Source organism: Mustela lutreola, chromosome 4 (assembly GCF_030435805.1).
Source record: "Mustela lutreola isolate mMusLut2 chromosome 4, mMusLut2.pri, whole genome shotgun sequence".
NCBI classification, from domain to species: Eukaryota; Metazoa; Chordata; class Mammalia; order Carnivora; family Mustelidae; genus Mustela; species Mustela lutreola.
This window is the reverse complement of record NC_081293.1, coordinates 152,828,499-152,945,324: the sequence shown is the minus strand read 5'-3', so window position 1 is coordinate 152,945,324 and position 116,826 is coordinate 152,828,499. Positions and strand designations below refer to the sequence as shown.

Below are 116,826 nucleotides of genomic sequence, written 5' to 3'. Positions count from 1 at the left end.
CTCAGTAATTTTTAAAACTTGAAATTTTAACTGGCCATCTAAATCACTTTCTTCGAAGTGAGATTTTAAAAAAGCCCTAAGTAACAGGTTGTTGACTTTCATTGTCGACACCTCTGGGTTATGTATAAGATCAGTTCTCAAACAAAACACATAAAATGGCTTTACAGGTGAATCATTTGTCCTTTCAGAATTAGCCACGGAGGAAATACAGTTTTGCTGTATGTGAAATCATAAAGCATCCAAGATTAGAATTCCTTACATTTAAGTTCCATTAAAGATAGTTTTAAATAAACATCTATTTAATTTAGTTACTTAGGAATTATGTTCTTTTCCTAAAGAAAGCTTTAGAAAAATACACCAGAGAAATATAAGGGACTAGAAAAAAGCCAAAAAGCCACTGGGGGCTGAAGTTCACCTAAATATCTCAGCTCCAGAAAATCAGTTTTAAGAAGCCAGTGGTTAGATATCACAACCACCAAACCAAGGCTAAAAGCCTCAAATGTGCACAACTATAGTGACTCTTAAACCAAATCCTACCAAAGCTTCTCATTAAAATTTACGGCTTGTTCAAAAACACACTGAATTTAGGCGTAAGTCAGAAGAAATATATCCTCTTGTATAAAATAAGTGATCCAACAAACTGAACTTATTTTTTTCATGTTTAATGTGAAAACGATGATCTTGTGAAGTTTACATACCACAGTATTAGGCATACTTAATATCAATTTTGATGGCTATGTTACATCATCTAAAAATAATATGACAATCGGTGGCACACTACATGCTTTTCAAAAACTGCTGTAAAACAGAAATAATGTGAATTCAAATACATATTGCCCAGGAAGCTAGGGATTGCTCTTAAATGACTGGATGGCAAACTTTACATGTTAGCAAGAGAAAAAGAAATTGCTAACTCTTTTTTCCTCCTGTACTAAAACAATGAGTCTTAGATGATAAAGTAACAAGATACAGGATATACTAAATCAAAATATTCACAAAAGCTCAATAATACTCTGGACCAAACAAAAAGAAGAAGGAAAAAGTAAGATCATTCTTATTTTAAATTGAATTTTTTTCTGTTCTTAGTTATGAGTGTTTCAAAGACTTTTTAATAATATGGTAACTTTTAAACTCCCAGTTAAAATAAAATGAGGTGAGGTAACATTTAATTAAAGCAACAAGTTATTCCAGTTACGTAAAAATATCTTCCCAGTGGTTTCAGAGATATTTCGTACCATTCAACGAAGAAGAAACTTGGATAATTATCTCAAGAAAATGCTGCCTCATCTGAAATTTGAAGTTCAGTGTAGTTTATCTAAGACCTTCTATCTTTGGGCCACTAAAAAAAGAAGACATTTTATTAAATGACCAGTCCTCAGGCAGACGCCTTAAAAGAAAGGGCTTTTTAAAAATGAAGAATTCTTAAATTAGCAAGCTGACATTCTTTTCAAAATTATGGGACTATTTATTGATAAACTTACTAATTTTTAGAAGATCCCACTTATAACTTAAAAATAAGTGACAAGTGACCATCATTGACATTGGAAGTTATCTAGTGATAAGAAATTGCACATTTAGTCAGAAAATAGTTAACCCGTAAATTCTAATCACACAACGATAATGAAAACTATTTGTTTCCAGAAACCATGTGTGAATCTGGACCATGAAAATGTATTTCTGCGTCTCTAGATTGCAAATATAAGCAACATGACTAGCGCTACTTCTGTTTTTGTATAAGACATCAACATTATTTTAACATGTCTCTATTCATAAGATGCACTTTCCATCTAAGTGTGACATAAAGTGCTGGAAAGGTGAGACGTCTCAGAATATCTCAAACAACCAAAAGCAAAGTATCTCTCCCAGGGCAGGGGAGGTGCCCACAAGACGTCAGCCACATGTCTGAGAGAGGCGGCCTGGCCTATGCCGTCAGGCTTCACAGCAGTTAAGATCATAGAGGCTGCGTTTCTGCGAACGCTGTCCCACTGATACAACAAGGAATGCACTCTCTGAATTTTTAAATGCAGGCTATCTATATAGCTGTCTTTTAAAACTGAGTAAAACCAAGTAGGTTATTCTAAATGTAGCTATCGTTTCATTCCAGGGCAGGATCTTGTTTTTAACCCACAATGTTTGCCTCTCAGGGGGACTTGCATTCACAGGCCTTTTCGCTTTTTACAAAAGCTTAGCCTAAATAAGACAACATAACAACGCCACTAATAAACAACCTGACGTCTTCAAGAATTTAAATGCCTAATGTCATGACAGTGAGCTTTAGGTAAGGATATATTATTAGCAAGCTTTCTTCTCCATGAGTGGACCCCATTCCAATAGTAACATTGGAATTATTTTTCAGGATTCCTGCGGAGCGGTGCTCATTTTACATCCGTGTGAACTGCTGTCATCACTACTGTGTCCAAACCCAGAGGATGAACTGGAAAAGAAGAGAGGGGGGAAATAATAAAAAGAGGAAATTGGTTTTCACAACACACTCAAAGCCTGAGTAACAGAGGAGAACTTTAATTATCTCCAGTCACAAAGAGAGACAGGAAATTTGGACTTTTAATTAGCCATTTGGAGTGCAGTTGGATATTTTTTTAGCTAGATAATTTAAACGCGAATAATTCAAGTCTGACTAAATGAAAGTCACATAATCAGAATGCAGATAATTGAATTTCCACTGCATTCATTAATTCAGTGTGGAGGTGTGTGTGAAGACTGCTATGATGAGCTGTCACAGCTCAATAAAATCTCAGTCAATTAATTTTTTCATTATCTTAGTATTACATCAACAAAAAAGTAAAGTGTGTGTATATCTCTAGACACACGTGTATGTGCACTCTGTGTTACACAAACACATACGCATCCCGTCGAAATGCAAGGAAATACCTTTCCGAATCGTAATCTATATCGTTCTCTTTTTTTCCTTCTTCATCTTCTTCGGGGAAACGTCTGTTCATCAAGGCAAACTTGTGAATGGCGTCTTCTACGGAGTACTTAGTCTGCCCGGAAACGCAAGCCTCGATGTCTTCCGAACTCAGATGGCTCTGCAGGAAGAGGTGGAGGCAGCTGTCGGAGAGCAGGAGTGCATTCTGCAGGACCCTGGGCAAAAGCAGAGAGGAGCAATGAGAGGTGGTCGGGGACGGACAATTAGAGGGTAGGGAGAGAACAAAACGTTAGAAAGGTGCCACCGAAGTCGTCCCTCCACTGTGGCAAACTTTGCGTCAATTACAGACTCTGCTTATTAAAAGGATGAAAGCATATGTTAAGTTGTATTCAATTATTTGGAAATTTAGGTGAGTAAAAACACAAAGCTAATAGTTAAGAACATCTGTTAAAAGAATAACTTCAAGGGCATTTCTTCAATTTAAACATCTGCTATGACCATGTGGATTAATTACGGAAAGATTTTGCTTGTAGTCATAGAAATGTATGCTACTTAAAAAAATTTTTTTTTACTGCCAACCAGTAGGTCTGCTCTGTGATCTTTATTGGCGACGCTGTCATGAAACATCAAAACTTTCAACGACTATTAAAAACTATATTAAAAAGCCAATACGTCTCTCAGCACGTTTTACATTTTAAAACTTTACAAGTGTGCTTATATACATGTTTACAAGGGCTGATCTGAGAAGTGGCTTTTTTTGAAAACCTAAGATGGACTAGAAATCTCCATAATCTTCTGTGGCACTGTGTTTCTATGTTGTTAAAATAAGCCACCAAATAAAATTGCTCCAACAGATTTTACCATATATCCACTTAAAATACGATAATTTTGTGCTAAGTACATACTAGCCTTCCCACATTCAAGGTCAAAGTTTACAAAGTGAGTACAGACTTCAACCAGTGCATCAGAACTATATGGAAAACTAAAAAATGACTCCAGCAAATCTGTACCTGCTCACATTTATATTAACACCAAACGTAGGCTTCCCCCCCCCACAAGTGCATGTCTCAGAACAGGAAATTAAGTCAATGTACACCCTTATTTTTAAATAAAAACTGGTTTTACCTTTTTAGGAAAAATTTTGACATATGATCATTTCTTCTCTATGAATAGTTCAATAATGATCTATTATGAGGCACTCAGACCAGACAGAGGGGACAAAACTAAAACATGAAAACCTGAGAATAATTTTGTCCAACGTGGGATTTTGCACAGAGAACTCTATGAAACAGATTATATATTTCAGACCAAACGAACCTTCCCTTATATTCTGCATTTTTACACAAATAATTAGAAAAGTAAATCTTTTTTGGCCATTCGTGTCAATTTACTTAAAATCCAAGGTCACTAGAAGATTTCCTTTTCTCCAAAATAAAACAGAGTTGTTTCCTCAAGAAGGCAAAAGTCTACACGTGTATAGGATCACAGCCAAAAATCTAGCCTCAACAGGCTTCCCAAGTGTGGCTTGGGAAAATATTTTTACTGGCCTACTAAAAGGAAAAGTTAAACTTTTATGCCTTTTAAAAGGGCAAAATCTCCAGCAAAGCAGCTAAATACTTCCCCCTCCCCTCCATGTCCTCTGCCCTGGCTTCTCCCAGAAGATGACCAAATCACATGGTAGAGATTAATTTACCAAGTACAGGTAGTAAAGTAGTAAATCCCTTTTACTGCTCTTTGAGATTTATTTTCTACATTTACAAATGTTTACCACTCTTGTTTTAAATACTTCAAATCAAGAGAAGATTTATAAGGCAACAACCCATTAATATTAACTTGCGTTCGCTGTGAAGTTTGCACGGAGTTTCCCATGTCCTGTCAGTGGTTTTCCTGCCAGCCACGCACAAGTAACTGCTCATAGGATTACGCTCACTGCTTTATTTCTGTTGGAAATGTGTTTTATTTTCTTTATAAAATAATAGGTAATCTTTAAAATTGATTTTAGATGGTTCGAGGCATTACACCACAAAAGTAATGAGCACTAATGCCAATGATATTGGACACAAATTCATTTTAGCTTTATTTCACGTCTAAAGCAATTCTACCGAGCCTTGAACTGCTCACGCGCGGTTATTAACTTGCTAGTAACCTAACACATGGGTACAGCAAACAAAAGTGATCAGAGTCCAGGCTGATTGGGACCTCAAGGCTACTGTCCTTTTTCTTGAGCTATAATTCAATTTCCAATTTTACTGTACATTAGACTCATTATTTCCCAGTGTTTTCTTTTCTGCTTACTGCTGCCATCTGGAGGACATGACGGAGAAAAGCAAGAGGGAGCCCAGCCCGCACACACCCAGCTCACAATACTGACGTGGGAAGGATATGCCGGTGGCCCAGTGGCCCGTGGCCCAGGGAGACCAGATCTGAACAACCACAGGGTCCTGGAGTGCAAAAATAGGACCCCCGCTAGGCACGGTTTTGGTTACTGGAAGGCTTTCTGACTGGCTGGCTAAATTTATGCTACTGTGCTCCATGGGGATGGGTTTTAAATGAGCAAAGTAAATTTTTTAACATATTCATAATTTTTACTCTCAGGTATTTTATCTCGCAGTTAAAAATACCAAATTTTGAAAGTATTTTTCCATCTGGTTTGGTAAGCATAGCTTTTTTTTTTTTTTTAAGGAATATCTGGTTTACTGTATTTCACAGAATGTTGTGACTGCCAGCGTCATAATATTAAATTCTATTTTTACCTTAGTCATATTTGTGCCACATTTTCCACCAATAAATCTAATAGCAGAAAATCAACTTCAAGCTTAATATAAAGAGTACTTTGTAAAACGGTCAATAAAATGTCATCTTTATAAGCTTCCATAAAAGTAAATGTATATAATTTTCAAGGCTTTATAAAAAGAGCACAAAACAGCCTCTAGAATTTTAAAGAAATGTCTGAAAAGATATTTACAACATGAGTCAAAAGTTATTCCTTTTCCCCCAAACAACTTTAAACTAAACAAAGCAAATCCTGTTTTTCACTTGAACTGGACACAGTTGAAATCTGGTTTTCCTCAACATGATTTTATTAGGTGTATTATATACTAGTTCAGTTGGGAACAATATATAGCTATGCAAAACCACTTAATCCTAACTAAGGATGCCCTGTCTACTGAACCCAATATAATGATATATACACATGTGTATAGAGTGTGGAAGGTTAGCACTGGGATGTAGGGAAAAAAAATTAATTCAGTCTGTTTACCTCTTACCACGAGAAAAAAAATAAATAAAACCTACAAATCTTCACTGAAGACATTCATGATCTGTGCTATGGTGCCCTCTATTGAACACAAAGACTTATAAAGATGTGTGTGTGTGTGTGTGTGTGTGTGTGTAAGAAACTAGTGTTTCCATGCTTTAAAAAAAAAAAACTATAATATTCCTTAAATTTTTAAGAAATAGAAAACTGTAATACAAAAGTCTACACTGAGGTATATATAGTTATATTAACAGGATGAATTCAGTAAAGAAGGAAAGCTGTCTCCCATCGCGATATGAATCAAACATTAATTAGTAGGACTGCCATGTTTATAGCTGGTGACTTACCAACACTTTGTAATTTTAGTCTATAACTTTCTTTTTCCATAACTATTCATAGAAGAGACTTAAAATTTACAATTAGCCAGGGGGTAAAAATCCAAAAGGGCAATTATAGCCAAGATTGAGAGAAAATGATTGTATTTGAAAAATGTCACCATCATCCTGACCAAATTTAGCTAGCATTTAAGAGATCCACTAATTATAAACTTGCCAGTTCCTGGAATTAATAGATGCCTCCACCTTTCCTATAATTTCCTTGTCTATAAAATCAAGATGATACCCAATTCCTAATATTATTGTAGAAATGGAGATAAAACATGTAAAAAGCTAAACACAGAGCAAGTGTTCAATAAATGGTATGACTTATTATTTGGTGCCTAGTCAAAGAAACAACTTCCCAACTCCTTTATAAAGACTGGCCTGGATATGTACTTTGTTATTAAAGATATATAATTTCACCTTAAGGTAAAAAAACAAATATATACTTATAAACACACATATGGGCAGAGACAGCAGTATTTTGTTTCAAAGGGTTTGAACATACATACTGTTCTTGGTTCATAACTTCAAAACCTCCATAAAAACCAGATATGAAAAATACATGTTAAAAATCTACAACACAAGCATATTTCCCATTTTAATGTTAGGGTGTCTTCCCTCTCAAGTTCCTAAAGTTACAAAAAAATTGCAGTGTGGGCTATTGATAGTGACCTTCCTTAACGGGCAGCAAATGGGGCCTTGGGGGTATGTCACACTGGGGCCAGGACCCAGCGCCGAGAAGGCAGAGCTGCATGCCATATCCAATTTCCCCAAGTGGGCTGGGGCTGAGGAGGTCCCGGGGGGGGGGGGGGGGGGCGAAGACCTGCAAGGTTGCTACTTCTACACAAACTGGACAGAGAACAGGACCGCCAGGTGTCAGAATGCGGGGGGCATAGAATGGAGGGTCAGGAGGACCCGGAGCAGCCACAGTGTCTACGCCATTTAGGTCAGGCTTCAATCCAAACGGTGGTAGTATAGACTTCTTGCTTCCTTCAAGCTCCAACCATGTAGAAGGACCAGCTTTTATCTTCAACGTGAACCCCATCAGCTTGGAGACTAGCGTTCACACACTGTAGTGGAACAAATAATGACACTAGGGAACTCGGTGTCTGCTCCACGACTGCATTTCTGGGTGACCATCCAGACCTAATTTTTCCCTGACATGGATACAGTACTTTCCCACCAGAATGGAAGCTTCAAGAGAGTAAGGATCTGGGTCCACCATGTGGGATCCTATTTCCCCAGGACCCAGCTTGGCCCCGAGTAGACAATAAATAGGTTTCCAGCATCCTTTCCAAGTGTCATCTTAATGATCTCAAGCAGCACCTGCGTTTCATGATCGCACTCTTTACAGCAACCTGAGGCAGGACACAAGAATCAAGGGGCTTTTCTGAGGTCAGATAGCCAGAACAAACTTAGGAGCTGTGATTCATGGGAGCCTGGGAATCCAGCCCTTCAAGCTCCTGATCCAGGATCCCTTCTGCTAGGATGTCCACATCGAACGAATGCTGTCCACAAGTAGCCAAGTGGCACAGTTTGCAAAAATAACCAAGCCCACGCCTGCCCGCTCTGCAGCCAAGTGGCCTCACTCAGCCGTTAATTTGGTAGATCAGCTGTGGAAGGGAAGGTCGTTTTCAAAACAGTGAAGTAGGAGCGCCTGGGTGGCTCAGTGGGTTAAAGCCTCTGCCTTCAGCTCAGGTCATGATCCCAGCGTCCTGGAATCGAGCCCTACATCAGGCTCTCCCCTCTGCAGGGAGCCTGCTTCCTCCCCTCTCTCTCTCTCTACCTGCCTCTCTGCCTACCTGTGATCTCTGTCTGATAAATAAATACAATCTTTTTTTTAAAAAAAAAAAAAAGTGAAGTGATTCCTGGTCAAAAACACATGCCCTGTGCTTAACTCACAGTATAAATACAGAGACACAGAGACACATGCTATCCTTTGACCTCCAATAAGGAGACTTCTCTACAGAAGACAAGCAGCTTCCCAGGGCCAACAGCGACTGCAGGATAGGGCTGTCCCACTCCAGGCCTCGTTGCCAATGGCCAGTCTGTGGCTCCCCCGAGCAGCATCTGCACTGACAGGCCGCTTGGCAAACTTGGACTCGTGGGCCACATCTTAAGGGAGACGCCATCAGCCACCTGGGTCTCAGAGAGACAACAATTAAAATCAGAGCTGTCTCCGAAGGGAATGGGCAGAAAAAACTTGACCAGGCCATTGTTCTGTCATGCCTGTGATATCCAAGAGAATACCACTATAACGGATCCTGAGGACTTGGCTCACTTAATGGGTTCTTCTGGTCTCTTGTCATTTTTATTCCTCTAGCTTCTTCTTTTCTGGCCCTTCCTCAATTTATAATCTTGGATGTTTCTGTATGTCTCCACAACCCCTTCCAAAGAAAGACACTATATCAACCTAATGGAAATAAATATTAATATTCATGTGCATACTTAATATCCAAATCCTTTATGAGTGAGCCATATGGGGAGAAGGCATTATATTATTTCAGGTTAGCTCTAAGGGACCATGCAGTGAACACCAAAGGACATTACTTAAGATCCTAAAGTCAGTAGAAAAAGAAAGGGAGCTTAGGAAACTGGGCCCTGCCTCTAACCAGTAGTCATATGACTCAGCCCATTTCCTAATCTATAAAATAAGAAGTTCAAAAAATTAGCTCAAAGCTATTTCATGTCTAAGTGAATTAAAATAATAATGGTCAAAACCACACATTACATGCCAAAGCGATGTGTGTGCTTTACTGTCATCAACTCACTTACTCCTCTCAACAACTTACGAAGCACATACTATTATTAACCCCATTTTATGGATGGCAAAATGCAAGCACAGAGCAGGTGAAAGACTTGCCCAAGCCCAGCCAGTAAATAGCAGAGCCAAGATTTGAACCCAGGAAGTTCGGCCCGAGCGTCTGAGTGCAAACAATGTGCTGTTTCATGGCATGGGTATTCTAGCATTCCAGAGTGGAAAAAAAGAGAAATTACAGTAGTGCAAATTCGAGTTAAATTAACCACAGTACCTAGCATCAGCAAGCAATCCAGAGTTAATAACCCAGACTATTCAAACACCAGTAACTACTCCCTTATAAAACACTCTCTCCAAAGAGCACAGTTAAACTTTTTCCTTAGAAGAGCCCAGGAAAGTATTCACTAGCAGCCCATCATGGAGCTGATTTTGGTCCATCAGTCCCAAGTGTGGTAAATACAGACAGTTTTTAAGAAGTACCTTCTTAATAAGGCTCGTTTGCCTCCTGGCAAATTTTACTTTTGTCAGCTAAACTCCCAAGTAATTTGGCTCTTATTTGCAGCTTCAGGGACTGTACGCACACTTATTACCAAACTCAATTAGCTCATTGTTTTCCTTCTAGAAGATGCAGTCCCGGATGTGCACCGTATGAGATAAGCCACAAGATGGCACTCTAATATAGGAAATGAACTACGGAGCCGGGCTCTAGAAGATCATCATTAGCATTTCCAACCTGGATCTTCTCCCCCACATAATTAAAGGACACTTCACTCATGCAAAGCACTTTGCTCACAACTGCTGTCTGGCCACAAGAGCTTCTGTGCACTTACTTTCTGAGGAAATCTTCCAAACCCTGACGACGCTGATCTACATGCTGGCGATTATTCATGTTGAAAAACAGGTTTTTAGATGGAAGTTCTGGTAGTTGTCTTATGAGAAAGAAAAAAAAAATTTTAAATCATCAAATCAAGGTGGTTTAGTGAAAGCAAATTACGTGTGAGAATTGTCATGTAACTATCAGATAGTTGTGTATGTACAATATGGCACATATAGTTACATAATAAGGATATAAGAAAATCAATTAACTTAAAGAAAAACCCATTTTTAAACATTTTTTAGACCTTTCACGGTCAATATCCAGCTGGGGAAATTCAAGTGGTAAATTTTGAATTCAGATGTAGTAGCTACAAAACTAACTCAAGTTATATATTGCAATCAAGAAGAAAGCCTACAAAATCCTTCATATATGATGTATCTTAATGCCCGACAAATTTTTAAATGTTGGCTGTAATAATAAAGTCTCCTCAGTATCTCTTATTTAAATCACTTACACCAGCAATGCATTACTTTGGAGTCTCTGCCTCAGCCACACAAATTCTCGGTATCTTCTTCGCACACAGGATGTTTTCATGGTAAAACACATGCTATTGGTCTGTTTAAAGAAAAAGAAACATTTAAGCCTCACTTAAGGAGAAAAAAGAGTTTTTTCTTACATTTCTAACTCACTATATATACACCCATATGCCTTTTTAATAGGATTTTTAAAAACCAAAAGTAAATCTGTATGTATTTTTGTACTTTTTTTTTGGTACATCCCATCTTGTACAAAACCCACCTCTGAAGACCAGTGGGGTGACATCAATGAGCAGTGTCCTGAGTCCCGAGGTAGCCTCCTGCTCACCTATTAGTGCTTTCAAAGATGAATCATAAAAATTAAACAAATCCTGAAGTTTAAATGACCAATAAAAACTCAGGGTCATCCCTTCCATTTTAACACCATCATTCCGTCCGTGGCACTGCAGAAGCCTTCGGGAATTAGAGAGCCCTTCTTAGAGCCCTTGACATGATACCACAAAAAGTCATCATATCCTTGATATGGCCACCAGTACAGATCACACAAATCATCAGGCATCCTGAAATCACTTTTGGGGGGGCGGGTGGTAGGGAGGAGTGAAATTACCGCAAGAGCTGCTATAGCACCAACCCAGACATTTTCCTGCACCCAAACCATGTTTATACCCTGAACATTCTCAGCAGACTGCTTCCCTAACTTATGCCCAGATTTTCTTCTAGAACCTATCAGTGTCATTGATCTTACTTCCAATGTTCTAACTTGTTGAATGGTGGGTCTTCTCTCTCCTATGTTTATCTTTTGTCTGCATCTTGGGAGGGTCTCCTCTGACTCTGCCGAGCTAGAAGCAGCAGCCCCCCGAGAACCACCAGGATCAAGGCAGACACGCCCATCCCGATGGGATTCTCTCTGTGTAATCATGGTTGTCTGCTGCTGTGATCAGGATGTCTGGGGGGAGTGGGTGCTGGGGGCTGACCACGGGGAGGAGAGGCTGTGTCTACCACAGCAGCTGCTCTGGCCCCCACAGGGGGCCCCACACAGCCTAGGAGTAAGTGGGGGCTGGGCTGCCTATCTGTATGCTGGGGAGCTCTTCGTCCGGTGACCTCCAGGTGCAGAGGGTCACCAGGGTGTCCTGAAATCACTTTTAAACAAGAGAATGCGTCCTCCTTTCCTATGGGATGTGCAAGGCAGAGTGAGGCGTGGTACAGAGGGACAAGCATCTGTGTGGGGAACCCACATGCCAGGCCCGGCTCTGATACGGAGCAGGACACTCAAACTCCAGTTTGCTGAACGGTAAAATGGGGATGGAGGAGGACATACCTATTTCATAAGCACCTGGCAAATATTATCTATTAATATTATTATTAGATAGGAGATGTTGGTTTCCTTCCAACTACCTTACGGCAGACTTCGGAAAAGCCATCTACGACAGAGTCCCCATCCTAAGCAAAACAGCAGTAAACCCAAGACTGAGTATTTAAGGTTTCTCCCTTCTCCTTTGTGCAAACAAGAGACTGGCAAAAATCTGTCTACTGGTTTTTCAAGATCCCTATTCTCTATATTTAATTCAAAATTCTATTTCATAACCTTTACATTGCCAAATGAGAAAACTGCTTGCCCCCAAGAGTTATATTCTTTCAAAATCGCTATTATTCTATCACTTAATAAGCACCCAGCAGTTGTTTTCATTGGCAAATGTAAGTGACTTTGGGCCAGAGTTCTTCAACTGTTCCCGTGAAACGTATGGCACAGTTCCTGCTACTCCTGAGCTTGATAAAGTTAGAAAACCTCAGAAGGCAGAGAGGTAAAAACATTTGCCTCCAAAGCAGCTACTGGTCTGAACCCCAGCACCTTTGACAATATGGCAGCAAATGCACCAGATGGAGTTTGCGGCGCAGTAATGTTGTATGTGTGGATTTCAAAGCACACCAGGGCCTCACTCTAACGAGACCCTCGGGGACTAAGACTGCAGGCCATTGACACCAGAATGGTGCCCTAACAAGGCCTGGGCAGACATCTTCTCAGTGCTCCTGCCCCAGAGAGGACCAGGCCACTGCAGGGAATCCTGACACCTCGGGTAGGGACTCGGTCCATTTCAACTCCCTTTCATTTCATGTCAATAACATGGAAGCCAACTGGAGAGCCATCTGGTACCTCCACCAGACAAAGGTCCATCTGTAAGTCCTTCAACAGCAGGAGAAGGTCAGGAGAGAATATACTGTCCACTAGTTTAAAATTCCCAATAACGCTAAGATTTCAGAGTCACCTGGTATCATTTCCCCTTAAGGTTAGTTGAAATGGGTTAACCCCCAGCTTCTCTACATGCAAAGCTTTATGGGTCTGGCATCTGAGTGAGGCTCACGAGAGCTCTCCAGGCCCCTCCACCACCCACTCCTAATCAGAAACAGGTATGGACAGTTTAGGACCAGACTATGCTGAGATCACTCATTTATTAAGCTCCTTTAAATGTATTTGCTTATTTCTGCTATCTACCAAGCCCAGAAGATCTATACATTGTTAATTTATTAACATTTCAGAAAAATGCCGCAACACCATCAAATAATATTGGAGGAGCCTATCATTTCTGGCACAAGACAGACATTTCTGGAATTACCTTACGCTATTTACGTAGCAGAGAAAAATCTATGTTTTCATTAATCCCTGAGGATAATTAAATTTCACATCTACCATAAAGTGTGATAAGGACCGACATATTTTTTAGAGGAAGTTAAAAAGGTACTAAAGAATTTCATTTCATTTTCGAATGCTTAGTCTTACATACTCATGTTACAATTTTCTACACAGAATGCATATTTGGTATGACTTTATGAGTAAAAAACCAAAGCAAAATCAAAATACAAGATATACCCTGGCAGCAGCCTTCCATGCAATCAACAAAAAAGCAGTTCTTAAAAAAAAAAAAGGCGGGGGGGGTGATTTTATGGCTGGTGCTTGGGTTCCAACAGACCAATTTAACTATTCACAATGGGAAATTAAAGGTGGTTAAATTTTACTTCACTTGAACTATATAGTCACAGCTAAAAATCGGAGTCTATTTCTATGCTCCCAAGAGAATTCTGCACTAAATCAGATGGGAAAAGTGACTATCTTCATGATCAGCAGCCAATAAACTATAACTAGCCTGCCACTGGTCTTTGCAAATAAAGTTTTACTGGAACACAATTATTCATTTATGTATCGTGTATAGTTGCTGTCACCCTGTAGCAGAGGAACTGAAACATTTCAAGAGCAAATACATGGCCCACAGAGCAGAAGACATTTACTACCTGGATCTTTATAGAAACAGTCTGCTGACCCTTTTTCAAGATGATCACAGAAAGCCACACATCACACAACGTTACTTGAAAGATTATAATGAAGTATTACTTCCAAACAAAGTACATCATTTCTAGTTATTTACTGACATTAATTACTCAGAATCTAGACTAAGGCAAAATAATTGCACATGTTCATTTCCTCCTTTCCTATTCTCCATATAAAACCACCACACATCAGTTTTCCAGAGAGCTCTACATCCTTTCAAAACCTAAGATTTATCAGGCAATATATTACCCAGAAATATGCTATAACAGATCATAAAGAAATACCATTAATGAGCTATAAATACTCTTTAACTGTGAATTTTAGATGTATTCACATATTCATACATGAGGGCAATAAACATTAAAATATTAATATTAGCGAAGGTACAAGAAGGAACTCAAATGAGTAATTTTCCAGCTTTAGGAGCCTTCTGACTACTATGTTTGAGATACAGGCATTACTTGTAATCATTCAAATCCAGTTGAGTTAGGAACAATCGGTACAAATTTCAAGTATAAGAGAGTGTCCCATCAGATGCGTGCCACCTAAAAATTGCTATGATCTCTGTCAACATTGACTGCATACTTACATGGATACAGATCTCATAGTCAATATAGGAATGCCAAAAGTCCTCCTTCTGGATCCGAGGGTCTCGAACCCACACGCTTACAAACTCCTGTAAGGGCATCATCAACAAAGAGATGTCTTTCAGAATCGTGAGCAAGGCTGGAAAGAGCAGAGGGAAGTGATGGCACAAAAACAAAACTGAAATGAGCTGTGGTCATGAATTCTTTAAAAAAAACGAGAAGTAGAGCTAATGAATCAGGCACCGCAGGAAGTCCAAAGGCACTTTTGCCACAAATGGAATTTTTTAAATAATGCAAAACCAAGCCAGGTGCCCTGCTTGGTAGTCTTACAGGTTATGGGATGGTAAGAAAGTGTACTCAAAAATTAGGCTGTCATTTTTAATCATGAAAAATACGTTCAGATTTTTCTCAAATCTCAAAAGCAGCCACTTCTTACTTTCTTCATCTCTCTACATGAAAATGAAATCACTCCCTCGAACAAAATATAAAAGACTAGCAAAGTTCATATGAGAAGCAAGCAATGGGAGATGAAAATGATTTTGTGTAGGCAGCCAAGCTTCATGAGAATAAGCAGCGAGAACTTATTAAGAGAAGGATGAACACGTTTTACCCCATGCTTTTCTATTTTAAAAAATATATTTTTCCCCATAGTAAATCATTTCATCTTCATAATAACTTCCTGTTATAGGTAAAAGTTAGCGATATTAAAAAAAAAAATTCATGGCAGAATTCATTCCTTTTTAAAGAAATTAAGATTTGGAAATACAGGATAAAGTTTAAAACACAATACTTTCCAAAAAGCGCTCTCTACTAAATAAGCTTAGTTTAAAAATAGGAAAGCATGTACAACAAATGATCACGTATGGCATAATAAATTTTAAAGTATAATTTATTCACTGGGTGATCATAAATTTGCTAAATGAATGAATTATTTTATTTTATTTAAAGATTTTATTTATTTCAGAGAAAGACCGTACGAGAGAAAGTGAGCATGAGCGGGGGGGGGGGTGCGGGGGGGGGGGAGGAACAGAGAGAGAGGGAGAAGCAGACTCCCTGCTGAGCTCAGAGTCTCTCAACCCTCCCAACACCACCCCCCAACCCCATGGGGCTCAATCCTCCCCCGCTCAGCCCTGAGATCATGACCTGAGCCAAAATCAAGAGTCAGGCAATCAACTGAGCCACCCAGGCACCCCTGAAGATTTTATTTTTAAGTAACCTTTACACCCAGCATGAGGCTCAAACCCAATACCCCAAGATTGAGAATTGTGTGCTGTACCGACTGAGCTGGCCAGGAGCCCCTAACTGAATTTAATTTTAACCATTTTAACTTTTCATCTAAAAACGGGGCATCGAAGATGAAATTCTAGACATTTGTTACTGCCCTGTTTTAGCACATCTGAGAGGCAGGCTATGAACTCCAGAGCAGAAGCAGAAGGGAGATGATGGTGTTTTCTAGGCAGAGCACCTCCATTCTGTCACACAGATCATAAAACGGGAATTTTCCAGAACAGAGGGGCTTTTTTTAAAGGCAAAAAAATAGTTCACATTCCCTTTTGCCACCTATCAAGTGTCACCTTCTAAGAAAACATACACTTCGGTCTTGAATTTGAGACTTCTGCCTCATGCCCGCCCTCAGTCTACAGGGATTATAAATTAATCTTCCCCAAAGTCTTACTTTAAAATCTTTTCATTCTGTATTTTTAAAGTCATTTAGAAGACAGATAATAAAAATGAGATAATAATATAATGATGCTCTAAACATTTTTGGCCATTATTTCTCAAAAGCCCAAGAAAGTCTAAGAGAAGCCGCCTAGAGAAACTGGAACAAAATCCGGGCACGATGCCTTTGTGCACGTTTCATCTCTGTCTCCAGTCGGCGTGCATGTTTAACTCACTTCCCTGAGTGCTCTGCACACACCTAGAGTTCTTAGAAGGAATGAACCTGTCATCAACGAATCAATAAACAGAAGGTCAAACAGGTTAGGAAGAAAAGACCAGAGTCCAGAGTAGACCACACTTATCTTCCCAAATCTACCCCCCAGGCATACACTCAGGGCTGCCTTCAGACTTCCTGGGCCCTAGATACTTTGGCCTTCAAAAGTTTGATCTAAAAGTGCATATTATTTTTCTGATTTTAAAGGAAATTAAAACATTTTCCTGGGCCCCTAAAAGCAAGAGCAGGCCCTGGTCACCACTGTGCCTATGGAGAGTCAGTGGAGCCCACACTAAGGCAGAAGGCTGGTAAGAGTGGCCAAGGTTATCCTGTGCCACCCCTTCCCGCCCCGCCAGCCGGAGGCACCCAGTCATCGGGTCACAGGGAACCATGTGCCCTCACAGGGTGCGGACAGCTCCATTTTTCCACTGGAAAGGCAGGAGTGCTTGAATAGACCAAAAGGGAAATTAAGTATTTCCGACGGCTGAATGTTCTACATGAACAGCAGAAGACATGTACCTATTACCGAAACAGTGGGGCTTTACACAGATGAGACAAAACTGAAAAGAAAAGGAAACCCACTTCTCAACATGCCACAAAATTGTGATTTAAAAAAAACAAAACAAAACAAAACAAGAAAGATTCTCAACTAAAACTATAAAACCCACAGTTACTACAGTATCACAGAACCCCTGAACACTTGACACACTATTCATTGGTGATGGTGGCAATGACAAATAGTTCTGAAAAAAAATCAGGGCTTCTTTCCCCGTTTCGTTGCAACCGACCAACTGTGAACTTGGAAGCTTTGAGTAACATGTCCCTGTTCACGGAAAGAGCACTGACTTATGGTCACAAGACTAGAGATCATTTACCCACTTTCTAAATTACGAACTAATTCATGGAACCTCTGTTTCCACATCTGGAAAATGGGAATAATGCCTGTTCCAACCTCTCTCAGCTGTTTGTTAGGAGTATCAAATCATAAAACACTGCTGAAAATGCTGGGAAGTTTTTCATTTAGTGCTATGTGAATGGAGGGGTGCCTGGGTGGCTCGTTGTTTAAGCGTCAGACTCTCGATTTTCACTCAGGTCACGATCTCAGGGTTGTGGGACTGAGCCCCGTGTCAACCTCCTTGCTGGGTGTGGAGCCTGCTTAACCTGCTTAAGATTCTCTCTCTCCCTCTGCCTCTCCTCCCCACCCACACCCTTCACCCCCACTCCTTGCTTATGCTCTTCCTAAAAAAAAAAAAAAGTTTAAGTGTTACATGAACATAAAGTATTATCACAAAGAAAGGAAAATGCTTATAAACCCAAAGCATTGAGACCCTCCCACAGACACTGGCAATAAGCAATTAAGCTAACCAACTGTATGTATTTTTTAAAGTACAAACTATTAAGAACCCAGCAGCAGACACTCTAACTCTGTTAATTTCTCAGTGAAATATAGACTGACCTAAAAATTTCATAGCACTTGCTCAGAGCAAGCCCCTCCTAATATTTGTAGAAGGAATGGACAGCATAATGGCAAATTACAGTAAAAGTCTTTTCTTCATCTCAGTGGGTGGGAATTCTCAGACTCTACTACTATTATTATTCATTAGGTCTAATCTTTACATAGGGTAGGGGTCTGTGGAATACATATTCTAAAACCACGCTGGGGAAGAAGACTTTCTGCTACGAACAGCAATGAATTTCAAATGCACACTCCAAGTTAACTACAGTGCTAAGACTGCAAATATTTTTTTCAATCTTGAAAACGTTTCACCTGGTAGGAGAGCTAAATGTCACTATTCTTTTGTGGGTGGTGAGCTTTTCCTCTCTCATTCTCTCAAACATTGCCCGGACAGCCACCCCCGGCTCCTGTTCTTCACACCCTGTTGCACTTCCAGGACGATGGCATCCAAGCATATGGCTTCAAGCACCCAGCATGAGCTGAGGATCTCCTCCCGGTCCCAGTCCAGGCATCTCTACACGTACGTACCCAGCCTCTTGCCTCCAGGTCCCAGGAGCATGGAGTTCACACCATCTTGCTCACCATCTCCCTTCCAGCAAACCCGCCAGAAACCCAGTTACCCCAGACTTCTCTCTCTGACTCACCTCCCAAATCCACACTGACCAAGTTCTCAAGATTCACCCTCCCTGAACCCCCACAACTCTATCCCCGCTGCTACTGCTTTGGTTCAAGGACCACTCATCCAACACTAATGCATGGGCTGCTGATGGATCTCTGGGCCTGTCCCCAGTTCATCCTCCACACTAAGACAAGAATGGCCCCTAGGCACACATCTGGTGATGTCATTTTCCTGCTCAAAGTCCTTCAAAGCCTGTCCCATAATCTTCAAGATCAAGCTCAGACTCCTCAGCGAGCACAACAGTCTTTCACGTTTTTCACTCTACTCATCTCCAGAGGTCCCCCTCCATGACATGCCAGTTCCTGCCTCCGTGCCTTTGAACATACTGTTTCCTCCGCCTGGACTGCTGTCCCCAATCCCCTTCGTGCTTTCTTGTCGCCTTCCTCTTGCCTTCATTTTCTGCTAACTCCAATTTCTTTTTCAAAATGCAACTCAGTCTCTGGCAATCCTCTCATTCACCCATTCTGATTAACCTGATCCTCCTCCAGACCCCTAATGCCTCTGGGCCCACCATCGGCACTGTCCCTACTCAGCACAGCTCGCTGGGCTGCCTGAGGCCTGCAGGCCTCCTCTACCAGATGCTGAGCTCCTTCAGGGGAGCACAGGATGGGAGCGGCCTGGCACGGCCAGTGCATTCCGTTAGTATCATTTAATGAAGAAATGAAAGCCTGCAGGAATGAATGATTCAGGAAAAAAAAAATGAGATCAAACTTCAGTTGAAATAAAATCCTCATCCACTTGGGTTCTTGGACTCCGTGAATTAACGATAAGTTATTTAGCAGCTGGTCTAAAGTTTATCTTAATTTAACAAACCCCTTCCTCTAAGGGTGTGCCAATTAACAGCATATGGCTCCATGAGCAATGTTTAAGATCTATGAGAACACACTGTTTTTGAGCACCCTGAAGAACTCCAGAAGCACCTATTTACATAGAAATAATTGAAAATCATTCTGATAGCTTCAATAACTTGGGTCCCCTAAGACCTGTACCAGACAACAATTTGTTTGCCTAGTTGGAGTTAAAATATGTACTTGAAAGTAATAAAAGTACATTTATTTTAAAATATTCTATAATTCAGATGGGCCTCCCCTCCCCCACCCCGCAATTAGTAGGAATTAGTGAAGTTTCTTGGCGCTTCCAGCTATGAATAGCACACCCAGGAAGCCAAGGTTCACCTATAATCTCTTAATTAGACGCATCCCTCACGAAGCTGCCCACCATCCTTCAAAGGAATGTTGACAGCCTGTCAGCCACAGAGGACAGCTCCGAGATCCACACCTAGAATCATATGGATTTCCTATGAAAATTGCTTCAGCAGCAGCAGTTAGTCAATTTAATAACCTTATTAAACACTTTAATGACTTCTTGGGCCTAATGACTATATCTAGTATGAAGGAAGAAGCCAGGCAGAGTAGAATTAAAAATTTAAACTAACAGATCCCTACTGTTCTCCATGTGGGAAAAGGCTTCTGAAGAAAGAGACTGCTAGACTCTTTGAAAAATCTAATTCCTGTGTTCTCTTATAATCATCGCTCTTTGATTTCGGTGCACCCTGTTCCCCACCCCCTGCCTGACACACACCACCACCCCAGGTTCAACCTTTGTCCATTTATCCCTCGACCTTGGCTTCTTTCTTTTCCTTAGCTTGGATATGAGATGAAATTAGCCATAAACATAGCTGTATTGTGTTGTTTTACACATGTTTCTCTTTAATCTTTACAACAATCCTAAAGGGTCAATAACATTATCATCCCATTATACAGATAAGGAAAGTAAGGCTTCTAAAGCTGAAGCAACTGGCCCAAAGCCAAATGGCCAATAGGCTGAGCTAGGTTTCAAACTCCCACCTTGCTCCAAACCTGTGTTCTAGCATATCTATCTAGTAATTCTTTTAGCAATGACAAATCCTAAGTAATTTCCATTTTCATTGCAATTTTATTATTTTGGAGGGGAAAAATTACCATCTTCGCTATTAGCTAAAATACCAGTTCAAAAAACATGGACTTCTCGAAGGCTTTCTATCCCATCCTTACCGCTCTAGCCTCAAGCACAGTGTTAGCACATAGTAAGGCCTCATGAAATGTTTAAGAATTAACCAACCAATTGACGACAAGGATGTTTCAAAAACAAAGGATGTGCAGATATTGTATGCTGAAAATTACAAGATGCAGCTGAAAGAAATAAAAAAAGCATATACTCCCTTGGTCTATATCTATGTGAGTATATGTCTATACCGTGTTCATGAATTGAAAGACTCAACACAATAAAGAGATCAATTCTCCCCAGTTTGATCAATAGGGTTAGTGCAATTCCTGTATAAATCCCAGTTAGAGTTCTGAAGACACAGATGAGCTTATTCTAAAATTTACATGGAAAGGGACCCTAGAATAGCCAAAACAACTTTGAAAAGAACTAAGTGAGAAGAATCCCTCTCCCTGATGTCAAGGCTCACTAGATAGCTACAGTAATCAAGACCATATGATACTGGAAGAGGTACACAGATCCAATGAACAGAACAGAAAACCCAGAAATAGACCCCTACACTGGGGCGCCTGGGTGGCGAAGTCGGTTAAGCATCTGCCTTTGGCTGGATCCTGCCCAGGAGCCCAGGGTCCTGGGATCAAGCCCCACAACCGGCTCCCTGTTCGGGCAGCTAGTCTGCTCCTCCCTCTCCCTCTGCCTGACCCTCCCCCTGCTTGTGCACGTGTGTGCGCATACTCTCTCTCTCTGCCAAATAAATAAATAAATAAAATCTTAAAAAAAAAAAAAAAAGACCCATATAGTAATGCCCAACTGATTACTGACAAATGTGTAAAACCAATTCAATGAAGGATAGACAGCCTTTCAATAAGTGGTTCTGCAGCAATGACATATACAGGCCCAAGATGACCTTCTACCTGACCCTTGTATCTTCTACAAAAATCAATTCAAAATGGATCATAGACTTAAATGCACACATGAAACTGTTAGGAAAAAATATAAGAGAAAATGTCTGGGGCCTGGGCCTAGACAAGGAGTTCTAAGATTTGATGCCAAGAGGATAATCCACATAAGGAAATGGTGATACAGGACTTCACCAAAATTGAAAGTTGCCTCTGCAAAAGAACCTGCAAAGAAGCTGAAAAGACAAATGACAGACGGGAAGAAAATATTTACAAATTACACATCCCTCAAAGGACTTGTACCTAGACCCTATAAAGAACTCTCAAAACTCAACATTTTGGGGGCACCTGGGTGGCTCAGTGGGTTAAGCCTCTGCCTTCAGCTCAGGTCATGATCTCAGGGTCCTGGGATCGAGCCCCACATTGGGCTCTCTGCTTGCAGGGAGCCTGCTTCCTCCTCTCTCTGCCTGCCTCTCTGCCTACTTGTGCTCTCTGTCTGTCAAATAAATAAATAAAATCTTTAAAAAAAAAAACTCAACATTTTAAAAAAGATTTTATTTATTTATTTGAGAGAGGTAGAGAGAGAGACAGAAAACACAAGCAGGGGTGGGGGATTGAGGGAGGAGAAAGAGCAGACTCCCCACTGAGCAAGGAGTCCCAGGCAGAGCTCTATCCCCAGGACCCGGGGATCATGACCTGAGCCAAAGGCAGATGCTTAACCAACTGAGCCACCCCTGCTCCCCTCAAAAGTCAACATTTAAGAAAAAAATGAATTCAATTAGAAAAGAGACAGAACACTCAAAGAGCCATTTTACCAAGGAGGACACAAAGATGGCAAGCAAGTGCATGAAATGTGGTACCACGTCATCAGCCGTCAGGGAAACTCAGCTGGCCACCATCATGTGATACGACATGCCTAGCACAGGGGCTGCTGGTGGTTCTGCTCTAGCATGTTAGCCACTTTGACAGGTGTGTGTTTTTCCCTACTTTTCACTGTAGCCCAGCTTTATAGTACTGTAAACCTAATCATGTGCTCCTCATAAGAATATTTACTCAGATTACAGGGCGCATGGGTGGCTCAGTGGGTTAAAGTCTCTGCCTTCGGCTCCGGTTATGATATCAGGGTCCTGGAATCGAGTCTTGTATCGGGCTCTCTGCTCAGCAGGGAGCCTGCTTCCCCCTCCCCTCAGCCTGCCTCTTTGCCTACTGTGATGGATCTCTCTCTGTCAAATAAATAAATAAAATTCTTTTTTTTTTTAAAGAATATTTACTCAGATTACAGAAAGATGAGTAAGGGGGACAAGGGCTAAGCAATAAGAAACTCTAGGTGTTAATGAGTATTAACTGTTCAGAGCCTTGATAAGAACTTTCTATCATAAAAATGAAGACTTGTTTCATTTTATGTTCGTTTTCTCAGGATATTTCTTTTTCCTCTATTCCAAAGGATATTTTACACGCTTATGTATTTAAACCAGGGACTTGTTCATTCATTCACTCAATGAAAGAGCGCCAACTCTGTCCACACTGTTCTAAACTGGAGCGTTTAACCCATGTCTTATTCAACAGGGTTCTGTTCAGGACTCCCACGTAACAATCTTAAAACTAAAATATAGCCCATTTTACACACTACATTCTTTGCAAATAACAAGCTTGAAAGCAGAAGGAATGTATTAAGTAAGCTTCCTGTTTCTTAATAATAGTTATGACAAATCACCTAAAAGACATACTACGAGGGATATTACTTGCCACTTTATAGCGTGGAGGGTATTTAAATGCCATGCTCTGGCAGCTTTGAATGATGATTTTTAGGAAAGCTTTTTATTACTGCAGGAGAAATAACAGTGGATGAGATTCACTTAGACCTGCCTTTTATGTGATTTACAACAGTTCATGCTGTTGCAAGCATCTTTACACAAGTATCATCCCAAATTAAGGAGTTACCTTTGTATCTCATAACACCTTAGGAAAAGTGTGGTGGAGAGAGCCATCTTGTGCACTAAGAAGTAACTGCTGGGGCACCTGGGTGGCTCAGTGAGTTAAGCTGCTGCCTTCGGCTCAGGTCATGATCTCGGGGTCCTGGGATCGAGTCCCGCATTGGGCTCTCTGCTCAGCGGGGAGCCTGCTTCCCTCTCTCTCTCTGCCTGCCTTTCCGACTACTTGTGATTTCTTTCTGTCAAATAAATAAATTTTAAAAATCTTTAAAAAAAAAAAAAAAAAGAAGTAACTGCCAACCTGTGTTGAACTACACCACAAGGACACAATCAGCAAACTCCAGTTTGTGAAAACCTCTACAAACAAAAAATGCAGTTTCTTCAACAAATAAGTTGCAAAAGGGGAAAATAACAGAATAACAGACTTTAAACAATGTATTAACTAAGTGCAACGTGTGGTCTCTGTTTGAATCATGATTAGAACAATAAAACATAAATATAAATATATATATATACGTGTGTGTGTATGTGTGTGTGTGTGTGTGTGTGTGTATCCCTCCCACCAATAGAATCAGAAAAACTTGAACCCTGACTATTTGATGGTATGAAAGAATTAACTCTAATTATTTAAGGTGTGATAATATGGCTTATTCCTAAGAAGGGCCATTAGTTAGACATGTGTACTGAAATACTTATAGATAAAAATACACAATGTCTAGAATTTGTTTCAAAATAATTCACTGTCTGATCGCAGGAGAAAATGGATAGTGGGGGGGGATAGTTTGGTCATGAATTAATAATGTGCTAATTGTTGAATCCCTAGGTACATAAGGGTTCCTTATATTATTCTCTCTGCTTTATGTTTAAAATTTTATAAATGAAAAGTCAAAACTAGAGAAAGTGAAAGGAAAGAAGGCAGGGAAGAAGGGCGGGGGGGGGGGGGGTCCTCCCAAGGAAACCGTTCGTTCCCTTTCAGAAAGGGAAGTCGCAAGTGAAAGCAAGTCAGAAACATAGATCTGATCTGAAATGCCAACCATTTGTTCAGCATTTATTGACACCATTAATGTAACGATAGCCCAATACTTGCCAAGCTTAAAAGATATGATTTTTTCATTATTAGAAAAATAAAACATCTATGCAATTCAGGAAAGATATATAGAAAATTTCAAAAGCAGATGAGTACACCATGAAAATAAAGCCCCCTACCTACTGGACTCCCAGTTTTTTGCCTAACTAAGGCAGGACTTTTATATATTTTTTGTATTATACATATATAATATATATTTTATATTATATCTACATTATTATATATGTTGTATATTATTATATTATATATTACTTATTATATATTGTTACATTACACCTATATTATTATATACATTATTATATTATTATATATTATATATATACTTTATAACACAAATGAAAGCATAATATAAATACTGTTTTATACCTTGCTTTATTTACTGCACAATCTTTTAAAAAACCTCTAAATGAGGGGCGCCTGGGTGGCTCAGTCAGTTAAGTGCCTGCCTTCAGCTCAGGTCATGATCCCAGGGTCCTAGGATCAAGCCCCGAGTTGGGCTCCCTGCTCTGCTGGAAGCCTCCTTCTCCCTCTCCCCCTGCTTCTGCTCTCTCTCTCACTCTCTCTTTCTGTCAAATAAATAAATAAAATCATTAAAAAACAAAACAAAAACCAAAACCAAACCTCTGTATGTGAACATATATAATTCAGTGTGGTTTCTTTTAAAAAAGAGTGTTCATTTTAGAACAGCTTTAGATACACAGAAAAATCTCCATCTATCCTACATCTAGTTTCCCCTATTATAATATCACGTCACACAGGCAAGGAAGGAAGGAGGATGGAATAACAAAACAATTCATTGTAGCGAGTAGGAGAGTGCTCTGTCTTGTCACTTCCCTTTATAGTCCCCCACATCAGAGGACCCAGGGGAAGGCTTGCTTATGGGATAGTCTTTAATGATATTCATTGGTTCCAGCCCAGTCAGTTTCCAATCAGTTTCCCAATAACAAAATCAGGCTTTCCTAGAACAAGCCGAAGAGGTTCCCATCAGTCAGCACAGGCATATCCCAAACATGTCAATGTTAAGTTTCCCTCATGTCTGTCCCTGCAGGGTCCCGTCTCCTCCCTTGGTGGCAGGGTCCTCGAGGTGCCTGGAATTCCCCTGGGTGCACCTGGGTCTGCTCCAGTCAGTATATCCATTGCCACAGTATATCCATTGCTCCAGTCAGTATATCCATTGCCACAGTATATCCATTGCCCCTAAAGTGTCAGTAACTGGTCGTTGCTGTCCAGTGTGAAGTATGCACACTTTGAAGAAAAACCCTTATCCTAATGGCCCAGATTTCTGGAGGCAGAATTCCACCACCATGACCCAAGACAGCAGGGGAGATATACACCCTGTGCCCAAAACCCACACACACAGAAGGGGTTTCAGCCTACCCTTCCGGTCCTATCACATAGGCAGGGCCATCCCACTGACACCACAGGAGCCTGGGACAGAGGAACAAACCCAGTGCCTTGGAGGGACCAGAGTGTGGGACCTTGTGAAACACGGTCCAGCAGGAGCGAACTGTTTATTTACCCATCACAGAAGAGGAGTTCAATGTAGCAGAAAGCGAGGGTCTTTAGCAATGCAGAAAAACCAGACAGCTTTCTCTGGACATTGGAACATAAAGAAAATAAAAAATGCCTGACTCCACGAAAGACAGCCTGAAACGTGTATCCTGACACAGCCACCTGCATTTCCATTAGGATCCTGGGTTCTGTCTCATTAAACAGAAGAGTTGATTCAGTTGGGTCCATCTAATTATTCTTATTAAAATATGTAACCATAATATTTTAATTGTAAATTAAAGTTGCATGCATGAATGAATCTGAATTCATTTTAATTTTACAATGGCCTAATGCCAAGGCCTTTTTATGGGGGAAGATCCATCAGCTCAGATACTGCTCTCCTGGGAATCCAGACCAATGTGCAAATGGAACGTGTTTAACTAACAGGGAAGACTCTCGCTCCCTGTTCTGCTCTCTCTAGATTTATTACAATAATAAAGCTATTTTAACAAGAGAGACTCCATTTGGTTACCCACCCCCCACATCTATTAAAAAAAAAAAAAAAAACTTAACCAAACTTCTAGGCTGGAACTACCAGTTAGGTGGAACTGTGTCTCTCCTAGGCTGTCTGAATTTTAAACAAGGATGGTAAAGAGGTCTCAATTCATGTGCCAATGTCAAGATTAATTAGTAAAGTCTGCAATGGGCACCGAGTGGAAAGGGGTTTACACACACTGCCTCCTTGGTCTAGATGCTAGGACAATCGGTGATGTCGCATTCTGCCCTTACATATGCAGTCCGGTGGGACTGGAGTTATTTCCACTAAACGATAACCAGGCACTAGGATATTTAAAGTCTCAGCCAAAACCTCCTCCACTGCTAACTGCAGCAACTACAGGGTAGGTGGTGAGATAAAAATACTTTTTGTAATTGAGGCTTTAGAAAGGCCTCTTCTTGACTTCTAAGCAGAGGCCTAAGGATAAGCAGGAGTTAGCCAGTCAACAGGGAAAGAAGTCTGGGGGATGAAAGATTATTCCAAGCATTGAGGAAACATCTGTGAAAGCCCAGGGGCCCTGGGTACACAGGGCGTACAAGTCTGCAGAACAAGGTCCAGAATAAGAAGTGAGAAGTGCATCGGGGGAACAGGGAAGGCAGAGGATGAATCTGGGGAAAGAAGCAGAGTCCGATCACACAGGGCCTTAGAAACCACATTTACGAATTTTGACTTTGTTCTAAGAGCAATGCGTTAGATGCCAGGAGATCATTCTGGCCACAGGCAGACAATGGACTGATAGGTGATGAAAAGCACTATATTACAATACAACTAGAGGCACGTGAGTGGTTCAGTCGGTTAAGTGTCTGTCTTCAGCTCAGGTCATGATCCCAGGGGCCTGGGATGGAGTCCTGCATCGGGCTCCCTGCTCAGCGGGAAGCCTGCTTCTCACTCTCCTACTCCTCCTGCCTGTGTTCGCTCTCTCGCTGTCCCTCTCTCTGTTAAATAAATAAATGAAATTTTTTTTAAAAAAAACATTAAAAACAATAACAACAACAACAACAACAACAAAAAAAACTCAACAATAATACATCCAGAACTTAGCCTGACTATGCTGAGCTCTTGCTGACAGAGGATAAACTTCCAAACATTTAATCTCTTTCTTCTTACTATTGTTTCCCTTTTCAGTTGAAGGACTTCCTAGTTTAAAAATTCCTTAATGTTAAAATACTATTATATAATTATTTATAGTAAAAGACTTTTGGGGGCACTTGGGTGGCTCCAGTCAGTTTAGCATCTGAATCTTGATTTTGGCTCAGGTCATGATGCCAGGGTCATTGCGATGAGGCCCCGGGTCGGGCTCCCCACTGAGCACAGAGGATGCTTAAGATTCTCTCCTTTCCCTCTGCCCTTCCCTCCACTTGTGCTCCCCCCACCAAGGAAATAAATAAAGAAAACCTTTAAATGACTTTTTCAAGGTCAATAAAATACTTTATGTAGTTGGTTAAAATCTGTGTAGCTTTTATTAATTAAAGTGAGCTGGTAATAAAAATGAAGTGATTAATCCAACTGAGCAAAAAATGTAAAAAATTAAAAATTAAAAAAATTTCAAGTAAACCTTCTTCTAATTGGGGGGAAAAAAAGTCTTTGTTGCTTTCATCGACAGTTTTTCCCCATAAGAGAACAACTTTCAAAATGTGCCTTTGGATGGGGTGCCTGGGTGGCTCAGTCGGTTAAGGGTCTGCCTTCAGCTCAGGTCATGATCTCAGAGTCCTCAGATTGAGCCCCGAATCTGGCTCCCTGCTCAGTGGGGAGTCTGTCTCTCTCTCTCTCTCTCTGACTCTCAAATAAATAAATAAGGTCTTAGGGGGAAAAAAATGTGCCTTTGGAATGTGCCATTGCTCACACACCCTCACTCCCCTGGCACGGCCTGCCCAGCGGCCAGGCCAATGTAGATTAGATGTGTCGTGAAGAATTCACCTCACCCAGAGGGAGGTCTGGCCTCTGCCCTTGGCCTCTGGGAGGTGATCTCCAGTCCCCTGGAATGCCTTGCCTGACAAAAGTACCTTTGCTAGCCCGGGCTTTGGCCACTGGCCAGTCCAACAATGAAAATATGATGGGGGTTTAGGACCACACGGTACCTACTTCAACCTTTGGAGGAACCAGAGACTAACAATATTAGCCTGACCCCAGGTGGAGTGGATACTAAAAGTCAGCCACGCGGGCAGTTTGTGACTGAACCCCAGTAAGAACTAGACACCAGAGGCCCTGCTGAGCTCCCCTGTGCATATCATCATACACAATGGCGGCAGCGTGACTCCACCAACTCTGTAAGGAGAGGACGAGCTGCGGCTCCACATTTGGACCTGGACCCCTCCCCAACTCTATCCTCTGCATCCCTTCCCTTGGCTCATTCTAATTTGTGTCCTTTCCCTATAATAAAGCATAACTGTGAGCATAACAGCTGTCTTTGCAAGTTCTGTGCATCTTCTTGTGAATTAGTAAAACAGGATGGTTCAGGGAACCCCTGAAATTGTCATTAGTGTCAGAAGTGAGAGAAGTCATGTGGGGACCTACAGTGGGGCCAACTTCACAGAGAAGGGATTTCCTGAAAGAAACAGCCTGATCCCAGCTTTATTTAATACAGAGACAGGAGAAAAGTCTTGGTATTGTATGGGGTTAGCTCTATAGGGAGGATCGGGGGACTGACTAGAAAAGGATGCACAGTGCCTTCTGGGGTGCTGGGAACATCTGCACCTCGATCCGAGTGGGGTTACACAGATGTACACATAAAAGATAATCTGCTGAGCTATACACACAAGATTAGGACATCTGATGCATTTTACCATATATATGTTATACCCACAAAGTTTAAAAACAAACAAACCAAAACACTGTCTTTGAAAATAGGGGAGCCCCAAAAAATAGTAAAAAGAAAAATAAAATTTAAAAAAATGGGAGAGCCCATCCTAGAATTAAACAGCAGAAGTGGGTTCGATTGATGAGGAGAATCTGAACCCAGAGACAGGGCTGAAAGACACAATGTGGGATCTAGCAAAGAAGCTTCTGGAAGGATTCTCTGAAATGGATTTTTTGAGTTGTACAGTGCTTTAAACCCGGGCAAGGCAAACAAAGGACCATGTGGCTGTGTGCGTGTGGGTGTGTGTATGTGTGTTTACTCCCTAAAAGTTCCTCTGCCACTATTCAGTTTCATTGGTCTCACCTAGTGACAATGTGTGTGGTACAGCAGTAGGTAGGGTAGGACAAATGAGTACTTCCAAGGAGCACCTGGGTGACTCAGTCAGTTAAGCATCAGACTCTTGATTTCTGCTCAGGTCATGATCTCAGGATGTGAGATCGAGCCCCATGTCAGGTGGGTATGGAGCCTGTTTAGCCTGCCTAAGATTCTCTCTCTCCCTCTGTCCTTCCCCCTACCTCTCTCTCCCTTAAAAACAAGCAAACAAACAAAAAAAAAAAAACTTTCAAGGGAGGGGGCTACTCAGCAAAGTGTTGGTGTGGTGATTGTCCTGCCCTCCTCCCAGTTAGTTGAAGTTCCAGAAGCTGGGACAAGAGGCCTGGGAGAACCATCAGGCTGGGTTCATTCAGGAAGGGACAGTGTTCTCTGAACTGTGTGGAACCAAGCCAACAGATCGAAGAGGCAATAAGCAAGGTAAAAGTGAAACTAATGGCAGACAGGTCCCTTGGGTTATTACCAGAGGTAGGGGGATTCACGCATGAGGCAACAGAGGAGAAAACCAAGAAAGTCAGAGGGAGGGAGTCAGAGTCTGGGAGAAATGTGAGTCACAGAACAAGATACTTTTATAAGCAGCGGGTGGGAGTGAGCTAAGAGCCAGCTCAGTCACTGCAACCAAGGAACGAGGGCTGAGGACACACCACAGCTGGGGAATGTGGGGGGCGCTGGAGGAGGCAGGCAGGTGTTTTATTTTTTCATCAGCCCTCCTCTAGGAGGCCCTGTAGTGTCTTGACTCCCCACCACAGACTGATGGTTAGTGAATGAAGAACTAACCTGCAGTGAGTCAAAATGCATGGACTATTTATTTTTGGATTTGCGATGACATACCTCTTTCTGTTGTTCTGGAAACATCTTCAGCACAGGACACAATCAATCTGAAAAATAAGATACCAACACTCAGTGATTTGAAAGTTCCATACTGGAGCAGGTATGTCGCTCACGGCCTCCCACCAAATCCTGAGAGCAAAACTCTCTGGCTACCCACAGTCTCTGGAAGATGAACCTCTGCTCCTTCTTCCCTCCTGTCCACTGCTGACCAGACCAAGGTGAACCTCAGGCTGCCTGGCGACGGGGAGTCCAAGATGTGGCAAACCCAAGGCAGCTGGATGATGGCAGGCACTCAGACCGAAAGGCCAGGCAGAGTCTGGCTAGAGTTGGAGCTCTGGTGAGCCAGAGGCTGGACGGGGTCGGGAGCAGAGTGGCCAAGAGGGGCTGGTTGGCAAGATAGAGAGAACAGAGATGCCCAGAGAGATCCACCATGGAGAACAGCGCTGATGGCTTTACCAGCAATCAGACCTTCAAGAAACAGGTCATTCCTGTGAAACCTAAACCACTCCAGAGTTCAGACAAGAAATGATGTGGCCCCAAGAGGGGTGCAGGTCAGCACCTTGACTGGAGTCAGTACCACCAACCTGAAGGTTGCTCTCAGGCCTTGACCGTTCCTGAGGTTGTCCACTGTATTTTAAACGTCACTTATTATATGAGCTCGTTGGAGTGTATACCTGGTCCACGTCCAAGAAAATCAAAATCCCCTGACTATATCCATGCGTATGGATTCTCACAAACTGAAAGGTGGCTGTGACTGTATGGTCAATGTCTGTCTTTATTTTGAGAATATAAGTCTGACTCCATTTTCAGGACACTTTTTACCATCCACAAATACTTTTGAGTCTACTAATGTCCTTGGCACTGTAGAGAATATGAGGAAGCAAGAACGTGAGCTTCAGCTTCCAGACCCACATGATGGTACTGCTAAGATGTCCCATAGCAGACAGAGGAAAGGACCTCCTGCAGGGAGAGAGTGGACTGTGGGGACAGGCTGCACGATTTCCAAGGGGAAGATGGTTCTTGTCACCTGGAGGGCATGGAAGGACCCACAGAAAACGCAGCAATGTCAGTGTTCATGGAAGGAAGAGGGAGTTTCAAGGGAACAGAGGGGACAATCGCATGCACAATGGATGGAGAAAAGCATGATAGAGAGTCATGAGGCAGTGGGTGGGTCAGTTCTACAGAGGGAAAGGGACAGTGGAGGGGGGACTGGGTTGAATTGTTGCTGCCAGAAAAGATATGTCTGCATCCTAACCTCCAGAACCTATTTGGAAAAAGGGTCTTTGGAGACATAAATAAGAATCTCAGATGTGATCACCCTAAATTATGGGTGTGGGCCCTCAATGTGATGACAAATGTTCTTATAAGAGACAGAAGAGGAGAAAATCCACACACAGAGGAAAAGGCCTCGTGAAGACAGAGGCAGGGTTGCTGAGCTGTAGACACAAGTCAAGGACACCTGGAGTCACTAGAGGCAAGGAAGAACATTCCTGTAGAGCCTCCAGAGGGAGCCCAGTGCTGCCAACATCTTGATTTCAGACATCTGACCTCCAGAACTGTGAAAGAATCCATTGTTCTTGTTTTAAGCCACCAAGTTTGTGGTAACTTCCTTGGGCAGCCACAGCAAGCTCATGCAGAATGGGTCTGCCGGGATCCAACAGGAGAGCTAGGCTGGCACCACAGCTGTGGAGGGGGTGGGAATTCATGCGCTCATGCAGCACTCAACAAATACGGTGCTCCTAGCAGGTGCCGTGTGCTGGGCTAGGAACGGGTGCACAGCGGAGCATGGCCTACACCCGGAGCTTGTGAGATGACTTCAGAACTATAATGTGGAAGGGATGGGAAGGGAAAGGTCAGCTGTTGCAAGAATGGAGGGACAGAATGGGATGGGGGTGCTGGGAAGGCTTCACTGAGCAAGTGGCACTTGAGTTGAGGCCCAAAGGAGGGTACGATTTAGCCAGGAATGCAAAGAGAGAAACACATTCTCAGCAGAGGGACTGGCGTGTGCAAAGGCTAGAAAGAAGAGAAGCCTGAGAGATGGGTTCTTGAAGGAATTCCTGTAGTGCATAAACCTCAGACTGAAGGCTGTGTTCATCTCAGGGCTGGTCATGTTTCCTACACATGCTGTTCTGCTCTACACACCTGAGCCACTGCCTTCACCCCTTCCAGATCCCCTGCAAACTCCCACTGCTCTTCCATGATTCTGCTCAGAAATCACTTCCCCTCTCCTGCCCCCACTCCCAGCCCCATCATAGGTCCCCTGCCATCAGCAACCTTGCTTGCATCACAATTATTTGTATTTTCTGTCTCCCCAACTGATTCAATTTCTCCAACACAGCATTTCTGTATTTTCCCGTGTCATTAAATTTTGGAGCCATCCTGTGAGGGAGATGCCAGCCTCCTTACTATACAGGTAAGAGAACAGACAGACCAAGGTGCCCTCACACAGCTCATGAGAGAACTCCAGTCCAAGTTCATCAACTCAAGCCAGTCTACTTCCCAAGGCTGTTCTTTCCATTGCCTGAGGCTGCATCCATGACTGTGTCATATGAAAAAATGGGTCAAAGTTTGGGTCTTAATCCTCCTTAAAGAGCTTGTGCTTTTCCCACATAGGCGGAAGGACACTGCAATCCCAGTAGAGTGCCGGCCACCCTGAGATGTTACAGACCAAGTAGCAAGGAAGTTAGGAAAAGAAAGTTTAAACCAGTTCCAAAACACCACAGAGAACCACAGAGTCGACCTTTACTATCTGAAATCATAGGAAGAGAGGTAGAAGGGGGAGGACTTCCATTGTCTACTCTACAGACTTCCATATTGTTTGAATTTTTCTAGTTAACACAAATTCATTTTATACTTTTTGAAGTAAGAACTGTTTAAAGAAAATTAAACTCCATAATTCAATTAGAATTATAACATAAATTAAGATTTTTATTTCATGTAAAATAAATAGCAGATTTGAGTTACAAAGAGATGCTACCTTTATAACACAAAATGTCATCTGGTATGACATCTTGCCATGGCATTTACTAATGAGAGAAGGAAATTAAATGATCGCACATAGTATGATTTGAGATAAAAGGTCAGTTGTGTATAATTACGCAAACCAAAGCTGCTCATCAGAAACTGCCCTCTGAAAAAACAATACCCACTTGGTGGGTTATATATTAGATTTGTTTAGACTTCCAAATTCCCCAGACTAGCCCATGTGTCTGTCATTATACTGTATATAGGGAACTCTTGCCTCCCTGGAAGATCTTCTTCCAACAACTATGGAACCCTGCCTCTAGGTGGCCATCAACAAGGCTTTCTTTGGAGAGAGCACATTATTTCCCCACCACCAATGGGGAACCACAGCACACCTGGATAGTCACCTACTGAGACCCATTATTCTTCCTACTTACCTTCCTAGAAAGAATTGTTAAATCTCAGGGTGTCTGGGTGCTCAGTTGGTTGGTCATCCAACTTTTGATTTTAGTTCAGGTCATGATCTCAGGGTCATGAAATTAAACCCTGAATCAGGTTCCACACTCAGTGCAGAGTCTGCTTATCCCCCCTCCCTCCGCTCCTCCCCCCAACTCATGCCCCCCCCCAAAATAAATAAATAAAATCTTAAAAAAATATATTAAATTTCACCACCACTCCAAACCACAGGAACGTTGTTCAGGTTAGAACTGTATACACAGTGATGGCAGATATGGGGGTTGTCCCGTGCTGGGAAACATGGTGGCCACAGAGACTCATCTGACAGACTCAATGTATCTTCACAATTCTATCACTGCCTTCAGAAGATGATGTGCCCAAACCAGAAACATCAGGAAGAAACTGCCTTCATTTTCCCTCTTGGAATATTTCTTTTATAAAATAGAAAATGACTGTGAAACAAAGAATTCTATAGAGCGGGGCTTGGCAAATTTTTTTCTCTAACGGGTCAGATAGTATATATTTGAGGTTTTGCAGGCCAAACGGTCTCTGTTACAACTATCCAAGTCTGCAATTTGTAGTGAGAAAGCACACAGATGCCCAGTGATCTAATGCAGACGGCTGTGTCCCAGCAAAACTTTATCTACAAAAACAGGCGGCAGTCGTTTGCAGACCCTATCTAGGGAGCAATCAAGTGTTGTGTTTTCAAGTCTCTAACTTAATAAAGCTCTTAGATCAACAGGAAAAAATTTTCACAGTGTTAAGCTTGGTCTGTCTACCTGAAGGCGATCTCCACTCTGACAAGCAAAGTACTGCCTGAGTCTGTGGCCCATACATGTGGGTGGACAGAGAAGGGATTATGTACTTCTCCCAGTGGCAAATAAGGAACACAAGTGCAGTTTACATCATTCTCTAAAGTGAAAATGAGGGTGGGGGGTAAGCTTTCAGCAGCAGAGTTTTGGGTTTCCCTACCATCCCGTGTCAAAGGCTGATTAAGGTGACTTGTTAATCATGAACTAGATTGGAATTTATATCAAAGCCACAAGGAAATCCTAAACAGAACAAAACTGGTTTTATCAAAGATCTACAGAGTTATTGATTCGCCGTAACAATACACAACTTCATAAACCGAACAGATGTTTCTCTATATTTCCCACACCAAAGCGAAGAGAGATGCCATGCGCTCCCAGAAGAACGTGCAGGAAATCTTTAACTGACCTCACAGTGGACAGAGCTTTGTGATAGTAAGGGGACAGGTTTCATCAGGAAACCACTGCTATAGCTTTCTTGGTTTTTTGTTTGTTTGTTTGTTTGTTTGTTTTACTGTGTGAGGAGAAGTAATCAACCCTCAAACAACATACACTTAACCTCTTCTCTCTTCTGGAGATATGGCTGGATTCCAGGAGCTGGGGCCGGAGCCTGGAGACCGGCCTGCAAGCCGTATGCGGAAGAGCAAGTAAGCAAGTATGAAAGGTAACACCCTTCCGTTAGATGTCGCCACGTCTCACCATCTCAACTGGATACCTGGGTTCTTCGGACGCATTTCCACCTTCGTCTTAGGGCCTTACAACAATGCGCTACCACTGTAATGTGGAAGAGACGCTGCTCTGGGTCAACTGTATTTTAGGAAAGGCATCCGTCCCCATTTCCTTTTCTTTCTTTCTTTCTTTTTTTTTTTTCAAAGATTGTATTTGTTTATTTGAGAGAGAGATTAAGCGAGAAAGAGAACACAAGCAGGAGCAGGGGCAGAGGGAGAAGGAGAAGCAGGCTCCTTACTGAGTAGAGAGCTCGATGCAGGGCTTGATCCCAGGACCCCGGGATCATGACCTGAGCTGAAGTCAGATGCTTAACCCACCGAGCCACCCAGGTGCTCCATCCCCACTTCCTTTCCTGTTAGGATTCTACCTCCAGAGAGGGCTTTTATAAGAAAGTTAGACAAAAGCCCTGGTATTGAAAGGGCTTTCCCAGTGAGTACTGGAGAAGGATCACAGGAGGAGCTGCCTGAAGAGCCTGGGTCAGGTTCAAAGGTATCCAAGAAGGTGACAGGAGATGGAAGGATGGCTGCTTTTAGGAGTACCCAGGAACGTGTTGATCTGCCGTTCCAAAAACCTTACTGCCCGTCCTTCAAGTGGAGACTCTCTTCCTACCTACACGCCCCCTGCAGTGTGCAGGGAGGACGGACGGGGCAAGGTTCTGTCTATACCTGTGCCTCGCCAGCTCACTGCCCAGCAGGGGATAGGCTCACCATGGCAGGGGATTGATGCTGTGGCCATTGTGCTGCCCTGGGAAATGCCCCAGGGTGCTGAAAGCCCCAGAGAAGGCTCTGGAACCCCTAGGATGATGGTTAGTAAACACCTCCCCACCCTCATATACACAAAAAATTGGAAAAAAAAAAACTTGAGAAAACAGTGATAGACATGACTGTATGAAAATTTAAACCTGTTGTATGTTTCAAAGGGATATAAAGACAATATTATATAGTACTATTTATAATACATGACAAAGGATTAATATTTAATTTATGAAAAGCTCTTATAAATCCGTACCAAAGAATATTTCTGTAGAAAAATAAGCAAAGTTAGGGGCACCTGGGTGCTCAGTTGTTAAGCCTTTGCCTTCCTTCCAGGTCATGATCCCAGAGCCCTGGGATGGAGCCCCACATCAGGCTCCCTGCTGGGCGGGAAGCTTGCTTCTCCATCTCCCACTCCCCCTGCTTGTGTTCCTTCTCTCACTGTATCTCTCCCTGTCAAATAAAAAAATAAAATCTTAAAAAAGAAAGAAAGAAAGAAAACTAAGCAAAGTTATCAATAATCAATTCCCAAAACAAAAATAATAAAGGTCAAACTCAACAACGAAAAAAAAAACAACCTGATTAAAAACTGGACAAAGGATCTGAATAGACATTTCTCTAAAGATGACATACAAATAGCCAAAAAGCACATGAAAAGACAGTATCACTAATCACTAGGGAAATGCAAATCAAAACCACAATGAGTTATTATCTCACATCCAGTTAGGAAGGCTACTATCAAAGAAACAGAAAACAAGTACTGGTGAGGATATGGGGAAACTGGAACCTTTGTGCCCATGGGAATGAAAAATCATGTTGCTCCTTAGAAAACACTATGGAGGTTCCTTTAAAAATTAAAAATGGGGTGCCTGACTGGCTCAGTTGGAGGGGCATGAGACTCTTGATCTCAGGGTCATTGAGTGTGAATCCCACATCGGGGGTAGAGATGACTTAAATAAGTAAATTTTTAAAAAATTAAAAAGAGAACTACTCTATAGTCCACAATTCCACTTCTGGGTTTACATCCAAAAGAACTGAAAGCAGGATCTCAAGGAGATATTTGTACACCTGTGTCCATAGAAGCATTGTTTCAAAAGCCAAGAAGGGTGAGCAACCCAAGTGTCCACTGACAAACGAGTGAGCAAGACGTGGTATGTACACACAATGGAGTATCAGTCAGCTGCTTCTTTTTTTTTTTTAAGATTTTATTTATTTATTTGACAGAGAGAGGTCACAAGCAGGCAGAGAGGCAGACAGAGGGGGTGAGTGGGAAGCAGGCTCCCTGCTGAGCAGAGAGCCCGATGCGGGGCTCGATCCCAGGACCCTGAGATCATGACCTGAGCCGAAGGCAGAGGCTTAACCCACTGAGCCACCCAGGTACCCCTCAGTCAGCTTTTAAAAGGAAGGAAATTCTCACACATTTTACAATATGGATGAACCCTGAGGACATTAAATAAAATGATCAGTCACATACACAAAAACCGGATACTTTATGATTCTACTTATTTACCTAAGGTTTCTAAACTAGCCAAATTCATAGAAACAGAAGGGAGAATAGTGGTTGCCAGGGGAAAATGGAGAGCTCTTGTAAATGGGTGCAGAGTTTCAGTTTGGCCGGATGAAACCGATCTGGAGATATCACACAACAACGTGAATACTAGTGAACTGTACACATAAAATGGGCGAGCTGATAAATTTTATATATACTTAGCACAATTAAAAAGTTTTGGAAAAAAGGTCAATGATCTATTTAAAATGTTCAACCTTGCTATAAACAGAAATGCAAATAAAAAATAAGATACCATATTTGTGTCTATTAAATTAGAATGGTTTTTTGATGATAATATCCACATTGGCAAAGATCATAAGAAACAGAACTGATTGCAGCTGGTAGGAATGAGAGATATTTCAATATTCCAGAAAGACAATTTGGCCATATGTTTCAAAAGAATTTCTAAATTGCTCATGTTCTTTGACTCAATTATTCCACAACTGGGAACTCAACCTAAAAAAATTAATCTGACATGTGCAAAAACAGTTCTGTATGTAAGAATGTTTCCAATGCAGGGTTGTTAAAAAAAAAATAGATCAAATAAAATGGAAACCTAAATGTCCATTAGTAAATTAGAAAAAGTGAATGATAGTAGAGCTGAGTAACAGAACAGCTTGTACCACTAGAAATTACATTATAGAAGATTATTAAATGATAGGGCCTTTTGAAGAAGTATGGTCAAGTGATTTTTCTAAGTATGTATCTTTGTTGTTGTTGTTGTTTTAAGATTTTATTTGTTTGTCAGAGAGCTCCAGAGTACAAGCAAGCAGGGGAAGCAGTAGGCAGAAGGAGAAGCAGACTCCCTGCTGAGCAGGGAGCCGGATGCGGAACTCCATACCAGGACCCTGGGATCACAACCTCAGCTGAAGGCAATGCTTAACCAACTGAGCCACCCACGTGTCCCAGTACGTTTCTATTTCTTTACTTATCTGAGAACGGGAGCCTACACAGGACAAATTAACAGTGGTAATTTCTTTTTTTTTTTTTTTTAATTTATTTGACAGAGAGAGAGAGACAGCTAGAGAGGGAAACAAGTAGGGGGAGTGGGAGAGGCAGAAGTGGGCTCCCCGCTGAGCAGGGAGCCTGATGAGGGGCTCTGTCCCAGGATCCTGGGATCATGACCTGAGCCGAAGGCAAGACGCTTAATGACGGAGCCACCCAGGAGCTCCAACGGTGGTCATTTCTGAATGGCTGGAATTCTAATCATGTTTTTCTGTATTTTTCCAGAAGTTTACAATGCATTTGTTACTTTCAAAGTCTGAAAAAGCTATATCACTTTTTTAAAAAGTAAAACTTTATGTGCTCAGTTACCTTTATATTCCCATTTCCAAGAAAACAAACAACTACATTAATTTCACTGTGTTTTACTTCCTGCTATGATGTTCAGCAACTTTTCTATATAAATGAAAACCTACTGACTTCTTACTTTCATCTCATAAAGATATGCCTCCTTGGGGTGGTTCTAGAGTCAAAGTTGAACTCCGTACCAGTTTTTCTCGTACTTGTTCTCAGTACCACCTATGTCCTTCATGCTGCATTGGGCAGGTCTGGGAGAGGGGCTGTGGGCCCCCAAAGCTCCTCGAGGGGAAAGCTGTCAGCCAAGGTCCTAAGGGAGAGGCAGCTCTACAGGTATCATGGCAGGGGAGGGGGAATTCCTAGACACAGGTGAGGCATCAGTGATAAGCATCGGACTCCAGTGAGGCCAGTCCACAGGTTAGTGAGGCGCCCGAGGCACAGCCTGGCACCAAAAGAAGGGCTGGGCACCCACTCCCTCCCATATTTGGTCCAGGAAGCACTGGAAGACTTGGCAGTTCCCTGAGACCTGAAGCTGGGAAATGACAAAAGAGAAAGGGAGGAGTAATGATGTCACAGCAGGAGTTCTGAGGGACCAGAGCTTGCACTTAAACAGAAGCCATGAGGAAGATAAAAGTTCTTGTGAGATATTAAAGAAACTGGCCACCAGAAAAGCTGAAGTATGGTGCTGGCTTCAGCTGCTGACATCCACAGAGATGCCTGGCGCCAGCGCCTTTAGTGCCCAGTGGCTCAAGGTTTCACGCCTCCTGGGTTCCCATGTACCCCTTTACTCAAGGTAGCTTGAGGTAGATCCCAACGTGGACAATCAAAAGAGTGCTTCCAAAATGAAAAGGAAAGACAAGCATATCCTCCTTGAGAGAACACAGCTGCTCTACTGTGGTCCAGTTTCCATTTTGGTACAGTTTATGCAGAACCCCCCTATAAAGCCGCCAAGCTCTTCTCAGTCTGAACTTAGAACTTAAGAAAGACAAACTGAGGGGCACCTGATGGCTCAGTCGGTTAAGCATCCAACTCTTGGTCTCAGCTCAGGTCTTGAACTCAAGGTCATGAGTTCAAGCCGCATACTGGGCCCCAGGCTGGGTATGGAGGCTACTGGTAGGTATTAAGGAAGGCACGTATTGCATGGAGCACTAGGTATGGTAAACAAACAATGAAAAAAGAAAATAATAAATAAATAAACAATTTTTTTAAAAAAATACCAAAATGAAAAAACAAGCAGAAATCTGAGGTTCAGTTAAAGTTGGATGCATACGGGGCGCCTGGGTGGCTCAGTGGGTTAAAGCCTCTGCCTTCGGCTCAGGTCATGATCTCAGGGTCCTGGGATCGAGTCCTGCATCGGGCTCTCTGCTCAGCGGAGAGCCTGATTCCTCCTCTCTCTCTGCCTGCCTCTCTGTCTACTTGTGATCTCTCTGTCAAGTAAATAAATTAATTAAATCTTAAAAAAGTAAAAAAAATAAATAAAGTTGGATGCATAAATAAAATTGCCATTTAAGTTTTCTGCCATTTATCACAAAAGATAAAAATTAAAGAGGATAAGACATTGCTTCTTAAGGTTTATTAGCAGTCTAAAAATACTGATTCATCATATGAAAAACAATGAAACCACTAAGTTGTTATTCTCAACAACATAAGGGTTCCATTAATGGTTGTGAAGATGATGTTGGCCAAACTGGGGGTTTAGAATTCAGGAACAAGAAACAACACATCGAATTTTAGCCTCACAACTATTTTGGTGTTATTTAGGAAAAGTACTACCTTAGACTTAGCCACTCTGGACACATAGACATGCATGTGGTGGGCCTGACCTCTACTTCCCATCATATACGAACTCAGGACAGCCACCTGAGGGACAGCTGGGGGGTGGGGGAAGCACAGAGAACATGACCAGAAGAAACAGAATTGAAGAAAAGAAGCCATTGAAAGCAGATGTAGGAGAGAAGCTGGCACTAGAGCAGCCACACAGGTAATACTAGACTTCCTAACTTGTAACATCCTCTCTCCCCAAAACAAACCTACCCTCCCAGATCAAACCCAAGAATATTTTTCACATTTTCCAAATGGTCTCCTCCTTTTTCTATGCTATTAAGGTTCTTCTACATAATAATATGTCTGGGCTACTCCTTTTCCTCTTCTAGAAAAGCAGATAAATTTGAAATGGGGGGGTCAGTAATTTAAATATTAGTGTGAATTCATCCAATCAGATGGCATTCCTGTTAACCAAAAGCTGTCTACAGCTATTCACTCCCCTCTCCCACCCCATCACCACGCAATTTGGATTAGGATGAAAAAGAGGGGAAACCATTGGTACTTGGGGGTGTAGAGTTCTTTGGAGGTTGATGCATCCCCCAGTGCCATGTCACAGAATCATGAAAGACATGAGAACACAGCCCCTTGAAGAACAGCAGAAAATGCTCTGCTCTTCTTTCCTGCCAACGGTTGGGAAGACATTTTTTTCTCTAGCCCTTCACCTAGTAAGGGGGCTTTGCAGAACTACTACCATAATTTCCCATCAAAACACTACCTGAACAATAGTATCAAAAGGATAAAATACCAAGGATTAAATTAACAAAATAAATACAAAGTGTATATTCTTAAAATTACCAAAGGACACTGAAAGAAATTAGAGAAGATCTATATTAGAGAAGATCTAAATAATTGGAAAAAACATCCTGTGTTCATGGACTGGAAGACAACATTGTTAGGACAACAACTCTGCTCAAACTGATCTATAGATTTAATGCAGTCTTTATCAGAATCTCAGCTGACTTCTCTGTACAAACTGACAAGCTGATTCTAAAATTCCTCTTTAATTGCAAGGGACCCAGATTAGTCAAAACAACCCTGAAAAAGAAGAACATAGTAGAAAGATTCCCACTTCCTGATTTCAAAACTTACTATAAAGCAATAGTACTTAAGACAGTGTGCAAGTGTCACAAGGATAAACAAACAGATTAACAGCAAAGAATTAACAGTCCGGAAGTAAATCCATACATACCTTCATGGTCAACTCATTTTCAACAGGGTGCCAAAACAATTCAATGGGGGAAAAGGTCTTTACAACAAATGGTTCTGAGATCAGAGATGGCAAAAGATTAAAGCTAGAGGTTTACCTACTTTAAACCATTTATAGAAATTAATTTGAAATGGGGTGACTGGGAGGCTCAGATGGTTAAGCATCTGCCTTCAGCTCAGGTCATGAGCCCAAGATCCCGGGATAGAGTCCCGCATCCGGTTCCCTGCTCAGCAGGGAGTCTGCTTTTCTCTCTCCCCCTGCTTCTGCTCCCTCTCTCCCACTCAAATGGATAAATAAAATCTTTTAAAAAAGGAAAAAAGAAATTAACTTGGAATGTATCAAAGACCTAAATATAAGAGCAAAAACTGCAAAACTCAGAAAAAAACACAGAGGTAAATCTTCATGACCAGGGATTTAGCAAAGGATTCTTAGATATACCAAAAGCATGAGCAACAAAAGAAAAAACAGACAAATTAGACTTCATGAAAATTAAAACTTTCTGTGCTTCAAAGGACACCATCTAGAAAGTGAAAAGACAATGAACGGAATGGGAGAAAATAATTTGCAAATCACGTATCTGATAAGGGAAAGGTAGCTAGAATACACAAAGAGCTCATCCAACTCAATAATAACAAACAAAACTTAAGGTGACATGGTGACTACAGTTGATAATACTGCATTTGTACAATTTGTACAGTTGATAATACTGCTGTACAATTGAAATTTTCTAAAGGAGTAAAATATTCTCTCCAAAAAGAGAAAAAAAAAAAGGAAAGAAAAGGGGAAAAAAGTAAGGTGATGGATGAATCAAAAAGGTATTATCAAATCTTCACATTAACATTTTAAATATCTTACAATTTTATTTGTTAATTATGCCTCAATAAAGCTGGGAAAATAATAATAAAATAAATATATGTTTTATTATGTACATAAATATAATAATAAAATGATCTTTGATAACTAATAAAGATAACAGATAACTGGTAACTCATTTCAAAAACAGGCGAAGGATCCTCAATAGACATTCCTCCAGGGAAAATAGAGAAGTGGCCAATAGGCACATGAAAATATGTTCAATATCATTAGTCATCAGAAGAAAGCAAATCAAAACCACAGTAAGACACCACTTCACTTCACTCCCATTAGGCTGGCTAGAATCATAAAGTCCGATAGTAACAAATTCGAGCAAGGATACAGAGAAATCGGAACCTTCATACACTGCTGGTGGATTTGAAAAGGTGCGGCCACCTCATAGAACACTCCAGCAGTTTCTCAAACCATTAAACACAGACTTGCCATTTGACCCAGCAATTCTCCTAAGTATATACCCAAAAGAAAATATCCACAGAGAAACTAGTATATAAATATTGGCATTGTTCGTAATAGCCAAAAGGTGGAAATAACCCAAATGTCCATCAATGGACGAATGGATAAACAGACTGTGGTACGTCCATACAATGGAATGTTATTTGACAATAAAAAGGAATGAAGTAGTAATACCCACTACAACTTGGATGGACCTTGAAAACATTATGTTAGAAATGATCCACAAAAGTCCACATATTACACAAGTCCATTCACAGGAAAGTCCAGAATCAGGAACTCTTATAAAAAGAGAAAATAGATTACTGGTCGCTTAGGGTTACTGGGTTGGGTGGGTAGAGAGCAGAGGGGTGGAGTTCAGGTAATTCAGGGAAGTTATAGCTAAAGGGCAGTGAAATCAGCTAATAAAAATTTTCTAAAATTGACTATGGCTGGGACGGACTCCTGCATGGCTCAGTGGGTTGTCTGCCTTCTGCTTAGGTCATGATCCCAGGGTCCTGGGCTCGAGTCCCACATAGGGCCCCTTTGGTCAGCAGGGAGCCTGCTTCTCCCTCTGCCTGCTGCTTTCCCAGCTTGTTCTCTCTTTCTCTTTCTCTCTCTCCCTCTCTGATAAAAACAAAACAAAACTGATGAGGGAGCAGGAGGCTGGCTGAGGACAAAGCAAGAGCTGGCGCCTTGCACCCCCCCCTCCATCCGCTCCCCTCCATAGGTGTAGCATTCCTCAGGCACCCCTGACTGCCATAAAATGATAAATAGTTAACTTGCTAAGATCACAATCCTACAAGACAGGAGTCTCCCTTGGTTTGCAAATATCCTTGAGATTTACAAACAAAGAAGTTACCTTATCAATAGCCCAAATTCCAAAGACACAGAACTCAGTTTCTCAAGCCTAATGTCACCCTCCCCTCCATAAAAACCGAAGGAGGCGGAGGTAGAAGGAAAAGCAAATAAAGTTAAATTTCTTCTAAACCTAAATCTCATTAACAAGGATGTTTGATGGCAGGAATGTAACATTCCACCAGGAGACTCTCAATTGTCTTTACTTAATAGTAACTAAGCCTTCAATATCCTGATAGTATTCTTTGCCCCAATAACCCTTTGTCCTCACCTACCCAACTCCTGCGTATATAACCAACCACCCCTCACAACCCGGGGCAGCAGCAGCTCTTCCTGCCCACGGGTCCTGTCCCCGTGCTTTAATAAACCACCATTTTGCACCAATGACGTCTTAAGAATTCTTTCTTTAGTCGTCGGCTCCGAACCTCCTCACCCCACCGAACCTGACTTAGGTTCTGGGACTTCATCAAAACAAAACAAAAAAACCTTCTAAAATATTTTTAAGTTAAAAAAAAATAAAATTGACAGTTGTAATGGTTGTATACAACTGCAAATATACTAGAACCAGTGAAGAGTATACTTAATTGGCCAAGTTGTATGCAGATAGTTCAGTAAAGCTGTTTGTTTGGCTTTTTAAAGCATTACCTGAAACTCGGAGCTTGACCCATTTTATTCATACCCCCAGGGTCCCTCATCCTGCAAATCACAATGCCTGCCAAGCTGAAAGCCCTCCAGGCATCATCCTGGGTTCTCTCATCCCTACTTGGCTGTGACCCAGCCTTGCTCTGCACTCCCTCTTGCAACCCTTCCTCCCACTAGTCTCGGGAGCTCTACTCCTGGAGCCAGCAAGTATCCCACATCCACACTTCTCTCAACAGATCTACCATGGCTGCACCCTGGCTTCTCCACTCTTCCCTTCTCTTGTGAGCCTTACAAGTCAAAGCTGCTTAGGTCCTCAGAACTCCCATTTCTAAGGACCAGTAGAAAACCAAATTCCCCCAGTCGCTACAGTCTCCAGACAATAACCTACTGACAAGTACCTAGAACCTAAGAATTTGTGACCAGCTCCCTCTTGCTCACTTCCTGGAATGACTTCCTTCTCTCTGGTTTCCTGCTTCTCCTTTCTACATTTTTAGGAACCTCCTCTCTGTTCTTTCCCACTTTTTCCTGTTCACTCTTGGGTAATGACCCAACATCTCCTGGCCTTGCCTTAGGCTATTCGTTCCTGTGACCTAAGCTCTTGCCAACAATGCTCACCCTGTGACCAGATCACAACCCAGGAATTGCTCTTTAAAATGGAAAACTAGAACTCTCCTCTGATTACCACAGCCCACCCTTCCTTTTCTCACTTCCTCTTTCTCACCCAATTTGCTCTACTGCTTGAATGAAAAACCACCAGAACTTTCATCCTACCCTTCCTATTGTCCCTCTGGACTTCATTTCCTTGAACCTTTCGAACACTCTCCCCCCAGAACCCCTCATTTCCTGTTCCACTGACACACTTCTGTCAAACTCCAAACATGGATCAACGTCATTCCTGTCACCTCTATTTCTTCTCACCCCACCCACCACTGAAGAAAAATCCTCTCATTTCTGTGACTGGTTCCATCACCAAGTATGAGTTCCAGCTTTGGCAGAATCCTCCAAGGTTCAAGAATCTTCCAGTCATGCCATCATCTTCAGACCTTCACCTCTCACCTCCTGCCACCCATCAACTCCTGGTCTGCTACCCCTCTGTCATCCGATAACTCTTACTTCCTACTTCATCAAAACAGTAAGACCACCAGATTTACACTCTTCATCTTGGTTCTCTGTCCCCTTGAACTCTACCTACATATTCACTCACTTCCCTCAGTTTCACAGAAAAGGATCACACTCTCCCGTCTTCATGATCTTAGTTCTTCTACTTCCTTCGAGACATTGGTTCAACTGTCCCTCACCCTTACTAACTCTGACTGCTTCCTTCCCCAACAAACAAGCTCAGCTTCCTCTCATCCCAGTGTAGATGGGCAATCCTGGTTAATCCATTCAACCTATTAAGGACCAGGCCCTGCCACAGACATCAGAGATGGGGCACCAAACTAGATACTAGGTCCCCAGTTTCACTGACATCATAGTGGGAAGAGACAGGAAACAAATAAAGCAAATAAATGGACAAGGTAATAAGCAAGCATAATGAAAAAAACAACAGGATGATGTAATCGAGAGTGACTACAGGTACTTGGTGGGGACTACTTCACATTCGGGTGATCAAGGAAGGCATCTCTGAGCAAGTGACACTTGAACTGGAACCTGAAAAGCAAGAGAGAGCCAGGGAAAAGGCAGTCTTGGGGAAGTGCACTCCATAGTGAGGCTCACGATGGGGGAATGGGTCTTTTTCTCCCTTCTTCTGCACTGACACCCCCAGGGCTGGCCTTAGGTACACAGTGGATAGTATGTTCCTGGCAAGGGAACGAGTAGTTCTCTGGTGAGACACCGCACATGGCTTCTCAGCAGAAGCCACAGACTCACTGTCCCCTCCCACTTCCCCTTCAATTGTCCTAATTGAATTAGGACAATTCTCCCAAAAGGGCCACTGGCAGCCCTCTTCTCTTCCACTCCGCATTCATTCTGTTTTGGCTACCGCTCTCATATTACATGCAAAGAAGTCCAGAGTCAGAACTGTCTTTGAGGACAGCCTGGTCACCTCCTAAGCAACGTTTCCATGAGACCTCCTGTCAGCAGCTCTCACTTACTGTGTCCAATCCAGGCCAGCTGTAACGTGACACCTTTTCCCTGTGCACGTCTGTGGCCTTGCCAATTCCCCCACCTCATGTATTGCCCATTTTAATAATTAATCGTGTCAATATCCACACAGTGCCTCAGATGGAAATCCCAGAAACTGTCTTTGATTCCTTCCTTGCCCTTACTTTCCAAATCCAATTGGTCAGGAAGCCCCACTAAGCCTCTCTCTAAATGTCTTCTGAGTCCACTCCCTTCTGTGGGCCTCCACTGGCACTGGACTAGTTCAGGATCCTGTCATTTCTCTCCTGAACTCGAGCTGGAATAACATAGATTCCCAGGGCCCAACACACTTAGTAGACTTTTGAATAAACAAAAGAGAAGGAACAGGCATAAACGAACAAATTGACTGAGTGAACCAATGAGTGAGAAAATCACTGAATAAATAAAAGAATAAAGGCATATTATGTACAAAGAAAACTAAGAAATATATAGTTTAATGAGGGAGATACGACCAAGCAAGTACAGGGCATTAGGAGATGAACAGTATTGGGGGCGGTGGGGCAGGGTGAGGCGGGGCTAGGTGGGGTGAGGCAGGGTGAGGTCTAACCCTCCTTATGTGTCTTCCAGTCCTCAAGTCCTAAACCAGGCACTTCACACACAGTTCACACGAGACTCACCCAGCAACTATATGATATACTGTGCTTCTGATGGGGAAAATGACATTCAAAGGAGTTAAATAACCATTTAAGGTCACCCAACTCATATATGGCAGGGTTCAGATTCAAACCTAGGTCTGCAGGCCCCAAATCCCATCATGGGTAATGGTCACAGGTTTACAGAATAGGCTGGACCTCTAAAGATGATCATAATAATAGCCAACACACAGAGTGCTTCTGACAGAGTCACCATTCTACGAACTTTGCATAGATCCTCAAAGAAATCCTATGAGGGGCACCTGGGCAGCTCAGTCAATTAAGCATCTGTCTTCAGCTCTAATCATGATTTGGGAGTCCCGAGATCGAGCGCTGGGTCACCTGGGGCTCCCTGCTCATCGGGGAGCTTGCTTCTCCCTCTCCTTCTGCCCCTCCCCTGGCTCCCACGTGTTCTCTCTCTCTCTAATAAATAAATTAAATTTTCAAAAAAAAAAAAAATCCTATGAGGTAAGCAAGAATGTGATTCCCCACTTTACAATCAAGAAATTCACAAGTAATTTGGCAAGGGTCATAAAGCTACGAAGTGACAGAATTGGGATCTGAGCCCAGACAGTGTGGCTCCAGCATCTGTGTGGGTCATCCCTTCAACCTTCTGTCCCACCGCCTTCATGCTGGAGGTTAAGATGGCAGAGGGTGACTCCAAGAGGAGGGAACGTGTGATTACAGGCCCCAAGGCCCAAAGGTGGGAACAGGAAGTGGTTCCTGTTGGGACCGAGGGGGTGGTAGACAGTAAGGCCCCAGAGGAAAGATGTGGCTGGGACCGAGGGGGTGGTAGACAGTAAGCCCCCAGAGGAAAGATGGGGTCAGACACGCAGCTTCCTGTTAGCTGGTCCAGGGCCACCAGCTGCCTTGTTTGACATGTAAAGTCCCTCCGTCTTTCACAAGGCAGTGAACAGTTAGAGGCATATGTTCATTCTGTTTTCTTAACTAGCGTATTTAGTTCTCCTAAATCTGAAGGTGGAAGAGCTAAAAGGTACAGAAATAGCTAATGTGTTCAATGTCTTACCATGAACTTGCTGGTACAACCTGCCGTACTGTCCATGGAGTTGAGTGTCAGCACCCCAACCTACTGGCACTTAACTTCAATGCAGTATTAGTTTGAAAAGATTACATATATTCTTAAAATCTCTCTTTTTTTTTTTTTTTTTTGAGAGAGAGAGAGAGCGAGCGAGCATGTGTGGGAAGGGGCAGAGACAGAGGGAGAGAGAGAATCTTAAGCAGGCTCCATGTTCAGCACAAATGAGACACGGGGCTCAGTGTCACGACCCTGAGATCCTGATCTGAGCCAAAACGAAGAGTCGGACGTTGAACTGATTGAGCCACTCAAAAATCTCAAATTTTTTTTCACAGTACATCAAATGTGAGCCAATAAATTGCCATCTTTATGCCTCCGTACTGTGAAGTTACACACAAATCAGTGAGATCTAAATTTTTCTTAGGAAAACTTTTGTAGAAACTAATTAAAAGGGAGATCCCCAAACAAACCTTTCGCTCTAACATGGCTTCAGAAAGAAAAGGAGGGCAGGACTGGCAAGCCATCTAAAGAAACCCTTAGGTCATTCTGGTTCAGATTCTTATTCTCATCAATCATTGGGAAAGATCATCTGGGGGAATCTGTAAGTGCTACTCTAGTTCCTTTCTTCATGGGAATCTAGAAGGTTAAACAGTAATCACTTCAGTCTCAAGGCCTCCCAAATTGTAGGAGACCAACACAGTCATTCCTCATGGTCAAGGGGAGGGACCTCAGGACTAAGTGAAAGATCCCAAAGAAATGTTCTCTGACCTCTGAAAGTAAGTATTCAAAAGGGCTTGTTTGGCTCCATGGGAAAGGGGCAGGATCAGATCACCCAGTGCCCTCTGCCATGGGGGTGTCAAGCAGGGAGAAGATGGGAGATAAAGCAGAGGCAGAGTGACGTGAGCAATGCGTCAGACAGAAATAACCCCTGCCCTAAGCCTTGTCAGAGCCCCATGTTAAAAGATGGTAAATTACAAGAAAGCGAAGTGATTTGTTCAGCCCCTTAACATAAGCTGTGGCTGAACACAGAGAAGTAGAGGACAGCATAGTTACTAGGGTGCCCAGCGGTCAGCTGGCCTTGCTCACTCCCAGTATGTGGTTCATGTCCTGCTCCAGAAACCTGAGCCAGCTGTCACTGTTGGATCCGTGACCTCATGGGGCTCAGGTCCACCTAGAAAGGAGTCTTGGCCTGGGGAGTCTGGCTAGGAAAGGACTCAGGGGCAAGGCCTCACAAAACTGACCAAATTAAAGCTAGAGGGATTGTTTTTTAGTCAACGCTGATCTTGTGATCTTGTCAGCTATTTCAAGTCCAAAGATTAACAAAATACTAGAAGGGCAAACAGATGCAGGTGGTTGGGGAGTGGGAAAGAAAACCCAAACTGCCTTTGTTCTAGAAGCAGACTTGACAGACTCAAGTTCTCCGGGAATACATCTGGACTGAAGCAAAAGTCAAGATTTCAACAGGGCTAAATTGTTACCTTCACACATTTGAAAAGAGTAAGCTAGCTGGGAGAATCATCATGTCCATGAACTAGCTCTGTCCCGTGGCTCCAGGCTGGCACTGCTCCGCCTGCCCCATAGGCACATAAGACATGACTCTGTGTGAGTTGGAGCAGTGCTCTGACCTGAATACAGGCTTACTGACTCCAAAGCCTCATGCTCACACTGATGAAGTTCTTAAACCTAGGTGAGGTTTGGTGGGGTGAGGTTCGGAGGCAACGGCTAAGAAAGAATTCTTAAGATGTCTTTGGTGCAAAAAGGTGGTTTATTAGAGCACGGGGACAGGACCCATGGGCAAACAGAGATGCTGCGCCAGGTTGTGAGAGATGGCAGGTTATGTACCCTGCGGTTGGGGGAAGGTGAGGTAAAGGGGGTGATGTTAGTCTCTAAGGAATTTTGGAAGCAAGGTCTCCAGGACCTTGAGGGGCTAGCTGTTGTTGGGAGAAAGGATATTCATTACTAGTAGTAAAAATCTTCTTGTGAGACCCTTTTGATGTATATCAGTGGGCCATATGCTTGGGAATGATTCTCGACACTATCTTGGAGCTCTAGAGATAAAGTTTCATATTTCTCCTATCAAGTGTCCTTGTTAGTGAGATTTGGGTTTAGAAGAAATTTAAATTTATTTAGAGCTTGAGGAACTGAGTTATTTGCCTCTGGAAATTGTGCTATTATTAGATAGCTTCTTTGTTGTAAATCTCTAGGACATTGGTAAACCAAAGGAGACTCCTGTCTTGCAGGACTGTGATCTCTGCAAATTAACTATTTGTTTTTCTTTTAGGACAGCCAGGGGTGCCTGAGGAATGTGACACATATTATTGAGGGGAGAGGGTGGAGAGGGGGGTGCAAGGTGCCAGCTTTTGCTTTGTCCTCAGCCAGCCTCCTGCTCCCTCATCAACAACTCCTCCAACCCAGTATTCCCACTTCTAAGAAGGGATCCCAGAGAAAGACGAGCACCCCTGTGAGGCTGCTCACCTGGGACCATGTTTAGAACTAGAGACGCTGAGAAAACCCGAATGCCCGCTAGTAAGGGAATGATTAAAGTAAGACACATTCGTGGAATACCTTGCAGTTGTTCAAAAAAGGGAAAGCGGAATCTGTAAGTGCTATCCGTGATGCACAAAGTGGGAACGGCGACTTGCAGAACATGTGGTGATTCCATTGCTGGGGTGTGTCCATTGTCACAAAGAAAATGAAAGGCCCAAAATGGAGTCACATATGCCAGACCATGCCAGCAAACTGGGGCTTTATACCTAACCTAAATGCAGTTTAAAGCTCCCCCAGAAATGTAGTCTTCACAGGTCAGTCAGAAATTATCTGTTCAGTACCAATACAATAATCTGTCACATGGACCCTCTTCATCCCACTCCCCCATGCTCCCCCACCCAAAGGACAGTGAGGTAATCTGCTGGCCATACCCCTACTCTTCCCAAGGGAAAATGACCTTGCCTGAAGATTTTTTTTTGCTAATAACTTCCCTGCCCCATCCTTCTTCCTATAAAAACGTTCCACTTTGTACAGCTCCCAAGAGCATCTCTCTACTTGCTAGTTGGGATGCTGATCGGTTGAATTTTTGTTCTTTAACAATATACATGCGGGTACATTTCATGCACTGAAAAGCATTCCAGAGCATGTGTGCCAAAGTGAATCCAACTGAGCAATTCTTTTTTCTACTTTATACACTCCTGGGTCATCAACAACTCTTATTTTTTAACATACATTACTTTTGTGATTTGAAAACACAGATAAAACAGATGTGTTAAATGCATAGAGAATATACAAATATGTAAAATAATCTGGAGCCCCCAGGCATCTTTATTCCTTCTCTGCAGAGTCAGGAAAAACCAATACTAGGAAAGGAAACAAAGCCTGGGGAAGAGACCACTCTACTTCCTCTCCGCCCCCCATGCCCCCCAACCCCCAGCCCCAGCACTGTTTGATATTTCTCCCTCCCTTAGCGGACACATCAGGCTGTATTTGTATCCAGCTCTGACCCATCAAAAACAATGCTTAAATTTTTGAGACAGGATTTGCATTAGCATAAAAATAAAACAGGAACCATGAGCACAAGCAACCAGGTTTGGAAGCCAGTTTGGCTGGGCCCAGACAGGCTCCATGGAAGTCAGCGCTGGTATCAGGCGCTGACAGCCAGCAGCTGCAGCGGCCAAAGGTCTCCGGGATAGCCTTTCCAACTCCACCCATACTGCCTACACCCATTTCTGGGTACATTATCTCTAATTCATCCTTCCCTTGCTTCCAAGTGGACAGGAAGCAGTTCTCAAAGAGCTTTAAGGCAACAAACAATAGTTGACCAGAAGATACTAAAGCTATTAACATAGGAATTGTGATACAGATAGGAAAGAATGTGGAAGAAGGAAAAATGTTATTTTAAGTAGAAATTCCTAATACTCATAAGCATCTTTAATTTTTGGTTGATATACATCAGTGCTCCCTAAGCCCCGTTCTGTAAAACCAAGGTTTATAACAATCAGGAAACTAATCCAGAAGAACATCACGACAATATCCACTTCCACTGACTCAGTGAATAAATCTAAATTCAACAAGCTTCCCCATGCTCTTCAGAGGCCACAGATATTTGTCATAAGCCTTTCTCATGACTGTATAAGTCTAATTAATCTTCTGACATATATTACCCTCCTGACACAGGGGTTTGAAAATCTTCAATAACTAGCCCAAAAGGCAGGATGGAAGTGTTTGGAGCTCAGATTTGGAGCCATTGACATCTGGGTTCAAATTCCAACTATGACACTCATGGCTATGTGCACTTGGACAAGTGACCTAACTTCTCTGGTCCTCCATTTTCTCACAGGGAGGAATAAAGGATTCTTAATAGTGCCTATTTCATAGGGTGAGGATTAAATCAGGAACGTAATGCACTCAAAGCACTTACCAAGTGTGCAATAAAACTTAAGTGTGACCACTGGCTGAATCCGTTGTTCCTTTTTCTTCAAAATCTAAGAACAATGAAAGATACAAAAAATTGTTAATCTTTCAGTAAAAAGCTGGATTGTATGCCTATACATGGGCATGTATACGTCCCAGAGCACAGAAAGAAAAGCAAAACGTGCCCTTCTCCAAGGATGCACAGGGACCACCAGCTCTTTAGCTGTAAGAAATATCCATGCAAAACTGAAAATGCAGCAGCAAAAATCACTGGGCAAATAGAATACAGTATTGGTACAGAAAGTACTCATTAGCCTAGCTACTCATGACTGACTGCCATGAGAAACAGAAATGTAGGAGATGTTATCTAAAAATACTGTCTTAGAATCCTAGTACACGACAACTGCTTCCAAGGCAGCCTCATCCTGAACGTGACTACACACAAGCACGGCGTTGTTTGAGCCTTTCCCATGTCTTAGATGCCAAGGACACTTGGCCTCATTGAAGACCATCGATTAATCTCCCTTTAGGCTTTTATTTTCCAAGTTAGGTATCCTCATGTATGTAGTAGCTCTTGCTAACCAGATAAAAGAAAAAAAAAAGGTTTAAACAACTATCTTTTCAAAGTTTCCAAATGAACAGAAAACACCAGCAGTAATCAGAATAGCTCCTGTTTCTGAGTGTCAGCTATGCGCAGGCATTGTGCGGAGTATGGTATGCACACCGCCTCACTGAATTCCCACAACCACCCATTTTATAGAGGAAGACACTGAAGGCTTAGAGAGGTGAAGTCGCTTGCTCAAGGTCATCACAAGGTCACCAAATGGTACAAGGACAATGCTGGAATTCAGGCCTGTTTAGTTAATCTCTCCTCACTCGTCCAATCTTGATCCCCATCTCACTAACCCAGAGGAGCTTCCCTAACTCCCTCCAGCAAAGACAGATCCCCTAGTCACACTTCCCTTGCACTATCACCTTCCTTTACAGTTCTGATCCCATTGATATTTTTACACTTACTTGTGTCAATAGTGAATCCATGTCTGTCTCCCCACCAAACTAGAAGCTCAGGCACAGCACAGCTCCTCACCGTGCTCGTTTACTTTGGATCTGACCTCTTACCACAGTACCAGGCATACAATGGGTTCTCCATACACATCTGCACCAATTGCATGAATAATGGAGAAAAACAGGACTCAGAAATCAGCCAGCCACTTGGGCACTGCACCAAGGACTGGCAGCCCAGTGGACATCCATGTGTAGGCACCACAATGCTACCTACCCATTCTCAGGGGCAAGATAACAATCTTGGGAGAGCTGGAAAAAGACCGCAAACACAAAAGCTCCCAGTGGTGAGACATAGTACCATCTTCCCATTTGAAAGAGGGTAGTACAAGAGCTGGACTCGACATCATGAATAATAAATCATGTTTCTGATTCATTCTGGTTCATTCTTTCCACTACATATGGCTTATTTCTGTTTCAGTTCCTTTTTTAAAAATTAAACAATTTTTTCTAAATATTTTATTTATAAGTATTCTCTACACCCAGTGTGTGGCTTGAACTCACAACCCCGAGATCAAGAGTCTCATGCTCCACCGTCTGAGCCAGAGAGGAGCTCCCCCCACCCGCCCCGCCTTGCTGTTTTGATTCTTTTTTCTGCTATTTTAATCTGCTTTCTAAGTCCCTTCCCTGAATATCTGTTTTCTCAAAACACTTGAAGCAGAATCACATGGTGTTCACAGGCTATTTTCTTAACACTCAGCTACGAAACTGAAAGCAACTGGAAATAAAGGAAACTATATTCACAACAAAAAATAGTTATTAAATCTCAGCACTTCTTCACAAGTCACTGTCACAAGGAAAATCCCAAGGACTGTATTTGTCTTTTTTTAAGTAGGCGCGATGCCCAACATGGAGCCCAAACTCACAACCCCAAGGTCAAGAGTCACATGCTCCACCAACTGGGCAAGCCAAGCACCCCGGAAATTTTTTTAAGATTTTAAGTAATCTCTACCCCCAATGTAGGGTTTGAACTCACAACCCCAACATCAGGAGACATGCTTGATCAACTGAGCAAGCCAGGTGACCGTAGGCAAAATCTTTTAAGCAAGCCCTAGCACCATCCCATGTTATAGCCACTCATAATAACAAAATGTGAAACAGTAGAAGGACTGAGTCCTTCACAAGAATGGACTATATTTGGGGTGCCTGGTTGGCTCAATCAGTAGAGCTTCATCCAACTCTTGATCCCAAGGTTATAAGTTCACGTTAGGTATGGAGCCTTCTTTAAAAAGGGGGGGGGGGGTCGCTTGGGTGGCTCAGTGGGTTAAAGCCTCTATCTTCAGCTCAGGTCATGATCCGAGGGTCCTGGGATCGAGCCCCGCATTGGGTTCTCTGCTCAGCAGGAAGTCTGCTTCCTCCTCTCTCTCTGCCTGATTCTCTGCCTACTTGTGATCTCCGTCTGTCAAATAAATAAATAAAATCTTTAAAAAAAAAAAATTGCAGCCTTATTTAAAAAAAAAAAAAGATAGTATTTGAGAAAGGACTGTATTTTTTAAAACATATCCACAGTAAGCATTTTAGTCCAACAAGACAAAAAAGGAGTAACTTTTAAAAAAAGAAAAATACATTTGCTATCTGTCAAAAAAATAGGTTTTTAAAGGACTTGGGGTCTGATTATCAGTCTGATGACAGCTCCAACTTTGCAGTGTTTTTCTTTTTTATACTGCAGGTGAAACACTGAGCTCTGAGAGGAGAGGGGAGGTGGAGACACTCCAGGCAGGCGGTTTTGTTACACAAATGTTCAGGAAAGATGGGGGGGAGGGTGGGACATTAGCCATACGGCCTTGGCAAAGCCCCAAATTCATGAAAGCACTACACAATCTAACCCTTTTTTAACATGCAATCTTTATAGGTATAGAATTCCTTCTGAATATTCTTTTCAGAGCATCACGGATATAGCAGGCCTCCCCGGCCTGGCAGAACAATCCTGGAGAACCCAGCCACGCAACCTCTTAGCCAAGAAAAGTACCGCAGGTAAGTGAAACAACAGCCTCGCGGAGGAAAGACATCAGTTTACAGGTTCTAATGCAATCACTTATCTTCTAGAAGAACCAGTCTAGAGAGCTACTGTCTAATACGTACTCATCAGTAACAATCCCACACTGCATACTTAAAAACTTGTTAAGGGGCGCCCAGGTGGCTCAGTCAGTTAAGTGTCCAACTCTTGATCTCAGCTCAGGTCTTGAGCTCAGGGTTATGAGTTCAAGTCCCGTGTTGGGCTCCATGCTGGCTGTGGAGCCTACTTTAAAAAAAGGGGGTAGGGATTGTTAAGAGGGCAGATCTCATATTAAGTATTCTTACTACAACAACAAAAAAATTTTTTTTAAATGATCAGATATCTGCTAAGTGGTTTTCTAGTTAGTCACACAGGAAGGACTGAGAAAGAGAACTGCAGGATTCCCAAATTGTTGCACACAAAGATGTCCCTTCATGCCTCTTCTGTGAACACACACACACACGTGCACACACATGCACACTCACACACAACTAGCATCTTCCCCCTTTTGCCAGTTAACTTCTACATCTTGATTCCTATGCGGGCTTCATGGGTCTTCTTCACATAAACACTTGGCCCTTCCCCAAGAGGCAGCACCATGTAAAAAAAGAAAAAAAAAAGGTTCTGTTTCCCAAGTCGGCTACCACCTGCGGAAGGAGTTGCTCCAAGCTCTTAAGGCCCTGCACGAGCCTATGTGTAGCCTCTACTTTGAATGAAGTAGCCCAGAGCCAGCTCTACTTACGACCATTATCATCTTGAGTCTCCTCAGATCATTCTAAGCGGCTCAAACTGCTTTATCATGACGGTCCTAAATCTCTAGCTATTCCTCCTGGTAAATATAATAAAGTCAACAGGGGCCAAAGCTTTCATCCTTTGCTGCAAAAGCCCAGTTTCTCCCTCCTCTCCTGCACACAGGACTGGGAAGGAGGGAGCCCACCTGCGCGCTCACCGTTCCTCCTGGCCTGGTTCTGAGAAGGCAGTGACGGGAAACGCCAGGCGCCTGTCCAACCACCACCCAGACACAAGCTGAAAGCCCTGGCAGAGGAAAAGAGAACCTCCACTGTGGGATGGAGGGAAAGGAGGAGCAAAGCGCTCACAGATGTGTCCCCACCCCCACCCAGAAACCCAGAAGACCTGGAGCCCAGACCGCCACTTTACCAGAAAGCCTCTGTCCGGCTAACCTGAATGCCACCGTGTACAATGACGACTTGGTCTTGTCACCGACATCGCCCTGTACCCATAAGCCGTCAGCACATATACTACTGTCTCTTGTTTGTGACTTGTCTCCACAAGAGCAGGGCGGGTATCGTGCCTGCTTTTTCACTAGTTTATACCAACCACTGCATAGGGACTCAAGAACTATGCAGCGGATGAGTGAATGAATAAATGAATGAGTGATATCCTAGTCCCACAATCCTCTGAGGTGCGGAAAGTGCTATGGTCTCTGTTTCTCAGAGAAGAAGAGAGACCTAATGAAGGTGATGACTTGTCCAAGGACAAGCGGGCCTGGGCATTTCCACACATGATCATAAAAAATCCACTCGTTAGCACCTACCTGTCCCTTTGCAAAAGTCCACTTATCAGAGAAGGTAGCAGAGAAGAGGCCTTGAAAGACGGACACTCTAGCATCGAAATTTTTAGGGAGTGAACAAAACAAAAGTGAGCGGAGAGGCAGAAGGAGGAGAGGAGTCAAGAGCACAGAGTTCTCAGGGGTGGGGAAGGAAAGATATGCTGGGGACCCCGTATTTCAGGGACAGCTCCCTGGGAGGCCCTGGGTATCTCAGAGTCAGCAAAAGGAACTGGAGCTGAGGAGAAGGATTTCCAAAAAAGCAGGAACCAGGCAGCTGGCCTGGAAAATTCAGATTCCCATTTCTACTTACAACGCTCCTCCTAGGGATCATTCTCTCCAAGAACTCCGAAAGGTTCTGGTGGCTCATCTGCTCAAGAACCAGCTCTACATGTTGAGAGGACACAGACCCCAAAAGGCCAAAAGGAACTGGACTTCCGAAAGACAGCAGGGGTAGGCCCAGGCTCACCCCTGGGCTCAGCCATTAGCCTGTAGGGACCTGTTGAGGCCACAGGGGTCAGGTTTCTGCTTCTCGACCTACGGGGACACAGAAGAGGCTGAAAGCTGGCTTTGAAGAAGTAGGTGACTGTGAGGATCCATACAGGAAAGCCAACGATCCATACCAGTGTTCTCTAGAGACCCTGAACCCTGATGAGATCCTAGGTGGGGGACCCCACACCCAAATCCTGCAGGGCGGTAGAGGGAGCGCTGAGGGGGATGAAGATGCTCATCTTGGTTAGAGGTCATGCCGCTCATTGTGAGGGGACAGAAAAGACAGGCAAGTGGGAAGATGACTCTGAAGTTAGGGCTCAGAAACCAAACCCACCTCCCCACTTAAAGAAATGTGATAAGCACCCTTGCTCTACTCAAGTCATCCTTCCTGCTGAATCCTCTGGGGCACTAGGTGGAGGCTCTTCAGTCCAGGTCCCCAGGTCACCATCATCTGGCTCTGTACTCCTAAACAGCCTTATTTTCTGCTCCTTCTCCCCATCATTGCTCCCACCATTCAACTGAGCTTGCTGTCCTCAGATGCTCCACCATTACTAATTGCCTCTGCCTTACCCATCCATTAGGGCAAAATATCAATAGTCCACACTTCCACGCCCTTGGGATGGCCAGGAACTACCCCAAGCACTTGATACACATTAACTTACTGACTCTGCACAACAGCCCTATGAAGAGCTATTATTAGCATCCCCACTTTACAGATTAGAATTGAGGCACAGAAAGATTGTCTTTCTCCAGGCCCCACACTAGGAAGAGGGAGAGACAAGATTCAAGCCCACAGTCAGTACCAGAGTCCTTCTTCCCAACCAGCAAGCTGCACTGCCTCTCACGGCACAAACCCAGCCAGCGTCTCCTCCCCAAGCCTTTCCCGACTCCTTTGTGGACAGCTCCTTGCAATCTTCCTGCCACTTTCCACATTGGCTTGGCATGACTATTGATTAGATTCTTGTCATCACTTCCCTTCTAAATTAGAAAGCACAAGAGAGCAAGGCTTCAGGGTTCTTTCTCCATTATCTCCCTGATCATTTCCTAGAGCTGTTGTAACAAATTGTCATCAGTTTTGTGGCTTAAAAACAACACAGATCTATTACCGTTTGGCTCTGTAGGTCAGAAATCCAACACCAATCTCTCTTGGCTAAAATCAAGGCAAATGCAAGGCTGGGGGCTCCAAAGAAGAGACTGCTCCCTTGCCTTTTCCAACTTCTAGAGGCTGCTGGCATTCCTGGCTCCCAGCCCCTTTCTTCATCTTCCAAGCCAGCCACATATCATATCTCTGATCCTTCTTTTGTGGGCACATCTCCCTCTGACCACAGCCAGGAATGGTTCTCTGCTTTTAAGGTCCCATGAGATTAGACTGGGCCCCCCTAGAAAACCTAGGATAATCACATCTCAAGACCCTTAACTTAATCACATCCATCCCTTGAATGCAAGGAAATATTCACGTATTCTGGGGATTTGAACATGGACATCTTTGAGGCCATTACTCTAACACAATCTTTCTAAGTATGTCTTGAACATAGTGTTCCCCTGACCAATATGGAACTGAATCCCCACCAGACTTCAGCTACACCAGCTCTGAATGCTTGATTATATGGTCCTTCCACTGGTCTCTGATTGTAGTGTGCCTCAAATGGCCAAGAGCTCTTTGAAAGAATGTCTCCCCTTTTTATAGCCCCAAACTGTGATAGCAGTGGACACCTTAAGTCATTTAATAATCTGGGTATCAAACACAGCATTAATGAATCTATAGGTAGGCTCGATCCCTATCTCAAATACTGTTTTATTGTCCATTTTTGGTTTCATATTTAATATTAATTCTTAAAATATAACACTTCACAACAAAAAAATACAAAAAGGTATAGAATTATAAAAACTCTCCCTCTTTCTCCTACCTCTTAGTCATTTCTTAGAATCCTTCCAGAATCTTAGAATCCTTCTAAGATCTAAGGATCTTAGAATCCTTCCTTCTGTGCATATACAAGCACATACATATATTTATTTCTGCCCTTCCTTTCCTATAAATGGAAGACTCACATATGTCCTTTCTACACCTCACTCTTTACTTAACAATGTAGACTGCTCCCCAGCTGTCCACAGAGCATCCCTGTTCTCTTTTTGTGGCTGTGTACTACTCCCTTGTGTAAATGTACTATAATTTATGTTCACCAGCTCACACTGATAGACACTCTTACTGTTATAAACACAGTGAATACCGTAAATTTCTCCGAAGGGCAAATTTCTTAAAGTGAATTTCTGAATCAAGCCAGACCATGTGAATTATTAACTCTGACAAGGTGGCCCTTGTAGGAAACTAAGACACTATCACCAAGTGTGTATGTATGAGTTCTGTTTTCCCATAGACTCCCTAACATGGATGGTTTTCAAAATGTTTTTATCTTTGTCAAGCCCAGATAGGTGAAATGTGGTAATATTTCAGTGCAATTTAATCAGATTTTTAAAAACTACATGTGATGTCAGCATTTTTAATGCATTAGGAGCCACTAAATTATTTCCTATGGATTGTTTGTTCATATCCTTTGACCATTTTCCTATAGTAAGTGTGTTCTTTTCCTTACTGACTTGTAGGAACTTTGTATATTAGGAAAATTAATCCTTAATATATAATGAAATGCAAATATATTTTTCTGATTTGTAAACTGTCTTTTACTTTACTCACAGGGGTTCTGTTATGCCAACTGTTTTTAGGTCATGAATTTTATCGATTGTTTCCTTACGGCTTCTAAGTTTTGACCCATACTTAGAAAGCCCATTCCTACTGCAAAGTTATAAAAATATTCTCCTCTGGATTATTCCAGAAGCCAAACATCCATAAGCAGAGGCAAGTTATCTCCTACGGTCATGAATTACATCATAGCCGTAAGTGCTATTTGCCAAAATGCACACACATGGAATTTAAGTTTTTAGAGTAACTTTTATTTTCTAACATTCTGCAGTTTAGAAAGCACCGTCCTGTGACAGTTGGTGAGGAAGGCAACTTATCTGTCTCATTTTACAGAGGAGGATACCAATACCCAGAGAGGATAAATGACCACCGCAAGCCATGCCATGAGGTCTAGACTCAAACCAAGGGCTCCCAAATGCCAGAAACTGTGCTTGCCTCTTCCCTATACCGCCTCTCTTAACAAAAGGACCATATCCACATGCATTAAAATCTTAAAGGACGTCTCCAAAGTCATTTCTAAATAATTTCAAAAGAAAGCGAATAATAACTTTTCCATTCAAAAAACAGTATTTATTTAAGTGGGTCACACAGTGATCCAATTAAACAGTGACTCATCTTCAAATGCCCATGCCAATGTTCTCACCAAAGGACAGAATTCCATGTTCTAGAGTGTGCCTATATAGCATCACAAATTTAATTGAAAAAGAAGAGATGTGAAAGTTCCCAAGAGGGGCGCCTGGGTGGCTCAGTCGGTTAAGCGTCTGCCTTCAGCTCAGGTCATGATTCTGGAGTCCTGGGATCGAGCCCTGCATAGGGCTCCCTGCAGCAGGGAGACAGTCTGCTTCTCCCTCTCCCTCTGCTCCTCCCCCTGCTCATGCTCTCACACTCTCTCTCTTTCTCTCTCCCAAATAAACAAACAAAATCTTTTAAAAAGAAATAATAAATACATAAATGCCATCTCCTCAGAGGAGTCTCCCCTGACAACGCACGAGAGCAACCCATCCCCCAGTAATTCTCTACTTTTTAATTTTCTCCTAAGAATTTATCACAGTCTGTATTATTCTTTCTATTAATCTATTTTGTTGTTTATTATCTGTCCTCTCAAAGGTCCCATGAGGGCAGAGACCTTGTCCAAATCATTCATGCTTTATAACCCAAACACTTAGCAGAGTGCCTGGCGTATAGTCAGTGCCCAATAAATATCGAGTCAATTAAATTTGACTGAAATAGTCCCAACTAATTTTCTTCATATCTGCAACACCATCAAGTTTCGAAGCAGCCCAACCATGTGGGTGGGGAGGTGGGGCATGAGAACAAGGCCCCTGCCTCCCCTGCCAGTCCTCCTCCTCACACAGGGGGGTCATCATTCACCTTGGGGTTAAAGAAAGCTTTTAGCCAGCAAGAGCCCAACAAGGAATGTCTTCAAGACCATGCATTTTCCTCTATTGTTTTCTATCTTTCCTCCCGACCTAACTCCACTGGACAGTAAAGGATGAGAATGAGGAGTAATGTTATTTAATAATCAGAATAATCAGGAATATATAATAATCACTAATAATCAGAAATAGCAATCCAAGTAAAAACAGCAGATTGCTAACTATGTGCCAGACAGTGTGAAGGGCCTGTAACATGAATTATCTCATCTAACCCTCAAGATAGCCAAATATCATTACTTCAGTTTTACAAGTAAGGAGACGGTGCCCAAGGTCATGTGGCTCTTAAGTGAAGGAGCCAGGATCCAAACACAACCAGCCCTGCGTCCCTCACCACACAGGACCCCCTACACCCATCATGGCATCCGTACTGCATCCTTAGAAATAAATGTTTAAAAGACAGCAACCAATAAATTGAGTTATTAATGTCTTGAATTCTTTAGGGGGGTGAAGTGGGGGCAGAGTTCTGTCTGTATATGAACCTGAGAGAGCCAGCAGCCAAAGATCTAGACATGCCTTTCCCATCCTCAGAAAGGAGTAATACTGAGAGAAGCATAGGACATTCCCATGAGAGACCTCTTTAGGGTCTGTTAGGGGCTATAAAGGACCCTCTAAGAATCATAGAAGACAATGACAACTCTGTTCAACTCTGTTCAATAAGTAATCACTGAGCACCTATGTGTGATATTCTAGGTCTGGTCTTGGTCTTTTTTTTTTTTTTTAATGGTCACGCTACACTTTCTGAGTTCTATGACCTAAAGATCCCCAGACACAGCTATGGAACAGTTCACTTGTAATGCAAAACTCATTGCATGGGGTGCAAAAAAAAAAAAAAAGATCGCACTGGTAACAAGGCTTCCAGGAAGAATAGAGAGGCTCCCTGGAGAAGGTGGGGCTTGATGAGGCCTCAATGCTTGCATTAGAACAAGCACAGAAAACAGGAAAACAGGGCCAGAATCCAAGCCCCCAGGAATGGAGGAGCTGTGTTGGTAGAAGATTGCAAGGAAGTAAGTCTAGAAGGGTTCCCATGAGCATCTAGGATGGGAAAGTCCTGGCAGGATAAGAGGAATTTGAACTTCGATCCTGCTGGAAGGCAGAGTGAGTTGCCGTGCCATGATGGCAATGACTCATCTGGGGATGGGGTGGAGGAGGGATTGACAGGGAGAGAATTTATAGGCTGGGAGCTTCAACAGGCAGTTGCTGGGATGCTCCAGCCGGCAGGAGAAATCATGGACCCAAGGTGGGTGGGGGTGGGGGTGTGGAAAAGCACTTTAAAGTAACAAGAAGCAGAACACAGAGGGTGTTGGGGGCAGTGAAACTATTCTGCAGGACACTAGAATGGTGGACACACGTCAGACCTTTGTCAAAACTCATAGAGTGGGGGCACCTGGGTGGCTCAGTGGGTTAAAGCCTCTGCCTTTGGCTCAGGTCATGATCTCAGGGTCCTGGGATGGAGCCCTGCGTCAGGCTCTCTGCTCAGTGGGGAGCCTGCTTCCTCTTTTCTCTCTGCCTGCCTCTCTGCCTACTTGTGATCTCTCTCTGTCAAATAAATAAATAAAATATTTATGGGTGCCTGGGTGGCTCAATGGTTTGAGCTGCTGCCTTTGGCTCGGGGTCCTGGGATCGAGTCCCACATCAGGCTCTCTGCTCAGCGGGGAGCCTGCTCCCTCCTCTCTCTCTCTGCCTACTTGTGACCTCTCTCTCTGTCAAATAAATAAATAAAATCTTTTAAAAAAATTTTTTAAAAATTAAAAAAACAAAAAAACAAAAAACCTCATAGAGTGAACGGTACCATAAGTGAACCTCGATGTAAAGTGTGGACCTTGGGTGATAATGAGGGAGAGAAGGCTGCAGTATACAGGCTCTCTCTGTGCTCTACCCACGTCTGCTGTGAACCAAAAACTGCTCTAAGAAATAATAATCATTTTTTTAAATGTAAGTCTATTCAAAAATATGTACATAATGAGAAAAACCTGGACCAGAGCAAAATGGGGAGAAGGGAGTCAAGGATGACTCAGCAGGCAGGTGACTGGAAAAAGACCAGTTACCCGCAGAGAGAAGTCAGAAAGAGGGCGCCTGTTTTCAGAGCTGCGTACGAAAGAGGAGGCCAGGTGTGGACGCGCTGAGACGATGGAGGACATCCACACAAAACCACCTTCAGGCATCTGACCAACAGCCAGGACTGAGAAAAAAGAACAGGGTACAGGCAGGCAAATCGGAGACAAACGTGAGCTTTATATGTTCCTCTTTCAAATGGAAAGGCAAAGTCCCTTTCAGAAAGGAAAAGCGTTGCAACCTGCTGGAAATAACAAGCGTCCCACCGAGCCGGCTGTCTCTGTCACAGAGAAGGGCCCCTCAGGTTTGGTTACTTGTTAGAAGTTTGGTCACTTGTGAACTGTGATCTACTGGTCAAGTTCAAATCCGGCCCAGGTGACATCAGTCCTGATAGGAAGGACTGGCCAGTAAGGTGAGGGTCAAGCGAGAGGGGAGCTTTCACCTCCGTCTCCCACTAAGAGAGCAGGAAGGCCCGGTGAACGGGAAAGCTGAGAAGCCAGCACCCAGCAGCCCGGCTACGTGTTCCCACTCTGCCCTTGGCCAACAGCAAGCATTTAACCTTTCTGTGCCTCGGTTTCCTCAACTGTAAAAAGGGGGGCACCTGCCTACTTTGTGGATCTGCAGCAAAGATCAAACGAGCAAACATGGAGGCATGTGCCTCAGGCTCGCTGTGTCTGCCTCCGTCCCTGTTCAGTCCTGGCCCTCTTAGACTCTTCCGAGACCTCGGAGAAAAAGTGCTGAGGTCTCTTCCTCGGGATCACAGAGCACCCGCTCCTTTAAAAAAAAAAAAAAATTGTTCCCTTGAAGTATCTGTCTTGTCAGATGGAATAATAATATTTACAGAAGCAGAAAATTTTAGATATCTCTGCTCTGAAATTCAGCCCCACGTGGGGGCAACACATACCCTGGCCATTGCCTGCCGCAAATCATGCCCCTGGGGATCTCCAATGCCCGACCTTGATCCAAGAAGGTGAAGATAAGCCAGACAGAAAGTCCTTTTTAAAGTAGGTGAAATACCACTAATAAGTGAAAATATCTCTTATGATTTAAAAATAATAAACATAAATGAGTCGTGAATAAATGGATGGATTAATAAATAAATAAATACAAAAGGTGGGTAAATAGCAAAGTTATTATTCCTTAAATTATTAGCCCAAGGGCTGACTGTAATTAATCCAAGGGCATTTGATATGGGTTTGTTTACAGGCTGGTTTAGCAAAGTTCTCAAAACAGAGGTCACAGTTGTCAAAGTTTCTCAACTGTCAGGGAAATGAGCTGACCAGAAAAAACCAGCATCCGGTCTGCACCTCCTTGTAAATCATTGCATTACTTTCCTGGCACTGGAACTTTCATGTGTGTTTGAGCAGAAGGAGGTCAGATTCTCAGGGTCTGATCTCCACAGGTGGCTGATAAAAAGGCTCTGTCTCTTGCTCTGAGATACCAGGACCCAGAGCCCTGATAATACCACATCCCACATCTCCCCACCCCCCAGCCAGCAGGACCCTGGGGTTGCTGCTAGGACACCTGCCTCCCCCCCCCCTTTCTTCCCTTCTCCCCAGCTCTTCCAAATGCCACCTGACAATAAGGACAGCTGCTATGTCAGTAAGAAAAGGGAAGAAAACTATCAAGTAATTGAAAACTCTTCTTTGCGTGTATCTCTAAGTCCTAAGGAGCACATGTCCCCAATACACAAAGCGCCCTGTTGTGCCCTGTGCTTTGAACTGTTTGGGTCTGTAAGTTTGAGGAAGGAACTGTGGAGTAGCCACAGTCATAGAGGGGAAAGCCTGGAGGTCAGTCAAAAGTGAGGAGGACGGGAGGGGCCGGGCTCAGACACAGAGGGAGGGCAGGTGAGGAGCTCCAGGGGCTGCCTTCTCCCTAACCTAGTGAAGTCTCCTGAATGAGCGAGGCACATGGGGGTGCGGATCATCACCGGCATGTCAGGGCCCACACCAGTGTAAATCAGAGAGCACCGGGGAGCCCTCTCCCACTCGCACCCTAGGGAATTAGCAGAACATCTGGGAGGACTTCGGAATTCCCCAGGCCATGGGCTTGTGGGTTCTCACCAAGGTTTATTAGTTCTCTAAGAAACAGGAGGCCCCAGAAGCCACCTAGCTGGAAAGAGAACGTGCCTTCCTTCCCCAAAACTAACTGAACCGTCTGATTTTCCTACTTAACATGGAAACACCCCAGGAACGCATCCCAAAGCAGAGCATGAAGGGAACATCCACCCTATTTCACTTGAGCTCCACGGGTCTCACGTGGCACCCAGGTTCTCTCCGTGAGAGGTGGCAAACTGGGACAGAACCAAACCAGCAGTCGTGGACAAGGAGAGACAGGATCAGAAGCTGATTAAGGGGGTGCTGGGGCAGAAAGCGGAGCATAGATAGATGGGAAAATCAGCCAAGACCTTGAGAGGGTTCAGGGAGGGGGGAGAAATGGCTCTAGGTGCCAGCCTGGACAAACAGGCGGATGGCAGTAATAATTTCTTCAGGTGGGCAAGGGAGGAAGACGGCTTGGTTGAGCGTGGGGAACAGAGGCAGGATCAAGAAGTTAAAGAAATTCCAGTTTCTGAGGCCACAATCTACACAGACACCTCCGTGGTCCTCTACCATATTTTGCATTCACAAGGCTTGTTCTTTTTCTTAAGGAGGGCCCCCAAACTGCCCAAGTGTTCGGCCCTACAAAACCGGGGAGGGGATGATCAGTAGTGTTGGGCAGGTTAATTAAAAGATCTGCGACACATCCAAGGACTCAGATTCAATGTGAACTGTGTAATCTGGACCTTGCAAGAAAGCCAGACCTGAGCATCCAGGAACTAGGGGTTTAAAGTCACAGAAATGAATAAAACCAGGTGGTCCAGTGTTTTCATTGCCTCTGGATCACGTGGGAATCAAGATACAGATTCCCAGGTCTCATTTCAGACCTACTGAATTAGACTCTTTGGAATTAAGGCCCAGAAATACGCTTTAACAAGTTTTCCCAGATAATTCTTATGCACAAAAACATTTGAAAACCACAGATCTCAGGAGAAAACGTGGAGAAGGAAGAACACCCAGGATGAGCCGAGGAGCTGCCACCTGGAGGGCTCAGTGGGGCCATGGAAGAACATGCAAGGCAACAGATCACTTATCTGGTCATTAATAAAGTTAAACATTTTTTTTAAGATTTTATTTATTTATTTGACAGACAGAGATCACAAGTAGGCAGAGAGGCAGGCAGAGAGAGGGGGAAGCATGCTACCCACTGAGCAGAGAGCCTGATGCGGGGCTTGATCCCAGGACCCTACCGAAGGCAGAGGCTTTAACACATTGAGCCACCCAGGTGCCCCAAACATTTTTATATACATATGTGAATTACCTATTAAAGGCTTTGCCCATATTTCTATTGGATTATTCTTTTTTTTTTACTGATTTCTAAGACTCCATGTCTGTTATATATTTTGCAACTATTTGCTTTATTGATTTGTCATCTGCCTTTCAACTTTGTTTCTGACATCTTTTTTTCTTACAGAAGTGTAATGTTTCATAAAGTTAAATCAATAATTTCCTTTATGGTTTTTTAGTTTCATTAAAGTTGTCAAACTCTGATAAATAAATAACTCCAAAGTTATTTTTTAAAACCATCTCATATATGTATATATTTTAATGCCTATAATTTGGTTTTGACATTTAATCTTTACTCTAAATGGAATGTGTTTTTATGAATGGTGTGAGGCAACCGTCTGAACAGACTTTATGGAAGTCGATTCCATCATACTTTCAATCCCTGTCTTCACAACAGAACTATTTCTGGACTCCCCACTCCTCATCCTACAGGATATATTTTGAAATCTGGCTGAACAGTACATTTCAAAATGTATTGCTTATCAGTACAAAGCTACTTTTTCAGGTAAACTTTACCAGTTTGTAAAAATTAAATGAAGTCACAGAGCTGACTTAAACTCATAAAGATCTCATGACCTTGGGGCACCAGGGTGGCTCAGTTGTTAAGCATCTGCCTTGAGCTTGGGTCATCCCAGAGTCCTGGGATTGAACCCCGTGTCCAGCTCCCTGCTCAGCAGGAAGCCTGCTTCTCCCTCTCCCATCCTCCCTGATTATGTTCCCTCTCTCACTTTATCACTCTCTCTCTCTTTCGCTCACTGTCAAATAAATAAATAAAATCTTAAAAAAAAAAAATCTCATGACCTTTTAGTCTTGCTTAGTCATTGGAGCATCAGCCTTTGGCCAGGAAGTGGCCCTACTTCCTAGTGACTCACTCACTACACAGAAATCTCAGACTTCATGGAATTTTGAATTTACAAACCTCTCAGCAAAAATATTCTAACACCACATTTCTGCCAAGAGGCCCACATGGCCTCTTTGTGACTCAACCAATGCAGGTTCTGAATCTTTCCCCATCTTCTCCCCCATCTTTGGGCTCCCAGCTCATACCTTTCAGAGTTGCCGATGCCCACTGTGAATTGTAGTAAAGCGGTTCGATTAATAACGTGACATACTAAAGGATGCTATATTTTAAGAGGCACTTCCTGGAAGCTTTGCTGGCCTCACTACACTGGGGCAGCCTCGAGGGAGAGCAGGGAGTCTTTGGCATCTCATAATTTATTCACCTGGCACCACTTATTCCAAAGGGAGATATGGGCGTGTGATGGAAAGATGAGACCAGGGGACCCGAGTTATAGCTCCCTTTCTACTTTGAATAAGCTGTGTAGTTAAGATTAAGTTATTCCGCCTCTCCACGGGCCCTCCGCTGCCTCATTTATAACATGAGATTATTGGAAGAGAATGGGCATTTCTAACCTTGCTCCCCACCACAGGTGACCCTTTAAGAATCAGACGTAAGCTGCAGATTCTCTCTCCCAGAATAATGCCCCTTTCCCATAAGTATAAAATCAGACATTTTCAGAGGGTTCACAGATCCCCTAAAGCCTATCTGTATTCCTAGGATCAAGATCACTGAGACCTACCGCAAGCTATTAAAAACAACAGAGAATACACAAATGTACACAACAGAATCACAAAAACTTAAGCAATGTGAATTATTTGCAGAACTAAGAGCATCTCCCCTGCAGATACTAGGAGGGGGGAGTCGTTATTCAGGGGAAAATAAATGAAAATGCCTATGAGACTTGCCCTTGATTGATGCCTGGCTTACCCCTTTACCTACATTCACAAGGGACTAGGTGAGACCTCCCCTTCCAGAGCCAGGCTGCCCAGTTCAAATTCTGGCTCCATCAGTTACTGGTTGTCTGCCCTGGGCTCTGTACCAGTTTCTTCATCTATAACAGAAACAGGAGGGTAAGGGGGTAGAAATTGTACCAATGTCAAGGACTGTTAATAATATACATACAGTATTTGAAACAGGGCCTGGCCTACAGTAAGCCCTAAATAATTATCAGCTATTACAGAAAGGTGGAACACATTTGCTGAGTGGTTAAAATTGCGAGCTGTGAAGTTTAGGGAAGTCTTAAATACCTTGATGCTTTAGTTTCTCCAGATGTAAATAGGATCTGCTCTATTGGTTTGTGGGGGGGATTAATGCGACTGTCACATAAAAACTCTCTCACAATGCCTAGCACATAGTAAATGCTCAATAAACGTCAGCTGTTGCTATGAACAATTCTGGGAGGGAAGGTTATCACTACCTTTTTTTAAAATTTCCGAATAAAAGGTAAGTTGAACAGTGTGCCCTGCTGATTGTACCTCAGATACCGAATGACTGTGTTCAAGACTTCAATCTGAGGAGTCTGAAACCAGAATTTGTAACCACGACCCTGTACTAAGAGAGCATAAATGCTGATTCATACCTACTACGTTACCAAGAGAAAGAAAGCGGTGGGTGATAGCAGTCTAAAATTTGGGGTATTCTCCATGGAGGTGAACCCTGACTTAGGCAAAAAGCCCCTCTTTGCCACTCTTAGAAATGAAAGACTACAGTGGCTGGACCCCTGACTCAACCACTTCTAAGCCTTTCGCAAGCAGTTGTTAAACCACAGCAATGACACCGAAAGAGGAAAAAAGAAGCCATTTCCCATAATAGCTTTGCTAACAAACCGAACCCTTTAAAATGAAAGTAGAGATCCTAAGGCTGAAAAAAGCTATCAAGAGGGCTCTGAAGCCACCTAAAAAATTGCAGTCTAGAACACAAATGTCAGTCTTTAATTAACAGGTTTTTATTTAGAAAGGAATGACAGTTTATATCTATTTTTTGGATATCAAACTCTAGGAGGTCTTCCCCTAAGTAAAATAAGAGGAAGTTCCCACCACAAGCCAGAGTGGTGGGGAGAGAAGTGGAGTGCCAATCAAAAGACCCCTTGGAGAGGAGCAGGGACACCTGAGCAGGTCCCCACTCTTTGCACACCAATTTCCTCACCATTGAAACGGTAGGTACAGCTGGCACTGAGAATTTCCGAAACGGGCTGCCAGGAGAGACAGGATGATCAGTTAAACACAAGTCGGTGCTAATCACGTTGCTTCCCATCTTCATATACTGACCTCTAAATATATTTTATTTGTGTACCTTTATCCCAAATATCCCCAGTAGCCGATCTTAAATCTACCACTGCTTAGTGAGGGATAGCCACCCCTGGAAGCGAATGCCGAAGCGGCAGGAGCCCTCACCTCACCTACCTGGTACCTCCTTTTTGGGACTGAGGTCGGTCCTCACTGGTCTCTGCGGCGTCCACCTTACCCGGTGGCCGCGCTCAGTCCCAGGGAGGACCGCTAGTCCGGCATTCCAAGCCCGTCCCCGCCCCCACCCCCCCCCCCGACCCCTCTTCTTGCCCCGATGGTGGGAGTCAGAAGACCACCGGACTCTAGGCCTGTTTCTGCTTCCATCTGGCTGAAGGGCTCCCCTCCCCGGGCCTTAGTTTCCCTGTTCTTAAAACGAAAGGTTTGAAGGCGATCACGTGAAAGCCTCGTTTCTGCTCTAAATTTCTAATTCCATCATTCTTACAAGTAAACGGGTCTTGCAGAAATAGACGCCCTTCCTCTCCAGCAGGACAGGTTGCCCTACGTTCCCGTGACCATCCCCCTCAAAAACCCGTGCGACCTCACACAAGTATGATGCATCAGAACTGGAAAACAGGCTGTTGCTTTCCCGAGGCACCAAACCTGCTTATCATCATCAGTCAATGTGGATTTTTCTCTCGGGCCTCTTCCCTCAATCCCGCAATCCTACGAAAACCCCTGCCTACCCTTCCCAATTTCTAAACTCAAAGCTACCCATTTCGTGGGTTCAATAATAATAACAATAATAAAATACCCACCCAAACCCGGCCTGGTGTAGGGTGCCACAGCACTTTTTCTGGCATCCAGGATTCCCCCTCCGCCCCACCCTCTCCCGGGGGGTCTCTTTAGCCCCGAACCCCTGGACCGGTACGCAATACCCAGCATGTCCTCCCCTGGCAAACGGGCCGACCATTTCTCCCTCCCCTGCACATCCCGGCTGCGAAGGTAGCAGCTCCCCGCTCCAATCCCGGGCACCCAAGCTCCTCCCAGCCCGCAGGCAGCGGCACCTGGGGGCAGCGGGCCCTCTGGGGAGAAAGGGGCGGCAGGCTCGCCCTCGGCCGCGGTCCCCACCCGGGCGGCGCGGGGAGGCCTCCCCTGTAGGGCTCCTGTCACTTACGTTCGGCTCCTCCCGGCAGGGCCAAGCCGGCGGGCTGGCAGGCGGCGGAGTTTGCTGACTCAAAGGCACGGCGGCGGCGGCCGCGAGCGCCCAGGAGCGTACCCGAGCGCAGCCCCGCGCGCCCCGCGCACGTAGCGGCCCCGCGCCCGCGCTCAGCGCCCGCAGATCTCGTGGGGCTGCCCGGCCTCCCGCTTCCGCCGCCCGGGCAGTCACCGCACCGCCCAGTCCCAGGTGCGGCCCCCGCCGCCGGCGAGCCCCGCCCTCCCGCCCGAGGAAGATGAGGCGTACCCTCGGCCCGCCGAGCTGCAGCGAGCGGTGCAGCCGCCGGGAGGCGCCCCGGAGCCCTGATTCCGCTTTGAGCGTCCGCCTAATCCGGGAGGGAATACCGGCGCTTGCCGGGACGCTAGAACTGAAGGTATGCAAGGGGCATCCTCTGGAATCACCACTTAAAAGCCACCTGGAGTTTGTTAACCCCGCCCCCTTAGTGCGGGGGGAGGATTCCTGAATGGGGGAGAGATGGATAGAAAGTGCTATCAGGGGGCGCCTGGGTGGCTCAGTGGGTTAGGCCGCTGCCTTCGGCTCAGGTCATGATCTCAGCGTCCTGGGATCGAGTCCCGCATCGGGCTCTCTGCTCAGCAGGGAGCCTGCTTCCCTTCCTCTCTCTCTACCTGCCTCTCTGTCTACTTGTGATTTCTCTCTGTCAAATAAATAAATAAAATCTTAAAAAAAAAAAAAAAAAAAAGAAAGTGCTATCAGAAAGAAAGATTGAATGTTAACGGTAGAGGATCGGTGGTGGACATATGGGGCGTTTACTGTAAATTTCTTTAAACTTTGCTGTATATTGGAATTTTTTCATAGTAAAACCTCTAGGGGAAGAAATGAGATCTGCCAAGGGGCCAGAATCGGGAAATCTTTTCCTGAACGGCACCCTGCCCTGAGTGTGACCCCCCTGTTTGCATGGAAGACCCCAAGAATCACTTAAACAGCTCCTGGATGCCTAAAGGCCAGAATAATAAGATACTTCATTTTTCAAGCACGAATTTTCCCATTAGACAGCCGGATGCAGATTATCTCGTTCAGAGCCATTCCAGGCCCACCAGAAAATGTGTCTATCTAACCTCCACACCTAGACGGACTTTGCCTAACAAAAGTTCTGTATCTACCAAGTGGTGGCTTAACTTGGATCCTGAACTTGCAGCTCTGAAGCTTGAAGCACTCACTGGTGTTAAAAAAAAAAAAAAAAAAAAAGAGAGAGAAAAACAAAATTTAACAGAGTAAATTTAAAGATCTTATTGGCTTTACTCACTGACCACGAATCTGGCGGCATCCCAACTTGCAGACGGAGAGGAGCTCTGAGGAGCGGACAATCGGGAAGATTTTTTAGGCAGAAGGGAACAGAACAAGTTATAGGAACAAAAAGCAGGTTGGTTGCAGCCAGGTAATTTTCCTTTAGGGTTCAGCTGGGACCTATCAGGCAGATTCCCTAGCCAGTGCTGACCAGGTTATTTCTGACTGACTGGTTTAAGATTCATTTCTGGGAGACACCAAAACTGTAAGGAAGTCTCTGGAGATGTGGGGATTTACATAACCGACTCTTGTTTTTTTTGTTTTTGTTTTTTGGGTTTTGGGTTTTTTAAAGATTTTATTTATTTATTTGACAGAGATCACAAGTAGGCAGAGAGGCAGGCAGAGAGGGAGAGAGGAGGAAGCAGGCTTCCTGCTAAGCAGAGAGCCCGATGTGGGGCTCAATCCCAGGACCCTGGGAACATGGCCTGAGCTGAAGGCAGAGGCTTTAACCCACTGAGCCACCCAAGTACCCCTGTCTTGTTTTTAACATTACTATTTAATTTCTTAAAATTGCACCCAAGTCATAATACACAAGTGAATGTAAACTTGATAGCTTTTGAAAATCAAATTAAAGTGTGATTTTCGAAGTCTCATTCCTTTGCTCCACAAAGAAAAGCATTGACTGGAAAACAAAATGCAGGACATGTTTAAGATCCCAAGAGATTCTGGAAAATTAAAATCTTTCGGAATGTATTATTGTCAAAGCACAACCTTACAACTGTAGACAGAGTAGCAAAAAAACCTTTGGAGAATCTGCAGAAGGTCATTTAAATATCTGTTAGAATTATGACCCTAACAGAGAGGGAGAATATAAAAAGAATTCAGAATAGAATGAAGCAATAATGGAATATTTTAATCCACTCCATGTACGGTGTTACGGGTTTAAATTGTAATGTGCAGCCTGAATCCAGAGGCTGGAGCTTAGTGACCACCACCTTTTTAGGTTCTGACTTTGTTATACCATCGGTGGGCAAGTGAAAAACCAGGACTTTCTGGTGCTTAAGAAATTCTTACCAGCTGAGAAAATCATCATAAAATTGCTTTTAAGAAGAAATTGTTTTAATTGACAAATCCTTCCTTGACTGTGGCTGCTAGGATCCTGTTAACTGAGTTTAAACCCTAGCTTTACTACCTTTCGTTTTATGAGCTTAGGAAGAGAACATAAACTTTCTGGGCCTCATTTTCCCATATAAAAAAGGCGGCTGGTAAAAATAGCACCAGCCACATAGGGTTGTTGTGGGGATTAGGTGAAATAATCTAGGTATGGGGCATCTGGCTGGCTCAGTCAGTAGAGCATGTACTCTTGAACTTGGGGTCATGAGTTTGAGTCCCCTGTTGGGTGTAGAGATTACTTTAGAAAAAAGGTAAAATACTTCAAAAAAATCTTTTTAATAATCAGGTAAAGTTCTTGGAACTGTGCTAGGTACATAATAAGTGCTCAATAAATATATTTATTATGATGACATTATTATAATTTTATCATAACTGTTATTATAATTTGATACTCTCCTCTAATCTCTTCCATCTCCAAGCTACCCTTAGTAGCCACATTAAGGAAAGCCACCTCCAGTACACTGCCTCTAGCTCAAAAGTCAGTAAGTAGATACTGAGTTCTTCCTCCATCCCCGGGAAAATTGCAAAATCTACAGACAGTAAAAATGGAAGTTGCCTGGACCAAGTGCTCAGAAATTATAATTAGCTGATACTATAAAGAACAGAACATTATATTAAAAACTCTTTATCTTTAAATGTACATGAATGGTCCTGCCTTCTTGAGAAACATTGTCATGGTAGATACAATGTACAGAAGATGGCTTTTATCATTCATCAAACAATAAGGGACATGAGTAAAAAAATTAAACCACAAATAATTTGGATTTTTGATTTGTTACAATCATAATCTTTTTTGAATAGTATGAGGACAGATTAACATGAATAAAAATAACCACTCTTGACCACTAATCTAACATGTTTTTTTCAAAATACCTCTCTTATGCACCCCTGCCAAATAATGACTAAAGAAAACTTTTGAACCTGATTACCTATTTGTAAGATAAAGTGGTTTAGATTTCTCATCTATCTACCCACCACTCCATCTTTCCTAATTTTTATTAGTGGACTATATTTCTCTCAGTTAAAGGCCGCAATCCTATCAACTTTGACCTGCTCCCTTCCCCAATCCACAAAGATCCAGCCCCATGCATTTCACTGTGGTCAGATCTTGGTGTTTCCTCGCCTTCTGCTTTCCATTCTCCTATCCAGTTCTTCACTCTCTCAGAATCCTACAACAGCCTCTTTACTGTGGTACAAGTTATTGATTTTCCAATGTTTTTAGCAAGGGATCCTTTTTTAAAAAAAGAACACCCTTTTTAAAACTGAGAAAAACAGAATTGCATTACTATGCATATATTTGAAAACTTTGATTTTGTAACATTTGTATATCATAAAGAAATCCAGGACCACCAGAATCTGCTTTGTTAAACACCAACATTTGAAATCAAGGATTTGTGAACAATTATTGGAATCTCCTATCAGGATCAACATCCAATTTATTTCTGTATTTGATTGCTCAGTATGGAAAAAATTCTAATCGACTTAGAAAGGTGTTTGTAAATAGTCACAGTTCATGAACAATTTAAGATCGTCTTCATTCTAAACTATTCAGAAATTTAAATGAGGGATAATTGAAATTTTTGTCTCAAAGATGACTCACTAAGTATAACACATCCTTATGTCTTATTGCAAATAGAAAATGGAGGTCAGGGGGCGCCTGGCTGGCTCAGTCAGAAGAGCATGCTACTCTTGATCTCTGGGTCATATGTTCAAGTCCCGCACTGGGTTTAGAGATTACTAAAAATAAATAAATAAATAAACTTTAAGGGAAAAAAGAAAAGAAAATGCAGGTCAGAAGACTAGTATTTACAGTGGGTGCTAACATATGTATAATGGGAATTATTGCCACACAACAGGCTATGTGGTCACTTGTCTTTACAGAACTATATAAGAAAACACCCTCTTTCCTCCTTTACTCCAGACGTGTGGGTTTTCCAAGCAATTCTGCAACACCAGATGGGTGTCCTACGATTCATTTCAGTTCTGATGCTGTCTCCCCAGAGCTAGCGTTCTGTCCCATGAAATTGCCTTAGTCCCGTTAAGACTTCAGATGCCAGTTCAAGTTCCAAGTTGTCACTGTACGGATGGTTCCTGACTTAACGATGGTTTGATTTAAGATTTTTTGACTTAACGCTGGTGCAAAAGTGATAGAGCTTCAACAGAAACTATACTTCAGATTTTGATTTTTGATCTTCTTCTGGGCTAGTGATATGTGGTATGATCTCTTGTGACACCAGTCCCTCTCCCCTTCCCAAAGGCTAGGAAGTGGAGTGGAAAGTTCCAAGCTGCTAACCAGGGTTTGGTCTTTTTTGTGATCAACCTCCATCTTGGAGCTATCCAGGAGCCTACCCAGAGTTACCTCATTAGAACAAAAGGCACTCCCAAGGATCTTGGAAATTCCAAGGGATTTAGGAGCTCTCTGTCATGAACCAAAGGCAAAACTATATATTAGAACAAAAGATCTCCCAAAGCTCTTATCACTTAGGAATTATAAGGATCTATGCCAGGAACCTAGGGCATAGATAGATAGATAGATAGATATATGATTTAGACTATATATAGTATTATTAATATATATAGTATTATTTCACAACAACCAACAGAGGCACACCAGGTTTGATCCTGGCATAGGACCAAATTGGATGTTGGGTACCTTGCCTAGTATTCCACAAGACCCACCTATGGATGTATGCTGCAGAGATGTACTGTCATTCTGATCAATGAAAATAGCTAACAGCTTCATTCCCTAAAAAGGAAAGAAAGAACCAAAGAAAGTGTTGCATTATTAAGAACTTTATTTTATTTTTTATTTATTTTTTAAATATTTTATTTATTTACTTGAGAGAGAGATCAAGCAAAAGAGTACAAGCAGCAGGGAGGGGCAGTGGGAGGGGGAGAAGGGGACTCCCTGCTGAGCAGCGAGCCTGATGTGGGGCTCTATCCTAGGACCCTGGGATCATGATTTGAGCCAAAGGCAGACACTTAGCCAACTGCGCCACGCATGCACCCCAAGAACTCCATTTTAAAAGGATTGGTTTTACTAGCAGATTTTTACAAACTAAAAAAAAAATAAATTGGTTGGTTAAAACTGACCAAAAACAAGGAACAAAGCTTAGCATTACTGAGCATATCTTGAACATAAATCCAGTCCTGAGACACTTAACATCCAGAACTTTGATACAAATAGCAGCATGTATAATTAGCACCAACAGTCAACCAAAGAGCAGGAGAACAACAGAGAAGCCACCCTCCCAAATGGAGGAGCTCGGAGAGGTTCCTGCTCTGCAAATGCTGTAGCGTCTATTTCGTACACAGGGTGCTAGTTCTAGATTATGGGTGCATTACAGTCAATAGCCATAGGGAGGTAGTAGATCGCAGTGGTTACGGCTCCAGAGCCAAAAACTCTGCTCTAATCCCAAAGCTTTTACTTAGTAGCCATGTGACCTAGCAAATCACTCCAAGTCTCAGTTTTCTTATCTATAAACTAGTATGTACTCAAGAGTTGAAATTAAGAGATAATACATATAAATAACTTAACCTGATACTGCAACAGAGTGAAAAGGAGTTTCATAAGCATTAGATATTGCTTCTTTTTTGTTTTGAAGATTTTATTTATTTATTTAGCAGACAGAGATAGTGAGAGAGGGAACACAAGCATGGAGAGAGGGAGAGAGAGAAGCAGGTTTCCCGCCAAGCAGGGAGCCAGACGCCGGACTCGATCTGAGGACCCCAGGATCATGAGCTGAGCCAAAGGCAGATGCTTAAGGACTGAGCCACCCAGTCACCCCTTAGATGTTGCCTCAAATGCACACCTCAACCTTCCTAAATAAATGGTTGCCTAATATCTAAATTTCATTGTGATAACTCCTACAGAAGAGGATGGGCTTACACTCACGTATACAGTTTTCTGTGAATGGCCATACACACGCCTACATTTTTAAAGATAGCCAGTCTGTGTGTCTGTGTGAAATATCTCTGAAAGGGTACACTTTGGTGAGGAGAAATAGGGAACTGGGCCAAAGGTGGGAGGAAGATTACTTTTCCCTCTATATCCTTCTGAACCTTTCAAATATCAAAGAGCACATTAAAAAATATGTAAACAAAGAGGCAAGCCCTAAAGCCATGAACAGACAACTCCACAAAAGAAGTTCCAATAGCTAATAAACCATAAAAGGAGAATCCATTTTCAACAATTAGCTTAGTTTAAAAATTGTAATTGAGGGCACCTGGGTGGCTCAGCCGGTTGAGCGTCTGCCTTCAGCTCAGGTCATAGTCCCGGAGCCCCCGGGATGGAGCCCCGAGCCCCCGGGATGGAGCCCCGAGGTGGCCTCTCTACTTGGCAGGGAGTCTGCTTCTCCCTCTGCCCCTCACCGCACTCCGGCTCTCTCCCTCGCTCACCCTCTCTCAAAAAAATAAATAAATTTTTTTTAAATGGAATTGAGAGTATTACACATTGACCATAGATATTTTGATAGTCTATGCATGGAGTGTAAATTGGAAAAACAATTCCCAAGAGCAATTTGTCTGTGTCCTATCAAGTAGCAGATATCCCGTAGACCAGCAATACCACTTCTCAGCCTCCCTGCTACAGAAAACCTTACTCATGTAAGGGTTTACTCATGTGATTGAGTGAGTACCTGCGAGGATGGGCATTGCAGCATTGTTGGTGACAGCAAAAAACTGGAAGCAAGTTCAAGGTCTCCCAGTAAGGGAATGTTTAAATAATCAATGGTACATGCCTTTAGCAATGTCGTATGCATTGACATTGAAAGGTCTTCCAGACGTAGTAAGTGAAAAAAGAAATGTGGAAAATAATATAGTATGCTACTATTTATATAAAAGAAGTTTTAAGCTTGTAAACCTGTTTGTGTGTGTTTGTGTTGTGTGTGTGTGTGTGTGTGTGTGTGTGAATAGATAGTCTAGAAGAACTAAACATTTATAGAGATTTCCTCTGGAGAAAAGAAAGCCCCACACCGCTGCAAGCCCTTTGCTAGAATTTGTTAAGAAGCTCTCTTTCACCAGGACACTTTACAGCCACCTGCTGCAACACTATCCTCTAAAATATGTGAAAACTTACTAACCCATGAAGAGCTCCCCCTAGTGTTGTTCAAGGGTGCAACCCGTATAATCCTGCTCTGTGGCCCTGGAGGACATGCCCTTTATGTGTAACAATTGAACTTTTTTTGCAGTGAGAGGAAATCAAGTTTTATTCTGAGTTCTATTCAAAATAAGGTAACAGTTAACCTTGGCCAAATCAGGAACACCAGATAGTGTTCAATACGTTAAAATTTAGCAAGTAACACATTTCAGTGTGTGAAGGTAGCTAAATGACAATGTGATGGGGTCTGTGAGTTATGTCATGGCCATTGTCAGAGACTTACTGCTTTCAGGGCACCTGGGTGGCCCAGTCAGTTAAGTGTCTGCCTTCAGCTTAGGTTGTCCTGGGATCGAGCCACCATGTTGGGCTACCTGCTCAGAAGGGAGTCGGCTTCTCCCTTTTCCTCTGACTGTACCCCTTGCTTGTGCTCACGCACATACACATACTCTCTCTCTCTCTCACAAATAAATAAATTAATTAAATCTTGAAAAAAAGAGAGAGACCAACTCAAGTGCAGGGAGGATTTGAACAGGAGCAACTTTGGTTATCAGACCAGACAAATTAATCACCTCTCAAATCCTTTCTTTTAGATGATAACAGTGTAATAAATCCCGCATAACAAGGTATCATTTCTCAGTAGCACCAGGCATCCATTTTCTTGCTTCCCTTTATATTTCAAACCATGTTTTGAAGGCGCCAAACATTGGTGCGGTATTTGCAACAATTGCTCGTGGCAGTTTAGAATGTTTTTGCAATATTAAGCAATTCAAAGAGCTGTTAAATTTCTATGTGGGTGTAGATAGACAAGGGTAAAATGTGCTTATTTATAGTGGCAATTAAATTGGCATTGAATATTAAAATTGTGAAGAATTTTGTTGTATGAAAATATTAAATATTTCATTAATTTTCAAAAAGTCAAATGAAAAAGTACCAGCATATGTAAGTAATTTAATTAACAAATTTTATGTTTAGTATATATCCTTTATTTTTGCCTTTTTAGTTTCTCATGTGTGTTTTTTGCTTTGGGGTTTTTTGCCCATGGTTTTGTGTGTCAGGAATTCAAGTAGGACTCAGTTGGGTGACCCTCCATGTGTGTTGCCTGGGGCCATTCACTTGGTTGTATTCGGCTGGTGATTTAGCTGGCCTCTCTGACATGTCAGTCTCAAGTCACTTAGCCTCTCTAGGTTGGTCCTTTTCTTCCCATCTCAGGTCTCCCTGTTGCCAGCAGCCCATGTGGAGCCCAGGGAGCTTGCTTGGGCCCATTTCCAGGAGAAATCATGGTGTCTCCCAGGGAGAAGTGTTTCAATGTATGCAGGCAGGGCATAAGGCAGTCAATGTGCAGCTCTGTAGCGAGGACGCATCTGCCCACCACAGGGAGCTCAGCTTTTCAACCTGTGGTGGGCATCTCTGGCCACTCCTGCCACTGATTCCACCAGCTTCTCAGGGTCTGTTTTTGCTTTTTAATTTTAACAGGTGATAGTGAATGTTTTGGAAGGAATAAGAACTTTTAGACAACATCTGAAACTTTCTATTCAAATTTTGGTCGTTTTGACTGTAATTACATATTTGTTTGGTCAGTTTTTGTTTTTTGTTTTGTTTGGCATTTTTTTCTTTTTTTTTCTTTTTTTTTTTGACTATAGTTCCATCTTGTTTTCCATACTTTAGATCGTGACTGTCAACAGAAAACAAATAATGTGGAAATTCTTCATTATAGTAATAAAAGTAATGATAGCCAAATCAAAGAAAAATAACTTTATGGGGTAAATATGTAATAATTTATGAATTGTGAATGTTTGTTTTATCCCTCATATAGACATCACCAGTCCAACAACAGAACACCAGACATGCCCAATAATTATTAAATTTAGTCATCTTGGGTATTTTATAAAGTGTCAATCACATAAAAACATGACTATGAACATATTTTTCAGTTTTGACATTAAAAGGTAGATCTGCCAAAGTAGAAGAATTATATTTCATTCAACAGTTTGTCAGCTTGATTTATAACTTGTAAACATTTAGAAATACACTATGTATATCACCATTATACACTTGGCCTGGGACCTATAAATGTTAGGGGCACATTTATGAAAAATATATATATATTTACATTGTGTGTATGTATGTATGTGTATATATATATATATATATATATATATATAATGCATAATAAAATTACCATCACACCACACGGAAATATCATTTCAACAAGCATGATAGACCTAAATGTCAAAGGTAAAACTATTAAGCTTCTTGATGAGCATTTAGGATACTATTTGTTGGACTTAAACAGGACATAAAAAGCACTAACCATCAATAACAATTGATAAGTCAGACTACCTTAAGATTAAGAAGTTCTGTTCATCAAAGTACACCACTAAGAGTGGAAAAATTAACCAGAGTAGAAGATACTGAATATGTGAAATCTAAAAAGGACTTATATCCAGAATATATAAACAACCCCTTAAAATCAATTTTTGAAAAGCCAGACAGCCCAGTAGGAAAATAGACAAAGTCTTGAACTTCCCAGATGATGTTATTCAAATAAACAATGAGCATATAAACATATAACAAGGTGTTCAGCCTCAGAAATTTTCAGAGGAATATACACTTAAAATACCTACCAGAATAAGACTAATAATACTAAATTTTGCTGCTGATGAAGAGCAACTGCAACTGTCATAATCTATTTTGGAAAATCCTTGGGTATAATGTAGTGAAACTGAACATACGCATACTGTATGGCCCAGTGAATGCACTCCTGGCTCTGGGCTCAACAGAATTGCACATGTATGTTCACTAAACATGAATAGGGATGTTCATAGCAACGCTATTCATAATATCCCCAAACTGTCAACAACCAAATGACCATCAACATTGGGAGAGGTGAATTTGCAGTGTATTCGTACAACACTGACAGCGAATACACCCATGGCTATGCACAATGATGTGGACAACTTTCCTAGCGTAACATTCCATGAAAGAAGCCAAATACAAAAGAGTATATTAAAATCAGTCAAAAGTCATCTGCAGCATTATTAGTCAAAGCAGTAGGAAGTTGTGCCCGGAAGGGACCTGACATCATGGTCTCTTTCTCGATCTGGCTAGTGTTCACACAGGTGCAGATACGGAATGGACGAATACATCGAGACAAAGGGTCTAATGTGATGCCCCTCGCATGCCTTGAGGCTTAGCCCCTTGCCCAGCCAAGACCATGCCATGTTATCTCCCTTGTGTAGACTCTTCACATTCCTGGGAAAGGCTCTTCCTAGGATTCCCTCTTGGGAATGAGAGACTGCTGGCTCCAGTGAAGTGCTTTGGTGATTCTCTAGGACTAGGTCCGTAGGGAAGATCACATGCCACACAGCATCCCACTCTATGAGAGGTCTTCCCCTTATGTCCTATCGTACCCCAAAAATACCACTGAAGTTGAGTCTCTGGTTTTGCTGGACCTGACAGTGGTCCCAGCCTCTCCTTCACGTTACGTCAGTGTTTGGCAATTTTCTTCTAACTGCCTCTTGAGTGTTCTGATAAAGCATCATTGGAAGATACAGATGGAGCTTCAGGAATCTCCCTGCCCAGCATTTATGTAAGCATGAATTGCAACAATAAGAACTTGAGCAATGGGACTTCCGTGCAGATCTTCATTCACCACAGGTAGAATTTTCCCTAGGTTAACACAGCCTGGCTTTATAGCCCCAAGAAGCATGTGTGAGCCAATAATGACTGGTTTTATTTGGATGAATCCATCAAAGGGGATAAATGGCTTTTGTGAGCAAATGTTCTGCAATCCCTACTAGATGTGACTTTTGCATTAATTCCTGCATAGTGATGCATTTTTTCTCATTTAATATACCCTATATGCAGCTTCTTGCGTGCCACCAAGCCACCCTGCCCTCTTGACCCAGGGACACCAGTGATAACCTACTACAGTTCATGGTGGCATCACTATCATTATTACTGAAAGCAGAAGCAAGAACAGTGTCCTGGAGCAGACACAAGGAAAAGAATGTAAAATGAAGCAAGGCTCAGTGATGGGTGGGTTAGAGCGTAGTGTAATTTGTGTCTAGGACTCTCTATTTTTTTAAAAAGAAAACTCAAATTTAATGGTTTGTTATTTTGTCTGCATGAAAGTATGTTATGTCAAAACATCAGTTTCAACTAATTTGCATCAAGATAATTATGTCAACAAGGTCACACCCTATAATAATCTGATTCCTTTTTTATATATATTCTGATAGCTTTTCTTTTTTTTTTTTTTAAGATTTTATTTATTTATCTGACAGAGAGAGATCACAAGTAGGTGGGGGGGGGCAAGCAGGCTCCCTGCTGAGCAGAGAGCCTGATGCAGGGCTCTACCCCAGGACCCTGAGACCATGATGTGAGCCAAAGGCAGAGGCTTATCTCACTGAACCACCCAGGCACCCCTTCTGATAGCTTTAAATCTTACACCTTCCTCTTCCCTTCCAACCCCATGTCTTGACAAGCTGATAGAAAAGTGCGGTGCTCCCCCCTTTGGCAACCAGGAGGAAGTTCAGACACACACATGGAAACCTTACCTGGATTTACCCCAAACATAATAAAAATACCCTCAAGCCAACCTCTTTTCCCTGCTCCCTCAAATTGTTTTTGAGACCTGCGAGGGAGAGACCCTACTCTCCCCAGTGAGCAGTAAACCTTTTCATCCCCTTTTGGGGTATGTGTGCCATAATCAGTCTCAACATCCCAACCGAATGCTTAGGTAATTAATTTGGACAGATATGCTACAGATGCACTGGGTTTAAAATAACCACCAGTGAAGGTCCCCAAGTGAGCGCCATCTGAAAGTTTTTTTAAAAAATGGTAAACCTGCATTAATGCCCAAATCCCAACGCTTTGAGTTGTCACCGACTTGAGAACAGACCTTCAGCTTCTCTCTTCCCAGACCCCTCCCCTCCTTGTCTCCGGAAGCCCCGAAACAGGTCCTCCTGTGCAACTGTACACCTGCCAGCCTTTGTCTCCATCTGGAATCACCAATTCTTTCTCTCCTGCTCCAAGACTCACATGCTCCTGTCCACTGTCCATGAGATTAACTTCAGGAGCTTCCCATTCATTACTGCGGTAGAGGCAAATTGGAAGAGAAGCTCTGCCTCTTCTCATGTGAGCTTCCGCCCTGACCCAGCCCACACGTCCTCCCACGTTGCTCTCCAGCGCATGAGACAGATGACCACAATCCAGTCCACCTGCTGCCATGTCGCTGGACGGGAGAAGGCCCTTTCCTCATACAAGCCGGCCTGGAAGAGCATCTCAGGAACTCATACAACCTGACAGCTTCAGAATGGTTTCCAGTGAGCTTCCCCTGATGTGGTTTCCTTTCCATACCTTGGCTGGCGCTACCACTCTTTGAGAGAACTTCCCCAGCAGCTCCTGGTCTCTGTCTCCATGGCAACGGGCAGGCCTGAAGGAGTACAGTCTCCAGCTTCCCTCCAGAGGACAAAATTAGGGTGCTCACCAGTTAGTTCACTACAGAAACAAAGACAAGTAGCTCAAGAGAAAATGGGGTAAATGAAGGGGGACGATTCATCTGAACGATGACCGAGATGAAGTTAACAAAAGTAAGAGAAAATATGTAAGGATGGAAGGAAGTTCTTGATATAAGATCTAAGGAAAAAAGACAGTTTATAAAATATGAAAATTATACTTTCATATTTGTTTTCTTCAAGAAGGCACATATAGGTAGGTATAAAGTGGCAACTGTGACCTTGTTTTTTTTTTTGTTTTTTTTTTAAGAAATGACCCATTTCTGTATTTTGTTTATGAAAATAAATTAGACTCTAAATTCTACTGCCCTGGGTCAGTGGGAAAGTTGATTTCAGGCATTAGATCACTTCCCCCCAACCCAATACCTGCCTCCCTGACACTTGCTCAGAGCTAAATATTTAAAGAAGCTTCAAGTCTCCAGGTTCCACGGGTCCCCACTGAGATGCCTATTGTCCGAACTCTTGTGGCCCCTTATTGTTAACCTCTATGCCATGGGAATTTGATGAAGCTCTCTGGAAAAGGCATTGTCTGCGCTCAGGACCTTAAAAGAGACAAATAAAGGAACAATATCCATTAAAGGGGAAAAATTAAAAATCCAAAAAAGAAGAGAAATGAGAATAATCAGGTAGACAAAAGTATCAGTTGAAACTCTTAGGAAGGAAAACTGTAGTCATGAAGTTTAAGACTCAGCATATGACATAAACACCAGGCTGGACGCAGGTGAAGAAAGGATTACTAAACTGGAAAACGTAATTGCAGCATTTGCCCAGAATGCCTCCCAGAAACAGTTAAGAGATACGGATAATAGGTCAAAAGACTCCAAATCACTTACAAACGCTGCTCCAGAAGTCACTGAATTGAATGGCAGAGAAGCAATGTTTCAGGCGGTGACAGCTGGAAATTATCCAGCATTGTTGAAAGTCATGATTGATTCTTCAGAGAGAAATTGTACTTTAAAATACAAGAAGGAAAAAGAAAACTAAACCTTCGCTTAGACCTATAAAAGCGAGACTGCAGAACATCAGGGGTAAAAGAAAATCTAGGAAGTTACCAGAGAGAAGAAGCTGTTGCAGGAATGATCAGTAATGGCCATAGGCTTCTCATCCACAGTCACAGATACCGGAAATGCTGAGGGAAAATAGCCGACAACCTAAACTTTTTACACAGTTAAGCTGTCATTCAAGAGTGAGATCAAAATTTGAAGCACACAAAGATGAAGAGAGCATACTATCTCAAAACAAAAATATCAGGGCTCCTGAGGGGACCCAAGCTCTGGTCCACAGTGACATCAGGTGTTGCTGAGAACGCACGCTGGTTCTGAAAACAGTTGCCATAAATCCATATCCCAGGGGCCTGCATTCTTATATACCATCTTGCTTAGTCCTTTGACATCCTTGCCATGGAAGTGGTCGACATACACGAATGTCAAAGAGGTATCAGTATTCCTTGTTATACGTTCCTTTGCCTCTGTAATAACTCCTGTAATAACTTGACATCTTTGGAGAACAAAGTGTTACACACTTTCCAGATGAGATGAAATAAGGAAGGATGACACCCCTCTCACCTAGAGGATTCTGGCCAGCACAGTTGTCTGCAACAAAGCTCCATGGTTATTATAAGGGATGTACAAGCCTCATTATTAAAGCCCGATACCTGACAGGGAGGAGACCCCGAACACTCAGTTGGACCCCTTTTCCTTTTATTTACTGCAAATTCTTGAGTAAACGGTAGCCCAGAAGACAGAAGGGCAGGAAATGTTAGAGGTAGACAGGACGACACCAGAAAGGAGAGAGAAGGACATTTAATTTATTTTTTTTAAAGATTTTATGTATTTATTTGACAGACAGAGATCAAAAGTAGGCAGACAGGCAGGCAGAGAAAGAGAAGGAAACAGGCTCCCTGCTATACAAGACTCGATCCCAGGACCCTGAGATCATGACCTGAACTGAAGACGGAGGCTTAACCCACTGAGCCACCCAGGCGCCCAAGAAAAACATCTTAAAAGTAAATCTGAAAATATCCCTGAAGTTCCAATACCACCACACAAGGCCGATGTCTACTTTCCCTGCTGGCCTGTGAGCTTCCTGAGGACAGGGACTGTGCTTGTATACAGTAGACTTCTGCAGTACCAGACACAGTGCCTGAAACACAGGCAATAAATAGTCATTAGGATAAAAGGGTGAGGGGACAAAGGAGGAAAATAAAGGTGGAAGCAAACTGGGGGAAACAAAAACAAAAACAAAAACACTGAAGAAACCCAAGAAAGACCCAGTTGGCTGATCCTAAGGTGAGTTGAGTATATTTTTTTATTTTCTGTATTCTTGATGCTGGAGAGACTGTTCCTCCCATGGCTAGCTACTTCCTAGAGATAGCAAATGACTCCCCTGCCAGTGTGCATTTGATACATAAACCCACCAATCCAGAGCCTACACCCTCAACCATCTCCTTTATCAAACTCTCCCACACCAAGCCAAATTCCTCTCACTCGAAACCACCCCAGGGCCAGGTACTAGACAACTAGAGACCGCCCCTAGAGCCCAGAGTTTGCCCAAATTATTCAAACCATCCCATCCTAAACTGACTCACTGGACCTCAACCTTCCTTGGTGAAGGTTCTGGGCCATGCTCAGCCCTCTTCTGTTCTTCCACCTCCTGACCATCCCTGGTCCTTCCCCCACGTAGCCCTCCATGGCATGGCATGCCTCCTGTTTCAAGGGATCCCTAAGTATAAACCTCTTCCTTCCTGACAGACATGTCCATGTCTGCTGTCTTACCACACCTTACCAAAACAAATCTGGCTACATTTTTAACACATCAGAGTAACCTTTTTTTCATAGAAATATATCTGGAGAAGACAGGCAGGATATATGGAATTTTCTATTATCTATTGCATAAAGCGTAGGGAGGCTTGCAAAAAAAAAAAAAAAATCCACAAATTTATAAGATGAGAACAAACAGCCCATATCTTTTGTATCCAGTCAAAGATATGAGCCATTCGAGGACAAGTGTCCCTTCTTTCCTTCCTCAGGTATACCTTGGTCAAGCCCTAAAGAAATTATAGTTTGATCCTGGAATTTTATTTTATTTTAGCTTCTAGAATTAAAAAAAAAACCAAAAAAACAAAAAACTTTACTATCCAGCAAGCCTGTTTCAGTTTCAAGTTGGGAGAAAATGAAATTAACAATAGAAATGTTCATTCTTTTTGTAATCAATACAAGGAGCATTTAATTGGATGAGCAGCAACGAGACAAAGTTAATCACAGTTTGTACTGTTCCAGTAGCTCATTTAGAATATTTCTCTTTCTTCAGTCTCACTGTTTGTGATTCAGTTTTCCTGGAAATGACTGTGGACCAGATGAAGCCAGTCACAAGCTGTCCTAGAGTATTTTTCCTAAGGAAACATTGATATACTTTGGCTATATACCAATATCTTAGTTATAAAACATCACCTCCCTACCTACTTATTTTAAAAACAATATTGAAATGTTTTTCTCTGTAAGAAAGGCCATCAGAGTAGACGCAGAACCATAGGTGATCATTACCCTCTCCTTTGCCTCTGCTTTGGTTTCTACTTGTCTTCTTAAAGTTTGCTCTTTCATTCAAGAGGCATTTATCGAGTACCTACTATGTGTCAGTCCACAAGCTAGTTTGTTCACTAGATACTGTCCCTTTTCTCATGGAGCTAACAATCTAATAAGAGTGATGGATGTTAATCTAATAAAAAGAAAAACTAATAATTAAGTGTAACCTGTGTTAAGTGCTGTGAAGTTCAAGTACTAAATGTTCCAATAGCAAAAACCAAGAGAACTGACCTGGAGGTATCACAGAAGTTTTCACTGAGAAAATTTGAAATTTGACACAAGATCTAGAAGGATAGGGAAAGAATGCAGGAGATTGTTCCTAGCGTTTGGAATGTGTGCATATCCAAAGGCCCTGTGGCTGAAGCACGGGCTGGGAATGACAACAGGAGATAAAGCTGCAAAGCTGCAGAGATATGTAGCCAGGTTAGGGATTTGGGGTCAAATCCTAAAACATCATAAAGCCAGTGAGAGGTTTTAGATAGGACAGAAATATGATCAGCTTTCTATTTTGAGAAGATCACTCTGGATTATATTTGGAATGGGGACAGGAGTGGGAAGAAGAGAGAATGCAAGGAGACTAGTGAAGAAATGACTACAAATGTTTAGGTAGGAGATAACGGCCTAAACTGTTGGCAGTAAGTGTGGAGAACACAGAAAGTTTGGAGAAGTATTTAGAAAGCAACACTGGCAGTCTGGGTTAACTATATGTGGATTGCTTGGCAGTAATTTCAGAAGAGTATCATTCTCATCATGCCTGAGAAGTAGCAAGTTAAAATGAGAAAACCTGCTTTGTGGAAGGAAAAGTATATTCATTTTTTAACTCTGCTGCTTTTTAGCTGTGTAGGCTTGGAGTTTTTATTTAACCTTTCTGAGCTTGAATTTGGTTGCAAGTAACCCATGTTAATGTCACTCTATAAAGTGAAATGTGTGAGAAATATATTGACTTTCTCCAAATCAACCAACTGACTCTGGTTCCCCATTTCATTTGACTTGTGGGAAATTCAGCCTTTGTTATTTTGGGGGCTTCTTGGGTGTGATTGGGCAAAAGTCCTGAAGTGTTACACAGTGTCAAGGCACCAGGGAGGCCTTGGGTCATCAGATGACGTATCTCCTGGTTATGACCAAGCCATGCCTTGTTTCAGAGTCCAGGATCTGCCACTCTTGTACCTGTCAGATGGAAAGGGTATCTTTGATGAAGTCCAGAGGTCATTTTCCAGGAATCGGCTTCCTAAGCAGGCCTCCGGGATCCCAAAAGATGAAATGCAGCCACCCAGTCCTTTCAGACAGGGATCAGAAAGTGGGGTGGTGTGCAACCAGGACAGACTACCTAGACTGCAGTCTGGAAGCAGGTCTGGGACCCAAGCACCCTCTCAGGGGAGCCTCACTTTTTTCCTACCAGTCAGAACAAACTTTCAATGGGCCTTCTTGGAGGACTCACATACTTTCCATCTGGGGAAACTTTCCTGTGCATTTCATGGCATCTCAAAGCCCCTCCTTCTTTCAGTCCCTGTGGGACACTCGAGTAGTGTCTCCATCAATGATCTCGCAATGAGAACACCTTCTCTGGGTAACAGGTAGATCCAGCTAGAAGTCTGACACCTTTAGATTCTGGAAAGGTGATAAGTTTCAAGAAACGGGGGAAAAAAAATGTAACAACAGAACAATGTACTACAGATAGTATTTCTAAGGGCAGAGACAAGATCTAACTCTGCCAACCTTGGCTGAACACAGTGGCTGCCGGGACCTCATGCTGTGTGTGAGAACCACAAGAACCAGATGAACAGGGTCCTGTTGAGGCCAAGGTTAATTTCTACCAGTTGGTGAAAGAGCAGTTGTTAAAAGAGAAAGTTCAGTAAGGCCCGAGTCTGCGCAGACAGAGGGCTAATCCTGACAGGAAAACACACAGAGCCAAGATAGGGTAAGGGTGAAAGATGAGCACATGTGTGTAATTTCTTTCCAGTAAGTATCACTCTCTTCCTACATGGCAGTATCTAGGCAGTTGGTTTTCTCCCCGGCAGTTTAAACCCAACAGGTAAAGTTAAGGAAACAGATAACAGATTTTTCCAGACTTGTTTTGAATTCCAGATGTTCTAGTCAGTTCTCAGCCCCTGCTCCACCACTGCCCCCATACCTGGGAGTGTGGGGTGGTGAGTGGGGAGTGGGGGAGAGGGAACAGCACTGGGCCAGAGGACTACACACTGGGTGAGAACCAGGCCTGGGAATTAACCTAGATGCAGGGCTGGCCTCCTGGCTCTAAGCTGCAGCCATAATGATCCACTGTGACATTTATTAACTTGTGTTCTTCCTGTCCCTCTCTTTACATCTTTTCCATCCAGTGTTTTCTTTTTCTCTCTCTCTCTTTTCTCCAATCAAACAAAAATCAGAAATATCATTATGTCTCCTGGCTTTGGTTTCCAAAACTCTAACCCCACTGAGATTAAACTAAATGCCCCCGAGTGAAACATCAGGAGAACGAGGAATAGTTATTAAACATGGCATTTGTCTCAACAATCAGTGGTTTAATAAAGAGGAGTTTCTTTTTTTTCTTACACAGCAGGAAGTCCTGAGGTAGAGCTTTGTTCTTTGGGTTCAGTGGCTCGTTGATGTCGAGTTCCGAGTTCTGGTGGGCAGCTCTGAGTTTTTTCTGCTTTCCCATCTTGGCTGCAGCAATGCTGTCAGTACCCTACCCATAACCCCCTTGGCATGTACCATGTTCATGAATGCGGACCAAGCCTCAAACTGCTGGTGACCTATCCCACCCACGCTCCTTGCTGACTGAGGCTTCTCTGGCCACTGGAACCTCTGGGATCAGCAATGAAGCCAAAGCTGATGGGAACAGCTGAGTAAATCCCACTCTTTACCCTTGAAGAGGCAGGGGCTCACTGTGAAGTTATATTCTACATTGCTTCCCAGTGAGATTATGCCTCAGTTACCTACAAGGGAACTTGCCTGGTAACTATCATTTATTGGCTTCTTGCCTTTCGCAATGTCACTTCCCCAATCCCAATCCATGTTGCCTGGGAACATCTTCCAAACCAACTCCCGATGCTCAAGGGCTTGTTTCAGAATCGACTTTGCGGGGAGCTCAAACTAGAACATGGCGTGAATGAGGACAGCAACTGAAGCTCTCTCTTCCTGCTTCCCTGACCGGGGCTGAGGAGCTGATCCTCTCCCCGCAAGCCGAGCCCTCTGCAGACTCCCCTGATGGCCTATTGGCCCAGACTGGGTCACGTGGGCTCTCCTGTCGGAGAGGGCCAAGAGCCCGCACCTGGCTCAAGGTGGGTGAGAGATGCGGACAGGGCTGGGCCTCGGCTGTGGCTTTACCCAATGCATCGGTTTGGATGAAGCTCAGCAACAAGGGACGGGAAACCCCAAACAAGAATGTTGTTTAGACAAGATAGAAATGTATTTCGCTCTCTCCCATAAAAACGGAGAGGCGGTCGCTGCCTGTTGGTTAGTGGACCGGACTTCTTCGTTGCTCCACGAGGCACAGCTTCCAGTGTCCACACCAGCACGTGGTTTTCGGCGCAGCACGCCCTGTACTCTTGTCTGCATTACTTCGTATAATCCTCTTAATCTGGGAGGTAAGTGCTCTTTTTTCCTCTGTTTCACAGGGAAGGAAGAGGAGATACGGAGAGGTTAAGTTACTTGTCTGCTGCTAGGGGGCAGAGCCCAGGTTATTCTGGATCCAAAGTTTATGCTTTTCAGCTACGTTTTTAAGACAACATCTTCCTACCCAGGAACATGCTTATCTCTGCATTTATTTAGGTCTTATTTAATTTCTTGTACATCTTTTATTAAACTTACTAGCCTCTCTATTTTGCTGTGGTTACTGGCATCATTTTAGAAATTAACTACTCTTTGTGGCTAGGTTCATTTTTTTGTGTATGGACTTGATATCCAGCCATCTTACTGAACTTGTAATTATAATTATAATTTGCCTGAAAAATCTCGAGTTTTCTAGCAAACATTTGTTATCTGTGAATAAAACCAATTTTGTTTCTAACTTTTCTACTCCTGATGTTTGTCTGTGTGTCTTCTCTCCATTCTCACTCCCTCCCTTCCCCTCTGCCTCTTCCTCCCCTTCCTTCCTCCTCTTAACTGCACTGGCTACAACCCCTAGTGTGTGGAATAGAGGCGGTAAAAGAGCATCTTTTTTTCTGTTTATTTGGTTAAAGAAATTTCTCTCCATTCCCAGTTTGCCAAGGATTTTTCACAAATGCTTTTTCTTTCTTTCTTTTCTTTTTCTTAAAGATTTCATTTATTTATTTGTCGGAGAGAGAGAACAAGCAGGGAGAGTAGCAGAAGCAGAGAGAGAAGCAGACTCCCTGCCGAGCAGGGAGCCCGGTGCGAGCCACCCAGGCATCCCCACGAGTGTTTCTTCTACAATTATTGAGAATATATTATTTTTCTTTTTTTAATCTGTTAATGTAATGAATTACATTACTCTGTTAATGTAATGAATTACAAAACTTAATACTAAGGGGCACCTGGGTGGCTCAGTTGGTTAAGCATCTGCCTTTGGCTCAGGTCATGATCCCAGGGTCCTGGAATGGAGCCCCGCATCAGGCTCTCTGCTCGGTGGGGAGCCTGTTTCTCCCTCTCCCTCTGCTGCTCCCCCTGCTTATGGTCTCTCGCTCTGTCAAATAAATAAAATCTTTTAAAAAATTAATAAATAAAACTTAATGTTAGATGAAACTTGTATTCCAGGGATAAACTGGACTTGATTATACTGTATTTTCTTTTGTCTACATTCCTGGATCACTTTGCTAATATTTTGTTTGGGATTTTGCACCCATGTTCAGGTATGATACTGTCCGTTCTCTTTTTGGTACCATCTGTCGTATCTAGTCTTGTTACCACAGTGGCTCCAGCCTCACAGAGTGAACTGAGGAGTGTTTCTTCCTTTCATATTCCTTCGAAGTCTTGTATTAAATTTGAATTATCTGTTCCTTGAAAGCTTAGTAAAATTTTCCTGTAGGTACAGTGATTTGCTTTATATTTTAAACATTGTCTTCATTTTTGTTTTTAAATAATTTCAGCTTATAGAAAAGTTGTAAGTACACTACAAAGAACTCCCATATATTCTTTACCCAGATTTCCCAGTTGTTAACATTTTATATTTACCTTGTTATTCTCATTACAGTACATTTTTCTGAACAACTTGAAAATATGCTGTAGATGTGGAGTTCCATTACCTCTTAATACTTTAGCGTATATTACCTAAAAACAAAAACACTCCCCTGCGTAATTGGATAAAACCAACAAAATAAATGAACAGATCCTGTATTTTCGTCTATCCACGGACTATTTTCAGATCTCACTGGCTGTCCCAGTGATGTCCTTTACTGGTCCAGGAGCCAATCCAAGCTTAGAATTGTACCTGGTTGTTATGTCTCTTTATTCTTTTCAATCTGGAACAGTTTGTCTGTCTTTCATAACCCTGACGTTTTGAAAAAACAGGCCAGTTACTTTGTAGATTGTGTTGAAATTTGGGTTTGCCCAAATGATCCTTCATAATTAGATTTAAGCTATGCATTGTCGGCAGAAAAAAAAACAAGCAGGTGCTGTGTTTTTCTCAGTGTAACATAAAAAAAAGCACATAATGTTGATCTGTTCCATTGCTGGTGACATTAGCTTTTTATTTTATTTTTTATTTTTTTAAAATTTCTTTTCAGCGTAACAGTATTCACTGTTTTTGCACCACACCCAGTGCTCCATGCAATCCATGCCTTCTCTAATACCCACCACTTTGTTCCCCCAGCCTCCCACCCCCCCCCGCCCCTTCAAGACCCTCAGGATGTTTTTCAGAGTCCATAGTCTCTCATGGTTCACCTCCCCTTCCAATTTGCCTCAACTCCCTTCTCCTCTCCATCTCCCCATGTCCTCCATTTGTTATGCTCCACAAATAAGTGAAACCATATGATAATTGGCTCTCTCTGCTTGACTTATTTCACTCAGCATAATCTCTCCCAGTCCCGTCCATGTTGCTACAAAAGTTGGGCATTCATCCTTTCTGATGGAGGCATAATACTCAATAGTGTATATGGACCACATCTTCCTTACCCATTCGTCCGTTGAAGGGCATCTTGGTTCTTTCCACAGTTTGGCGACCGTGGCCATTGCTGCTATAAACATTGGGGTACAGATGGCCCTTCTTCTCATTACATCTGTATCTTTGGGGTAAATACCCAGTAGTGCAATTGCAGGGTCATAGGGAAGCTGACATTAGCTTTTGATTAAGCTAAGATCTCCCAATTTTTGCCACTGTTAATTAGTATTTCAGACTATTGATTAATAAGTAATCAATGACTATTTTTGTGAAGAGATACTTTAGACTATATAGACATCTTGTTCTCCATTCAACTTTCACCTATACATTTTAGAATTTATTGATGATTCTTGTCTGTGTCATTTATTACTATTATGGTAGTTGTCAGTTGGTGATTTTCTGATTCTGTCATTCCCTCCACATTTATTTGTTGGCATACTACTAAAAGATAGAGCTTTATTTTGCCATTTGTTTATCTGTTAATTTATTTGTATCACAATAGACTCTTGGATTTTTATTTTATTCAATAGGTTATAATCTGATGCAAGGGCTTACATAAATCAAAATTATTTTTATAGCATAAACTATACCATATTTGAGTGGGAACCTCCTAATACTGGCTTTATGCCCTGTTGACATGCCCCCATAATTCTTTGAGCACTTCACTGTTTCTTGGCACAATAGGATGTTCCAGACCTATTTCTAGTTTCTCTACCCCAGCCCTGGAATCAGTCATTTCTCATGCAAAATGGAGAGGACAGAACCTTCCAGTGACAATAGGCATGTCCTCTATACATTGTGCTCCTTTTCTTCCCAGAGGACAGAACTATTGACCAAAGGTTTCCTTGAAAAATGGAGTCAGTGTATGGATTGTGAGGGCGAGGGGGGTGTCAGACTGAAGATGTATTTATTTAATCTATGAAATGGAGGCACACATTTGGTGGGAATAACAGATTGATATTCCTTGGAAGTAAATTAAACTTAAATCTATTAAACATTAAAATGCACATATCCTTTGATGTAAGAATTTTCACTACTAGGAATATAATGTCACTTTCACTTGTGCAAAGGACTTACATCCAAAGATATCAATTGTAGTATTGTTTAGAAACAATCTAGGGCCCCTGGGTGACTCAGTTGGTTAAGCAACTACCTTCGGCTCAGGTGATGACTCTGGAGTCCCAGGATCCAGTCCCACATCGGGCTCCCTGCTCAGCGGGGAGTCTGCTTCTCCCTCTGACCTTTCCCCTTCTCATGCTCTTTCTTTCATTCTCTCTCTCTCTCTCTCTAATAAATAAATAAATAAAAGAAAAAATCTAAATGCCCATTACCAAGGGACTGGTTAAATAAAGACACAGAATATCAGCTGATATTCAAAAGAATAAGTTAGTTATAAACCAAAGAAGAATGACTTCCAAGGTGAAATTTTTAACCACTTGTTTAAAAGTTATACAGAAGGGGTGCCTGTGTGGCTCAGTCAGTTAATCATCTGCCTTTGGCTCAGATCATGATCCCAGGGTCCTGGGATCGAGCCTCACATTGGGCTCCCTGCTCAGTGGGGAGCCTGCTTCTCCCTCTCCCTCTGCCCTCCACTCATGTTTGCTCTCTCTCTCTAGTTCTATCTCTCTCCAATAAATAGATCTTAAAAAAAAAAAAAAAAAGCTATACAGATATACAGAAAAACTATCCATATATATATCTCCATTTATCCATCATCCCAGGAAGGACATATAAGAAATGGTAATAGAGGCAGTTGTGGCTAAACCACTTGGGGCCACCCCTACTGCTGAGGGGGCCACACCAGCTCAGGAGTCTGATAGATAAAATCTGCTTAGCATCACCTGTGATAGGAAAAAATGTGCAGTCCTTTAGCCCTTATCCCTTTGTGTCCAGAAAATTCTACCTTACTACCATGAAAAGAATTGAGAACAGCATGATCAGATTAAGCAAACAGGCTGGAAAGCCAGGCTGTCTGGGTTGTACTTCCAGGTCCACTGCTCATAAATTACGCAACCTTGGGCAAGATACTGAGCTTCTCCGTGATAAAAGGTTGTCTAGAAATGAGGATGGTGAACAGAACATATTCAGAGAATTGTAGGGGATTCGAGTGAGTAAATATATGCAGGAAATCTGGTTTCTGGAACACAGTAACCACTAAAAAAAGGTGAGCTATTATTAGTAGTATTATTAGGCCCAGCGAGGAAAGAGTAACAGTCTCTAAGTCTGACAATCTTTTTTTAAAAAAATTGTTTATTTTTATTGTGGTCAATTAGAGAACTCCAGCAGTGTAAAGGAAACTTGCTTTTCACTGTATAAACACCAGTCATTTTTCATTGTTGTTGTTGTTGTTATATCACGAGCATGATTTCCTCTAGGGGAAAAAGAATTATTCTGCTGGATTTAAAAGAGAAAAGAAGAGAAGAAAATCCAGTAATAGTAATTCAGATGAGCTCCCCAGCTCCACCCAAAGGTACACTAGGGCAAAGCATTCATTCATTCATGAGCATGAGGGCCAGGTTCCCTCTTCCCTGCATAGAATTGGTTAAAGGCACCCAAACTTACTATGCATTTCCCCCCTTTTTGTTAATTCTGTCCAAAACCACAATGTAAGTGATTCACTTGGACCTGTCTTAGTTCGATCTGCATCAGGCCACAGTGCCCTGAGATTTCGTCCGGATGATCTTCATTGGATTTTGACTGCCCCGCACCCTGCAGTCCCGTCCATCCCAGCCTCACAGCCTGTTTCAGACCTGAGCACTTCTCACCCGGTCTCCAGGTCTCTACGCCTCTTTCCTCAAGTCCAGCCCTCGCACGGACAAGCAAAATCCTTTCCTGCTCAAAAGTTTTGTTGGCTTTCTCGATTACATGTAGAATTAAATACTGATTAAAAGTGAAATAAAATAATAACAAATTGAGGGTTTTGTGTGATACTCTGGTAAGAATTAAAAAGGAAAGACGGGCCCATTTGGGTATTGATACTGAGAAACAATTCTCATACACTGTTAGTGAAATCAACCATTTCTTCTGGGAATAAATCAAGGAATATGGATCAGTGTTTTAATGTGCATGTCCTTTGCCTCAGCAGCTCCCCTTCTGGGAATTTAACTTAAAATAATCTAAGTACAAGGGCACCTCGGTGGCTCAGTGGATTAAGTGTCTGCCTTTTGCTCGGGTCATCAAGTACCTGCATCAGGCTCTCTGCTCAGCAGGGAGCCTGCTTCTCCCTCTCCCACTGCCTGCTGCTCTGCCTACTTGTGCGCTCTTTCTGTCAGATAGATAAATAAAATCTTTTAAAAAATAATAATAATCTAAATACACAAAGATGTATACATAGGATACAAGGATCGAATGTAGCTTTAAATGGTAATGACGGAGGACTGGTTATTTCTTTTCTTTTCTTTTTTTTTTTTTTTAAGATTTTATTTGTTTATTTGACAGAGATCACAAGTAGGCAGAGAGAAGGGAGAAGCAGGCTCCCCGCTGAGAAAAGAGCCAGATACAGGGCTCGATTCCAGGACCCTGGGATCATGACCTGAGCCAAAGACAGAGGCTTTAACCCACTGAGCCACCCAAGCGCCCCTGGTTACTTCTTTATGATGTATTATACGACAAAGCACTATGCACCCATTAAAATGATTATACAGATTTATATTTATTGACATGGAAAATATCTATTGTATAAAACAATGTGTGGCACATGGTAGATGTTCAATAAATGTTTATTGAATGAATGAATGTTTATAGTAGGTAAAAAAAAAAAGTTATGAAATGGCATATACATGCTCCTATTTTTTGTTTTTAAAAATCCGTGTCTCAGGGCACCTGGGTGGCTCAGTGGGTTAAAGCCTCTGCCTTCGGCTGGGGTCATGATCCCAGGGTCTTGGGATCGAGTCCCGTATTGGGCTCTCTGCTCAGCAGGGAGCCTGCTTCCCCTGCTCTGCCTATTTGTGATCTCTGTCTGTCAAATAAATAAGATCTTTAAAAAAAAAAAAAATCCTTGTCTCTCTTTTTTTTTTTTAAGATTTTATTTATTTATTTGACAGAGATGACAAGTAGGCAGAGAGGCAGGCAGAGAGAGAGAGGGAAGCAGGCTCCCTGCTGAGCAGAGCCTGTTATGGGGCTGGATCCCAGGACCCTGAGATCATGACCGGAACCAAAGGCAGAGGCTCAACCCACTGAGCCACCCAGGCGCTCCCAAAAATCCATGTCTCTTGATGTTATATTAAATATATACATTAATCTTTCTTTCTATCTACATTTGTCTATCTGCACCTTACTATCTGAAAATACCCTGGAAAGATATTGACAAAACAGTGGAAAGTAATGTCAGGAGAACAGGTCATTTTGTTGTTGTTTTTTAAAAAGATACTATTTTTAAGTAATCTCTATACCTAGCACAGGGCTCAAACCCACAACCCTAAGACTGAATGTTGAGTGCTCTACCAGCTGAGCCAGCCTGACACCCTAAGAATAGGTTTTTCACTTTCTACTGATGGGACTTTGGTACAGCTTTAGTTTTTTTAAATCACGTATATTAATTTTTTTATATATTTTGATGGTGAAAGAGTGAGTGTGGGTGGAATTTACAAATAATAAGGAATTTACTTGGATGATGGAAGTATAAATTCCTATCATCTTGGGATGCCTGGGTGGCTCAGTTGGTTGGACGACTGCCTTCGGCTCAGGTCATGATCCTGGAGTCCCAGGATCTAGTCCCGCATCGGACTCCCAGCTCCGCGGGGAGTCTGCTTCTCCCTCTGACCTTCTCCTCGCTCATGCTCTCTCTCACTGTCTCTCTCTCAAGTAAATAAATAAAATCTTAAAAAAAAAATTCCTATCATCTTTACTTGGATAATTTGACATTGTGTTTCAAAATTCTTAAAAATGTACATACCACCTGACAAGAAAAATCCTTCTTTTCAACAGAAGAGAAAAATACTTACAAGGGTCAAAAAAACAAAGTATAGTATAGATAGATGAGAGTGAACTCAGAGTAGACAGTCAGGTCTTCGCTTTCCTCCCCTCAGCCCTGGGGAGAGAGAGTGAGATTTAACTTCTGCTCCTAGATGGAAGGGGCTTGAAAAACAATAGTAAGTTTAATTAAGCGGAAGAACTTAAAGAGTTGTAATTCTTGCATAACTGAGTTTTTATCAAATATGACTGATTCTAAGATTTTAAAAAGAATGCATGAAAAAGATTGAAGAATATATGCCAAAATATTCACGTAGTGAATTTTTAAAAATGTATCAATTTCTTTGATTTCTTTTCTAGAATGAATAGGAATTACCTTCGGACTTGAAAAAAAATAGTTCTGTTAGGAATGCTTCTGAGCATGACTTTTCCTGCTTTGCCTTTAAAAACATTTTGTAAATCTGTCCACTTTGCTCCTACTGTGAAGGTATTTGTAATCGTAGCTGTTGACTTTGCCGAGCTGATCTTTTTCACTTTATATTAAATCTAGTTTTTTTTTTTTAAAGATTTTATTTATTTATTTGACAGAGAGAGATCACGAGTAGGCAGAGAAGCAGGCAGAGAGAGAGGAGGAAGCAGGCTCCCCGCCGAGCAGAAAGCCCCATGCGGGGCCCGATCCCAGGACTCTGGGATCATGACCTGAGCTGAAGGCAGAGGCCCCAACCCACCGAGCCATCCAGGCGCCCTTATATTAAATCTAGTTTTATGGGGATCTTTCTCTCATTTATGCTTTTGTTTTCCCATGTTCCCATGGTGAGGGCAGAAGTCGGCTCTAGAACCCGTTGTCATGGATATAGCTAGCACTGTGTTGGCTTAAAAGTATGTGATGGCAGGATAATGCAACTATGCAGTCTTGAGACAAAGTAGTCTTCTTTTTAAAAAATTAAGTGAGTAGGGAAAAAAAAGTGACAGTGGTTTCCATAGAACGTATTATGCTTTCGTTGTTCTTTATTCAGTCACATGGCTATGAGGAGAGATGGCAGGTGGGATGAAGGTCAAACCTGGAGGTGACTCGGAGACCTAGACAAAATTCCAACCTGACTTCCAACACTCGTCACTTGTCTGCTGTGTCTGAGGCCCTGGGAGCCCGAAATGACCTGGTAAGGCCTCCCAGTGTTCAGAATAATGCCCTAAATCCAACTTTCAAAATATTTAACAGTCAGGTTCCCGTCTTTCTCAGAGTAGTACATATTCTGAAAACAATAAGGTATTTAATTTACAGTTGATGAAATCAAGGGGTAGGTTAAAAGTTGACCGAGGTGGGCGCCTGGGTGGCTCAGTGGGTTAAGCCGCTGCCTTCGGCTCAGGTCATGATCTCAGGGTCCTGGGATCGAGTCCCGCATCGGGCTCTCTGCTCAGCAGGGAGCCTGCTTCCCCCTCTCTCTCTGCCTGCCTCTCCATCTACTTGTGATTTCTCTCTGTCAAATAAACAAATAAAATCTTTAAAAAAAAAAAAAAAACATTAAAAAAAAAAAAAAGTTGACCGAGGTCACTTAGGTGGGTTGGGAGACCACAGAGATGCAATCCTGAGGTTTCCAGCTCTGGAGCGTTCATCACTACAGGACAGATACACAAGCAGCAGTGGTTTGTGAAATGCCTCCCATGAGCAAGCACTGTGACAGCTGCTCATTTTATAGGGTTTTGAATTTCCCCACAACCTTGAAAGTCCGGGGGAGAATTAGTATTCCCATTAAACAGATGGTAAATCAAGGCACAAAAAACATTTGTGATTGCCTCATAGGCCATAGTTGGTAAAGGGCAGATCTCAAGTTTGAACCCCAACCTTCAGGTTCTATGTCAAATATTTTTGCATGGATTTTGAAAAATTTTGAGCATTAACATTATTCTTAAAATGGTACTGTCTGAACGTCAGAATGTTGGTTACCTCTGGGATGGGACTGAGGATTGAATGGTAATGGGCATGAATGAACTCTGTAAGAAGGAAATGTTCTCTTTCTTGATCAAGTCCTAGAGTTACATCCACATGTAAAAAGTCACTGAATTGTACACTTAAGATTTATGTATTTTACCACATGTATGTATATCTCAATAAAGAAAACCACTTAAAGAAATACCACTTCTCGGGGTAAAGAATACCACTTCTTGGGGTACCTGGGTGGCTCAGTGGGTTAAGCCTCTGCCTTCCGCTCAAGTCATGATGTCATGGTCCTGGGATCGAGCCCCGCATCGGGCTCTCTGCTCAGCCGGGAGCCTGCTTCAGCCTCCTTGTCTACTTGTGATCTCTGACTCTCTGTCAAATAAATAAATAAAATCTTAAAAAAATATTACTTCTTTGGGCGCCTGGGTGGCTCAGTGGGGTTAAAGCCTCTGCCTTCGGCTCGGTCATGATTCCGGCGTCCTGGGATCGAGCCCCACATCGGGCTCTCTGCTCAGCAGGGAGCCTGCTTCCTCCTCTCTCTCTGCCTGCCTCTCTGCTTACTTATAATCTCTGTCTGCCAAATAAATAAATAAAATCTTTTAAAAAAATATTACTTCTTGTCCTATCCTAATGCAACTATGTGATGTGTTCTTTTCCACTTACTTTGAAAACACTTTTCCATGTTGTTGCATAACATGCTTATTTGTCATTTTAAAATGATGATGATGACAGTTTCATAAATATTTTCCTATTCCTTTCACTTTGATGATGATGATTCTTTTTTTTTTCATTTTGATTCTTTTTTTTTTTTAAAGATTTTATTTATTTATTTGACAGACAGAGATCCCGAGTAGGCAGAGAGCAGGCAGAGAGAGAGAGGGGGAAGCAGGCTCCCTGCTAAGCAGAGAGCCCGATGCGGGGCTCGATCCCAGGACCCTGGGATCATGACCTGAGCCGAAGGCAGAAGCTTTAACCCACTGAGCCACCCAGGCGCCCCTTCACTTTGATTCTTAAAGCCCTTCTGCAAGGTAGGAAGGGCCAGCATTATTATCCTCATTTAGTAAATAAAAGGAAGTAAGACTCAGAAATTAACTAATTTTACTTGTGATTTATTTTCAAGATTTTTTCTTTTAAAGATTTTATTTATTTATTTGAAAGAGAGAGAGACACAACAAGAGAGGGAACACAAGAAGGAGAAGCAGGCTTCCTGCCCAGCAGGGAGCCTGATGCGGGCTGGATCCCAGGACCCTGGGATCATGACCTGAGCTGAAGGCAGAGGCTTAACGACTGAGCCACCCAGATGTCCCTCAAGCTGTTTCTAAAAAGTATTAGAGGTGGCCATTAAAGGGTTTGTTCAAAGCCATGAAGTGTTAGGGACAGAAGTAAAGTGAGCTTTGGTTTTCGTGCTCATTCCTCTGGGCCACAAGTTCCCATAACTACCTCCCATCTGTGCCTCTGACAGAGGTCAGTACTGGGGCTCAGTTCAACTGTCCGCATGCCACCTGGCCTCAAACTGGCCTCTGGTTCTAAGAAGAGAAGAATAGAATATGCAGCACAGTTCCATATCTAAGATTCTCATCACCTTTTTAAAATTACATGAACTATACATTTTAATTGTATTAGAGTCTGGAATACAGGTTAGCCAAAAATTCAAATAATAATCACCAAAACAGCACTGCTCACACATAGCTACTGTTAATATTTTGGCATACATCCTTTTAGACTTTCCACAGTGTTATTGTATCTGCATAACTCTTTGCAATTTCTTTAGCTTAGCAGCCTATCAGCAACATTGGTCCATATTTATATATATAAATCTTCATCACCCTTCACAGAGTTCTCATGATATAACTACATATTTCTCAGGATGTAACTGGCCCTCTATTTTGAACAGCATAGATTATTTCTAATTTTTCTTTATTACAAATAAGGCTTTTGAGTAACCTTTTTTTTTTTTTTTTTTTTTTGAAGATTTTATTTATTTGACAGAGAGAGATCACAAGCAGGCAGAGAGGCAGGCAGAGAGAGGGGGAAGCAGGCTCTCCTTCAAGCAGAGAGCCTGATGCAGGGCTCGATCCCAAAACTCTGAGATCATGACCCGAGCTGAAGGCAGAGGCTTAACCCACTGAGCCACCCAGGCACCTCCTCCTTTTGAGTAATCGTGAATGTGCATTTTTCTAATGTTTATTTTCTCAGAATGCATTCCTAGAAATAGAATTGCCTGAATCAAAGTTCTAGTTTAAATTTTTTTGAACATTTTAAAATTACACTAAACATATTATATCAATAGTAAAGACGATTCATTAAATATTATCATTTTAATTCTAACAACATTTTCTGATTTTTTTCTTTTCAAATCTTGTCTCTAAACATAAGTGATTTATGTGGTTACAGCATACTTACTGTTTTGTCTTTTTTATTATAACTTTTTTAAAAAAGTAATCTCTATACCCAACATGGGACTCAAACTCATCACCCTGAGATCAAGAGTCTCATGTTCTACTAACTCATCTAGCCAGGTGCTCCTATTATAACTTTATTATAATTTATTAGCACCTACTTTTTATAATTTTCATTTTTCATGGCCGTATACTAGTTTATCAACTTCAGACAATTTTAACAATCCCTTCTTGGGCATTCAGATTGTTTTCAGTTCTTCAAGTGTTATGGTATAATAAATACCTGAGGCATTTAACCTTTTTTTTCTTTTTTCTTTTTTAGAAATTTTGTTTATTAATTTGACAGAGAGAGAGAGAGAGAGAGAGAGAGAGCCCAAGCAGGGGGAGTAGCAGGAAGAGAGAGACAGAGAAGCAGATTCCCTGCTGAGCAAGGACCCCCCCCCCATTTACCCCCACCCCCAGATCATGACCTGAGCCAAACGCAGATACTTAACTGCCTGAGCTACCTAGACCTCCTAGCTTTTTCTTTTTGAGAATGATTTCCTTATGGACAGTTACTCCAAAGTGATATTACTGGGTTCAAGAACATTATTTTTAGATCATAATACATTTTACTAGATTAATCCAAAGAAATGATCCCACTTTCCAAAATACCAACAGCACTAACCCCATCTCTCCCTGGTAAGTCTTCTCACTGACATGCTTGGTTGTAAGGATTCTTCTCTGCACCATCCTTGGTGGGGTCATACTATGGTGTCCTACCCCTATTCTTATCCCAGATCCAATCTCAAACTCAGAAAGAGTCACAAACTCATGTGTTGTCCCTATGGCCCCTACTTCACAAAGAAATAAAAATAATTTGAAAGTTTTAAAAATGGAGTCATGAGTAGGAGTGCAGTAGGTGTTATATTTTTGCTGATTCTTAATGTATACAGCAAGCTCTTCTGCTCCAATCTGTGGAGGATACAGTCTAAGACTCCCAATAGATGCCCAAAACCATGGATAGTACAGAATCGTAATTATATTGTGTTCTTTCCTATGTATACACATCTATAATAAAGTTTAATTTATAAATTAGGTACAGCAAGAGCTTAATAACAATACTAATAAAATAGAATGAGTATAATAATATATAGTAAAAGTTATGTGTATGTGGTCTTTCTCACAGACTGTCAGACTGTACCCTTCTTGTGATGACATGAGATGGTAAAACGCCTCCATGATGAGACAGAGTGAGGGGAGTGACAGGGGCACTGTGATGTGGATTCAGGCTACTGTTCATATCAGGAGGAGGATTATCTACCCCCTGACGACTGTTGACCCTGGTCACTGAAACCTCAGAAAGCAAACCACAGATAAGGGGGACTGTGGTGTTAGAGGTCTGGTTTGTCACAGACATCATTCTGACAGTTGTTTGTGTTTTGCCATTGGGATGGTTTACTGGGCAGAGAAATATGTCTTGATTTTTGTTTCTTTTTATTATAAAAATGATATGTGCCATACAGAAGACATAGCAAAGCAAATATCCACCATTTAATAGTTTTATAGAAGTAGGAGTTCAATAGATAATTGTTGAGTGGGTCCCCAACCTCCTGAGGACAGATGAGAGGAGATGCTCAAATGTTTTCTCTCTCTTCTTTCTCAACAGACATCCTCAGCCTCGTATAGTGTCATGGGTTCAATGAGACTATATGGATGTTAAAACTCCTTTAATAAAGGGATAAACACTATAGGAACTCTCGAATGAGATGCCATTCCTCCTTTAAGGAATATTCATTTGTTTGATTTTCTCTCCTGGATTTATGTATTTTTCCTCCCATGTTGGTGGTCTAGCAAAACAAGATTCTTCTTGTTTTCCAAGAGTTGTCTCATGGAAATCAAGGAAGACATTTGGATTAGGTGTCTATCACTGCAGAATGAATTACTCCAAAATGTAGCAGCAAAAACAGACGTTGCCGTCTTTTACAACCTAATCTTGGCAGGGGCACACCATCCCTCTGCCACTTGCTTGCTTTCGATCTCACAGACCAAGGCTAGTACCAAGTGGAGGAGAACTACCTACAGGTATGAATGCCAGGAAACAGAGTCGGCGGGGGCTGTCTTGGAGGCTGGCTAGGACAGCAATGAACCAATGAGGCTTGCCTATGCCTCCAGAAGATCAATAGAAATGGGGGAACACAATTTTATTGTTAAATAAGCTTTCTACTTAAGTAGTTAAGCTTAAGTACTTTCTACTCAGTCACTTTGGGAATTATGAACTTACCCATGGTTTGCCAAGCCCTGTGTGGTTTATGGAGGCATATACTGTGGGAAGTGGATGTTTCCTTGCTGTTTGGTGATATTTAATTGGCATATTGACACATTTTTTGTTGTGCTTATCTAACATTGGGATGTTGTCTACAATGCACCGTTGGTATTAGTTACTTCATTATAAGGTTTCTATTTCTCTACTATGGTAACTATTGTAATAGAAGTTCCTCTATCTATCTACTTATAAGATTACTGGTGGGGTGTGTGTGTGTGTGTGTGTGTGCGCGTGTGTGTGCTTTATACCTTATATCATTTTTCTTTTCCCTGAAGGTAATATTAGAAACATGTTAATAGGCGCTAACACTAATAACAATTATGACATCTTTTCATAGAGTCTTTGTTTCACTGTGGGCTCAAATTCACATGCTCCAGCATGTACTGGAAAAGAAATACACATATCACTGTGGGCATTTGCATGACTATAAAAATGCTGCTGTAGAGTTTACTCTTAAATTTGCCTCTGTGCCTAAATAAATGTTCCTATTAGGTAACATACAATGTAACTTAAAAATCTATGGTTGAAAAGTATTTACAATTAATATTCTATAAACGAGGATGAAAGATTATGGAAAAAGTATTAACACTTTTGTTTTCAGCTTGTATCCTGTGGTCCTAGGATTCTGTTTCTTGTAAAGGATACAAATGCCCTTATATAAAGGCTATTCACTGTGATGTTAATAATGCAACCTTGGGTTAAAAAGGGACTGTAAATAGAAACTGACATTCTGTTTGCTTAGTGGTGTCGTTTTCTTTTTGTTTTCTATAATTTTGAATAATTTGAGTATTACTATATGCCATCCAAGGAAATATACCCACTGTTGCAGGACTCAAGGAATTCCTTTCTGGGCCTTTATGCAAATGGAGAAATGACTACTGTGTTGTTTTTGTTTCCCACCCCCAGACCATCAGCTGTCCTTATTCTAGAGTTCTGTCATATAGCCAACAGTGTGTTATTGTCTGCTCAAGTAAGATAGTGCCTCCCCTAAATCTGAAACAGCCACACTCACCATCGACCTTTGACCTTTCTTCTACGAGCCCATTCCTATTTCCCCCATTAACAACTTGAGCTATCCTCCGCTCCACCAAGTCTTCCAGGTGGGGGGCACCTGCTGACCTTCTGCTTTAGTCTCTTTGTCCTCCACCTCCAGTCATTAGCCCACCTGAGTCTGACTCAGATCATCATTTCCTCTGCCCACAGCCTCCCCTGCAATGCAACCCCCTGCAAGGGAGCATTCTCACCATGGAATGTTCCTCCCAACTCCAAACTGTCTGGGCTCTCATGGTGGCATGGACGACCTGGTGTATGCCTGTCTTCCAGCCACCACTTACTTACAATGATGGACACGCAGCTTGGTGCCGTTTCCTGTAGGTCCTCTCCCACAGATTAAACCATAGTCTCCTTAAAGCAAGAAGGGTTGGGAGAGGAATATACCTGGGATGCTCAGCCAGGAAGTGATTCCCCCCCCACCCCCAGGGAAAAATGGCAACATCTGGAGATAGTTTGGGTTGTCAAAACGGGAGGTACCATGTGTGGAACAGGCCGTTCCATAAAGAACTGGGAGGCTCAAATGTCACTCATGCTAAGGTTGAGAAACACTGTCTCTAGTGCTTGCCAAGGCCCAGAAGGATATTGTCCTCCTCCTTTTCCACACAAGGACACTTTTCTTTTCTTGGTTCTCTTTTCCAGGAACTGAAGCTGAGAACAGTTACTTGCCCTACTTCCACCATATAGTGGAATAAGAATTTGTACCCATGTATCTCAGCTTAGAGAAACGGTGGCCTTTCTTCTGCTTGCTTCTCAGGAAGAAGGTCTCCACTGACTGCCAGTTAGGAACTTGTGGGGCAGGACAGAGAGGACCCAGGCCAGTGCTGTTCAAACTGCAGGTCCCATCTGTTAGTGGGTTGTACATGAAATTAGTGGTGGTGTGTGACCAGCAAAATAATAATTATTATCATAATAAAAGACAACAAAACAGATCAGAAAACATGTAGAAGTATTATTTTGTGAAACTGTAGTTCTGGACACATGTGCAGGGGGGTACATATGCTGTTGTATCCTAATGTAAAATTTCCTATTAAGATTTGCCATTGGGGAACCTGGATGGCTCAGGCGGTTGTCTGCCTTTGGCTCAGGTCGTGATCCTGGAATCCCAGGATGGAGCCCTGCATTGGGCTCCCCGCTCGGTGGGGAGTCTGCTTCTCCTTCTGACACCTCTCTCTTGTGCTCTCTCTCAAATAAATAAATCTTAAAAAAGAAAAAAAAAAAGATTTGCCCAACAATGTTGACAGATCTGCTCCAGTGTTGCTGAGTTGTGGGTATAGTCCATTAAGAAACACACACACACACACACACACACACACAAAAGAAACACTTAGCCATGAGCCCCGAGGGTATGTATGATTGTCTGTACCCCAAGGCCAGCTTGACTCAAGCCAGGGAAGATAGGAAGGAAAAGGTGCTGCTGAGTGTGGAACTGGAGCCAGTCCTGGCTCTCATTCATTCCCCACATATTTGCCAAGCATCTGCTTGTCCTTGGGCTTATTCTAGGCGGTAAAGCTTAGTGGGCAGCACAACAGTTAAACTCAAGTGGACTCATATTCTGGTGGGGGAAGGCTGGCCGTAGTGAGGCAGGGAGAAGAGGGGAAAGTCCTGGCCTGTTGGGGGACTGCTGTGCTTCCTGGGCCCTTCCTGCCCCCTCCACTCCCACCCACTCCCAGGCCACACTGGGCGCCCCAGGATTCCATTTCATGTCTCCCTTCACACTTAATGCAGCAACCAACCTCAGTACCCATGGAAATGAGAAACAGGAACAAGTAAAGAGAAGAGCCGGGACTGAGACAGAGGGAACAGGTAATGTGATTCCCCAAACCTTACTATTTACTGGAGTTTTTAAAAAATACCGTGAAGATGCTTCAGAACTGCCATCAGGAGATAAGTTGTAGACCTTTTAGCCCCCTAGTTAAAAATTAGACAACTTGTCCTTTCTCCTGTGGGTTTTTTTGTTGGATGAGTGGATTTCTTCCTCCCCCCCCCCCTTTATTTTTTCCTAAAGATTTATTTATTTGACAGAGAGTGAGAGCACAAGCAGGGGGAGTGGTAGGCAGAGGGAGAGAGAAAGAGAAGCAGGCTCCTGGGAGCCCCATGCGGGGCTTAAAGCCAGGGATCGTGACCTGAGAGGAAGACAGACGCTTAACCACTGAGCCACCCAGGCGTCGCAAGTGGATTTCTTCACAGGTTTTTGGGCATCCATCTCATGTTTCTAGATGTTGACTCTTCGCGAACAATGGATTCTGTATGTGGGAAGAAAAGGACTATGAATTCCTGATGTGCTGTCTGTAAATAATCAGAGCAGGGCTTCCTTTGTTGCTGGGATGTAGTAACACTGTGTGATGCACAGGCACTGCTGTATTAGAGATATTATTTGGGATTTTATGAGATGTTACATACATACATGAACTGCATCTGTCTAGGGCTAAATGTGTTTGTTTTGTGAAGTGAGTTGAATTTTTAGCTAACAGTTGGTAAGGACATTGCAAAGCTTGAACCTATAAAGTTAGATGGAAATGGTCTTCAGGCTCTGGGAGCACATGGCTGCATGTGGTGCTTGAACAGGTAACTAGTTGAGATTTTATTCCTATCTTTGACAAATGGTTAATCAGAACAGGTTGGGTGTGGGCTAGGAACAGAGACTCAGAGAGCAAGAGACAGTTCCTGCCTCCGTGGAGGGCTTGTCATAAGACAAAAGATAGGAAGACAGTTATAATACTGTGAGAGGTAAGGGGATTTTTGGGGTGGGCAGGAAGCTCACGGTAGGAAGTCTGAACTCAGAAATGTATTTTTACGGGGAAAATGCAAATTATAGACAGTAACTGCTGGCAGAAAGAAGTAGGTAAGAAGTGGGGGAGGTTAAGTTAAAGAAGAGAGGGGAACTGAATGGCAGGGCAGCCATTCTGTCAGACTTCAGTGGGCTTGTAGCATCTTGAGCATCTTCTATGCTACAGATGGGGGTACTGCAGCAATCACACAGTGTTTTTTTTTTCCTTCTAAATTTAGTCAGTCACTTTAGTACAAGGGTCCTTTCAATAAGCATGAAATATGAGGACTTCCAAATTTTGTCAAAGTCTAAGGACTTATGGCTTACAGTCTTCTAACTAGTCTTTATTTGTTGCTGCATAAGTAAAAGTTGGTAATAATAGTTAATTTGACATTTTAGGAGAAAGAATTCTTGAAATTCACCAGGTTGTTTTAGCTATTTATTTCGGGGTCTTCTTTGAGCTACCTTAGATATTGCTCTGCATTTTGATTTTGGGATTTGTTTTCTGGAGGGCAAGGAGAAAACAGTAAAAATCAACCCATGAACAAATAGTGAATAATGGGTTATTTTAAAATTTTCTGATGGAAACCTGCAAAATCTGCTAAAGTCTGGGAATCTTTGGAAGATGCATTTCATTCCGATTTCTTTCTCTTAACTGATACTTGGGTTTCCAGTCTGCAGGAAATCACTGGAGCCCCAGGAGGGTCAGAATAATCTAATGGGGGCCCCAAAAGACCAAGCCAGAATAGTACTGAATTCCAGTCTATAACCAAGAGTGAGGCTGTGAATGGAAAGCAAACTTGGGCCCCCTTGCTGGCAACATCATACATAGCATCTGGGTTCTCTGTGGCCTAAGATACTAGACTGTATCTCTTCATCTCCCTAATAACTGAGTCGGAAATCTGCCTGAAAGAATTTGTTACCCCCAGCTAAGCTTTGTGGAGCTGAGGGCTTTCCAAGACTCAAGTGTTTACTCAATTCAGGTCACTGTGTGCCAAACACTTTCATTATAATTCTGTTAACTCTGTGAGATGGATAATATCCTGTTTTACAGATGTGACATCATACAAGCATGTGGAAGGGAAGACATGGTGGCAAGAGTAGAACAGAACATTTCGAAGGCCGAAAATGATGGCATGGTCAAACTGAAGAACTTCCGAAGAAAAATAAGAGGTATGATTTTCCTCTTAAAGTATTTTTTTTTTAACTAAGAGCCTTCTTATGCCTCAGCTCCCCCCCCACCTTTTTCTTAAAGACAGCTTTATTGAGGTACAATTTACACACCGTACAATTTACTCATTTGATGTGTACAATTCAATGGCTTCAAATATATTCGCAGGTTTATGTGACCAGAGGTATGGCTCTTAAATGTGGCATAGTCTTTCGGGCTGGCTGAACAAGAGGTCACAATTCCGTGTGTTTTCTTCAGTCCTTTATTTTCAGGTCAACTGAGTGTTCTTACCAGTGCCCATCTTAAGATGTAAATGTCACCAGTCAGAGGTATCTGTCTAAAATAGACCTGGGTCCAACATCTAGGGCAGTACTGAGCAAGAACAGAGCAAATAGCCAACACTATTTCATGATAATTGTACCATTTTTAATGTGAACCTGTTTGTTAAAAGGAACCATCATGGATTTAGTTTCTCCTTGAAAATGAACGTATGTTCACAATCTCTGGGCTCTTCTCACCGCTCCTCCCTTCCATTTCTTTCAGGTCAAAATAGGAAAACAGGACCATTCTAGTATACTTTTCTTGGAATACATATATACACATATACATATATATACACATACATTTTCTTGAAATATATATACATTTTCTTGGAATTATATATATGTGTGTGTATATATATATATATGGAATATATATATATACTGAATGGGGAACACAAGGTTGCTACTGAAGACAAATATGGTTTTAAACAGACAAATGAGAATGGAAAGAGAAATTATCAAGTTTAGAATACAATGATAAGCAGAAGGAGGGTTATTATAAATTGTATGCAGTAAATTAAAGTACGGTTCATATTTGGGGGGGGGGAGTGTACCTTTCCAGATCTATTTTATTAATTTAGGCACTTGACTCCCCAAACGACAATCCTCTAAATTAAAAAAATATACTTTATTCCTCCAGCCTTAATATATGATCCATAACTGAACTTACTCTATTTTAGGGGTTTGATTTTTTTAAAAAAAGATTTTATTTGAGAGAGAGAGAGAGAGAGCGAGCGAGCTCGATCACATGTAGGCAGAAGCAGGCAGATAGAGAGGGGAAGCAGGCTCCCTGCTAAGCAGGAAGCCAGATTCGGGCTCCATCCCAGGACCCTAAGATCATGACCTGAGTGGAAGGCAGAGGCTTAACCCACTGAGCCACCCAGGCGCCCCTGATATATTTTTTAAGATTTTATTTATTTGAGAGACAGAGGGAGAGAGGGCACAAGTAGGCAGAGCAACAGGCAGAGAGGGGGAGGTAGACACACACCCCCACTCCCATCCCCCGCTGAGCAGAGAGCCCCTGTGGGACTCAATCTCAGGACCCTGGGATCATGATCTGAGCTGAAAGCAGACAGATGCTTAACCAACTGAGCCACCCATATGCCCTTAGGGGTTTGATTTTCTTTAGGCAGATCCTATTGTAGTTTTTTTTTTTTTTTTAAAGATATTATTTATTTATTTGACAGACAGAGATCACAAGAAGGCAGAGAGGCAGGCAGAGAGAGAGGAGGAAGCAGGCTCCCTGCGGAGCAGAGAGCCCGATGTGGGGCTCGATCCCAGGACTCTGGGATCATGACCCGAGCCGAAGGCAGAGGCTTTAACCCACTGAGCCACCCAGGCGCCCCCTATTGTAGTTTTTAAGTGGTAGAAACACTACTATTAAAGTCTAAATTCAAATCCAGGGCCTTCCCTTCCTCCATTGACCTCTTCTAGGTGCCAGGGAAAAAGACAAATACTTCCCCCAGTGACCCCTACATTTCAGAAGGGGGAGAAAACAGTTTGAGGCCTAGTCTGCCCTTATTTGCATAACAAACACCTGTAGAGAGCCAAATACCCTATTTGTGATAAAATAAGAGTGCACTGTAATTTAAGAATGCTCTCCAATTAGAAGACGTAATGTCTGGTGCTAGAAACTTGCTGAGCCTGACTTTCTGGGGAGAAAAAGTGGGATTCTGGGGTAAAACAGAGTTAGTTACCCCTTATTGCCACTCTGAAACTGCAAGAAAGCTCAAGCATTCCCACTGCAAAATGTCCAAGTTCTTATCCCTTTCAGCACATCAGGTAAGTTTTTATTACCACACTCAAAATTTTCCTAGTGCAGAGGTATCAGATATCCAGGAGCGTGAAAGAGACCCGAGGATGAGAAAGTCTAACAGGAACCTCATTGTGACACTATGCTAGAAAGGAATTCACTTTAAAGGGAGTCCATCCTGGGATCTAAAGGTTTCAGTTCCTGAGCTACCAACATGCCTTGCTGAGTGCTGGCCTGGATCTCAAATGCAGTATGCATCTTCTCTGGTTTACCAATCTCATTCTCACATCCCCCAATGCCCATTTCTGTCTAGACTTTCCTTCTTCATATCTCCCCTTTCTCTTCCCACTTTTCCCCTACTGCTTATCAAAATGGCTTAGAGCTTTGAGACACCAAAAAGTGGCTTTGGAGTTCTAAAAATACCAGCTTATTATGCCAGAACAACCACTTCAGGATGTTAAGTTAGGATGTTGTCAGTGCCCAAAAAAAGTGCTGGGGCACGGGGGGGGGGGGGGGGGGGATATGTAAGGGAAAAGGCTGCAGTGAAAAGTCACTTAGCATTAGTTTCAGTGTCCTTATTTTTCTCCTTTAGGAAGCTAATATGCAGAATTTTTGAATAAGGATAGGCTTCATTTTTAAAAAGTAAAAATTCTCTGTACATTCACGGATCTACAAGAGCAGCTTTAAATATCAATGTTCTGGTTCGGCTCTCCTAAGTCGATTTTTCCCCCCAACACTCAAATTTAAGGAAAAGGGCAGATTTCAATCTTCATTTGAAAAAAGGCTAAGAGTTGATAGGAAGTTCTATGATGCTTCAGGACACGGCAATATTCACATTAGAAGTTTTCTAAAAAGCAAGGACAAAGGGTATTTTAAAAAGGTGCTTTCATATAGGCTGAAATTCTTTGCTTTAATTATACATTTTGTTTATATTAAGCTCCCATCTTTTTTCTGAAAATGACTCTTCTGCAATTGATCCAATCCTATTTCCCCACACAACTGGTTCTAGTTGATAGTTCCAGAGAGGGCATTTGTGGACTCTTGGACAGCAGAGAGAAAAACCTCAGTGCCACTGTAGAGGCAGACTTGGGGACTTGGGTGCTGCCAGCACCTGTTTTGGATTTGTGGAGATTAGTTCCAGAGAGCCAGCCACCAGAGAAGGTGAGTCTTGGGATTGTACCACTCCAGGGTCCCAGTCATCTTTTTTTTTTTTTTTTTTTAAGAGAGAGAAAGATTTATTTATTTGACAGGCAGAGATCACAAGTAGGCAAAGAGGCAGGCAGAGAGAGAGGAGGAAGCAGGCTCCCGGTCCCAGTCATCTTGAGGCTTACAGTGGAGACTGGCAATGACTTAACTGATCCTTCTTAAGTACAAGGCATTCAGCTCTAGGTATTTTTCAGGTTTCTCAGTTAATCCTGAAAATCCCATGAGATAAATACCATTAGGTCCTCCCAGCTTTATAGAGAATTCTGAGGCATAGGGAACTTAAGTAACTGCAGTAGCTGAGCTGGGATTCAAACCCTTGCGGTCAAACTCCAGAGCCAGTGCTCTGAACTACATTATTATTTTGTCTCTAAGCCAGTGAGCAATTTCCCTTATCAAACAAGTTTTGAGTTTGCTATCTTGTACTTTCAGCCAAATTATGTAAGATGTATGCATTGTAGGTATACTAAGTAATACACTAATCAAAGTAAGGAAAAATACCTGAAAGTTATGTCCAAAGCCACTTTATCTTCCTCCTTGAACTTGTTTCCCTTCCCTTTCTCACTAAATGACATTTTCATCCATACAAGATGAAATGAAATCTTGGGAGTCACTCTGGATCCCCTTCTTCCCAACTTCCACATCACCTCATTTTATATCCCAAACCACTTTATTCTACAATCACACATATAGCAGTTAAAATGGACAAAACCACATCTTTAAATCAGTTCCCTTCTCTTTATTCCCACAACTAATGCCCGAAGTCATACAAATGCCCTTAACCTTATTTAACCTTTTTGTGCCCTAGTATCTTCACCTGTAAAATGGGGTCAATCATACCTACCCTGCATAGGGCATTTGAGGAAGAGTATGGAAAACACTTAGCACAGTATTCAACAACTGTTAGGTATTTCTTTTAGGAACTAAACTCTTGTATGTGCTCATGGAGATTTGCAGTACTTTTATAGCAAAAACATGAACTGAAATGGAAGTCTTCAGATGAATACAACTTCATATTTTTGCACTTCTCCAGGTGAATTTTCAACATAATATAAATTCTTAGCACATACACACACACACAACCTCATCCCCACAAACCCAACAACCTTCAATCCCCCCTCCTTATTCCCTATTAGCAGATATGTTACGGATTGCCATGTTATCTGAAAAGTATAGCACATTACACTAACATTTAAAATCAACTCCTTGATTATGTCAAATCCACTACTAGAACTTTAAGTTGTTAAAATAGCTCTTGTTCAGTGAATATTCAAAGGTACAAACTCATTTATTCATCAGAACATGAAAGAGTTAATGTATCTTATAGGTTACATACAAATATACATATTATTCATATTCCACTTCATATTAGATTCTTTTGCTTGATACCCAACTTTCAGGTTGGTTTAATAAAACATAAAAATAATGCATATTGTAAGGATCAATTATAATTTAAGACAGCCACTCAGTGCTATCTATTAAAATACACACACACACACACACACACACACACACACACAGGAATATCAAAGTAGTATTAAACCCTTCTCTTCATTAGGCTTCTAGGGAATGTAGCCAACGTAAGCTTATGGGTCGGGTATTTAAGACAAAAGAAACCTGAGGGGTTCTTTGTTAGATAGAAAAGAAAAATGTAATAATCAAGCCCAGACTCCTAATTCTTTACATTTTTCTTTCCAACATTTATCTTTATTGCCTAGTGAATTAAGGTTCAAACTTGAAAGAAGAGTAAGGTAGTATATTAATAGTTACCCTAAAGGACTACTTCCCCTTACTAATTTTCTTACCTTGCATCCATGTTGTTTACTACATTAATACCTGAGCAGTATCAAGTTATCAGGTCCTGTTAGAACCAAGAACCAGATTTCAGGCTTATAAACGAGAGATACATAATTTGTTTTCAAACACAAAGGTAAAGCACAGGGAAGGGAAAGAGGAGTGAGGAATCACATTATTAAAACTTCAGAGGTTTTAGAAGTACCTTATTGATAATGGTAATAAACTGCAGGTCAATGTTCCCTTCTGTTCTCAATGGTATTAAACCTAGGAATCTTGCCACACCAATACCTGTCCAGGTATTTGAACAGATTTCAGGCCCTTTATGAGAAAGAAAAACTTCAGTCTTAAACGCTGACCAACATTTTTATAGTGGTATATGGTTTTCTTT

The 116,826-nt window shown here is 42.4% G+C and overlaps 1 protein-coding gene across 4 annotated transcripts; it reads right to left on the bottom strand.

The window, feature by feature from the left end:
• Positions 1-646: 646 nt before the first annotated feature.
• SNX10 (sorting nexin 10) lies at positions 647-72,508 on the bottom strand. Of its 4 annotated transcripts, XM_059171405.1 has the most exons (9): positions 72,108-72,333; positions 53,189-53,252; positions 36,585-36,739; positions 30,577-30,623; positions 14,546-14,632; positions 10,613-10,713; positions 10,112-10,210; positions 2,890-3,102; positions 647-2,434 (listed from the first exon to the last, which is right to left on the bottom strand). In XM_059171405.1, exons 4-9 carry the CDS (start codon positions 30,598-30,600, stop codon positions 2,353-2,355), a joined length of 606 nt encoding a protein of 201 aa, XP_059027388.1. In that variant the 5' UTR covers positions 30,601-30,623; positions 36,585-36,739; positions 53,189-53,252; positions 72,108-72,333; the 3' UTR covers positions 647-2,352. The 4 variants fall into 4 exon arrangements, with proteins under 4 accessions (XP_059027388.1, XP_059027387.1, XP_059027386.1 ...); XM_059171404.1 differs by lacking the exons at positions 36,585-36,739; positions 72,108-72,333 and adding an exon at positions 72,396-72,508; XM_059171403.1 differs by lacking the exon at positions 36,585-36,739 and having other exon boundaries at positions 72,108-72,332.
• Between the last annotated feature and the right edge of the window lie 44,318 nt (positions 72,509-116,826).

Excerpts from the sequence above, each read along its gene's own strand:
- SNX10 (XM_059171404.1), bottom strand. The coding sequence starts at position 30,600 with ATGTTTCCAGAACAACAGAAAGAG. Across the intron at positions 10,714-14,545 it reads ACTATGAGATCTGTATCCAT|ACCAATAGCATGTGTTTTAC; the intron begins GTAAGTATGCAG and ends TTCTTTAAACAG. Across the intron at positions 3,103-10,111 it reads TTGGAAGATTTCCTCAGAAA|GGTCCTGCAGAATGCACTCC; the intron begins GTAAGTGCACAG and ends GCTTTTGCCCAG.